Below are 139,079 nucleotides of genomic sequence, written 5' to 3'. Positions count from 1 at the left end.
TACGATCCAGAAATGCCTGAGCTGTGCTCTCACCATATTCCTTTGAAGTCCTTTCTCCTCTGTTACCTCCCTCAGGGCCACCTCTCAGGTACACTCCAGGCAGATGACAGATGATATTGTTACACGAGGCCATCAGCCTCACAGCATCATTTTGGTTGGAAGAGACCCTCAAGATCATCGAGTCCAACCATAACCCACCCCTGGCACTGCCCCATGTCCTGAGAACCTCATCTCCGTCTGTCCAACCCCTCCAGGGATGGTGACTCCACCACTGCCCTGGGCAGCCTGTTCCAAAGCCCCACAGCCCTTTGGGGAAGAAACTGTTCCCCAGATCCAACCTCAACCTCCCCTGGCGCAACTTGAGGCCGTTTCCTCCCATCCTGTTGCCTGTTCCTTGGGAGCAGAGACATTTACAGCGGATCAATCACAGTCTAACGATGCCGGTGTAGAGAGATCTCTGCAGACCGCACTGATGTTAAGACATAACCCGCTGGTTAAGCAGCAGGGTGCTAAATCAGCGTAACCCCACCGGGGTGGCCTCGCTCCCCCCCCTCCCCGGCTGTTCCTGCCTCACAGCAGCCGCAGGGCTCCCACCCCAGCCCCCGGGAGCCCCCTCGGTTCGGGCCGAGCGCCCGAACGAGCCCCCATCTCCCCCCTCCCTCCCCCCGGGGCGGGATTTACCTCAGCACCACCACGATGGGGCTCTCGCTGCCCGTCACCACCATCAGCCCCTTCCAGATCATGAGCGCGGACGAGACGATCATCCCGAAGTTCAGCACCTGGTAGTACAGCTTGGGGGGGGGGGGGTGGTGGTGAGGAGCCGCCGCCGGGGCCGCGCAGAGCACACCCGACCCGATCCCCAAAACAGGGACCCTCCCCGCTCCCCCCCCGCTACCTCCCCGGTCTCTCCGGCACCTGCCGCTTGTTCATGCGCCGAACATCGTCCAGAAAATCCAGCGACAGCATCGCCGGCGCCGCCACCACCGCCCGCCCGCCCGGCCGCGCTTCCGCTTCCGGCGCCGCTTCCGCCCGCGTCACCGCCGCTTCCGCTCGCGTCACCGCCGCTTCCGCCCGCACCCCGTCCCCGAGGACAGCGGCCATGGCGGCCCGAGGGAAGAACGAGGCCCAGGCCGGCACCTTGGATGCGTTTATTGGCGATACTTCGAAGTAAACATCAGAGCAAAGGCACAGACGCCGCTGCGGGGTAAATAGAGACGTGACGGCTCGGGAGCGGCCCCTGCCGGCCCGCCCTGCGCGCTCGGGCAGGCCTGGGCCACCCACAGGTATCAAAAGTACAAAGAGTCCAAAGTGTTCGTATCAAAACACGTCGAGGAGGTGAGCGGGCCGAATGCGACAAGATAAATAGTTCTTAAATTAGTTAAACATCGTCATAGTAAACAATAACGAGCAGGGTTCTGGCTCAACGTAATAAAAATAATGGTGGAGATAATTATATTACACGAAGCAGGTGTGTGACGGGGGAATGAGTGAGGAAAGAGTCAATATGACCACATGGAAAGAAACGTCTCCCCGGTGAGGAGCCACACTGAGCTGTGGCGGGAGGAGACCTGATGGAACCAATGCCAAAGCTTGTGATGGACATCAAAGCTCCTGAGAGACCAGAGCTTGTGATGGACAGCAGAGCTCCTGAGAGACCAGAGCTTGAGATGGACACCAGAGCTCCCGACCAAATGCCCTTGTGATGGACACCAGAGCTCCCGACAGACACCAGAGCTCCCGACGGAACAAACACCTTCACGATGGATACCAGAGCTCCCGACAGAACAAACACCCTCCCAATGGACACCACAGCTCCTGAGACACCAGAGCTTGTGAGGGACATGAGCTCCTGAGAGACCAGAGCTCCCGAGAAACACCAGGGCTTCCGACCAAATGCCCTCACGATCGACACCAGCGCTCCTGACCAAACGCCCTCGTGATGAACACCAGAGCTCCCGACAGACACTGGAGCTCCTGATGGAACAAACGCTCTTGTGACAGACACCAGAGCTCCTGAGAGACACCGGAGCACCCGACCAAATGCCCTTGTGATGGACACTAGAGCTCCCGACAGACACCGGAGCTCCCGACGGAACAAACGCCAGAGCTCCTACCAGATGCCAGCCCTGGTGACGGAACTCCAGCCCTCACGGTGCTGCAGGACAGCAGCTCCCACTCCTGCCATCCTCTCGGCGGCCACGCTCCCCTCCTCACCACAGCAGCTCAAAACCTGCCTGCTGGGGAGCCCCGACACCAGCTGACATGGTCAGGGATGGTTTGGCTCCAGCCAGCACCACAGATGGGACGGGAGATGTTCTGCCCTTCTGGGGATGGTGCCAACCTGCGCCCCAGCTCTGCCCACCCTGGGACAGCGTCCAGCAGCACAACCCCACCGACATGCAGCCCTCCGTAATGCGACACGTGGCTTTGAGCTGTGCTCACTCGAGAGGACGGGGGCTACAAAATGATCTTTCGGGATGATTCAGGTTCAAGATATTTCATTAAATTGCCTTTTGGAAAACGAGGTGGTTATTCGGGCAATTGAAGAAAAATCAGTACAACTCACAGCTCAAACCCATCCCGTGTCACACGGGAGACCCCAGATGAGCCAGCATGGTCCCGACAAGCGAGTTTTGCTGAGACAGCATCACGAGTGAAAATGAATAAAACAAAGACAGGATGGGAAGAGAGGAAAGCCATAAATAGAAGGAGAAAGAAAGCAAGACGGGGAAGGCAAGGCCAGGCTCTGGGCAGGGCTGAGGCAGCGCGCGGAGGAACAGAGCTCGTCTGAAGGGAACTGCAGCTGCAGAAAGTGCTCCTCAATCCTCAGGAGCTGGACGAGCTCCAGCGAGGATTCTTGCCCTGCTTTCCCTTTTCACCTCTCTGGGCTGGCAGAGAGTTAGTGCTTAGAATGCAATGGCAGGGTTTGGTTGTTTTTGTTTTGTTTTGTTTTCTTTTTAAATTTCCCTTACAAATAGAAGTTAACGGAAAGTTGTGTCCACCCCAAGAAATCAACAGAATATTTCAAAGATTCGCCCCATCCCCACCCTGTCTTTTGAGTAAAAACACCCAACAAAAACCCCGACCAACCAAAAGGGGGTTTTTTTTAAGTCTTAAGAGACTTTGAATGATTGTTCTGCGAGGTGCTGTTGGGCCCCTCCACGCCGCACATCTGACTGTGCTCACAAAGAGCTGAGTCACTTTTGCACTCTTTGCATTTCAGGTTTTCTTCTTCCGCCGTAGTGTTTGTCTCACCGTTGTACCCCTCGTGTCCGTTCTCACCCCTCTCCCTTTGTAACTCCTGCCTTTCGTCTTCCTCCTCCTCTTCATCCTCCTCTTCCTCCTCCTCCTCCTCCTCATCTTTTACTTTATGGACGATGAAGAGGTGTCTGTTGAGGGAGATGTGAGAGGTGTAGCACAAGCCGCAGAACAAGCACTGGTAGGTGGAGCTGTCTGTCTTGTGCCGCGGGATGTGTTCCTGAAACTCAGTGCTGTCGTCGGTTGCAAAGCCGCATTTAGCACATTTCCAGTGCGCTTTCAGTTTTTTGGCCGGCGGCGCGTCCAAACCCGCAACGGTCTCTGCCTGACCCAGCTTGTCTGCTGCTGTCTTCTTTGGAGATTTTGCCTTAAAAAAATAAGATTCAAAAGTTACTTTATCGTTTGAGCTCATGGAAGAATAAGCGCTAAATTCCACACGCGATCTGAAGAGCCCTGAGGGCGAATGCACGTTGGTATTTTGACACAAACTACACGAAGAGACTCCAGTTTCTCTTATGGCATAAATGGAGGAGTCAGTCTGGGCTGCGATCCCTCAGTGCCAGGGTACAGCTGAACGATAAATTGCGGTGATAACAAAACCCCACATCTATTTTTTAAGTAAATGGAGCAAAGAAGCACAATCAGCCAACCCTCCAAACCAACTCAAAAGTAGCTGAACAGTTATATTTGCTGAAAAAAATACACAGTGCTACTTAGGAGGAATGTGGTTCTTGTAGGTAATGGATCTAATAAGTATTTTAAAACAGAAAAGAAATCTTTGGTAACTAGCAGAAAAAACACGAGCGAAACAGAAGAACTGTACCAGGCTCTTGAACTGAGTGGCAGGGAAAACAAGGGTAAAACCCAACCTATGTTAGACCTGGTTACAAAGCAGACTGAGAAAAGGCCAGTAAAATACCGGGCTATATATTCAAGAATATCTTGAAAAATGCAAAATACGTTGCCCTGGTGCTGCTGCAGCTTCAGCTGCACTTGCGGTTCTGGCCCTGATGCTGCCAGAGAGAAGCAACGTGGATGGAGCTGAGAGGAGGGGAAGGATCTGCCAGGGCTGCTGCTCGACATGACACCCCCAGCGAGCAGCTACTTGCCAGGTACGTTTATTTTGCAATGAAAATATATCAGTTACTTCTGCTGTGTCTCTCTCTGGAACTTTTGCTTTGGCCATCTGGGATAAGTCTGGGTTTTTGATGCCGTGCATGAGGCTGATGTGATTCTCCAGCATGAACGGTTGAGGAAACGTCTGATTTTCATCTGTGCAGTACCTGGGAAATACAAAAAGGAAAAGAAATTGTTAAAGCCCAGCTGTTCATTTCCATCCAAACAACAATTTGTTGTGTGCCAAACCAACAGGTGTCACTGGAGATGGACGCTGGTGAGTGATGTACTGTTAGATTACCAAAATATGCAGCAAATCATCGTTTTAATAGTAAAATATTACCCCTGGGAGAAATCTAGAACAGTTCAGAGATTATGGATGAATAAGAATGAAAGTAAGGCACGTCTTATTGTAGTATAGCGCTCAATTTTAATAAATACAGGGCCTAGAGGAGATCAGGCCCACTGTAACACAATGCTACGCAAGCACAAGATAAATAATCACGATGGGAAAAGCACAGGGGAAAATGACTCTTGGATGAGAGACCTACACAGAGATGGACCCTACAGCTCGTCCAACACTGAGGAGCCTGCAGCACGAGGCCACGTGTATCATAACAGACTCAAAATCCTTATTAAACTGCTGGACTTTCAACTTTAATAACAATAATCTACGCAGAGGCCCTCACGAACGTATCATTTATATGTAATTATTCACAGTCAAACTAGGTAGGACTCAAGAGCTGCCAGAGAGCACGGTCGATGCTTCAAAAGACACGAAGGGGACGTGCCAGCTGTCAACCTTCGCTCCTGGATGACTGACGTCTACTGGAAATAAATGCCAGGTCTTGCAGAGACGTAAACCCCCGTATGCAGCACGGTGAGGTACACAGAGGTCTCTGTGAGCAACGTGGAAACACAAAATTGCCTTTGGGTGACACAGGATGGTCCAGCAGGTCCACGTCGACCCCAGCGATGAGGCCCGCAATGCCCAGCTTCTCTGAAACGCACAAATCGCAGCTGAAATGTGGGATGAAAAGCAGCCGAGAGGAGACGAAGCGTCTCTGGGCAACAAAGACTCCGTTTGAAAGGAGAGAAGAAGATTCCTATTGATCTTCCAGTAATGAGACAGAAATTAAACAACAGTCGGTAATGATGTAAAAATGTAGATGTACTCATTGAATACTTCTGGTTTTGAACAGGAACCTCTCAGATGATAAATCAATATTTAATCGTGATGGAATTTTTCTTCCTTGTGGAGGAAAGATGAGAGATTATTAAGTGGTATTTATCAAAAACAAACATGTTGAAAATCAGGCGTGCCAGACAGTTTGTACTTAAGGCTTGGAAAACAAAAACGAGTTCTCATCACAATGAACAAGTGAATTATGAAAGAAAACACACAAAACATGAGACTATTTTGCAATTTGTCCTAATTTAGAATTCTTTTCATGTGAGCAGGTGAAGACGCTTTCCTAACCTGAATTACTTCAGTGAGAAGCTTGGCAGGGGGTGCTCAAGCAAGTCCATCATCCTGCTCTCTCCCTACACATTTAGCAGAAGGCAGAGAAGGGGAAATCACAGCTTGAAATGGTAGAAGCCAGAGGGAGGTCACCTACAAGACAGCATCCTGGAGTCACAAAAATACTCAGTTGTCAGAAAAATGGCAAATTTTCCTCATGCCTCACTTGGAAATCCAGGAGAAGAGAGTGAGACAGAGTTAAAGCATCAAAATCCCTGAAAGAAATAACAGGTGAGACTAATACAAACTGCCTGGTGGGATGAAAAAAAGAGACCAGCAACTGAGGGAAAAGAAAAGAAGCAGTGAAGTTGTGACGAGCGCAGAACGGAGCCGAGGAGTTCAGAGGGAGGGGAGGATTTGCGAGCAATGGTCACGGAGATTTTTAGAATGTCTGGACAAACGAAGAGGGATCAGAGAGAAGACCTTGGATCCAAAGAATCAGCAGCTGTTGGAGATGCTGGGACGAGTATTTCAAGGAAGAAGTTTCATTTGAAGAGCACTGTGATTTCAGTAGTGATTAAAGAGAGCGTAACAGATTTCGAGAAGGAGCAACTGCAAGCTTGAGAATTGAACACAACCCCAATTTACTTGAATTTCTAGCTTGGTCTTTTCTGCTGTAAACGTGAACCATGGACCTGTGGGTGAAGCTGTGGGTCCACAACTGTGTGTAGCTCTAAAAAATCATAGAAAAACTGGACTCCAGGGCCTGCACAAGCTGGTGAGTCCTCAGGTATCTCTATAGAAATCCTTCTTCCCAGCGAGGCCTTGTGTTCATTTTGATCCTGATATGCTCCACTCTGAAAACAACTGGTTCAGAGAGAATAGATTTATACAAATCACCTGCACGTAACTCCAAAGACGAACACCCATAAACTTAAAACAGAATGAAGCATCCTAGGAGTCAACATTTCATCCTCTCCACAGGTTCCATGGCAGAGCTCAGATACAAGAAATAAAAAGTTTAGACGTCCTGGCCAAAAAATGCATCAGGAATGCATTCCTATCATGCCCCAGTGGTGATGCCAATACTTTATCAATTTACTAAAAGCTATTGTGGCTCACGTGGCAGTGCAAAGAAATGAAGTACACGAGTTGCGCTCTTCAGGACAGGCTTTTAGTAACTTAAGTGCAGTGAAGTGAGAACACGCTCCTCAGAAACACTTGCATTAAACCAAAATTTTAGTTAAACAAAAAAATCCCCCAACCTACAGCCCTGCAAACTTCCCTTCCAACACATATGTGCCATAATTCTGTCTCAGAATGAGGTGGGAAACAAGTCTGCATGGTCACCTTTTGTGTCATCTTTTCATTGGGAAGCTACAAGAGTGATGCGTGACTATACCAACCACGAAGCAGCAAAAGATTGGCCCAATATTCTATTGGCTGTTCCACAAGGGTGCGTGATATAAATCTCATTTTGCACCTGTGGATCTCAAATCAAACCCTCCCCTAAGTTTCCAAAGTCAAAAGCAAGGACTTATTGTAGCCACCAGGTCTCTCACATTTAACATCTTCTCGCTCTCCCTCAGTAACTTAGCCTGGAGTGGACAGGAGCAGACAGGATCTATTACAAAGCGCTTCCAAAATTGAAGGATTAGCCTGTCCTTTAAAACAAATTGGAAAAGTGGCGTTTGGTACGTACCAGCAAGTATAAACTTTCTTTGCTGTGTCATGATTATTGCGGATGTGTCTGCGCAGGCTGTTGGAGGCGTTAAACGAGCGTTCGCACTGTCGACAGGGATATCTCTTCATAGACTAGCAGAAGAACAGAAAGATCTTTTAATAACAGGGAGATGGATTCTAACGTTCCCATGCTCTTCATCTCAACCTTACCTCTCAGGTGCAAAAAAATCCTCTTCCACTGATAATTCCACTGAGATTTTGGGGTCCCACTTAGACTTAGCCCAACATTCAGCTAATACCAGCACTGGTCTTATAAAAACCAGGACTAGTTAAAGTATATGATTTTTTTTTTGTTTGTTTTTAATAGGAATTGCATTAGCTGCTTCACCTGTGGGTTCATTTCCCCACAGGCCGCTCTGCAGAATTAATTCAGTGGACAGTCCCTCTGCCCCAGAGGGCAGGACCCCGGTGTGAAGTACAAGCCAAATTACCCGCTTCTCTCCTCATAATTCAGCACAATAAAAGGGCGAGATGTTAAAAAGCATCACACAGTCCCACCTGTTATCCACATAAGGCATCCGCGTCCCCCTACACAACTCTGCCCCACAACCAGCCTCCTCCTTTTCCTGCTGTCCTTTGTATAACCTCCATGCATTCCATTTAAAATCTTCTGAGATTTGTTTAATGAATACATATATGTACTGAACTTAATTATTTGGCAAATTTCCTGCTTCTATAGAACTCAAATGGGAAAATCCAGCATTCTCTCACCCCTGCCCCCATCTTCTCTTATCAAGTGGGACAATCCAGCACTCCCCAATCAAGCTGGAAGGAATCAAAGACCATGATCCAGATTTCCACAGCCTCTGCCCATGGGACTCGAGAAGGGCGACTCAGTGTATCAAACAAGTAGTCCTGATGCCAAAGGACTAAGAAATCTGGCTGCATGCATCACCTTGGCCTATGTTCTGCCAGTGAGCAAGGATTCGCTTGACAGAAGTAGGTCAACGCAACGCAAAGCAACAAAATTGAGATTTACAGTTCTTAGAACGGTCGCTCTGTCCACTGCATGAGTCTTTCACTCTTCCCCAGTTAGATGCAGCAATATCTACCAAACAATAAAACATCAGTCGAGGAACAGTATGTCCTTCTGTAACTTTGAGCGCAGATAGTTGAGATTAGACTGTTGAACTGGCAACTGGAAAGACACGACTTTCCATCCACTTACCCGGATGAGCCGAAGAGGAAGCCTGAGATGAGACGCAGTGGAAGAAGGAACAGCAAAGAGGATGAGGTGCGCAGGTTTAGAGCATACGATCAAGGACAGAAAATGTGCTTATAACAGGCTACATCATTTTGGTTTTGTTCAGGCTCTGAGCTCACTCCTCAGTGAGCTGGCAATCAGATTCTCATTTTCTTTTTGCCCCAAATATTAACGATTATCTGACTCTTTCGCTAAAAATAACTTGTTACCCAGTCAAAGTGTTTCACCTGAGACCTTACCCTTCCGTGGTTTCTCTTCATGTGGGACACGTAGGTTTCCCGATCGGGGATCCACTGTGAACATTCCTTGCAAATCCAACCAGTTCTTCTCAGTCTGGACTTGGATTCGGGGTTGTGTCCTTCCACCCTCATGTCCTTCCTCGGCACAGCGGGGTGGGAAGTCCCATTGGCAACCAACAGCTCCTTTGGTGAGTTATGAACCTGGTTCCTTGATGCCTTCTCAGATTTCTGGCGGAAATTGGAGAGCTCCTCAGGATTTTGGGGGACTCCGTGAACACCCTGGATAACAATAATAATGGAATCACACATAACATGTACATGTAATTCATATGATACAGCTTTATTTATCAATTAATAACATTTATTATTTAAATACATACTTTAAGCCCCCCACCCCTCAAAACAATGAGCTGATGTCTTGCTCCCGCACGTTTTCCAATTTCCCCTTGAAGCGCTTTCCCCGGCAAGAGCTTTTCCCAAGAAACATGAAGCTTCTATTTATGTTTCCTGCATGACAACAGCAGCTCCTCGGTGCTGCCTGTTTAACATTTTGGAGGAGCTCTGAGAACTCTAGTTCAACAGGGAAGATGTCATGGGAGAGAAATGTTAATTGTCATTATTTCAAGAGCCGAAGCTCTAAAAACACAGAGTTTGGTGAGCTCTGAATTAAACGTTTGCTGTTATCTCAGGGGCTCCAAAGCTGCTTCACCTTTGCTCAAGGGATGGCAAGAGACAACCTCTTGGCTTCTCCAACTCTACCTTCTTCAATTCCATGCCGTCTATTGCTATTTACATTTTCAGAGTTCAAAACTTTGCTCCTGACAAATACCAGTGAGCATAAAGCCAGAAACCAGCCTTATAAGGAATATGTCTCCAGGCTCTTTGGTTGTTCAACAGGCTACAATCCAAAGTCCCCCCAAAAAAGTTATTTTAACAAAGAAAATTGAACGTAAGGAAAATAATCCAGCAACTAAGAGCTGTGGGAAAGCAAAAGCAAGCAAAACAGCAACATACCAAAGAAACCTCAAGAAACTCCCCTAGGAACACCACCAGTGCATGCACACAAAAGGATAATTTAGAGGTTTAATTGTGCACAATAATTAATAACGGGTAAAGTTTCAACACACGAAGGCCCCAGGCCTTGGGAAGCCTTTCTGTGGGTTACACACCAACCAAACTTGAAAACATGAGGTCCCGTCTGAGCAGCCCGTGTGCTCTGCACCTGATGGGCTGGTGTCCGCAGCTCCATCGCAGCATCGACGGCTATTGAGGGCGACATGAACGCTGTGTTTTCTGTGCAAAGCCCACGTCAGAACTCGTTACTCCATCTCTCCCATTCTTATACCACGGGGAGTTGGGAAAAAAAGGAGCAGAGAAAAATGAACTGACTTCTCCGCAGAATCAATAACAGGAACCAGACCTTCTAACTCCTACTCTTACGCTTTAACAACGGAAAGCCAGGGAAGATGAGAAGGCATGTGGTTATTTTGCACATCAGACAGCACCTCCTATAAACTCTATATTGCAGAAAGGAGCAGGATCTGATAGGAGATGCGAGGGGTGCAATTATTAGTGCAAAAATTAGTGCAGTTCCTACTCTGGCACGGCCCAAACATCTGCTTCAATTACCATCTCAAAGACCCGTTGATAGCCCAATACAGCCAAAATACACAAAACACAAAAGTTTTGTAGTGGAGATGTCAGGGCGCTGGGGCACAAACTGCTCCCTGGGGCTGGGAGTTGGAAATGAGCTGCAACCAGTTGTGTATCTCAACTCAAGCCCATCCTTGAGCATGGGGGTTGAATTCCTCTTTGAGGGTCCCAGCCTTAATCTCAACTCGATTTTCCAAGCTATAATACAGGAAGATGAGCAATCATCAACTTCACAGGAGGGCTTCACATTTTCATTCATTACCACACCAAACCATTTCCAGATTTGCAAGCTAAAGGCATGGGGGAGAGAGCAGAGAAGTAGTTTTGAACGGTTTTTGCTTTTAGGAGTGAGCTACCATATCTTCTTGCCTTTTTAAGTGTAAGTAGAAACCAAATAAAGTCAGTGATTGAAAAAATTATGTCACTTTTTTTTTTCTAATCAAAGGGCAATAAGACTTTGCAAGCTCTTGCTTTAGAATGCCACCAAGAATCGTTCCGAAAGGATTTCCACGGTAGAGTTGTTAGATGCTGTACATAGATCATACTGACTGAGAGAAAAGTGTGGCACTCGTACATTTACAGGATAATCAGACCTGCAAGTCCTCACACGCATCCAGCTAAAAACCACCACCAAATGGACAATAACCGGCTTTTCATATGTCTAAAAGAGCGATTTCTGCAGTGCTGATTGCAATATGAGCCATTGCTGAGGGCAGAGAATACTTCCCCGTGTCTCCCAGTCAAAGATCAAGCTCTGGGCCTGGTTTAATCAGATCCTTGGGTTTAATATAGAACAATTAAAAATCAAAAGGATTTACCCATTGTCATAAGGTAAAATTACATACAGATGAGCGTAACCTAACACAAAATGCTCCAGTGATGTTTCCAGATAATACTGCAAACCACTGTAATCTATTTTTCTACTAATGTATTGCTCAAGAACCTTCCACTTCTTCAACCAATTTCCTCGCACAGTTGATGTGAACTGTGAGCTCCAGAAATAGGAGCTCGTACCAGCAAGCGGCAGGATTTACGTACCTTAACGTGCTGCATTAGCTGCTGTTTCTGCATATAGACCAGCTGACACTGCGGGCACTTAAACACCCCCACTAACAACTTGCTGGTGTTCTGCTGGAAGTGCTCTTGGAGCAGCTTCTTCTTGTTAAAGACCGTCTCGCAAGAGCATTTGTAGATCACCCTGGAACGATTCAAAACAAGGGAAACTCAGTCTCTCTGTGTTATCTTAAGAAGACAGCAGAAAAAGTTATCTCGGGAATTTCGGGAGGGCTGCGCTCTCCGTGTGTTGTCAATGCACACCCACCTGGACAGCTGAACCATCAATGCAACTGGGAAGAACAACAAAACGCCTCAGGGACTTACCACAGCTTTCTAAAAATAAGTTTACTTCTATGCATACGCTTAACTACCTATGTGTGCGTGTCACTAAGCGCAGACAGATGGGAGCAAACTCAAAGTATCTTCACTTTCCATCCCACCTTTCCCTCGTTCCTCCCTTAACACACGTATTTTCAGCACTAGCTCAAGGCTTGGAGGGGAAAGCGAAGGGTGGAAAAACCAGGAGGTTCCTCTCTAGTGGTTTTTGGGCGTGACACTCCATGAGTGCGAGAGGCTGCGGTTGCCCTGGAACCATCTGCCAAGAGATGCCACAGTGGGCACTGCCGGACAAAGAGGCAACTATTAAGAACCTTTTAGGGATCTGCTTTTTAGTGGTCTGCTCTAGTGACCCTGCCTTAGCAGGTGGGTTGGACTAGATGATCTCGAGAGGTTCCTTCCAACCTCAACCGTTCTGTGATTCTGTGAAGACCTGAATAGCTCTTCCCTGCCCAAACTCTTCTCCTCCTACCCAGGAGACCACGTTCATAGCAAGTAGAGCAAGCTGTGGCAGACAGATCTTCTCATATGAGGACAGAAACCAAAACCAGAAAAAAATATATATTCAATATACTCAATATATTCATCAATGACTTGGATGAGGGACTACAGTGCACTGTCAGCAAGTTTGCTGATGACACCAAACTGGGAGGAGTGGCTGACATGCCAGAGGCTGTGCTGCCATCCAGAGACCTGGACAGGCCGGAGAGCTGGACGGGGAAAAATTTGATGAAATATAACAAGGGCAAGTGGAGAGTCTTGCATCTGTGCAGGAAAAACCCCAGGTTCCAGTATAAGTTGGGGAACAAGCTGTTGGAGAGCAGTGATGGGGAAAGGGACCTGGGGATCCTGGGGACAGCAGGATGACCATGAGCCAGCACTGGGCCCTTGTGGCCAGGAAGGCCAATGGGACCTGGGGGGGATTAGAAGGGGGGTGATCAGTAGGTCAGAGAGGTTCTCCTGCCCCTCTACTCTGCCCTGGTGAGACCACATCTAGAATATTGTGTCCAGTTCTGGGCCCCTCAGCTCCAGAAGGACAGGGAACTGCTGGAGAAAGTCCAGCACAGCCACGAAGATGCTGAAGGGAGTGGAGCATCTCCCGTGTGAGGAAAGGCTGAGGGAGCTGGGGCTCTTGAGCTGGAGAAGAGGAGACTGAGGGGTGACCTCATTCATGGTTATCAATATGGAAAGGGTGAGTGTCAGGAGGATGGAGCCAGGCTCTTCTGGGTGACAACCAGTGATAGGACAAGGGGCAATGGGTACAAACTGGAACACAGGAGGTTCCACTTAAATATGAGAAGAAACTTCTTCATGGTGAGGGTGCCAGAGCCTGGCCCAGGCTGCCCAGGGAGGTTGTGGAGTCTCCTTCTCTGCAGACATTCCAACCCGCCTGGACACCTTCCTGTGTAACCTCATCTGGGTGTTCCTGCTCCGGCGGGGGGATTGCACTGGGTGAGCTTTCGAGGTCCCTTCCAATCCCTGACATTCTGGGATTCTGTGAAAATCGTGAGGGAAAGGGGGAATCTTGGAGCTACCCAGCAAAGGAGAAGAGCGAAAGCCACGGTACTTACTGAGTAGTCTTGTGAGGCTCTGCCGGGTGCTGGCTGCTCATGTGGGCCGTGGTGCTGTCAGCCGACTTGAAGGCCATGGGGCAGAAGGAACACTTGTGGAAGACTTCGCAGTGCTTCTCATGGATGTGGACTTTGAGCAGGGCGAGGGTCATGAAGACGACTCCACAATGGATGCACCTGGGGACGCAGCAAGAAAGAGCCAAGTTACAGACCTGGAGGTGAGCACCAGGTGGGACCTTGTTTAGTCTCTTCAATAGCAACGTGGAAGAGTGAAGGGAGGACACAATACAGGAATTCACAAACTGGGCAGATCCCAGAACTAGATGGCAGCGCCGAGCATACAAGATCTACAAAAGAAGCCTTCCGAGAATAAAACAACCCAGAAAGAAGAAAGCAGGACACGGTTCAGCAAAACGCCATCTGTGAAAGCCAATTCCACCACAGGTACAAGTGAAGAACAAAAGTAAAAGTATTTGTTGAGATCTCTGGGTAGCAGTAAGGAGCAGAAATGGCAGTTGGTCCCCAGTACCAAACAAACAGAAAAAGAATATTCAACCAGGAAATCTTCAGTTACCCTGTACTATTGCTTCTTATACTCCACTAAGCGCTAGAAAATAACGACAGCGACAGCAAAGATACTCAAAACAGCAACAGTATTGCCCAAGGAACTGATTAAGCTCATTAAAATCATTAAGACACAGGTGTTGCCTGGAAAGCGCTTGTCTGGGATCTGGGTGGATGCTCCGGGAGGAGAAAGAAAAAGAAGTAGAAGTTGCACGTGGAGCCAGGAGAATGTGAGACGCTCCAGGGATCTGCCCCTCCAGTGAGCCCGCAGTTAAGCCACCCTGAAAATATCATTTTCCTTCTTGCTGAGGTTTGCCCTTTGCCTGCAGCGCTAACTAGGGTTTGTGCCACGGCACAGACGCTGCCATTGCAGATGGAGCTCAGCTATGGAGCTGCTGGAAGAGCTCCAAGCCCGTATCAAAACCAAACAAGCCGTCGGATGATCCTTCCCTCCGAACCCGCCTCCTGACAGCGTTGAGGAAACGAGCCCGCGCTTTGAAGTTACACTTCAAAAGATGGTTCGGCAGAAGCCAGCCCCGAGGAGCCAAACCTCCAAAATATACACAGAAATGCTGTTTTCTGAGAGAGGGAAGAGCTGACGACAGCTGGTGTCATCTTTGGGGAAGCAGGAAAATATTCTGCTCGGGTGGCTCTGCCTTCGAGCCTCATTCACATGAGCCGGGGAGAGATTTTCTATTATAGTAACACCAGGAACCATGTTATTATGGAGGAATAAATTCCCAGGTAAAGATGGAAGAACAAATGCTAATCCTGACAGTAAAGCCTGGCTGGTATATCCAGGAATATCCAATGGGCTTCTTCCAGAAACACCCCCCAAACTACCTAGAGATGGTTCTGCATTATGTTCGGTGAGTACTTCTTACAGAATTAGGGATGAAATAAGTAGTAACTCGGGGTCAAATGATCATGAGTTAATTTGATTTATAGTAAATGGAAGTTTAAACAACAGCCACTTTTAATCAAGAATCCCAGTGCCAGGAGGACGAATTTTGATAAAGTAAACTAATTAGCAGAACAAAGTGGATGGAGGATGTCAGAAGCTTGCCATCTAATTTCTGCAAATTGCGAATTCCGCTATCGTCTCCCTGGCACCAGGGAATCATTTGCCAGAGCAGCCTCTCGGCAGCCCCAGGGCAAGGAGGGGCAGCGTAAAAGTCTTGGAGAGCGTCCTGTGAGAGAAGATAAAGCTACAAGATGTTGACTTAACCCTCGGAACGTTTCCTTTGCCGTCGCCTTCCAGCCCCTCAACTCTCCAAATGGCACGGAGCAGGAAAACGGGAAAACAGCAGTGGGACAAATGGAAGGTGCTCAGTAACAATTGGAAAGGAGCATTTAGGACATGCTTGTTGATTTTAATTTCTACCTGCAGAACACCTTTCTCATTTTCAGTGTAAAATGACTGAAACTCAAATAAAACAATCTTACTCTGAACTTCATTGAATGCATTGGGGTATTAGCAGAAAAGGAGACAGAATAAGGACTGATCACAAAAACAAACCCGAACTTATGCATCAGAAATTCAAGAAAAACAGGGATATAGTGAGAAGCAGCAAAAGTCGAGCTGATCCTGGGAAGGATTTAAAAGAACTCCTCGGCTTTTCAGTTCTGCGAGTAACAAAAGTGAAAGAAAAGAAGCCGCTCCGTGACTGCAGGGCAGATGCCATGGATTATCTAGATATGGTTCTGCAGCTCAGATTTATTTATTTGGTTTTTGGCGATGCTGATGACATCGGCCCTGCAGCAGGACAACAAGGATGGCACGGCCAGAAGTTCACCCATCTGCTGGACTTGGTTTTCACAGATGAGCTGAAGCAGATGCCAATTAGAGGAGCTGTTAAAGAAATTCAGCTTCTAGAGAAGCTAAAAAGATCCGTAAGTATCATTCTTGAGCTCTGTCTTAGTTTAGATCTTCATTAATGTCTCTGGCACAGAAAGCAGATATTTGCTAATGACATCCGTAGATGGATGGAAGCTCCTGTTGCTGACAAGGATTAAGGCATCATGAAGATATTACTGTCATACCTCTGGAATGAATAACGTGTTTAAAAATGCCAGTTAAGAGTCAGGACCAAGCTCTCAGTGAAGTCCAAAGAACTGCACTAAACCTGTGGTTAGTTTCTGACATCTACTCCATTCCCATTTTTCCATCTCAGGGAAAACATGTTTGGTTTTTTTTCCAGCTTTCCCCCTTCTCTCATTTTCAAACAGCCTGAGTATCGCAGCCACTTAATTTGCAATGGAATTAATTCTTTGTTGTGGGCTGTGCCCGCTCAAATCACATCCCACATCAAAAAAAAAATCTTATCTGTATATAATTAAATTCAAAATCAGTTTGTTATGTGTCTCTTGTCTTCACAGTTGAAAGAAAAAGCCCTTGAAAACCTAAGTGGGATTTCAGAACAAACCACACAGTGGAGCTTCCTGTATTTGCAGACACCTCAACAGAACAGCTTCAAGAGCAGAAACTGCCCTGTTAATTTTAAATTTCAAAGTATCTAATGTCAATCGGAGAAAAACCAGAACTTTAAGGCATCTTAAAAGGCCACCTCGTCCATCACTCATCTCCCGAGCAAATCATCTGCGTCTTAAGAGCTGTGCTGGGGCTGAGGTGACCTCGACACGCTGAGGAGGAAAGGTTTGTAGGGAAAAGTGATGTCTTTTATTAAAGCAATCAATCTGGTTGGAAAAAAGATGACACACGTACATCTAGAACCTCTGGAGCCTTCCTTGGTCTGTCTCAGCTAACGAGAACTGTTTGGAGAGTTGTAGGGGCACATGAGAAAGTTATCTATGGCCTTCTTGTGAATGCACACATCCCTCAGTCCATTAGAACTGACGCAGACCTTACAGAGATTGAGAGGATTAAGATCTGCAATCTGTTTGCTGAAAATAAAAGCAGTGGAGGGGAAAGGGACCTGAGGGTCCTGGGGACAGCAGGGTGACCATGAGCCAGCACTGGGCCCTTGTGGCCAGGGAGGCCAATGGGACCTGGGGGGGATTAGAAGCGGAGTGGTCAGTAGGTCAGAGAGGTTCTCCTGCCCCTCTACTCTGCCCTGGTGAGATCACATCTGGAATATTGTGTCCAGTGCTGGGCCCCTCAGCTCCAGAAGGACAGGGAACTGCTGGAGAGAGTCCAGCGCAGCCACGGAGATGCTGAAGGGAGTGGAGCATCTCCCGTGTGAGGAAAAGCTGAGGAGCTGGGGCTCTTGAGCTTGGAGGAGACTGAGGGGTGACCTCATTCATGGTGATCAGTATGGAAAGGGGGAGTGTCAGGAGGATGGAGCCAGGCTCTTGTCGGTGACAACCAAGGACAAGGGGCAATGGGTGCAAACTGGAACACAGGAGGTTCCACTTAAAGATGAGAAGAAACTTCTTCATGGTGAGGGTGCCAGAGCCTGGCCCAGGCTGCCCAGGGAGGTTGTGGAGTCTCCTTCTCTGCAGACATTCCAACCCGCCTGGACACCTTCCTGTGTAACCTCATCTGGGTGTTCCTGCTCCGGCGGGGGGATTGCACTGGATGAGCTTTTGAGGTCCCTTCCAATTCCTGACATTCTGTGAAAGTATCAAGACCAAGATGCAACTTGAAGTCAATATGAACACCTTCCCACTGAAAGCTGCCCCCAAATCATTCCTGCTCTCAGAAACCTTTGAAATCCACTTAGCCGTTCCCCGGTTAAATGTTGTTTTGTCACACGGAAAACCGCGCCAGGCCCAAGCACCATCCTCTTTGGTTTCTTCGGAGCCGCACGAACCTGAATCCGACCTTGCGGGAGTAGTGCAGGCAGTTCTCCCTGACGTGGGTCTGGAAGTACGCGGAGCGGCAGACGGCGCCGCACTCGGGGCAGCAGTATGGGGACTTGTGCGCGTGGATCCGCTGGTGAGCGCAGAAACTGCACTGGTTGGGCAGCATCATCTGGCACACCTGGCACGTCTGATGGAAAAAAGGGTTTATTCGTTATTTATGCTCTATTTGCCTTTTCCCCCCACCTTGCCCCCAGTTCAGCCCAGAAAACTTACAGGTTTAGAGAAAGCTCCCACACATTCATAGAATAGAATCACAGAATCATTTCGGTGAAGAGACACTCAGGATCATCGAGTCCAACCATAACCCAACTCTGGCACTGCCCCATGTCCCTGAGAACCCTGTCTAAATGCCTTTTAAACCCCTCCAGGGATGGTGACTCCAGCACTGCCCTGGGCAGCCTGTTCCAATGCCTGACAGCCCTTTCTGGGAAGAATTTTTTCCTAATATCCAATCTGAACCTGCCCTGGCGCAACCTGAGGCCATCTCCATTCCTCTAGGATCAGCATTAACTCTACAAATCACCTCAGCTTGTCTCCTTTCCACCTTTTCCCACAAAAACCCCAAAGACTTCCACAATTAGCCATTCCCAATGCCAGCAGCCATTCCTAAACCATGGCCTCTGTGGTTTATTTCCCTGTTTTCCCCTAAAAAAGAAAAACAAAATCCTTCACTTCTTATCTCTGAAGGTTTTTTGCTTGGTCTCTGCTTTCACTTCAGCATTAAGACACTTCACAAGGAAAGCACTTTTCTCAACAAGCCCCCCACCCCGCACCAAAATCACCCCCCAAAAAGCAGAAAAAACTCCATTTTCCCCCGACTAAAAACCGTTCCCGCCGCAGACAGCTGAGCCCTAACGTGCAGCAGCGTCCCCCCCAAAACCACAGCTGTGGCTCTTGCAAAACTTCCTTGGACCAGATGAAATTTGAACTTTCAAAGGCCACAAACCACGTGTGCTACGATACCCGTGTAGAAACTTCCCGATAACTACAAGTGACGTAGAGATTTTTCTCTCCCTGTTTCAGCACCCTTTCTAAAATACATCTTTTTACCCCACCCTTAGAAGGGCCACACTTACTATCAATACAGCTTTGCACAAGAAGCATCATTTATTTGGCGTGTAAGCAAATCCAACCACTTCATTCTATAAATACAACAGCCTGGATGAGCTACTGTGAGCTCTTCCTGCTAAATAAGTGAACTGTATGGCGATGGGTTTACTACTCACACAGGTCAGTGGATGAGCCCAATTTAAGTTTAATATTAATCATTTAGCTGAAGTACATGCATACTGAATATAATGAATCATCTAGAAGTATAAGGTTGTATGATTTTTAATATACTCTTTGCTTCATGTTACTTGGTAAGCTGGATTTGCTAAAATTTTAAGCCGTAAAGTTCTGCTCATATTTACCTAAAGCAACTACAAACTACACTGGACACTCGCAAGATAAGGGCCAGTTTGCACTTTGCTGGGAAAAACGGAACCGACTGGGAAAAATAACGATCCAAAGCTAATGCAGAGACATCACAGACATCTGCAAAATGGGGCCTATTTCGCACTTCACTGAGAAGAAAGGATTTTTTTAGCCAAAACAGTACCTGCAAGGCCATGGACCAGAAGCAATGTCCACAGCTGAACAAAACAAAGGCCCACGTGGAGTCAGAGAAAAAGGTCCCATGAGAAGCAAGAGGACCCCAAAGCGAAATGTTGCTATTGGACTGAATCGTGGTGTGAATGGTCTCCAAAGATACAAAAGTCTGTGGTTTCCTATGCTCGGGCTGGACCTCTGCGCAGGTACCAGCTCGAGCCAGCCCTCCTGCTACTCTACTCCATCACATTTTTTTTCCCTGAGAATTGGTTTCCTCAAAGTCTGCTCTGCATACGGGTATCGGGCCTTTGGAGCTCTAAATACAGACTCCGGAGCGAATGGTTCTCAGGGAGGGAAGGCCTGACCGTTGGCTTTGTGAACGGGTACAGGCCTCACCTGAAGTTGCCTCTGGAGCTCCAGGCCAGACTTCGGATTGAACGGTTATCAGGAGGGAAGACGCCTGAACGTTGCTCCATGACCGGGTACAGGCTCCTGGAGAGAAGGTCAGCAGCGTTCGGCTTGGCATATTCCCCCGTGCAGTAAATAACAGAGTAAACCCGCCACCGAACTCTTTAAGTCGCACTTCTCTTAAAGAAATCTAAACATTGTTCTGCAGTGAGCAGAACCCTAAATTACTCCCCTGCGACACTACCACAGAATCACAGAATCACAGAATGTCAGGGGTTGGAAGGGACCTCGAAAGCTCATCCAGTGCAATCCCCCCGCCGGAGCAGGAACACCCAGATGAGGTTACACAGGAAGGTGTCCAGGCGGGTTGGAATGTCTGCAGAGAAGGAGACTCCACAACCTCCCTGGGCAGCCTGGGCCAGGCTCTGGCACCCTCACCAGGAAGAAGTTTCTTCTCATCTTTAAGTGGAACCTCCTGTGTTCCAGTTTGCACCCATTACCCCTTGTCCTTGGTTGTCACCGACAAGAGCCTGGCTCCATCCTCCTGACACTCCCCCTTCCCATATTGATCCCCATGAATGAGTCACCCCTCAGTCTCCTCTTCTCCAGCTCCAGAGCCCCAGCTCCTCAGCCTTTCCTCACATGGGAGATGCTCCACTCCCTTCAGCATCTTCGTGGCTGTGCTGGACTTTCTCCAGCAGTTCCCTGTCCTTCTGGAGCTGAGGGGCACAGAACTGGACACAATATTCCAGATGTGGTCTCACCAGGGCAGAGCAGAGGGGCAGGAGAACCTCTCTGACCTACTGACCACCCCCCTCTAATCCCACCCAGGTCCCATTGGCCTTCCTGGCCACAAGGGCCCAGTGCTGGCTCATGGTCACCCTGCTGTCCCCAGGACCCCCAGCTCCCTTTCCCCTACACTGCCCTCTGGGAGCTCAGACTCTCTTCTGGCATTAATAAACCCCTGCAAAATTATTAATCTGCCAAAAATCCCACTCCTCAGCCCCTAAATCTGACAATAAAATAAAATCAAGGGCCAACTCTGTTTTCTATACCATTGCTATTTCACGCAGCACCTGTGTGACACTCCACCATAGAACATCCATCATGGAATTGTCAAAAACACTGCAGGTAATAGAAAACATAATTTATATTAAAATGCAAAGATATGGCAAACCTGAAAAGGTTGGGGGCGGGGGGGGGGGGAATAAAAAATTAGGCTTTTGAAGGAGGAAACCGCAGAAAGTGCCAAACACATCAAAAGCCTCGGACAAGTAATTTGAGACGTGTTGCAACTTAAGTTTAGGGAAAAGGTTTCCCCAGGAAAGAGAGAAACAGGTGGAAGAAACTGGATTGCAGGACCCATGAATGCACCCAAATGCAATTCAAATAAAGGGGAATGGGAAAGAAGGGACCAGAAATGCTCCCGGATGCCTCTGAGAGAAGCTGAGCGGGGCCTTAAATCCTCCAAAGCTCTCCCAAATCTCCAAATAAGTGCTACAAGGACAAATTAAGGTTCAGGGCAGTTTTACTGTGGTTTATGCCTTTTTTTTTTCTTACCAGGTTTCATTTTGCAATGGGAAATTTAACTTCTTGGGGTTGTTAAAACAGGACTCCTCTCGCCTTGATCCCACCCTAATATTTAAGGCGGACTCAGCAAAACCACAAGTTAAAAGCACCTTTGCCCTTTTAGCTCAGCGCGAAACATTTCGTCTCCCGATTCTGCCTTGTCAAAGCCAATTTAGTTTGGATTTTAAGTCTGCAAAGAGGCAGTTTGGGGCTGAGCTCTTCCTCCCCAGCACACGGTACCCAAAGGCAACTGGCACGTACTAAAAACTTGAATTTTCATTGCCGCGTCTGCTTGTGTTGGATCTAAAATATGCCCAAATTGCCCGACACTTAATGGGCTCCACGCCTGGGTACGGCTGAGGAGCAGCGACTCCCATCGCTACGTGAAAGGCTCAGCATGGACCAAAAATGAGCTAAAATACAGCAAAAATGTTTAGGGGGATCAAATCTAGTGGTTATCTTCTTCAGGCTTGGCAAGATGAGGATGCTTGCCAGAGACTGCGTGTGCACGATAATAAAAATAAAAATAAAAAGCAAGACTGAGCGAGGAGAAGGCGAAATGAATTTATTGCGGGTGGAGGCGCCGGGGGAGAAGCTGGAAGGTTCTGCAGGGGAGGCACAAAACAACAACAACAGCCCAAGGCTCTGAGTTCAGATTGTCTTGTGGAAGAGACAAGAAGTGAGGGAGTAAACAATAACAAAGAGTGATGAGTCACGAGGATAAATCAGGAAGAATAAGGAAAACTGCCGTCTTTAAGCAGCATTACTGCTGTACTTGGGAAAAGCCAACGTGGCTTCGCTCTTCTTGCCTCACAAACCCGTCCGAGCGCTTCAGAGGAGTCAAAACCGTGGGGGTAACGAAGAGCTGACCTGCGGATGGGTTCCTGAAACGGTTTTGCAACACCCTTCGCTGAAGGATTTTAAGGAAATGAAGCCGCCGTGGTGGAAGAGAGGAAGGTTAAATAAGTCGAACAAAGGAAAAAGCGGTTGGTGCTTTGATGGTGGAAGGTCCCCGGGAAGTTCTGCTGGGATTTGGGTGCTTCAAAATAGTCTCAAAGTATCTGGGCAAGGGAAACGAGCAGCGAAATGGCAAAGATTGGTGATGATAACCCGGTAATTCAGCATGTTACAGATAAGGGCCAACCGCGAAGAACCAAAAGGGTGACAACAGGACGGGTTGTATCGGTCCATTGAATCAACCACGGAACACAGCAGATCTGGAAAAGGTTCAGCGGATGGAAAAAATTATAACCAGCATTTTTATGCTCATCCTTTTCTTAAGAGGAGGCCAGAAAATCCTGCCTAGGGGGTTGAGGAGGGTCTGCTCGTCTGTTTTAGGCCAGAAACTGCTGCGTTTATCAGGAAAAAGGGCTCCCCATGGACGGCTTCGTCCAGGAGAGAGAGCGGATTTTCTTTTTGCAACTCCTCTGCTCTGTAGGAGAAATTGTAACTTGGTTCCAGATGTCACATTTTTATCTCTCTCCCAGTTTTCCGTGACTTTTCAAAGGAGTCTGGCAGCAATTTCAGACATTCATTAGTCAGTTATTTCTCAAGCGTGTTACCAGGATATGATTTTGAGTTGTGTAATGTCTGTGTTTTTCATATACTCCCATAACCTACACTTTAATCAAGAGTTATTTATTACAAGTTTTCTTTAATTCCGGATTGCCTGCCACATTTCATTTGGGCTTTTCTTCCAGAAGTCACATTCACGCGCACACAAAAATGCTCAGAAGCTCAGCCGCTTCAGAACACTTGATTTTCCTCCCATTTTTACTTATTAGCTTCTTCAGAAGAGGAAAAAAAATTAAAATACTCACTGAAGTAGAGTGAAGGCTAAAAAAACATAAAAGTTCATCTATTAAACCCAACTCTGTAGCCACAGAGGTGTTTGCAAATGAGGGAGTTTATAGTTAACACAGAGTTTTGCTCTGGAAAGTACCTGCGCAGATGCAGCACCGTTAACTTTGCTGTTTCATTGCAACGATTGATGACACAACTCGGCATCAAATTTGATCCGTTTGTGATGGATTTTCTCCTAAACGCTGGTGGTGCACAGCACCCCAGATCTAGAACAAGCTCCCACCTTCTCCCACTGGCGTCACCACAAAATTCCAATTTTCTCGCCCCGATGCAGCCCCTGAGCAGTGAGGATACAATCCCATCACCGAAAGATGAACCCGCGGCACAAAACTCTTCGCTTTCACTTACTCCCCACGCACAAACGGAACGGGAACCGGCTTAGACACGAGCAAAGAAACTTTCCATCCGTTTTAGATTCTCTGCCACTACAGAGAGTTCAGTGATGCTGATGAAGTTCACATCTATTTAAGAGATGACCCCAGGTTATAAGGGTCCTTGATATGATCATCATGTAGTTTCTGCTTAAAACACAGAGCTGCACTGACCCCAAGGCTAGTTTCTGCTTAAAACACAGAGCTGCACTGACCCCAAGGCATGGGATCGGGACTAGGAAAACGATTCATAAGCCTAACGATCACTAAATCAAAAAAAAAAACAAACTCTGAGGACTCAAAGTGAAACAGTTACAGGGAAACAGAAATTACATTTTTGGAATGTAAAGGTTTTAAAGAGCACTTGTCCTTTACATCTTCAAACCAAAAATCCCCCCCAAGTGATGCCCCAAACTCCCAATTTTGCTCAAATCCAGCCTGTCGTGAGCTTTAATTTTTTGACTTGAGGCAGAGCTGCAGGGGCAGCCGGGGGATCGCAGTCAGTTTGGGATTAGCAGGATGCTTCTGCTATTAAAAAAAATAATCAATGGCAAACTTCTACTTACAGTTAACCTTTAACTTCACATTAGCTACACCAGAGTCGAGATCCAGCCGCTCGGAGGATTATCTTTGACTTGGTTTATTTCAACACTCCGCTTTACAATGCGGCTACACAAAACTTGACCTGTGTGAGCAGAACTTTTCTTTCGTGTCATCGTGATAACTAAACTACGCTCCTCAAACGAACCGGCATGATTGCTTTAGCTTGTTTGATTTATAGATGAAAAAATTCCTACAACAGAAACTCGAGATTATTAATTTTAAGAAGAACAATCTTATCCAACTGATACCCCAATCAGTGTGTTCCAGTTTCAGTGTTAAGTCCAATCCTAACATTTTATCCTAATTAACTCCTATACACTCTTATGTTGTTATACCCAAGCAAGGCAAAGAGATTTTTATTTCCTTTTATTTCCCAAAAACCAGGGTGCTTAAGCCTTGATAAAATAAGGCATCTGGCTAAAACCTAATTCCCTGGAAATTAAGGCTGTTCAGTAAACACAAAATATATTTTTGTGTATGTGGAAAAATCCCTGGTTAAAGCGTCAGGGTAGACCTGGAAACTTGACAATTTTAGGAAACAAAGTGGAATTGCAATGGAAAAAAACACTAGTGTCACAGATCGTAGACAATGTTGCATCAAGTGAGCTTAATCCTGAAATTTCTGTCTGAAGCTCTTTTCTCTTTATGAGCTGCAATTTCTTGATCAGTTGTCATTTCAAGAATTTCAGTTTCCACACCTTTTCTTCTGACCCCCTCTATTGGGTTTATGTGGCAAGGTTTGGGAGGTGGGGGCTGCAGGGGTGGCCTCTGGGAGAAGACACCAGAAGCTGCCCCCATATCAGACAGAACCAGCTCCAGCCACCTCCAAGGAGGTCCATGGTAGAGCAGAGATCCACCTGCAGCCCATGAAGATCCATCCATATCCCATGGAGGTCCATGGTGGAGCAGAGACCCACCTGCAGCCCAGGGAGGTCCATGGTGGAGCAGAGATTCCCCATGTAGCCCATGGAGGTCCATGGTGGAGCAGAGACCCACCTGCAGCCCATGGAGATCCACTTGCAGCCCATGGAGATCCATGATGGACCCAACTCACCACACTCACCAACGAGCTCCCACCTTGCGACTTGACATCTGACCTCCCAGTTGCTGGAATTTACTCACTGGATTATGCCGAGTTTTCACATTCCCACTTTCCAGTCACCAGTACAGTGCCTCAGGCTCCACTGCACGTGTCCCCTCTTGTGATGGCAACACTCCAGCCTCTGCACCTCCCTCCACCCTGCAGGACTGATTCCGGCCCACCCAGCTAATCCCAGCTCAAAGATTTCGGCTCTCGCTCCAGAAGGAAGATACACAGATACTCATCCACTCCCTCCTTCCAACAGCCTCTCTCAGATCCCATCATTACCTTCTTGCTTCCTGGGATTTCACGACTGGTTTACGCCAAACTAATGAGTGGCTGCCACCCATGGGGCAGTCACAGAGTGGTTGAGGTTGGAAGGGACCTCTGGGGTCCATCTGGTCCAACCTCAAGTAGGGTCACTCAGAGCCAGTTGCTCAGGATCACGTCCAGGTGGCTTTTGATACATCCGAGGATGGAGACTCCAGAACCTCCTTGGGCAACCTGTGCCAGTGCTTGGTCAACATCACAGTCAAAATATGTTCAGAGGGAACCTCCTGTGTTTTCGTTTGTGCCCGTGGCCTCTGGTCCTGGCACTGGGCACCCCTGAAAAGAGCCTGGCTCCATCCTCTTTGCACCCACTCTATATACATCGATGAGATCCAGTGCTGAGGGGAAGGATCACGTCCCCAGATCTGCTGGCAACACTCTAGGGGGAGACCATTTGCCACCCTTGCAGCAAGGCCACATTGCTGGCTCATGGTCAACCTGGTGTTCACCAGAACCCCAGGGCCTCTTCTGTAACCCTGCTTCCCAGTGTGGTGGCCCCCAGCAGATATTGTTCCTCCCCAGGGGCAGGACTTCACACTTCTCCTTGTTGAACTTCATGAGGTTCCTGTTGGCCCATTTCTCCAGCCTGTCCATGTCCCTCCGGACGTCACCACAACCTTCTGGTGCATCAGCCGCTCCTTCCCGTTTCACGTGAGCAGCAAACCTGCTGAGCGCACACTCTGCCCCATCATCCAGAGCATTAAGAAGATGTTGAACAGGACTGGACCCTGAGGTACACCACTAATTACCAGCCTCCAACTCACACCACTGATCGCCACTCCCGGGCCCGACCATTCAGCCGGTTTCCAACCCACCTCACTGTCTGCTCACCAGCCCACACCTTATCAGCTTCTCTCTGAGGATCCTGTGGAAGACAGCACCAAAAGCTGAAGTCAAGGCAGACAATATCTGCTGCTTTCCCCCATCTACCAAGGCAAGCCTTTCAGCACGGAGGGTTATTGTCTCAGTCTAGCATCACCTCCCCTTGGTGATCCATCCTGATCACCTTCATGTCCTTCATGTGTCTGGAAATGGTTCCCAGGATTAGTTGATCCATCACCTGGGGACTGAGGTGAGGCTGACCAGCCAGTACTTCCCTGGATCCCTCTTTTTGTCCCTTTTCAAAGACAGGGGTGACACGGGCTTTCCTACAGTCCTCAGACATCTCTCCTGTTCTCCAAGACCCTTCAAAGATGATGGAGAGTGGCTCAGCAACAACATCTGTCGGCTCCCTCAGGCCTGTGCCTGCGTCCTACCAGGGTCCATGGACTGGTATACCTCCAGTTTAAGTATTCCCTGACCAGTCTCCAGGTCCTTACATTCCCAAAGGCTGGTCCTGCTAGTAAAGCCTCTTCCACGTCCTGTGCCACCAGGTTCCCCCACCCTGCTCAACGATGGGCCCACATTCTCCTTAGTCTGCCTTTTGCTCCTTGGCTGCTTACAAAAGCCCTTCCTGTTGCCTTCGACATTCCCCACCAGATCTCATTCCACGTAGGCTTTGGCTTTCCTACATCACCCCTGTATACTCAGATGGTGCCTCCACTTTCCTCCCAGGTTACTCTTCTCTACTTCCACCTTCTGTACATTCCCTTTTTAAGTCCGAGCTCCGCCAAGAGCTCCTTGTTCATCCATGCAGCATCGTGGCATTTTTACATGACTTGCTGTTTGGTGGGATGGGCTACATGTGGGCATGGAGGAGAGGGCCCTTTAGTATCAACCTCCTTCCTTGGACCTCTCATCCCTCCAGGGCCTTATCCCATGGGCCTGTTTGGAGCAGACCTGTAAAGAGGCCCAAGTCCACCCTCCCGAAGTCCAGTGAAACCTTGATTTTTGTCCTCAGGATCCTGAACTCTACTGTCTCACGGTCACTGCATTTGACCTTCACATCCCTAACAAGCTCTTCCTTGTTGGTGGGTCTGAGGTCCAGCAGAGCACCTCTCCTGTTGGCTCCCCTATCACCTGCGTCAGGGAGTTGTCATGATGCTCTCCTGGAACCTCCTGGACTGTTTACACCCTGCTGGGTTGTCCTACCAGCTGAAGTCACCCATGAAGAGGACACGGGCCTGTGAACATGAGGCCATTTCTAGCCATCTGTAGGCCTCATTCACTTGTTCTTTGGGATCAGGTGGCCTAGAGTGGACAGACACTACAATGTCACCCAGACTGGTCAGCTCTTTAATCCCGACCCATACGCTCTCAGGTGGCTCCTCACCGCTCCCAGCAGAGCTCCAGGTACCCGGAGCTGCCTCACATGAAGGACAACTCCAGCTCCCTGTCATCCCAGCCTGTCCTTCCTAAAGGTGTTCTTCCTAAAATGTCCCTCCATCGCACCACTCCAGCCCTGTGAGCCATGCCACCACATCTCTGTTATGTCAACGAGATCAGGGCCCTGCAACCACACATAGATCTCCAGTTCCTCACGCTTAGTCCCTGTGCATTAGCATTAGACATTAGAAGCATCTCCTCCTCCCACCCTTTCCCCTCACCAGCAGGACTGAGCAGACCACCACCTGGGCCCCCATGCCCCTACCCATGGCCTCCAGAGCTCTGTGGTCACTTCTGATCCTCTCCCAGTTACCTTTGGCAGAATCACTGGTGCCCACGTGGCAGAATAACAGGGGAGCAGAAGCGTTGGTGCCAGAAGACACCAGCTCTCAGCTTCAGTTTCCATCCCACCTGGAGCAGACTCTGAGGTTGTCCCCTCCACATCTTGGCCCCCAGTTTGTACCCACCTCATTCTCCTCTTCCCCCAAGCTGGTCCCAGTCTCCCGGGGGCTGCAGAATCACCAGGGCCAGGCAAGCGAGGAAGGAGGAGATGGTGGGACCATCGTCTCATGTGGCAGCAGATCACACACTGATTTAAGCAGACCATGGAGTTTCACCTTAACTTTTCTTCCTCCCCAGCCTCTCCTCCTCCTCATCCCACACCCTGTTCTGGCCTCAGGGTTCAGGACCTCCCTCCTACCCCAGCACTCGTCTCTTTGTCCAGTGATCCCTGCCTGGAGCTCCATTCCCTCAACGTGCTTCCATCATAACATCCTCCAGCCCTTTGCTTCTACAAAATCCATCAGGAAAATCTCCATGTAAACCAAAATCTGTCCTCACTAGTACCAAGGACGGCATCAACCACCCTTGGCTGGGGAGAGGTGGAAAGTAGAGCTTTACGGGGCCAAGGGAATTTTTGTCGATATTCGGTCCTCTTGTTTTCTAAGTTAAAATATGATCACACAGAAGGAAAGGGGGAGGAAAAGGGGGGCAAAGGGGGAAGGAAAAGGGGGGCAACGGGGGAAGGAAATAGCAAAGATAGAGCTGCTGTCTTTCTGGCTCCTTTGCTGTTGGGAAATGACCAGTGCAGCAGGTGGTCCTGTCGGCTCCTGGCAAGTTTTAGCCAAGAAATTATAAAGCATTGATTTAAGGGGGGGAAGGAAGAAGAAAAAGAAAAGGCAGCAATAAAATTGCTTTTAAGTAACTCCAGCGTAGGTGGCGTGTAAACAGGATACGTCACGACTCATTGAAAAATTCTTACTGGACAAATAAAGTGCGATAGAAGAAGAAAAAGAGGGAGGAGAACAAAAACACAAAAGTGCAAGAAAATTCAGAGGTTTACATTTAGTGCTTTATTCAAGTTCCTGGCTACCTCAAGTGGATTTTGGGTGGTCAAGTCAAGAAACACTGGAAAAAAAACAAAAAGGTATGAAACATCGCTGTTACCAGTAGATGGACAATTATGCCCAAGAGGGTCAGGAAGTACTTTGAATTCCTGCATGTTACTGTGCGCTGGTCTGTCCTGGCCAAAAAACCAAACATGCTCCGTCTCAACAGCAGTTTGTGTCTTTTGTTCGTTACTTCTGCTGCAAACCTCTTCCAGAATTCACTCGTCTGATGATTACTGACCGTCCTTTAATTATGCGTGTAAATCTATTTCAGTCTGCTCTTGCATCATTGTTGCCCCTAAATTTAAAAAAGTCATTTTCTATAAACATCACAGTGGATACACTGTCCTCTGTAGCTGCTCTTTAAGGATAAAGAACATCTGAAATGAAGGCACCAGGAGCTCCACGGGTTTTGTTCATCTGGAATTTGAGCCCAGCCCTGAAACAGCTACAAAAACCCGATGCTGATGAACCACCCAGGGCCATCCCTGCAAATACAGGAAACACTGATTTTTTTACAGATTTAGTTTCTAGGGAAAAAAAGTGCTACAACCCTCACCTTAACATAATACTTTATCTACTACAGGACTAAAGGAGACCCACCCTGATTTACCAGGTCTTTGCCAAGCTAAACTCACAAAAGTTTTTTAATTCCCCCCCCTTTCCATTTCTCTGACCGTTTCTCCCTCGTTTATTCCAGTTTATCCCCCATAAACGCCACAGCCGACTCCTCCAGCGAGGGTATTTCCAGCAGGTTCCACAGATGAACATAAATCCTCCGCACAACTGTCATCTGGGTCACCCAGAGCCTCCTCCTGACCCAACACACGCATCCTGCTCTTCCGTTGACTCATCCCATTCCCACTTGCTCTTCAGGATGCTCTGGGTCCTCCTGTAAAATACTCTCTGTTTCCTGGGATTTCTCACTCTGTTGGTTCAGCAAATTTTATCGACACATTCATCCTCCAAGGTCCTTAATACAAATACAGCTGTATCCTAAAGCCGGGAAGTCCTACAAGCAACCTGGCCCTGGGTGCCGTCACCTCCTTTTAACTGATTCTGCTCCAACCTCATCATTCAAGTTCTTCAGAACAGCCGCTCCTCGCATGGCACGTTACCAACCGTCCCGCGGACACCAACAAGATTAGGATCTACCTATTTCTCTACTCCAAAAATAAATTATAGATTTATATCAGATTAATTTGGCACACACTGCACCTATTTAATCATCCCCCTTTTTTTCCACCCCCCAAAAGTATTGCTCTAGAACATAACACCGCTGTAGTCAGACCAAACGGACCTGAAGTTACACGAAACATCTGCTGCCACCTTTTGAACATCTGGATGAGCATCCTGCCTAACACAGCACAGCTTCTAGTTTGAACAGCATCCAATCTACCGATATTCAAATTCACGTACTGCTTTCTTCTTGTGGTTCTGCGCTTGAAAAGTGAAAAGTTCCATCAAGTGACCTGATTCACAAGCTTGCAAAAATTGCAAAATTGGCCTCACTTGTCTCCAAAACTAACTGTGATCTGTTAAGATGATCACTGAAAACACACATCCCCTAAATCCAGTTCTTTCTATTTCTGAAGCGGATTAGCTCCCAGTTCGCACAGCCACGGAGATCCCCGCGGTATTTGGTGAACCGCCTTCATCTGACACACATTCCGTACAAAAATAAGCCCGGTGGGACTTCCCTGCTGTACTTTGGACACCTGCAATCATGCAGCCACCACAGGGCTCAAATGGAATATTAAGGTCAAGCGCTCAATCAATTTTCTAAAGGTCTTTCTCGACCCCAGCATCATCCCCTCTCTTCCTCCAGATCTCCTCCTCTCTCTCCTGCCATGTCCGTACCGTCCGTCCTTCCTCCAAAACATGGTGACCCAGCCAGGTCATCCTCATTTTGGCCGCACCGAGGAAACTCATTTACTCCTTATCAGCTCTCTGGACTTTACTCAGGGCCATTCGCAAAGATAAGCCCAAGTATTTCCCAAGCCGCCAACTGAAACACACAAACAGAAAAGCCCCGAATCACCTTATTTTCCTTTTAAAGGGATACAGGAGACATGAAGATGTCAGAGTAATTCACAAAGTCACGGGAAGAAATCCCAATTAAAGTGAGAAGCCTTAAGTACCCACACAGGATAAGTTTTCTCATGGAGAATCCCCGCTCCAATCCAATCATTCCTACCTCTTACCGCAGCCTCCTCGTCCCTCAGCTTTCCCGCTTATAAAATAAGCCTTTTTCCTGCTATTTCTTTTCCTCATCAACCCTGCTGACCAACCCTTCCTCCTTAGCAAGACGACATCCCCATTCCACACCAGGTCTAAAGAGGTTATTGAGCTAAAAGCACTTCAAAGTCTGCTCAGTTTCTCAAATTACGGTCACATCAGGTGCACAAGTCATGGTTAATAATCCAGATTTGGTGTCATTTCACAGAAGAGCTTCTAAGAACATCAAAAATCCACCTAGCTTATTATTAATATTTTCCACAGGTCAGAGGTCTCCACCTTCTCGTAGAAATCCAGATAAATCACTTCTACCCTTCGTCTTCAGCCAACGACACTCTTTCCCTTCTACACGTATCCCTCCCAAGAATTCTAATTTTGGCACAATCTGGTACCAGGCACCTGAATTAAAAGCTTTGGGCCATAATACAGTGGGGACCTGCCCTGCTATTTCCTGAAGCTCTTTAAAAGGTCTAAGTCAAGCCATAGCTTTACGTAGGAAATATCAAGATCCTCCATCCTTTCTCAAGGAGGCATGGTGAAGAGTCTGTGTCTGAATTCTGGGATCAAAAAGTTTTAAAATCGTTTTTAAAAAATTAAAAATAGTACAGCACAATCTTTTGTTAGCTTTAAAAGATTATGACAACATCTCCACCACGCCCCATACAGTTGGTTCTAAACCGATGTCTCAGTACAGCGAGAAAAACATCAGGTATGGAGGAAGAAATACACAGTTTTTTGCACAAATGTGCAAAATTATAAATAGCGTTTAATTAAATTAGGGGATGTGGATCATGTCTGAGCTTGCCCATAGCTGTTTGTACCACCTCTGCACCCTGGCAGATCATCCCACAGGGGCAGCAAGCTCTGGACCAAGCACGGATACGCGACTATTGCTCCTGTACCCGTTTGAATTGGAAGTACCAGCAGATAAATCAACGCCTTCTGCCACGTGGAGGTCGTGGTTTTGATCCACTGCTGGAGGCACTAAAAGATTTGTTATGTTGAATACAGGTGTTACATCAATATCCCCCTCAGCAATACAATTTCTGTCACTGCCCCAAAACACAAGCGACCTGGTGCAAGTCTGGAGATGGAAACCAGAGGGAGCACAAGAAGAGGACGGGAATATTGTCCAAGTGCTGCTACCACCTAAGAAAGTGTTTGTAAAATCAGCTGCTCAATCCAAGATTCCTCTCATTTGTGACCAAAATAAAATAGCAACCCAAGAAATGAGCTTCATTACCGCAGAGTCAGGCATGTCCACAGTATCTTCAACGGGGGGGTTGGGCTGTTCCACGTCTTCCTATTTTGGGAGCTAACGATAGATCCTGCAACAGCCCCACCTACACCCTTCTCACACCATGCTTAATACCAAACTCACTCACATTCATGAAGAATTATTACATTCATAATAAGAATTATCATTTCCTTTAGAGATGTGAGTGGTTTTGGTGAAGCAGATGTTCCATGAATACCTTGGAGCAGCCCTGGGCAGCCTGGAGAACAACAGATCCCGTGGAGCAAGAGCATGAGCAGATGCATCCCATTGGGTATACGCATGGGAAGATCAAACAGGGAGGAGATGGTTTCACAAGCTCTAATGTTGCCTCTTTTCTCCAGTTTTCAACGCTTCTATTTAAAAAATGGTACAAAAATAATCTCATATCTAGCAGACCTAACTGAAAGTGAGAGGCTTCTTGGTTAAGTAACAGAATAAATTATTTGATTACAGGTTAAAAATACTATCAGACACTCCTTCTCTCTTTACGCAGCTCTTCAATTGATAATCCCACAACAAAAATAGGAAATACATTTTTAATATGACTGATTAACATTTGAGCTCACTGCACTCACTATATCCCTTCACCTGCAGGTTTTAATTCCAGCCTGTTGACGTTTCCTAAAAACGCATTATAGTCGAAAAATAAGTTCTGGTGTTGACAGAACACAGTGCTCGCTGGGCCGCCGCAGGCAAGAAACCCTTCTGGCCTCGCCATTTTTCACAACACAAAAACCATTTAGCCATAATCTATTTTTTTTTTCTGATGATGAATTTAAGAGAAAGATAACAAAGCATCTAAACGGGACCACAGCAACCTCAATACTCCTGGAAACCACCGAACAAGCAAAGGGAGGCTCTGGAACATGCAGGTGCTGTGACCGGCGGTCACCTCCCCGAATGTCTCGTGGTGACACCGAGTCCTTGTTCATGGAGCTTGAGGAGCAGACCGGCTGGGAGCTTGTCAGATCTGCTGGCAGCTAGATGGACGCCGAAAGCTTTTATCTCATCTAAAGCGATCAGGAGAAAGGATTCCTCCTCCTGTTCACCTTCAGGTTGGTTTATATTTAAAGGAGATTGACGAACTCCTCCGCACCGCTCACCTCTCAGCCAGTCCTGGCCCAACACACCCCGTATCACGACAAAAGTTAAACCGGCACCCGGTGTTCAAAGCATTACACACAAGGTTTTGGCGCAAGCTCTAGGAAAGGTAAAATTAAATCATATCAGATCTCCTCTAGCCATGCTTAGAGCACAAAACCCTGTTGCAGGTAACGCTCCGCTGGTCCTCCCTGCGGCATTCCTGTGATCCAAGCTATCGTTCACTTCCAACACCTTCCTTTGATGCTCAAGGATCTCCACAGTCTCCTCATTACCCTCTTTGTTGGCAAAGGGTAAAAAGAGGGCAAGCAAGTGATGCTAAACATGCGCACACGTCCAGGCTCACGCGTACCCAAAATCCTCCCCACAAGCAACTTTTTAGGCAAAGCAACTCATTTGCCCCTACAACACCTATTTTTTTTCCCCTGGAGGACAGTCTCTTTAAACTCCGAGAGATTTAACTACTAACATTAAAATGATGACTTACCAGTCTCTCATTATCTTCCGAGGTTCTCTGGTAATGAGCTGCTAAAGCAACGTAATCCTGTGCCTGCTTGTTGCACTCCAAACACTTCAGTCCGTGCCGGATCAGCCTCAGCGGGTCCATGTAGAGCGGCAGGGCTGGCTGAGCACCCGCGGAAATTCCTCCCCCGCCTCCCGAAGCGGCACTGGACTTACGTGAAGGAGACAGCGAGTGCAACGTCTGCGGAGCCACGGAGGCCGAAGAGGTCGTAGGAGAAGGTGAAAACATTTGGTCTAAGGAAATGGGCTTCATTAGCAGCTGAGAACACTGCATGATGAACCCTTTGCTCTTATGATCTCTCGCGTGTTTAAGCAAGCTGCACTTATTAAAAAAAAGCAGTGTCGTTGAACACTGAGTGCACATGACTTCGATATGGACGCTTCGTCGACTATAGTGTTGAGTCAGGCTTTTCTCTAAGGCAAACGAGTCCCCACATTCTAGGCAACAATACCCAGAGGCAGGTAAATTAATACTGGTGTCAGGCGGAGGACTAAGGTTTGGAGTATAGACGGGCACCGGGTTGGCGCTCTGCAGCACTTTATTAAACGCCTCCACGACGACGGGAGCAGCTTTCTTGACCTGGTGCACCAGCGGCACAGACATCTGCGTCACCTGCGCCTGGTTTCGCCGCTGCGTGGACGACTTGGCCGTGACAGATGCGGCGACGCTGTGTGGGACCAAGTTGAGATTGGCCAAGTGCACAGCTTTGGGCAGGAGGCTGGAGGCGCTGGAGGGCTGCTGCTGCTGCCTCTTCACACCCACCTTTATGGCACCGCCGCCGCAGCTGGGCAGCGGAGATAAGGACACGGCACACGCGCTGTTTGCGGCGAGATCTGTTTTCATATCATCCCCGTAAGGACTCGTTGCGTTTGACAGCTGGATAGCCACAGCAGCCCTGGTTTTGGTTGAATTCTTGCTAGTCTCGCTCTCCATAACCGCGCTGGTGTCAGGGGACGGGAAAGATTTGATAAACTCTTCGGCAGATGAGGTTTCCGCAGGCGACTCTTCCGAAGATTTGCCCAACTCGTCGTTTTCTGGCAAAATTCTTGTTACAGTTCTTTTAATTTCACCAGAGGATGTCTTGATGGTCTTGATCCGAACTTTGGGAATAGCTGGTGGAGAGCCAGCGGCCATGGAAGGAGAGCCCTTCCCGCTGCTGTCACTGCACACGCTTCGAGGACTCTCGGGCTGCTTGCCGGCCTTCCTCACCACCTCCAAGGGGCTTCGGGGACTCTTTGGTGACTTGGGCATTTTTGGACTTCCTTTTGTCCCATCTTTAAAAGGACCGGGTTCCTTGGTAAGGTTTGGCTGGTCGCCTTTTGGAATACACGCGACCTTTTTGGCCTGAAGAGCTACCAATGCCGCCACGCAGGACGACAACTTGGAATGAGTTGGCTTTAACCGCTGGCGAGGCGGAACTGATGAAGACACGTTTAGCTCAGGCACAGAGCCCTTGCTTTCTCCTAAATTATTGTGAGGGAGGTCTCCAAACACCAAGCCTTCTCCAAGAAAGCTGTTGGTATCTACCAAGTCCTTGCTTGACTCCACAAACCTCTCCGCTGCTTTGTTGTGGTCTCTCCTGCTCATCTCCAGCCTGTTCTCCGGCTGGCAGTGGATTTCCATCTTTTGTTCCTTTTTACAGTATTGATCAAACATGCTTAATTCAGGCTCTGGTACCTTCCTAAGATTATCCAGTACTGAAGCTCCTGTCGGTATATACATTGAAGGCGGTGGAAAATACGGAGTTTGGGCATGTTTGGGTTTATCACCAATACTGTTCTCTTTGAACGCATCCTCTGGTTCGGGGCTGGAAATCGGGCTAAACTGACTAAACGTTGGCAAAGGCTCCGACTTGGACTGGTCCAGTTTATCAGAGTAACTTCTCGAGCTGTCGCCATTAATAAAAGTCGACTCAAACTTGCCATAATTATGCACTAAAGTGTGAGCCTCCGATGGCAGATCAGAGCCACGAAAGCCGTTGTGTAGCAGACCAGTCCCGAGGTGATTCCCTTCCTTTTCTGCTTCGAAGGACTCCTGGCGACTCGTGTTCTTCACTATCACGCTCACAACGGGCGCATCAGAGGGAGGCAAAGAGTGGGACAAGGACACGTTCTCATCTATGCACATGCCCGAGGACTTGAGATGATTCTCATTCTCCTCCCCGGTTGACGGGATGGTCTCCTTGGCATCCAGGCTCGTGGGATCGGGGATGTCAAAAGCAGCCAAGAGGTCATCGAAATCTGGGGTTTTCATGTCCCCCATGGTGAAAGCTACAATTAAAAGCAAATACTTTGTCAGGTACGTTCCCTCAAGGACAAGCTTTGCAAGACTCATTTGCCTAAACATCTCATGTGACAAAAAATACACCTGCCCGAAACGCCACTGCAGCAGGGTACAACAGCTGGAAACATCTGCAGCAGACACCTCGGCTTCCATTCTAACTATTCCAAGACTGACCGTTTATACACTAATAAATTAACATTTTCAGCACAGCTTTTGACACCACAGCAGTGTTTTACAGGGAAGGAACCTCTCCTGCAGTAGCTGTGCCTGAAGTATCAGCGAAAACTTGGGTCCCATCCACTCAAGTGACAAGTGCCAGGAGAGATTCACTCCTGTCCTGCAACACAACCCATCCCCTCCTCCCAGCGTCCCCGAGAACAGAGCTGGATCACACACGACATTGTAAATGGCACCAGGCTCACGCAGGGGACATCTTTTCGACCTGTCAGACACATTGCTACTGCAAAACCAGCCGTTGTCATGAGCCTCGGCAGAAAAGATTCAGAAGTACATTAGCACAGGGTTTCTCTTTTGTTTGGCTGGGGTTTTTTTAGGGCTAATAGGCAACACTCGCTGGCGCTTTCTCAATGGATTGTCATATCTGAAGGATTACGTCCTCCTTCAAGGAAAAAAGGCAGGAGTAAACAGGTGGCCCAAGAGCAAGAGGCCTGAAAAGTGAGATGACTCCCTGCCCAGAGCAATTTAAATAATACACGTCTTCATTAAATATTTCAACACAGCAGCTCAAAGCACGGTGAACCACGCAGGGTTTATTTGAAACCAGGGCAATCCTCAATTAGGTAACGACGTTAGGCAAAAGTGCCCAAAGACAGAATGAAAGATCATATCCAAACCATGACAAAAATGGTGTTCCCAGCCAGCTCTTTATATGCCCTCCAGAAGGGAAGGGAGAACTTAGATACTCGCCAAAGAGACCTACGACAGCACTAATCGAGCTCTGATGAGACGCATAATGAAAACTGACAACACGGAATTACTTGAACTTGCGTTCGCTACTGTCAGGGACACCGTTTTTCCCCTGTTCAATCACAATATTTTCAAGCTGGCGCAACATATAACTTCCTAAATATTTAATAAGCTGTTCTTGTTAATACGTGTTCCATTTAACCCCCAAATTTATGTGAACCGACATATGCAGGGGAGGCAAAAAACCCAAAGAGCGTCAACTGAACTCACAGAGCGCTTGGCAAGGAGAACCCACAGGCACCGTGAACCCTGCCACGCTCACTCGACTCAGCTGCACCAGCGCTGCCAAACCCGGCGGTGACAGAGGGACAGGGTGGCAGAAGCCCAGGAGAAGGGGACGACCCCGGGACACGCGGAGGGAGAGGAAGAAGCCGACACCTTCCCAGAAGGCGACTGACTTAAGGCTGCTTTCATTATTTCCAATCGGGTTTAGAAGTCCATCAAGCATTGCATTAAAACCAAGCAAAGCGCAGACCCTCCCGCCAGACTGCCCGTACAGGGAGCAATTTACAGAGAAATCACTTCGGCGTGGAACGGGAGGACGTGCTGGTCTCTGAGCTTGAGCTCAGCCATGCCTGCACACGAGCCCCAGAGCTGCTGCTTCGCTTAAATCTGCTGCAAAAGGCCCTGCGGAGATTTACTTGGCTTAAGAGTGGCTCACCATGGTTCAGCTTAAACTTGTTCTCATTCTTAAATTAAACCACAAATACGAACGTCCGCAGAGGGCCGTGCAATAATTTAAGCGGCACATCAAGGTACGGCAGCTGTGCATTAAGCCCCTGGAAGCCCAGATCATCCGCACGCTTCATGTCGCCAGCATGCTATAAGGACTCGGGCAGGAAACATCACAGAATAGTGCAGTTGACAAAGAACGTGGACCTGAAATTCCCCTTCCTTTGGGTGGGAAGAAGGATGGAAGCTGGGAGAGCACGCTGGGCAGCCAGTCGCTCGACTTTTCCATTCTCGCTCCCAAACATCCATCCCCACCCTCAGATGCGGCGGTGTTTTAAAATTCAAGACAAAATAAACCCGAGGTACCTGCAGCATTACAAAAAATGCTTTTCTTGGAAGAAACCTTGTGTTTTCAGAAGCTTTCGTGTACATCTTTGAGTCCTGTAACAGGCTAGTTTATGTTATTTGCTATTACGAGAGCACAAGTCTCTACTCAACCATTTGCATCGCAAAACTTGTCACACGTGAAGCTGCAATTTCTCCAAATAAAGCAAAATCAAACCCAGATTCTTCTGGGCCCAAGAAAGTATCTTGCCAACAGAAGTGATTTTTAAATGTCGCAAACTTAAAATATTGACTAAACACCTTTTATTTCTGTTCTCAGACAACAAACAGGAAAAGTATATTAAAGAAAATTAGGTCAAAGTGTCGGCAAACTGGCTTGTGAGAAAAGCTGGAAATCAAGACCTTACTCCATCACTCTCGTGCAAAGGACTTGCCTTAGAACCCAAGCTTGGAATCCAGTTTTCTCTCTCTGCTTCCGATGAACCCATGGAGGCTGAGATTTGCAAAGCAATAGAAGAGGTGAATAAAACCAGCAAAGAAGGATTTACGGAGTACAATGCACGTATCCAAACGTGCAAAACCACCCTCACCAGAGCACTTTTCTGCAGGTGGCAGGGAACGTAACGCTCCGAGTCGCCCAAAAAAACCCCGCGAACTGGCTTGAGGCGGCATCTGAGGTTCAAAACTCCGCGGCCGGGCAGCGGCACCGCGGGACCCGCGTCCCCCACACGCAGCACACAGACCTTTCGCTGGCCGCGCTATTCCCGGGGGCTGTCGGGGATCCACGGCAGCTCCTGCGCAGCTTCCGAACCAGCGCGTACCATAGCGCTCAAGGAGGGAGTTCCAGGTTGCCACCTAACAGGAAAGCACAAAAATATAATGACACCCAGGTTGAATAAGAAAGAGAAATAATTATAACGGGTATTGATGAATCTGCAAAATAACAGCGAGGTAGAAGGGAAAACATCTGCCAGGGCTGCTGTGTGGGGGCAGGGGGTGCGGGAGCGGGGCGGGCAGGGGGATGTTTTGGGGTGTGGAGCACAGGGCAGAGGCAGCGGGAGCCCCGGGGCTGTCAGGGCCGCGGGGCCGGGGCGGGAACCGGGAACCCGCCGCTGGCGGACGGTCAAACCGGAGGCTTCAAACGGGACCCGGTGCTTCAACACCCGTTAAAGTTCCAGCCGCCCCGTGTGGGGACGCGGCACGTCCCCGCCTAACGGTGCGGGGGCTCCGGGCCGAGCCGGGGCCCTCCCGGCCCCGCCGCCGCCCCCACCCGTGACCCACCCGAGACAAAGGCCCGCGGCCGCCCCGCTGCCCCCGCTGACAGCCCCGCGGGCCGCGCCGCACGTGGGCGAGCCCCGCAACTTAGTTTGTCCCGGCGCCGCCGGGCCGGGCCGGGCCGGGCCGGGCCGGGCCGCCGCGGGGGCCGGAGCCGCCGGCGGGGCGCGGAGGTTGGCGGCGGCGGGCGGAGGCTGCGGGCGCCCCGCGGGCCGGAAGAGCCGGTGCGGCGGGCGGGAGCGCTGGGCTCCGGCTGCCGGCGGCGGGGCCGCCCGCCCTGCCCGCGGGGCGGCAGCACCCGCCCGGGCGGGAGGGCGCGGGGAGGGCGGAGGGCGAGCGGGAGGGGCGGGCCCCGGCGCGGCCGAGCACTCACCCACGCAAGGCGGCTTCTCGTCGGAGGGCCCCGCCGCCGCCGCGGCCCCGCGCAGGCCTCACCCCGCACCGGGCACCAACGGCCGCAACATGGCGGCGGCGGCGGCGGGCGGGGCCGGGGGCGGAGCGGGGCCGGGCCGGGCACGGCGGAACCGCCCCCGCTCAGCCAGCGCCGGGGCCAGGCCGGGGCCTGTGCGTGCGTCCCGGTCACACGACCGCAGAAACGCAGAGCCGCGGGCTGGCTGGGGTTGCGGGGCCTCTGGAGATCCCTCAACCAGCCCTGCTACCGCAGGGTCGCCAGAGCAGATCGCACAGGCGGGGTTGAATGTCTCAGAGAAGGAGACTCCACACCCGCTCTGGGCAGCCTGGTCCAGGCTCTGGCACCTGCCAGCAAAGAAGTTTCTCCTCGTTTTCAGATGGAGCCTCCTGTGTTTCGGTCTGTGCCCGTTGCCCCTCACCCTGGCGTTGGGCACCGCTGAACAGAGTCTGGTCCATCCTCTGACACCCACCCTGAGATATCGATCCCATTGATCAGATCCCCCTCAGCTCCTCTTCTCCAGCTGAACATCAGGAAACACTTCTCCACTGTGATGTTGACCAAGCACTGGCACAGGTTGCCCGGGGAGGTTATGGAGTTGCCATCCACAGAACCACAGAATCATTTCAGTTGGAAAAGACCCTCAGGATCATCGAGTCCAACCATAACCCACCCCTGGCACTGCCCCATGTCCTGAGAACCTCATCTCCGTCTGTCCAACCCCTCCAGGGATGGTGACTCCAGCACTGCCCTGGGCAGCCTGTTCCAATGCCCCACAGCCCTTTGGGCAAGAAATTGTTCCCCAGATCCAACCTCCACCTCCCCTGGCGCAACTTGAGGCCGTTTCCTCTGGTCCTGGCGCTTGTTCCTGGGGAGCAGAGCCCGACCCCCCCTGGCTCCAAGCTCCTTTCAGGCAGGTCAGAGATCAGAAGGTCTCCCCTCAGCTCCTGTTCTCCAGCTGAACCCCCAGCTCCCTCAGCCGCTCCCATCACACTTGTGCTCCAGCCCCTTCCCCAGCTCCGTTCCGTCCTCTGCCCTCTCTCCGGTGCTTCAGTACCCTTCTTATGACGAGGGGCCCAAAACAACCCTTAGAGGTATCAAAAGTCACCTGGACATGGTCCTGGGCAACTGGCTCTGGGTGACCCTGCTTGAGGTTGGACCAGGGGGGCCCCAGGGGTCCCTTCTGACCTCAACCACTCCGCGATGCCGTGAAGCATTTTGTGCTCAGGTATAAACACCCTCGTTCCATCACAATAAAAGACAAATATTCATCAAGTTTGTCATTCCTGTGACGTAGCAGTTTCACCATCTACACCTGGTACCAAACAAACAACACCCTACATACTGTGCTTGTTTCTCATCTAGTTAAATAATACTTTTTTTCCTTGTCATCAGTCACATGGGCAAAATATTTTTTTTTAATTGGCACACATAGCTTCACTTCCTTCATTTCTGAATGGTTGTCATCACCTTTCTACTTTTGGAGGTGATATCCTGTCCCTCAAGACCAAGAAAAGAGCAACGTCGCACACTTTCCGTATCGCAACTGTTACTGGTATTTCAGCACATCCCCATGAAAAGCTGTTCAGGACCTGTAAGCTCTGTCTAGTAAGAGAGCTGACATTTCTTACACAATTTGTAAAGATCTGCCACAGTCCTGAGCGAGTTGAGGCTTGCAGGAAAGCCACTGTAAGCTGAAGGATTGTGCTAATTAGGAAATATAATGCCGAAGGGAATGTAGCTCCAGCCCAGATGGCCAAGGAGAGAGGCAGCGGCGGGGTGGAAACTCCATCCCCTCCTCTAGAGAACAGAGACACAACAAGGGCTACGGAGAATCTATATTCTTCTGTACGATCTAAAAATCACATTTCTTTTTCTTTATTTTTCATCCAATGTGGTAACTTGACAAACCTGGAAATAAAAAAATCTTCCTTTTTTTTTTTTTTTTTTTTTGAGGTTTAAATTTGTCCCTTTAGGCTTGTTTTGTGATCCAAGCTGAGGGATTTGATGCAGAAGAGACAGAAGCCGTGGATGTGGAGGAGATGCTGTTCCAACACGTCCCTCCGCTCCGGGGACGTGCCGAGGCTGGAGCGGGGATCAGTGCCACCTCACTCTGAGAAGCTCCTGGATGACACGGTCCAGCTGCATCTGAGATCTTCGGTTTTAATTCTTCCTCCTGTTTGGGGTTGTTCGTGCTTCCTTTTTGGCGTTTGGGCTGGGGGAAGCCGTTTCTCCCCAGGTGCTGGCCATATCGGAGGGTGTACGTGTGCATACGTAGGCGGGCGGGCTGGCAAGTGCAGTGAGACCCATTTTATTTATACATAAACGTAATAAAGTCTTGAGCGCTCATGCCTAGGCAACTGTCAGTTCTCAAACCAGCAATTAATTTGTTTCTGTCAGAGCTCAGTGTTACAGAGAATTACCTTGAGCTGGTTGCAAAACTTGCACTTTACAAAACTATAATTAATGTTTCAGAAACTCCGGGGAAGGTTTATTATTGGCAGGGTGAGAATGAACCTCCAGACACAAACATTACTCTGAGATAACGGCGTAGCCTTTGGCGTTATCTACACACAAAAAAAATCGGTGTAACTTAAATCAGGGTGATTAATTACACAGATGTCATCTGTATACATTTAAAACCATTTACACCTTGTGCTCTGGCTTTCTGGTCTCTCCAACTCCCTGGGCACGCTCTCTGCATTGCCCCAAACACATTTTTTCGTCCCTTTTTTGCTTTTTCACACATATGCTGGTGAGCCGATGCGTCTCTTCAATAAGAACCCTCTGTACGACCACTGATCCACTTCAAACGCAGAAAAAGCTTGCCCTCACTCCACATCTGTGCTTACGGCAGCTTGTAGTCAATGGCCGCGGCGCTTGCAATGGTGGAGACCTGACCTTAAATTCCCATGTCAAATAAAAAAGCACAAAGCCAGGTATCCCAGCGAGGTTGAGACTGGGAGTAAGAAGCCTAATTCGGCAAAATCCTGTTGAGAAAGAGCTGTTTTGTGCCCCGCTGTGCTTCTGATTCCCATTTAGTGGAGGCGTGATGAGACAGACTGATTGCTCGCGGCGGGGTTGTTGTCCAAGGCTGCTGGAACGGACCCACGTGTCCCGTATCGACTTTCGCCAGCGCAGCAGCAAACCCGTTTTACGACTCGACGAGAAAACTGCGAGAATAACTTTCAGACAGCCGATTTTCTTCGCCCAGGAGAACTGCAGGCAACACAACCACTTGCAGGCCTCTGCGCCAGAACGTGAGACAGGTTCATGGTGACCCCCTTCTCAGGTTGGCTCCAGACGGGCTCACTTCCATAGAATCACAGAATCACAGGCTGGTTGGGGTTGCAGGGCCCTCTGGAGATCATCCAGTCCAACCCCCTGCTAACGCAGGGTCACCAGAGCAGATCACACAGGTCAGTCCAGGCGGGTTCGAATGTCTCAGAGAAGGAGACTCCACAGCCGCTCTGGGCAGCCTGGTCCAGGCTCTGGCACCTCCCAGCAAAGAAGTTTCTCCTCGTTTTCAGTTGGACCCTCCTGTGTTTCGGTCTGTGCCCGTTGCCCCTCACCCTGGCATTGGGCACCACTGAACAGAGTCTGCTCCATCCTCTGACACCCACCCACCCGTGCTCCAAGCGATGGCCAGAGGACCTTCTCAAGATGTTTCTCCTACTCAAGCAATGTTTGATGTGACTGCAGCCCCGGGCCTGGCCTTAGGACCAAAGTGGCCGCGGGACACCGTGGTTTCCCCATACATTTCCCAAGGTGACAAGACTGGTTTGAGCTGTTCTTGCCTTCGTGCTTTCAGTCACCCCACGCAATGGCAGCGGGACCGCTCTGTGAACCGGAGAGCACTGATCAAGTCTTTATAAACCTCTTCGGGGAAGAAATTAAACTTCATTACTTCCTTCGTCAGCTTACACATAGGCCCGCAAGCGGTTGTGTGGGCAAAAACGCAGAGTGGGACGGTTGTATCCCAGGTGGGAGCCAGAGGCAAAGCTGCTGGGGCAGACAAACCAGCGGCATCAAGCCACAGCCCACGTCCCTCCTGGAAACTCTCCTGAACTTTGCGAGAAAGTTTAACCAAAGCTTGAGAAAACTGTGAGAAGAATAATTCTGTGAGGGTTCTCTGTCCTAAAGTGCCCCTAGCACTCTCCTAGTGATTGCTGTACATTGCAAAGCCTCCCCAAGAAAGCTTGAGAGGTTGCTCTGCACATTCACAAAAATAGAGATAGCGATGTAGATGTGGGCACGGGGTTGGTCTGAGTTGCTGGCAGAGCTGAGGGGCAAGCGGGGTGTTCTGGGTTCGGTGGTCGCAGTTGTGTCGTCCCGTAGTTTGGCCAACACATTGAACTGCAACAAGGTGGTCCAGTGTGGGCAGGCTCAGTCCGAGGCTGGGATTTCTGCACAAAGCCTTTTCTTCAATTAATTTATAGACAAGCTTAACAGTAAAATGTTCACATCAGAGATACCCCAGAAGCCCTAAGAGTCTGCCCTTTCACTCCAACCTTCCCCTCTCAAGACGGGTCTCTTGGGGAAGCAGAGCTTGTGCCCATATGTTACAACAGCCTTTGGATATAATAAACTATTTTTTTTTCCATAAGAAGAACAAGCAGTCCATACGACCATGTTTGAAGGCAAGATGTGAAAGAAGAGGTGAGCAGATGAAATCACACTGCACGCAAATTATCTTGTATGGCTAGGAGAGGCATTTAGGAGAATGTATGAATGTTTCCAGATGTCAAACAAGGATTTAAGTGCAATGTAGCCCCAAAACAAGGTATAGGATTTTTGCTTTCTGTGCAAATCCATCGATAATGCTAAAGCGAATCTGACACTTCTGGCATCATTCTGTGCCTGGAGAGTTTTCATATTTAAAGTGCTAAACCCGGAATCATGTACAGAAGCTAATTTCAGCACTACGGTAAGAATAAAATAGCTCAGAAACGAGGGCTTCTGGTGCACAGCTCCCCTGACTGAGCCACTCCTGCCCCGGCCCGTATGTACTTGAACACCCGTCTGGTGCTTCTTGGTGCTGAGACGACCTCAGGCACTTTCCCGGGTGCTCACAGATGTGCTGACCCTCCCCAGGGCACAGCGAGAGGTGGCCGGACCGGGAGGCATCTCAGCGATTTAATCAGTAGCCCAGGGCAGGTGGCAGGTGAAGCTTTATCCCGTGCTGAGGAGCACGGCTGGATTTTAAACTGTACCCAATCCGGGGCAGAGACTTTTCTTCATAGCTCGGGACAAGAGCAACCAAGAGGATTTTTGCCTGGGCAATGCAATATTTGCAGCCTCTTCCTGCTTTCCAAACGTTGCCGCTTCCTACGATACCACAGATGAGGCAAAAACCCCTCAGTGTTTGATCTCCACCCTGTCATGGTTTCTTTTTTTTTCTTTTCCTAGAAAGTTAAAAACTCAGTAGATTTTTGTTTTCAGAATTGTACTTGGGACAATAATAAGAAAACACAGCTGAACCTCTACACAGTGTTTGTATGAATTTTTTTCATCACACCATTGGTCTCCAAGTATTTGTTATCACACCGTTATTTAAGCTCACAGCTCTCGTTAGCCCTTCCATCAAGCTCTCGGTCGAAGGAAAGATCAACATCTTGGAAAGAAATGCAAAACTTTCAGTCTGGTTTGGATTTCAGTAAATTAAATTTGTCTCGCCTTCACCTCCGTGTCTCTTTATTTCACAGGCGAGGGCACAGCCCCCACATTTCTGCATCAGAGGGATCCTTCAGGAACATCTCCCTGTGCTGCGGGTCCTGAGAAGCAGTTTTAGGTGCAAAACCTATTTCCTGTAAGTTGGTCTTTCCTTGCCCGTGACTTTCTCTCTCTTCTTTTCCAGACCTTTGGATTTTTACCCCTCAAGAGAAGGACCTTGGGAATTTATACACGATACCTTTCTTTCCTCTCTCCCCTTGCTTTGTTCTTAAATTCAAATCTGGCTTTAACTGATACAACTGGTGTTGTGTCCCGTTGGAGGGTTCTGTCTCCAAAATGCGCCACCTTCTTTTTTGTTTTATTTTGTTTAACGGTAGAAACTATCTCTTCTGATTACTAGTCCATAAGGATGACTGAGGTGTGGAGAAAGGGAAAAAAAAATAACACTGTGTGTCAGGACACAGCATCTCGTAAAAGGTGCAGGATGCTGAATGCTTCTTGTTCAAACCAAGCTTTGGGAGAAAGATGAAGAAAGGTAGGAAATTGTAAGGGACTGTGACAAACAGGCTTTTCAGGAAAAAAAAATTGTAGGATTTGTTATTGGGAAAATTGGGTTTATGGCTTAAAAACAATAGGGGCTATGATGATAAGAAAGCACTGTACTAGCACAGTCAAAAGTCATCTGAAAATTAAGTTTTCCGTAGTAGGCCTCCTTTGACCCCATTACCTGCAGACATTATAGTATTTTCATGTTCTTTTTCATCCTGTTGGACATTCACTGGGCCCTCGGTTGTGCCGGGCTGTCACTCAGCAATGGGCTGCGGTTGCTCTGATGTGTCAGTGAAAGGCATTTAAGTACAGGACAAACAAATGTCTCTGGCCTTCAAGAAACAATTTGCCAAAGGTCGAACTCGCATTGACTCACAGCGGCGCAGCAGCAATGTTCTCAGCACCCTTCGTGCCGCTACCGGGGAGCAGACGTGTCTCCTGCGAGAGAAAACAGTGCAGAGGAGCCAGGAGTGAATAAGCAGCTTTATTGCATTGTGGATTCAAAACCCGCTTCCTATGAAAGGGATGAGTCGGGCTTGTTAAAGCATTGATGAAGACAAAGAGTAAAATTACAATGAGGTAGGCAGGGTAAGGTTATAACCTACAGCTTTGAGGTAGGAAGGAAATGAGCAATGAAGGAATTGGGCTGTGTGGGAGGCAGCAGGTTCTGCGTCTTCTCCTGGGGCGTCTTGCCGTGTCACACTGCTGGAGGTGACGTCCTGGGCTGAAGGGCTTTCTGGTGAATGTCCTTTCCACTCCTGTATCCCTTGTCCTCAGAGACCTTTGTGAGCATCAGCACGTCACTCTCCAGTGTCATCATCACCTGCAAACCCCAAACTTTAAGGTGCTTTTCAAAGAGAGGGTTCGATCTTGGAGATCCCGTGTTCAGGATCAGCACCTGCACATCATCCCCGAACCACTCTTGAACTCAAAGCGTGGTGGAGTGGGTCTGGAGGGGATGACGGTCTCTTTTCCAACCCAGCCTTCTGCATCTCTTCAGCCATTCCAGGACAGCAAGCAGGAGTGATGCTTTGCTCTACAGCCAGGTTTAGACCCCGATTTTGTAGCCAGGCCCAGCAAAGAGGGATGCACATCACACCAAGTACTTCATGAAGAGCTGCCATGCTTCTGCCAGCTGTGCAGGGACTTTATGTGTCTGAGACAGTCCTTCTGATCTGAACCTGCCCTAAGGAGACCGCTGGAGTTTGCTGATGTCAAATGCCAGTTGCCCACGGGAGGAGCAGGTTGGCTGAGCTGATGTCAAAGGGAAGAGCATTAAACCTGCTTCATCTCACTGAGTGATGAGCATCCGTCACCCGAGGAACTTCAAAGCCTGACAGACACAGCATGCAGACCACTTAGAAGGATCGATCTTATTCTTTCCATCAATCTTCTGCCCAAGACCCTTACATTTTTCTTCCCAGATTGACTGTACTTTTCAGCGTGTTTCTTGTATCCTCAGCAGGACTGGCCCAAATCAGTGCCAAGACTGGATCCTCCAAATGAGATCTCACCTTTCATGCAAAGCTACTAGCTTTGACGTTACCATTTCACAGGCAGGAGATGCTTCATTCAAGGGCTGCATACACAGAGAGCTGAAGATGTGGATGGATCCAAAATTCGCTGAGATCTGAGCCGAGGCCGGGGCTGCTCCAGGCAGCTGCTGGAGCTCGATCCACGGTTACAGCTGTGGGTCATCTTGCTGCTTCTTGTGGTTTTGGTCACCAGGGTGGGTCCCTGGCTGCAGGAGACGGGGGCCATGGGTGCCTGACCCAGCGTCATGGGGGGTCCCCATAGCAATGACAATGTGCCGAGTGACTGCAGACCCTGCCCCTGCCCTTGCCGACGGGCACCTGTGAGACTGCAGTGGGACACAAAAGTCTCGGGAGGAAATTAATGGTGTGAATTTTTGGGTTGTCCTGTGCAGGGACAGGGGTTGGACTCCATGATCCTTGTGGTCCCTTCCAGCTCAGGACATTCTATGATTCTATGATCCAGCGGCTCTGTTACGCCAGCAGTGCGCTGGGAAAGATGATCCCAAAGCTGGAAATGTTGTGTTAGCAATTAAATTTCAGATTTTCTCTAATTAACACAGGTGCTAGGGACACTCTCTTGAAAGACGTAGAGAAAGTGCAAGGATGAGAGTAATTCAGCAGTAGTGGCACTTTGGGGAGCAGCACAGCGAGTGAAAGTATCAGTTCAGCAGTCGCGATAGGGGTCTAAGGACATCACTTGGCAAGAGCTGTAGAGAGATGCATAAATCTCATTAAACCAGCTGATACTATTGAGAAGAAAAAAGATGCTTCCCTGTTGAACCTCCACCATTTGTCCCACAGCGCCTTTGACTGGGAGATCTCCAGCAAAACATGACAAAATGACACTTATGTAGGAAAAGCAACCGTCCTCTGAAGTCTTTTCCCTCTTCACCCTTCAAATGCTCCCAAAATGACCATCCAAACGAAACGGCGGGAGCACGCCGGGCCGGAGCGCCACGCGCCATGCTCCCAAGACACCATTCCCCTTCCCCAGGTTCATAAAAGAATTTTTTGGGAAAGTGTGAATCCCCATCCTACTACTCTGGGCACGCAGGCCCATCCTCTGCCACCAACGGGATGAATGACCCAGGACAAAGTGAAGCTTCAGCTGGTGCGGGCAGGAGGGGTGTCCTTGTGTTCGCCACATTTCTGTAATATTTCTGGATATAAGGAAGAATTCCTTTATGTTGAGGGTGGCGAGACATGGGAAGATGTTTCCCAGAGAAGCTGTAGATGTTCCTTCCCTGGGAGTGTTCAAGGTCAGGTTGGACAGGGCTTTGAGCAACCTGGTCTAGCGGAAGGTGTCCCTGCCCATGGCAGGGGGGTTGGACTAGATCTTTAGAAGGTCCCTTCCAACACGAACCATTCCATGATGCTGTGACTCTGATGCCCAGGATGTCTGTGCCTCTAATGCTCATGACAGTGCCAGTTTAAAGAAATGTATTTATCAGCCCACATGGAGACGGAGACATGGCCAGGTCTGTGCTGAGAGCCAATTCTTTCCTGAGGTTTCTGGTGTTAGAAGTTATGACAGTCTGTCTCAGTGCTTTGCTTCTCACAGAATCAGAATCACAGCCTGGTTGGGTTGCGGGACCTCTGTAGATCCCCCAGCCCCAGCCCTGCTAACGCAGGGTCACCAGAGCAGATCACGCAGGTCGGTCCAGGCAGGTTCGAATGTCTCAGAGAAGGAGACTCCACACCGGCTCTGGGCAGCCTGGTCCAGGCTCTGGCACCTCCCAGCGAAGAAGTTTCTCCTTGTTTTCAGATGGACCCTCCTGTGTTTCAGTGTGTGCCCGTTGCCCCTCACCCTGGCGTTGGGCACCGCTGAACAGAGTCTGCTCCATCCTCTGACACCCACCCTGAGATATTGATCCGCATCAATAAGATTCTTTGGAAAACAACAAGGTTCTCAGACCATCAGAAGCTCCTGCACAACACTGGGGCTGTTTTGGGGTGCATCCTCACAGGCTATAGACAGAGGCCTCAGAGAAAGAAAACCAGAAGACGCAGCCCCGGGGATGCAGCGGCGCGGACATCACCGTGCAGATGTGCCGCGGGAGCATGTTGGACCCCGGCGTGCAAGTTCGTGCTGCAAAATGCCGAAGGGCACGTACCCACAGGTATCAGGACACAGATCAAATCCTTTCCCAGCTCCCAGAGCTCTCGACCATCCCATCTCTCCTCCAGATCTCTAATATGACGTCTTAGATGCATGCTCTGAAAGGCAGATGATTCTGGGGCAGGATCGGCAGCTGATCCTGTGAGGACAAGTGATCGGCAGTGTGAACAATTAAAACTGAAGTGGAAAATGCATGAGACATTTGGGCTGGCACCTGGAGTTCCTTTTAGAAAGCCTTTGCAAACAACCATGAGCGGTCAGGGCTGTTGTGGAGGCTCAAGCAAAACTATTCGCAAAATTCTGGTAACATTCAACAGGTCGTCTCAGCTGGGGAAAACCACCCAGAACCCGTGTGGGATTAGAGCTTCAGTCATTTCTGACTTTTGTTAAAATTCCTCAAGTTTTCATTTTGAAGAGCCATTTTGTTAAGAAATTCAGCTGGCTGACATGTTTTCAACTGCACAAAAGTTTCTCAAACCAAAACCATACTCGTTTTCTTTTGGGTTGGCTGGTCTGTGCTGTCGCCTCTGAAAAGTGCACAGAGGGCGTTGGTCTCTTCTCCCAGCGACAGGACAAGAGGAAACGGCCTCAAGTTGCGCCAGGGGAGGTTCAGATTGGATATTAGGAAAAAATTCTTCCCCAAAGGGCTGTCGGGCATTGGAACAGGCTGCCCAGGGCAGTGGTGGAGTCACCATCCCTGGAGGGGTTTAAAAGGCGTTTAGACGAGGTTCTCAGGGACATGGGGCAGTGCCAGAGTTGGGTTTCGGTTGGACTTGATGATCCTGAGGGTCTTTTCCAAACAAAGTGATTTTATGATTCTATGATTTATATTCCACAGGAAGTTTCTCCACAAAAGCAGCCCAAGGACCACACAGCCGAGCACCTGAGAAGATGCGGAGGCCTCGGCTACCTGGAGATAAAAGCAGTCGTTAAAAAGGCATGAACAAAGGGCATCGTGATTGTTTCGCCACGTCTCCAGACTTGAGAGGAGGCTGAAATAACCTTTACATAATCCCATTAGCATTTCCAGTGAAAACAATGGCATTTTAGGAGGCAGAACAATGTATTTTCTTATCATCCAGAAAGGTCAAAGGTATTTATCTGATTTAATATTTTATAATTGATATTAAGCAACAGAGAAGAATAAGGCAGGCGGGCGGGAGATGTCTGCAGTGACATAGCAGAAGCTCCCTCTGCTTTTCCAGCCGTGTATTGTCCAACAGGCTGGGCGGGAGCCCGGTCTGGGAGCAACAGCCCTTGTCTATCGACTCTGCAGAAAATAGGACTTTGTCATGGTGAGGACCCCAGGGGCAAAGGCAGGCTCCACCACGCTCACAACGTTGTCACTTCGCGCTGTTTCCCTGTCACATCACGGCGGGAGCCGATGCTCCAAGCGTCGCAGTCCTGGGGGATGAAGCATCCTCATCCTGCCTGTCATCTCCCATCCTTCCGTCCATCCAGCCCCGGCCGAACTGCCACATCCCCCGCGGTGGGAAGGGGTGAGACCAAACAGAAAGCTGAGGAGAAGAGCCCACTGGGGAAGGGGGCTCAGACACAGGTGGTGATGCTCAGCAGGAACCCAGGCGGCCAGCGCGCGCGCGGACACGCGGCGATGCTCCCCACGGTGACGGCGCATCCAGAGCAGCAGCAGGTGAGGACCAGCACCCCTTCCACGAACTGCCCCATCTCACGTGGGTCAGGCAGGGACCAGCTGTTGGCTCAGGGGACCTGTGGTGGCCTCACACGGGGGCCCCACCGGTGTGCAGGATCCGTGACCGTGCAACGCTTGGGTACCTCGTATTTTTCATCTCTGGTAGGGAATGGAAATGAGGAGGTTATTCTTTGCTGAAACATTCTGGAAAGTCACAGCTGAAATCTCTCACTTGTCTCTTCCATCTGTTTATTTTTACCACTTAATAACACGTCTGTCTCGTCAACTATTCCTGACACCACAGTAAGAAAATCCAGCTCAGTGCAGGCGGCTTTATCAAAGAGACATTAGCTCTTCGTTACTGTGTGACACCACGTCAGTGCTTTTCGTGTGTGTGAAGTCTGGGTTGTAATATCAAAGAGAGTCTTCCATCTCTCTGAGGAGGCGATATGACCAATATGTTTGAAATTGTTGATTAATATGCAAAAGGTTATCCAAGCTGTGAAGATAACAAGCAACTTCAAGGAGTCTCATTTGTTTGGTGATACACTTTTCTCTTCACTGCCACATGATGTCACGGGCCTAATTTCCAGTGATTAGTAACAATGGCAAAACAGCCATTGAAATAATCTTTGATAGAGGAGAGAACTCTGGGACCATACGAAGAGACTGTCCTATCAATAATTTCTCACCATTACTGAAGTCTTTGCAGGCTTCACCATGACACCAAACCTGCTCCCGTCTTTGCTTTCCAAAGAGGCGCCCAGCTCTCTGCAGAGGCCTAAGTCAGCTGAATGCAGATCAACGGTCTTTATCTTCTTTTTAATTTGAGCAATCTCGGGTTTGTGGTCTCCACAGTGGACGACTTCACTCACCCCTTATATTTAAAACTGTCCTCCTGGTTTCATTACTGAACTATCTGCTCGTTGGGGAAGCCTGGAAGAACTGAGTCTGAACCATCTTACATTTTCAATGAACTGTTTTATCACCTTTCCCTTATTTTCTAGACCTGTTTTTGTTTTAAGAAGTTTTGGAACCAGCCAAGCTGAACCAATGTCCTCATTTGCTTTTTGAGCAGGGAGCAGGGATATTTCACTGAAAACACAGCCTTGCATCTCCTGGTTTCCTCGCTGTTCAGAACCCCTCAGAACATGTATTCTTATTTGGGCATCTATTCTGGTAGCAGAATCACAGAAGCGTTGGCTGGAAGGGACCTGGTCCAACCTGCTGTTGGAAGCGGGACGATTGCCAGCGTCAGGAGAGGAGAGCACAGCCGTGGGTGTCTCCATGTGCCAAGCTTGATGGATAAGGCCATCTGTGACACACCGCCTCGGGGAGAACCACCTGGATTTGACGACTCGAGACCTCCTTGCTGGTCCTGAGTCTGGTGTCTCGTGTACGGTCCTGTTATGCCTGTGAGAAGGAGACCGGCACTACCTGGTGTTTCAGAAGCGATCCTCAGCTCATGACCTAATGAGTGCATTTTAGAGAAAAAGCAACTCCTCTGTTAGATCAGTTCAAGAGATCATCCTGTTCAACCCTTGTCTGCGAGAAAAGTGGTGTAACTGCTAAAGGACACGATAACCTGACTTTGGAAAGCTCCTTCCTTCCCCGGGAAGGAATGGCCATGGAATTCCTTCAGGATCTCTCCTGCCTGTCTGAGAGGCTACTTCCAAAAACTAGGCAAAAAGGACCAAAACAGCATTCTCGAGTGTTGCAGTTTCCCCGTCTGTCCCTCTATAAGTTCTGCTATACCGCACACGTCCTTTCCATAGGAGTCCATCCAGGCACAGACCCATTATGTTGCCTGCACATCAGGAGGCTCTTCAGACCCCGCTGTCCTGGAATAAAGGAAAGAAAACGATGCTCAAGGTTTCAAAGTTTCAAATGCTGCTATGGCTGGAAAGGCCAGAAAACAGTGTGAGATTGGCCCACAGCACAGAAAATTTCAGCTCATCGGTTTGACGGGAATAAGCAACAGCGAACGGCATCTATAGTGGGAGGTGTCGAGCAAATGTATCTCGCAGACAGCACCACTCGCTCTGTCCTGGAATGCGACGTAGGAAATGATCTGGCAGGTTCTCTCATAGTTATTATGGAAAATATCAAGGGGGAAATAAAGAGAACCTACCAGTTCCTGAAGCGTAAATTCAAATTCAGTCTTGTGTGCAGGAGAAGGATTTGTTCCAAAAAGCTGGAAGGAGATAAATGAGCTGGTAAGTGAAATGGCTCAACGTTCCCCCAGATTGACTTTTTTTCCCCTGGAAACAACTCCTTCAATTAAATTATGCTTTAGGCAGTGCCCTGGGTGTGCTGCCACACTGCTGCATTGCTTCGTCACACAAATCTCAGGTTTTCCCTGATTTCTCTCATGGACAGGAGACACCTCTGGGATGCTCCTTTGTCCCCAACAGCAGCTGGACCCGCACCGTAGGTAACATAACCCTGAGAAAACAAACTATGAGCTGCTGCTTTGCATGGAGGAGGCATTTTCCACTGACCAACCACCTGGGTATCACTGGATTTCACCAGATAAGCTGCAGAACTCGATGGCTGGTTGACACTGCTGGGATGAAAGTTCATTATGTCTGTACTCACTAATGTGACCATGGTGAGAGACCCAGGAGCTGCTGGAGGTGTTTCTGCCCCTCTTGCACACTCCAGACAGGTGAGGAAGACAACATGCCTACAGAGGATGCAGATGTTCATAGGTACCCACCAGTAGGCCCCAGTTCTCTTCTGTACCTCTGGTGAGACCAACAAGCAACAGCTCTTTGCCCAGGGGGATGCTCAGGGCCCAGTGAACCAAGAGCCTTCCCATGAACAGGCTGCCCAGGGCAGTGCTGGAGTCACCATCCCTGGAGGGGTTTAAAAGGCATTTAGACGAGGTTCTCAGGGACATGGGGTAGTGCTGGGGTTGCGTTATGGTTGGACTCGATGATCCTGAGGGTCTCTTCCAACCAAAAGAATTCTATGCTTGATGTCTTGCCTCCACGCCGCTTCTCAGACACATGGGAACACGGCAGTGATGCCCCAGCGGTGTCTGAAACACCCACAGAGGCCTCGGCGACCCAAAAGTGCCGGGAAGATTCTCTTGGCATGCGGACATGCTTTGGTGTCATCTGCCTCCATAGCTGTGTCCCAGCCTGGCCTGAGATGTGACCCCATTGCTTCTGCTGCTTTCTTAGCTCCAACTTGCTGGTTTCCTTGTGTGATCAGTTCTTCAGGTGCAGAAAGAATCATAGAACAGTTTGGGTTGGAAGGGACTTTTAAGGTCATCCAGTGCCACCCCTGCCATGAGCAGGGACATCTGCACCAGCTCAGGTTGCTCAGAGCCCCGTCCAGCCTGGCCTGGGATGTCTCCAGGGATGGTTCAGCCACCACCTCTCTGGCCAACCCGGGCCAGGGTCCCACCACCCTCAGGGGCAAAAACGACACTTGTCTCATTGAGGCTGCAGAGTGGTTGATCTGGGACAAATTGACCTTTTCCTTGGTTTGGTCACAAAAAAGCCAAGCCTCAAGGAAGCTGCTGCCAGCAGAAGGGCACCAGGCTCAGGTACATGTGCCAGTGCACATATAACACGCTTCTTGACTGCATGCTGGGCCAGTGATTTTCCAGTAACTCAATAAACCAGACAGAAATGGCATTTCACTGCCTTGTTTTCTCCCTCCTTTTAGGCACGCTCGCCTTGTTTTGTCAGAAACTGCCGAACATCAGTAAACGAGCAGAGAACCACATCCCAAACGAACTCTGTAGCTGAAGAAGAGGACATCAGGCTGTTGGCCAAGGTCCTTCCCTCCAACACATAAGCAGAGAGGAGAAATAGGGGCATCTATCTAAAAATAAAATTATTGCTGTTTTCGTCAGAGATTAATGAATGTTTTAAAGCTTCAGTTCACTTGATGCTTCTCAAAGAAAACACGGCAGACCTGGACGAAGGGAAAGCAGCTGTATCACCTACATAAAAGCTTTTAAATCCCAATCAGCTGTTTGTAGCCCTGGGGCACGGACTGGCCCACAAACAGGGGGAAGCTGAGGGCAACAGCTGCGATTATGAACATGTAAGTGAAGGAGGCAGAGGGGGAACATAAATTGGAGCTGATTTCTTGGTCCTGCTTTGCCTGCAGTTGTGCATCTAATGAAGGAGTCCTAGCCTTTAATGGGTCTTGTAGATCTTCCGGGAGAAGCAGACTAAGTAATGATGGGTTTTCTTACTAAAGAGAGTGTGAAGGGGACACAGGGGAGCCCACCCGTACTGCCCAGGCACGGGATCTCTCCAGGCTATGACCCTGCAGAGAAATGCAATGGAATAGCATCAAATTCCCGGGGTTTTAGGTTTGGAGACACCACCTGCTACTTCAGAAAATGTACGAAAAGGCACGGAAATCCACTCAGAATCGATGGGGATGGAGGAGTAACCTGAAATGACATAACAAGATGGGTGGGATACACGTTGTCAGGTAAGAAACGGAAGCGGTAAGAACAGCCGCTTGCTGCCGGGTCGGTACCATGGCAGAAGAGGACAAGTGGCAGCAAGAGGTGAGGTCACGTCGCACAAAGGTGGGTGAAAACAGCATCATCCAGGGGGCAACGGCTGGAAGGAGCAGCAATGAAGAGAGAAATGATGCGTTGAGTGGACAGAAGCTGTTGGGACGTGGGCGCAGCGTGAGCAGAGCGTGAAATGCTGGTGCACGGAGGTGGGCGCTGCCTCCTTGGGCTGGGACTTGCCCAAGGACTGCGGCTGCAGATCGGGAAGGACGTGGTCAGGAGAAGCACGGTAATCACCGAATCATAGAAAAACAGGTTGGAATGGATCACAAGGATCACCTGGTCCAACCTTTCTGGGCACAAGCCCGGTCTAGACAAGCTGGCCCAGTCCTACGTCCAGGTGAATCTTAAACGTGTCCAATGTTGGGGTTTCTCCCAGCTCGAGGCTGCCGATGAGCCCTTCAGGGACCAGTGTCCCTGGATGCTGGGGACTGGATCCGCTTGGGCACCTTTCTTTCAGACCTTCTCGCTTCCAGGGCACTTTTCAGACACAGTAAATGAAAGATCAAATCTGTTGTCCAGCTTCTTTTGGTCTTCTTTGCAACGCACTTTTCTCACTGCTTTGTGCTGGGTTTTATTTTACGTTGTGACCCTCTGCTGTTTTGTAGCTCCTGCTAAAAATGTTGAGTTGATCCACCACCACAGAAAGAAAAAGAAAACAAGTCACAGATCCCCGTGCTACGGTCTCAGAGAACCAAGTCAAAACACACAGACACACAAGCGCAGCGCTAAAGATAATTTCTAAACCAGTGGGCTGGGTCTTTCTAGTAAACTTGGATGAGTCATCCATCCTCCACGCTGGGAGATGGAAACACAGATCCAAGGGTAAATTTAGCGGCACTGAACATTCACCTCAGCACGGGGAAGTCTGGATGTCACGCGTAAGGGGCCGGGGGCAGACACGGCCTCACCCCGGCCCGCAGTCACCCCCGCTGGTGGCCGGGCAGCATTCAATCCAAACCCACCTCCGCGAGCGCTCGTGTTCTCAGTTATCACACACGGTTGGAAACGTGGTGCTGGCCCTGGGCTCAGCTGCTGGGGCTCCTGGAAGGAGCGGGAGAGCTGGTGACAGGGACAAGTCCTGCGGCCGGCACGAGGACAGGCGGCCTCCTAATCTCTTTTATCGATAATCTGGACGAGGGGATCGAGCGCACCCTCAGTGAGTTTGCAGATGACACCAGGTTGAGCGTTGATCTGCTGGAGGTGGGAAGGCCACACAGAGGGATCTGGCGCGGCCAGATCGACGGGCTGAGACAATTGTCTGAGGTTCAACAAGGCCAAGTGCCGGGTGCTGCACTTGGGTCACAACAACCCCGTGAACGCTCCAGGCTGGGGAAGAGCGGCTGGAAAACGACCTGGGGGTGTTGGTGACAGCGGCTGAACATGAGCCAGCGGGTGCCCAGGTGGCCAAGAGGCCACCAGCATCCTGGCTTGTGTCAGGAATAGTGTGGCCAGCAGGACTAGAGAAGTGATTGTGCCACTGTACTTGGTGCTGGTGAGGCCCAACCTCAAATCCTGGGGACAGTTTTGGGCCCCTCACACCCAGAAAGGCCTTGAGGTGCTGGAGCGAGTCGAGAGAAGGGAACGGAGCTGGGGAAGGGGCTGGAGCACAAGTGTGATGGGAGCGGCTGAGGGAGCTGGGGGTTCAGCTGGAGAACAGGAGCTGAGGGGAGACCTTCTGATCTCTGACCTGCCTGAAAGGAGCTTGGAGCCAGGGGGGGTCGGGCTCTGCTCCCCAGGAACAAGCGCCAGGACCAGAGGAAACGGCCTCAAGTTGCGCCAGGGGAGGTTGAGGTTGGATCTGGGGAACAATTTCTTCCCCAAAGGGCTGTGGGGCATTGGAACAGGCTGCCCAGGGCAGTGGTGGAGTCACCATCCCTGGAGGGGTTGGACAGACGGACACGAGGTTCTCAGGGACATGGGGCAGTGCCAGGGGTGGGTTATGGTTGGACTTGATGATCTTGAGGGTCTCTTCCAACTGAAATGATTCTGTGATTCTAATCCTGACCCAGCCACCCAAAAGCCACACTTTACAAAGGAGATAATTCACAATGAATCCTGACATTATTTCATCGACACATTTCACCTGTTATTTCATAATATCTAGCGCCATTTCATCCACCTTCTAAATCCAAAATTCGACATGCAGTTAGCTAAGAAACAGTCCCACAAGTAAGAGCCTAGAAGCTGGAGTTCAAAGCGTAAAAGCCCAGTAGGTCAATATTAAGTCACACTCTGGCAATAACAGAAAAATAAGGACAGTTACTCCGAACCACAGGAAGTTTTATGCATTCAAAAACACCAATAGTGTTTTATTCAGAAAAAATAAACAGCCTCACTTCGAATGAGATTACCATTCACATGAGATGCTATTTGCCGTGATTATGTGGGCCTGAAACATATTGTGCCCCAACAGCACAGGAGGGTGCTTGTCATCCTCATGGAGGCAACGGGACCCCCTAGCACCTGCACAGCCATTCCCACTGACCTCGCTCAAGTTTCTGCTGGTGTTGATCTTTGGTTGTCCCTTCAATTCATTTATTATTTCCTGGTTTAGCTTCTCCATCAGTCCATCTTATTCAAACTACATCCTGTAATTTTTTTTTTTTTAGCTTTACACTTTTTCCTAGGAGACTTTCTCGACTTCAGCCAGACGGGGCCTCTCTTCTTTCCCTTGGCTCTGCTCACGGCGAGGAGAATAAAGCCTGCTCTGTTCTCCTCGGACAGGTTGCCAGCACTTGTAGGATGGTTTATCTGGAAGGAACATTTCATATTTTTCCGTGCTGCAACAGACACAATAAATGGATATGGAATTATCTTCACTGCTGAAGGAGAACCAAAGCTTAGAAAATGCTCTCTCCATCCCTCTTTCAGAGCAAGAAGACAGAGCTTGGGCACTGTCCCCAGCCCGCCATCCTCGACCTCTCAAGGAGACGTTGATCTCCAAGTTCCTTCTTTCACAGGACCAAAACAAGGACCTCTGGTGGTCTCTGCTCAAGCACCCCGACAACTCGGATCAGTCCATCAGCACCTTCTCCACTCCAAGCTGTCCCCAAGGATGGAGCTCCCACACCTTACTGGGGTCGTCAGCCCCTGGGGAACTATTTGATCCCCTTCCAGGTCCTTGCTGAGCAACCACCTGGAGCGACACCGAAACCTCTATCAAAGCAGTGCTGGAGGAGCAGGCGGGGACTGCACCCCCTCGGGGTGTCCTTGGGGCCCCGCTCACCCCTGGCTCCCTCTGGACAGCTGGTTCTCCACAAAACGTAGTGCTTGAGGCTGCCCACAGTGATTGCACAGAGACTTAGAAATAACACTTAGAAATAACATCTGCACTAACAATGACTTGTTTGAGGTTGCTCCTCCTCCATCCTGCTCTTTCCCACCTCCCACATGTAGAAAACTGCATCTGAGAGGAACTCAGGACTGTGCAGGACCTGACACCCTTTTACACCCCGTGTACCACGCTAGAAGGTGCAGGTGTAAGTGCGCTCGCCCCGTGGCTACTATGGATGGAAAACCAGCATTCATTGTAAACATACACTTGACAGAAAATTGGACCTTCATTTTCCGAGCAAGCAACTGTCTTGCCCAAGTATAAATACATTCTTTAGAAATATTAATATATTAAATGCATAACTTAAAACCTGCTTTGACACAGGCAGGACTTGCAAGGAAAGAAAACCGCACTGTGACCCCAGGGCAGAGCTTATACATTCACAGTTTTGTCTGGGTCCCTCGGTCAAGCCCCGTGTCCCTCGCACGAGCGCGATGAGGGTCAGCAGCTGCAGTGGGTCTGGAGGCCGTGCCGCTGCTGTAGCACAGCTCTGTAGTGTTTGTGGGTTCCCCACCGCGTTTAATGCTGTCACATTCGCTTTCAGGCAAAAAACATCAGCCGGTGCCCTTGACTGCAGGTGACACCGGGTTTTGGCTGGAAACGTTATGACTGTCGGGTGGTCCTGTCCTCTGCCAGACACGACGGTGACTCCTCGCTGATCCCTGATGCTCCCCGCGACAGGGGGTGTTTCCAGCAGGCTTTGAGGGGACAAGCCTTTCTGAAAAAGCAGCTTTGGCCTCATTTGGACAGGGTGATCGCTGAGGCTGAGGAGCAGCTGATGGGCTCTGATGTATTTAACACTCGAATAACTGTCACCTCTGCAAAAACTGATGTCCCAGGGCTGGGGACAGCAGCCGTGGGGTCAGGGGTGGTCCTGCCCCGGGTCAGTGCGCAGCAGAGCCGAGCAGAGCTGGCTCAGGTCGCTCTCGTCGTTCTCCTCGGGCTCGCTGGCCTGCGAGGGGTGGCTGCTGGGCCAGCTGCGGCCTGAGCCCGTCCCCAGAGACGCGTGTCCCCGCGGGTCCCCGCTCGGCGCCGACGCGTCCCAGCGGCACAGGCTGCCCGCGCGGGCCGGAGTCCTTGGGTGGCTGGGCTGGGGGTGATTCCTCTGCCCGAAGAACGGCCCCAGCAGAGATTTCTGGAGGGTGGTCTGCAGGCCCTCACAAGTCCTCTGCCCTGTGCCCAGCAGGGTGTAGTGCAAATCCAAGCGCAGGACCACGTCCGACTGCAAAAGCAAAGGACACAAAGTGAATCGGAGACAAAGACTCAAGGCAGAGCGTTTTCGCCATTGCCGCCGTCAGCAGAAACAGGCTTGGCCGGCAGTTCCACGGGCTCGCAGCCCCATGCTGTGGCACGACGGAGCAGCACCGCTGCCAGAGAAAACCTGCTCTGATGCGATGCTTGTGGGCCTGAGCCGCCGTTTCCAGATTTCAGAGCTTCTCCTGAAATTGGGCCACCTCACTTGAGACCCGGCCAGCCCAGTCAGTCACCACGAGCATCGCCCCGGCAAGCGGGAGGGGACGGGGGCTGCACCCACGGCAGCGATGCCGCGATGTCCATCCAGCCATGGCTCGGGACTGCTGCACACACGCGAGGAAAGCAGGCGTGGGGAGGGATATGAACCACTTAAATAAAACACATCGCACAGTAAAAGCTGACAGCTTTAAACAGCAGTGCTCCACGGGGATCCATTCACAGTCTAGCACTATTTTAGATTTTTATGAAAGATGGTGAATAAATCAGAAAATAATCATATTTATGGCAGCCAAATCCCTGAACATGAAGCCCCAGCATGGGGCTGTGCCCGAGACGCTTGGCTGTGCAAAGCAGGGAGATGTATAACGGAGCAAGGAGAAGATTTTGGCAGGCAAAGCAGGGTCCTGGTCTCATGTCTGCACTTAAAAGCAACACTGAACTCTTGGGAAGGGTTCAGAAAAAAACTCCAGGAACAATTAAGGACTGAAAGGGCTGCCATATGCTGAGGCACATCATGCACTCAGCAAATGGAGCTCGTTGTGGGCAGATCCAGGCAGCACCTCGAGAGCAACACTGGGTACGAGTCTGCGCAGAGCAGAGCAGAAAAGCAGCTGGCAAGACCCACTGGCTGGTGTTAGAGGGGAAAAAAAATCAAATGAGAAACAAGGTGCACACTGCTATTTGGGGAGAGAGAATCTGCTGGAGAGACAAGGCAGGGGACTGGCAATTCTGCCTTTCTCGTGGTCTTTAAATAGCCCAAGAGCCTTTGAAGTGTGGCAGAGAGGCACAGCTTGGATCATGCTGGGTGGTTTCACTGACGGCAGTGGATAAACACCCCACTGCTCGAGATCCTGGCCAGCCCCTGAGCCCATCTCTCAGGCTAGCGAGACATCATCTGAAATATTTGGGTTAGTCTGATCTCCCCTAGGCTGACACAGGCTCAGAACAGCCTCCTGGCTGGGCAGCATAGAAAAACAGAGTGAACCAAGAGGAAGAGGATGGCTTTTGTGCCTTGAGGGTCAATCAGCTCCTGTACCATCCATCTGGCTGTCACAGTGACACAGACATGTCAGGCATTGCATGGAGACACAGTCAGAGGGACACATCCAGCAGGGACGGGGAGGACCGGCGACATGGGGCTGCTGCAGAACCACGGAGATTTGCACCTCGCAGCTCCCCACCTGAATTCTCTGCAGTCCACAGAGCTGGAAGACGCAGTCCAGCTCCTCCCGCTTGCACACGGAGGCGAGCAGCGACTCGGCTGGCTCCGGGTGGCTCTCTTCCAGGACAGCCACATCATCCACCTCCTGCGTCAAGAAAAGAAAAAAACAGAGGAAATGTAAGGAAATTGGAGCATCAGCCCAGGTGCAGACATGCAATGGCCCACGGGACACACGGCTGCTCCGCACAGCAGTGCCCAGTGCTGGCCTGCGCCCTTGAGGCTTTGGCTGGTGGAAACGCTGCGTACCCTAATGGAAGTACAGAAATAGGGGGGTTTCACACACCTGCCTTGTGTGTGTCAGTGCGAAATCCTAACTAAACATCCCCCGAGGGCACCTACCAGGAAAACTGGGGTACAATGGGATTTCCAGCCCAGCAGACAGCAGCAACAGCCGGTGTCACAACCTGCTGCAGCACGAGAGGTGTGTTGGGGGGCAGTGAGGTTTCCCAGGGCACAGCTGCACCGGGCTCGACTTAACTCCCCGCCACCTACAAATCTCTTGATTCTGTCTGTATTACTCAAACTTTCCCAAAACAGCTCTGTCTCCATGACATCTTCAGTAATGAAGTAATGTGCACTAACGGCACAAGAAGGGATGAGGGAATAAGGGCCTCATGAAACAGCAAGTCGCTCGGGATTTGAGCCCCCTGGGCGGGGTGACAGCCCACGGTCCACCAGGCTTTCCCACGAGAAGGTGTTTCCCTCTGCCAGCAGCCACCAGGGCCCGATGCTGCCAAGCCAGCGTGGCCAACGCCGGGACGTGTCAGGTGGCTTTGGGAGCTGAGCAGCCTGGGCAGGTCACCGCAGCCACGTGTGACGCCAGCGGCACTTCAGGAGGGTCCGACCCTTGCAAAACTTCCTCGCTGTTGGCAGAAGTAGCACGGGGTGTGTTGATGAAGGATGTCAGGACACTGCGGGGAGGCACAGGTTGGAGAAGCCCAGGGAGGTGTTGCGAGGCTTAATAGACCTTGCATAAACTGTTGCCCGCAAGTGGCCACAGCAATTTGTTTCTGGTGAGGAAAATAGTGGGGGTAGAAGCTAAAATCACAGAAACACAGAATCATTTTGGTTAGAAGAGACCCTCAAGATCATCGAGTCCAACGTTACGCCACCCCTGGCACTATTTCACATCCCTGAGAACCTCATCTCCGTCTGTCCAACCTCTCCAGGGATGGTGACTCCACCACTGCCCTGGGCAGCCTGTTCCAATGCCCCACAGCCCTTTGGGGAAGAAATTGTTCCCCAGATCCAACCTCAACCTCCCCTGGCGCAACTTGAGGCCGTTTCCTCTGGTCCTGGCGCTTGTTCCTGGGGAGCAGAGCCCGACCCCCCCTGGCTCCAAGCTCCTTTCAGGCAGTTCAGAGATCAGGAGGTCTCCCCTCTCCTGCCTCTACACGGGGTTTTCCTTCTCAGATGCAGGACTTTGCGCTTCCCCTTGTTGAACTTCATGAGGTTCCTGTTGGCCCATTTCTCCGGCTTGTCCATGTCCCTCTGGATGGCAGCACAACCATCAGCCCTCCTCCCAGTTGCTGGGAGCAGCAAACCTGCCAAGCGTATGCTCTGCCCCACCATCCAGGGCAGCAACAACAACAAACTAGCATTAGCCCCAGTACCGATGCCTGGGGCTCCCCATTAGTGGCCTCTAGCTGGACTTCATGCCATGGATCTCAACCTTTTGAGCGAGTTCTCAAGCCACTTCACCATCTACGTATCTACTCTGTTATCGGCTCGTCTCTGAGGATGTTACAGGACAGAGTGGCGAAAGCATTGCTAAATCAAGATAAACAACCTCCCCTGCTTTCCCCTCACCCCAGAGGAGTTGTTTCGATGCAGAAGGCTGCCGGGTTATCAGGCACGGCTTCCCCTTCGCAATCTCCGCCGACTGCTCCCGGTCATCTTGTCCTTCCTGTGCTTGGCAATGGCTTCAGGGATTATTGGCACCACCTTCCCAGGGATCAAGGTGAGGCTGACCAGCCCTGTAGCTCCTCAGATCTTCGCTCTTGCCCTTCTGAAGGCAGGAGTGACACCAGCTTCCTTCCAGGCCCCAGGAAGATCGCCATGAGCTGATGGAAAGTGGCCTCACAGTCTCATCACCGGCTCCCTCAGCTCTGGTGGGTGCACCCCATCAGGTCGCAGAGATTTGTATACATTCAGTTTGTTGACGTGCTCCTTGACCTGGTCCTCCTCCACCAGGTCTAAGTCTTCCCTGCTCCAGACCTGGTCTCAGGGGCCTGGGAGTCCTGGAGACTGAGATGAAGAAGGCATCAAGCACCCTGGCCTTTTCCACGTCCTGTGTCACCTTGTAGAAGCCCTTCTTGTTCCTACTTTGGCTTTGACTTTCCTAAGCCCAAGCCTACGTGCCTGAACCATGTCTCTATAGCCCTTCTACATCACCCACCCTTGCTTCTACCTCTTGCACACCTCCTTTCCACATGTGAGCTCGGTTAGGAGCCCCGGCACCTCCACAGCCTCCTGCCACCTCTGCTCCCCTCCCTGTTCATCAGCATCCTTGAAAATCCACCAGCTCCCCAGGACCTCTCGTGTCTCCAGGGCCATGTCCCACAAGAACACAGCTCTCCAGCTTGATGACCTTCAAGATATTCACCTGGGCGAGGACCGAGCCAATCTCAAGGGATCAATTAAAGCCCTGACATGTGAGATTCAAAGCAAGTATTTCCTTCCATTAGTCTCCTTTATCATTTCTGGCTGAATAGGAGTCAGGAAATGGAAAAAAAATACTTCCTAAATTAATTTTTTAGCCCACTCACAATTATTTATAAACACTTCCCTATGGCAGAGTGCATTTTTTAATACAGATGATGCTCAGGAACTGGCAAGGCCAGAGTTTTGGCTGGCCCAGAGTTTCAGATATTCTAAATAAATTGTGGAAAGGGTGACTGGAGAGGCCGTTAGGTCAAACAGCTCCAGATCAAGCGACTTGGAAACAAGGAGATCGAACATAAAAGTTTAAAAGATGTGAACATTTGAACAGCACAGAGCAAAAAATAGGAATGTCTTAGATCTCAGCATCAGATGTCAGGATGTGCTGCCACGTCAGCAGACACCACTGGAGGTCAGTGTGAGCTCGCAGAGCAGGACAGGGATGGGGATCCCACCGCTCTGGCTCTCCTGGGGTCCCTTTTAGGTCTCCCCAGTTCCTCCTGAGGCAGCTCCAGACGCAGGAGCAAGCAGCTGGGTCCCCCTTTCCCCACCATGCGGGGTGGATACACACAAACACACAGACACACGCGACTTTCACGTATGCTTAGGGAGCTCACGAGGGGAAATGATGCTCCGGCTTGGTCCTGGGCACGATCAGGCTCCAAACCTCCGGCTGCATCAGCGACCACAATGGACCTGGGGTCAGCGTCCCTCCATGAGCAACAAGGGCAAAAATCCACCACAGTCACACTACGCTTCAGCAAAAGGACTACGGAAAATGAGGAAGATGGTCAGCAAAAAGGAGCAGCGAGTTAAATCCATAGCGGTGGCACAGAGACCACCAGGAAAGAACATGCTGGGCATGTGGTCTGTTAGGAAAGGTGTGAGAAGGGGTGCAAGGAAACTGCTCCGGCTCAATCGGCAGCAAGTACAGGAGGACATATTGTTGCATTAAGATGTATCAGCACAGTGGGCTAAGAAGGCATCATTCAAAAAGCCAGATCTGCTTCCAAACGCAGAAAACAGAAAGGCTGTTCACCTCAATCAGATTAACTGCAATAATTTAATCAGGCAGGGCAGAAATTGACCTGAGGAGTAACTGGCTAAAGGCATCAAAAGTGGTACCCAACCTATTTCTGATGCATTAGGAGCAAGGCACAGGGGGTCTGTGGGGCACCGGTACGTGGGAGGAACACTCAGAGGTGTCTGCAGGGAGGATTGTTTGCACCAGAGGCAGCACAGAAGATCCTTGTCCGTGTGGGTTCAGGTTTTTCCAGCCCTCTGAACCCCACAACCCTCCTCCCACCCCTGCCCTGGTGGGAACTGGCGGGACGGGACCAGCATGGGGACTCACGGTGGGTCTGCAGAGCAGGACACGGGCGTCAGCGACATGGGCTGGGGGTGGCTGCAGCTTGGCGCACACGTACATCACGTTGGAGAAGAGCCGGTGGAAGCAAAGCTCCACCTGCGCACCACAGGGGAAGGTCACCGTCCTGCTCAGCGGGTCTGGAAGGAAAAGCCCCACAGAGTCAGCAGCTGGTGGCCCTCAGCTCCTCGGGGGTCCCACCAACACCCCCCGGCAGACACAGGGACCCCCAGCTCTCCCCTCTCACCGTGGCCACGTCCCCACTGCTCAGCAGCTGCTCCCGAGGGGCAGATGGGGTCTGTCAGGGACCGGGCTTCCTTCAGGGTGTGTTTGATCTCCATCACCTGCTTCCCAGTGACCAAGGGATCCCGGCCGATGTCTGGGGGAGAGAGTTTGGAGGCACAAGGGTCACTCCAGGTTCCTTATTTATCATCCTGCCTTTCAGACCCTGCGCGAATGTCTCTGTACCACTGCCAGGTTATTAAAAGCTCGCACGGGCCATGGCCTGCAATTTGGTTTATAGGGAGGGGGATCAGAGGTGCTGGTCCTCACCCTCGCCCTTGCTGGGATGGCTGGGCTGGGGTGGCAAAGAGCCACTTGGTTTCTGCTGATAGCTCTTCTCACCCTTCTACTGAAGGAAGTGGTTTCTAGCCTGGGTTAAAAGCAGTTCTTTACCTTCTAACACGTCCTCCAGCATGTGTGTAACCTTCTTCTCCTGCAGAATATGTTTCTTCAGATATTTCATGAAGATCCCAGAGCTGAACTCCCCATCCTGCAACTCATAGGCTTCTGCATCTTCACACCTGCAAGGGTAAGGACTTGTCCTCACGTTTCTGCAACGGGCACAAAGCCCCTGGGGTGAGTCAGGGCTTGTTAACTCCTTCGAGAGTCTGTTGGCTGAGATCAAGTTAGCAAAGTGGTTGGTTTTGCCCCAGGAGAGGATGGGAAGGGCACAGGACAGGAAAAGGCAGTGAGGGTGACGGGAGAGGGGAGTGCAGCCTCTTTTCCAGCCTGGGTAGGTGACAGCAGATGCAAAGCCAGCGGAACTGGCACTGGGGCAGCCAGCAACATATCCTCATCTCAGGAGGCTTCAGGTGACACGCTTGAGACACGTGTGCTTTGGGAATCAGGCTGCGGCACGGAAGCACAGGTTACAGGAGCTGATGCCACATATAACCTGTAACTCATGCACATGCTGCCACTAGTGACGTCAGGAGGAAGAAAAAAAGTGTCTGAACGGGAAATGCTAAAGATGGAGGGTGAGAATCAGAAGAAACATGAGCAAAGCCTCCAGAGCCACCACGCATGAAGGGCTGGGAGATGTGTCTGTCCTGTGTCGCGGCGCGGGCACAGCAAAGCGTACTCACGTGGCGTAGCCGTACACGGTGTTGCCCCAGGGCTCCAGCGCCTGCACTTGGGAGAGGGGACACTCCGGGTTGTACCTGGAAGAGGAGACGAAGGCGCCTGTCAGTGTCAAGGACACCTGACAGCATGTGCCGGGAGGGGACAGAGCCCACGTGCTCCACCAAGTCCATCTCCTACGGATGCCCAGAGATCAAGATCAACCCTCACATCAAATAAAACCACCCATGTCACCTGGGCAGCAACAGAGGTTGAAGCTCCGAGTCCTACAAAGGACTTAAATCACAGGAAAATGAGTAGATAACACCAGCTGTGACCCTGTTATTTTCAAGATCAGGTAGATCCGCGGTGACAGTCCTGGTTTCCACCATAAAAAGCTATCCTGGTTGCACTTAATGGCCAAGCCTTGCCCATCTGACTGCAGCCAGGCTGAACAGGAACAGCGTGGGGACCAGCTGCCTCCAGTTCACACCAGTGCCTTGGAGCTGTTCCCAGTCGCACAGGGACAGGAGCCAGACACGGAGGCAGCGTTGTGCGGTGTTATTCGGTTCCAGGGCGGTTTCCTGGGGCTGAAGCTGGCACAGTGAGGAGAGCAGAAGGGAGGATGTAGCACCGGCAGCCAGCATGGTATTAATACCTACTGCTGGTGGCCTGGTCTGGAGATGTTTAATAGCAGCATTCGTCTGGCCTGTGTAAGTTTTCTAAAGATGATCAGAAGAGAAAATGTGGAGAGGGAGATAAAATACAAACAGTGAACAGATTTATCTGCCCCTCAGCTGCTCCTAAATGAACGCAGAAATCTGAGATTCCAGGTCTGAGGAGAAATGAGACATGGGATCCCAAAATAAGCCGAGGTCCTGTTGTGACCCAGCTGGGGACATCCACCTGAAGCTGTGCAGACGTGGGTTGATGCAAAGCTTTTGAAGACAAGCTTCAGCTTCGAGCTTGAATTTCCAGGGCCATTTCCAGATGGTGACCAAACATGGCAAGAGACTCAACAGCAGAGAAGGTGGCAGCGCTCCTTCCTGCTTCACGCCCCCAAAAAGTCTCATTTATATAGCACATCTCATGCAACCTGCTTCTGATCTGCACCTGAGACAGGCGACAGCATCCTTCTGTCCTAAGTGAGGCACACTAGAAACCCTCATAAATCAGGGAATTCCTGGAAGAGAAAATCATATCCACCCCAAATCAGCACATAAATGTAGGAGGCTGCACACAGGCTCCGTGTTCCTGGTTCCTCCTCTGCTGAAGCTGAACATCTGCTACCACTTGGCAAAGGAGAATGTGTTTCTCATCGCCTTGGCATTTCTGCTGCCGACATTTGGGGTGAAGAGATGCTCTCAGCACAGACACAGCTCAAGCACAGCCGAGTGACCTGTCGACAGACTCACAGCATCAGCCCCACCAAAAGCGTGTGGGGAAAGGAGGCCCCTGTTTTAAGGAGCAGTGTAAACACACACAGCTATGAACTCCAGACTCTTTAGTGAGCTGAAATGGTGACTTCTCAGGAAGAATGAGCTCAGGAGAGAGCTTCTAGAACCCCCCGCAAGGCCGGGGATAACAGCTGGGGATGATGCTAAGCGCTGTGCTTGCTGTGGGAAAGAGGAGGAAAGAAGTGGGAGATCTTGGGGTGGGAGAGAGAAAAAGAGCCGCACAAGCGTGTGTAAACGTCACAGCAGATATCACACTGCGTCCTTTTCCCAAAGCGCCATTAAGACTCCACGAAGCCCAGAAATCCCTGGTGATGCCAAGAAAGGAGACATCAGCTCAAAAGCTGTTTCACAGATCAGCGCCATTCGTGTTGGACAAGGAATTACTGGAGAGAGCCCAGCGAGAGCTACAAAGATGCTGAGGGGTCTGGAGCATCTTTCTGATGAGGAGAGACTGAGAGAGCTGGGGCTGTTGAGCTGGAGAAGAGAAGCTGAGAGGGATCTGATCAATGGGATCAATATCTCAGGGTGGGTGTCAAGAGGACGGACCAGACTCCGTTCAGTGGTGCCCAACGCCAGGGTGAGGGGCAACGGGCACACACTGAAACACAGGAGGAGAAACTTCTTTGCTGTGATGGCAGGTCCCAGCAGAGCCAGTTTGTGAGCTGCTCCCATCTCTGCAGATAAAAGGCATCAAAGATTTCACATCTTTCCAGGGGCTGGCAGCTCCTTCAGGGCAGCAGCACCAAAATCCCTGTCAGCTTTCTGGGTCTTGGTGCAGGAAGCACAGAAGGAAGAGGGAGACTTTTCTGCATTTGTCCTCCAGGTCTTTTCTGACCTGTAAATCTGCCACAGGAGACCAAAATAAATGAAATAAAGACAGCTTCTACTGGAATAGTCTACCTTCCTCTGCTGAAAATGGGCAAGCGGTAATTTTCTGCAGCCCGCAAGCTGCAGGATGCAGATCTGCAGGCCAAGGGAGGCTGATGGGCTTTTCAGTGACAGTGGGAAAGAGCTGATCCCTGACTGCAGCAGCACCGCTTCACGATGTGACCACTTCAGAAGCATTTAAGGCCAGTAAAAAGCAAGCAGCACGGCTTAAAATATTTTCCCCACCATATTGCACTCTTCTGACAGAGACGTTAACAAAAACGCAGCCAGGAGAAGAGAGGTGAGCTGAACGGTCCAGGCCTGAGCATGTGGGCAAAAACACACTGTGAAAACCCAATGTCTGTGAGATGCTGCCAGGGCTGGGGGGTTTGGGGCAAGAGGTTGAAACACAAAAAGACAAACCCTATGCTGAGCTTCAGCCAACAATTTACACCAGGGCAGAGCCGGCCCTCAGCAGGCTTTAGGCAAATTGCCTGTATTTGCCAGGCTTCTTCACCCTGAAAAATCATAGAATCATAGAATCATTTTGGTTGGAAAAGACCCTCAAGATCATCAAGTCCAACCATTACCCACCCCTGGTGCTGCTCCATGTCCCTGAGAACCTCATCTCCGTCTGTCCAACCCCTCCAGGGATGGTGACTCCACCACTGCCCTGGGCAGCCTGTTCCAATGCCCCACAGCCCTTTGGGGAAGAAATTGTTCCCCAGATCCAACCTCAACCTCCCCTGGCGCAACTTGAGGCCGTTTCCTCTGGTCCTGGCGCTTGTTCCTGGGGAGCAGAGCCCGACCCAGAGCCCGACAGCCCTCTGGGGAAGAAATTGCTCCCCAGATCCAACCTCCACCTCCCCTGGCGCAACTTGAGGCCGTTTCCTCCGGTCCTGGCGCTTGTTCCTGGGGAGCAGAGCCCGACCCCCCCTGGCTCCAAGCTCCTTTCAGGCAGGTCAGAGATCAGAAGGTCTCCCCTCAGCTCCTGTTCTCCAGCTGAACCCCCAGCTCCCTCAGCCGCTCCCATCACACTTGTGCTCCAGCCCCTTCCCCAGCTCCGTTCCCTTCTCTCGACTCGCTCCAGCACCTCAAGGCCTTTCTTGGCGTGAGGGGCCCAGAACTGAAACTCACTTAACAGAGAATACAAATGGTGGTACGTCAACAATTGAGATCTAGAAAATGAAAATTTAATAAATAAAACAAACGTGCTTTCCTCACCAGTTCACTAAGAAGCAACACTAGCAGGGTCTGCAGCAGATCTCAGGCAGCATCTGATGCTCTTTGCACCTAATATGTGACTGACTGAGCTTCCCAGGAGATTCCGCAAGACCTGGCAGTCCTGCTGATTTTATGACACAGCCCGATAAGCTTTGACAGAGGCCTGGGCTCAGCAGCACGATGGGGGATGTGGCCCCAGCAATCCAGCAGAAGGCCCCACCTGGCTATGCAGAACCCCCGTGCACAAGCAAGGGCTGAGGCAATCAGCCGTTTCCCCCCAACCCTCGAAACGCCACGCTCTGCCCACCCCGCATGGCAAAGGGGGACCAGCATCCTACCATTTTCGGCAGGTGTCCAGCAGGATGAGGTTCAGGGCCGTCTGCTGCTGCTGCATCTTCTGGAGGATCCTCTGCACGCTGATGCAGTTCACAGGGGTGTAGGGTTGTGGAGCATCAACGGGGACCATGTAGTTCCTCCCCAAATGTTCATACCCGTGACCAGCATAGTAGAAAATAGCTACGAACAGGGAAAGGAGATGAATCGTGCTGAGAACCTGCAGGTGTGTCACCAGTGCCCCACGGCCGTGTCCTACCTCCTGCCCTGAAGGGACACTGGTGCAGGGCAGACCTGGCTCAGTAGCACCTATGAAACTGGAGCTATGCTGACTTCAGAATTTCGACTCTTTGCCAGTCCATTCCCTTCAGCAGAGTTGGGAGCAGCCCGGAGAGGCCCTCCTGCGCTTGTGGGTTCCAGCACTGTTTGTCAAGAGACCCTGAAATCACTGGGTTTACATGTTTCACAACCACCTGTGCTACAGCACCCACGCTCTGCATCTGCCAGGCTTAATGCCACCTGTGTTCAGTTAATCGCCAGCTCTTTGCAAGAATATAACAACAAAGTATTTTACCATGATGAAAAATAGATTAACAGCCTATTAAATAGGAAGCTCCTCAGCTTCCTAGTTCTAGAGGAGAGACTAGGGATGGATGAGGCAATGAGAAACTCTCTCCAGTTTGCAAAGGTCTGCCTGTATTTACACACCTGTAAGCTGGTGAAAAATAAGACAGAGAGGAGTTTTCCAGACGTCCAGAACATCTGGACCACCTGCTTCAACACCCTCAGAGCAGACACCAGCCCTGCAAGGTGCGGGAGGAGTCAGACTCACCCCAGTGTTGGTGGGAAGTCCAAATCCCAACAAGAATTTCGGGGTTGAGTTTTACCCTTAAGCACATGAAACTCAGTAATTGTTTTCTCAGGAGAGATGCAACGTAGGGACACCCAGCTTGGGAAGGCAGTGCTGAGGAGCTTGGCACAGCCCCAGCTGGTGCTTCTCTCCAACCCCCGTGCTGGGCAAAGGGCTTTTCCTTCTGCACAGGGATCCTCACAGGGGCTGTAGCTTCCCGAAATAAAGCCGTGCGGTGGCTGCCCACCCCTTCCCAGCATCCCTGCTTGGGGTGAAAGTCAGCTCGGGGAACTGAAATGGGTTAAAAACAGCTCTGCGAGGTGACACACACAGTTGCACTACCGCAGCTGAGGGACGGTGGAGAACGAGAGGTCAGAAACGGGAACAAGCGGCTGAGAGCCAAAGGCAGGAGAAATTCTCCAGGCAGATTCGCCACCGAAGCCCCCACTGCGCTGAGTGACCTGTCCCGTGTTCCCTCCGCTGCTCCTGCCCCCGTTTGCAGGACACTCGCTTTGATCCCCGGCGCTGCAGAGACCTGAAGGACCGAAAGCCTGACCTCATCGTCGGGAGGGCGGAAACCATGAGCTCATCGTCAAAAAGGCCTCAAGTCGCCCTTGGTTTCCATTCTCGGGGGACAATGGAAAGTTACTCAACTGGCTGTTTCCATAGGTGCCCGCAAGGTTTGGGTTCCTCTTCTTGTGGATCACCAGCCAGAGAAAGCAGGCTCTGATTTGCAGAAGTTTTAAACTTTCATAACTTGCAAATCGAAGCCACAAAAATCTCCCCTGAGACTCTAAGAGTGTAAACTAGGAAGAGTTTTGGAAAAATCACATGCAGAGGTTTGGCCCCTCAAGTCATCGAGCACCGATGGCTTTGGTGCCTCTGACTCTGCTCCTGTACATGAAAGGGAGGTGACAACATCCATCACCAGGCAGCATCACTGACACTTGGAAAAAACCTGAAATGCTACACACAAGTGCAGAAAGAATCACTCAATCGTTAAATCTTCTCACTTTTTAGGTCATGTTGTACACACTGAATGCACTGCCAAGGGCTCCCCACGCTATGTAAACCACAAAGACTTGCGTTCAAATCCAAAAAGATGCGAGTTTCGCATCACTGAGCAACTTTGCAAACCTCTCTTAGGCTTCATCTCTCCTCCTGAACAGGAAAGTCAACAATTTGCCTAGAGAAGAATAGGGGTTTTTATTCCAAGCTAACATTTCAGTGCTTTTCACACATCTCGCAAGTCAAAACTGTGAATCAGAGACAAGCTTTCGAGTACCGAATTAAAAAGGGGAAGCTCCAGGCACTGCTAATAACACAGGAAATGTCAGCATGCAGCTTAATTAAGGCATGACAGCACATTCCTAGTATTTCACTCGCAACTTTCTGCTCTCGTTGCATTTCTGACATTATTTTTTTTGACTCAGAACTTTTTAGGACTCTTGAAATAACATGCAGGGGGGGGATTCCTCGTTTGCCTGAGGGCTGCACAATGAGACCATTCAGGGGATGCCTGGGGCTTTCAAAAGGCCTCTGCGGCTTTTCTGAGAGGAGATCTGGAGAAGAGCAGCCAGATGAACCACCAATTCCATACGGTGAATGAGAGAAGCCTTTGGGTCATCTCGAACATGCAGCTGTGCAAGATCCCTGTGCCTGAAAACGAAGACGGTTTTTGCTCCGGGCTTGAGGAATCTCAGAGAAGGTTCAATAAGAAGGAGGACAAGGTCCTGCGTGGGGGCAGATAACCCCAGGCAGCATTTTGGCTGGGGCTGAGCACAGGTTGAGCAGCAAGGCTGGGTCACGGTGGACACTATCGTGAACATGAGCCAGCATTGACTGGGGACAGAGATGTGGGATCCTGTGTCCAGTTTTAGGGACTTCAGTTCAAGAAGGTGGAGAAGCTCGAAAAAGCAGATGTAGCCAAGATGTTGGGGCACAGGGTCTGGGACGAGACGGGGAAGGAACTGGGCTGGGGTGGCCTGGAGACGTGGAGGTAACGGGAGGTCTAACAACAGCCTCCAGTTCCTGGAGCAGCAGTTCCAGAGACAACAAAGCCCAACTCTCCTCGGCCATGTGGACAATACAAGATGGGACCAGGAGCACCAACCACAGAAGGTCATGTTTGACAGGAGGAATCACAGAATCATTTCACTTGGAAGAGACCCTCAGGATCATTGAGTCCAACCATAACCCAACTCGAGCACTAACCCATGTCCCTGAGAACCTCGTCTAAAAGCCTTTTAAACCCCTCCAGGGATGGTGACTCCACCACTGCCCTGGAAGAGGGAAGGACTTTCCTGGGGGATGGTGCAGCCCTGGGATGGGCAAGGGAGAAACAGGGGGAGCTCCATGCCTGGAAGGCTTCAAGACTTGATAAGAAGCACCACAACCAACCCCAACCTTGTGTTGATGACTCCAAAGTCCCTTCCCTGTAGAAGTGTAAATCACAGACGGGTCAGTTAAGGACATGCAAGGGAGGGCCAGATGTCCAGAGAGACCCACAGTGAGGTCTAGGGAGGTCAGACACATCTTCTTCAGCTCTTATCAGCATCCTGAAGCTAAATCATAGAATCATTTCAATTGGAAGTGACCCTTAGGATCATCAAGTCCAACCATAAGCCAACTCTAGTACTAAACCATGTCCCTGAGAACCTCATCTCTGCATCTTTTAAACACCTCCGGGGATGGCGACTCAGATAAATAAAACCCTCAAAGCAACAACAAGCACCAACCCAACTGGCTGTGTCCTCCCTTCCGATCTGTACCAGCAGAGAGATGCACGAATGCCCCAGCACCTCTGCCGCTGGAGTCACACTTGAGAAGCCGGCCAGGTGTGCTGACAGCTATGTCTGTGTCACACCGGGCTCCCGGTGCAGCCCAGTGACAGTCCTGCACCAGTCTCTCCTCCCAGCTCTCTGCGTCGCTCCGGACACCGACACAAAGCCCTCCTGACTTCAGCGGCGGTGGTTGATACACGGGGAGTGGCACCTCCAGGTTCCTTCGGCAAGAAAAAACTGTGATCCAGTTTTCATAGGCTGCCCAGGTTTTTCCTGGAGCTGCCGTCTCACCACTCTCTTCCCACGCACATGAGTTCTGTGAATCCTAAACCTCTCAGTGGGCTCTAGATGTTTATCCTGGAGCCTTGAAAAATTGATACATAGGGCTTAGGAGGAGCTGTTAGCTTCTTCTAAATGTGCGTTTTTATTAACAAGACAAGTTAATTTCAATGATTGAAACTTCGCCTGCTTCTTTTATGTTAGGAAAACAGCTGAAGAAACGCCGGAAGATGCATGGCAGCGAGAGGCAGCAGCACACGTAGGATGGAGAAACCCTGGGGCAGACTGACCCCAGGCCCCACCGTTACATTTGGATGCCACCGATTACAGCAAGAGCCCCCAATTCCACCAACCCGCGCTGGTTCACTGCCTCCAAATAACAGTGACTGCCCGGCTTAAAAGCTGTAAAGAAAAGCACCATCCGGAGCAGGCTGTGCCCAGCAAACACTTGAGGCTTATCAAGGTTCAGTAACTCAGCTGTTCACATTTTCCCTGTCGGTGCACAAAATCAATTTGGCCAGGAAGGATCAGTGGCCACGAATGCAGAAAAGCACTCGAAGTTTAACTAAGGCACGACAGCATGAAAGGTTTGCTGTTTCCAAAGATTTTTTCTCTTCAGTGCTCATGAAAACAAGGGAAATGCTCTGGACAAAATGCCATTTTGTCTTCACGCGCTATGGATAAAGGGCAGAAACGGCAGCACCCTGAGAAAAGCAGAGAAGCCCCCCAGGGATGGCTCCGGGCAGGGAGAGCAGGTAAAGCCCGAGATGCCAGAGGATTTCAGAGAGCAGCCACAAAAGGAAGCTGCAAATGAAGTCACAGGAATACGCCGTCATCAGATGACGCGCCCAACCGGAGCAGCGACAACCGCGTCCCGTCCTTCCCCAGCGGCTCAGCCTCCCCGGGTGAGTCAGGGCTTCCCGGAACGAGGTGGCTCTGCAGCGTCTCGCGTGTGGCTGTGTCCTTATCCATTGCACAACCCCTGAACCTCACACTGAGCGTTGGGCTGGAACTGGCCCGCGCTGACTTTGACTGTCTGAGTAACCTGGTATGACACACAGCTGGGTGAAGATAAGCCTCACGCTAAGGTTTGGAAGCTAAAAGAACATCTCCCAGGTGTTTTCAGGGTATCCCGAGTACCTCAGAAACCCCAAAGAAGCTACTTTCAGCCCCAGATCTGAACACCTGCTTAAAGATCCACAAGATCTGCTGGTTTGGTGTTTGAGGAACACTCAGTGTATGATAAGCTCAAAGCCAAACCTCTAAGTCATCTGCAGCTGGGAACGCGCTTCTGCAAAAAGGCCGTCAGGGGCTCAAATTAGACCATCAGGAAAGAGAAACAAGGAAATCGTGGCCGGCTGTAGCAGACCCAGCTCAAAAGGAGCTCCTCTCCTCACCAAAGAGCATGGTGGGGACAACTGACAAGTCCATCTCCTCAATTTTTCATCTAAGGAAAAATCAAAAGAGTGGCCTTACCGTAGACTCCCTTCCCCAGGAGCTGCAGGAACCGACTGACCGCTGCCACCATCTCAGCCTTGTTCAGGTCCAGAAGGGAGACGACCTGGAAGCCCAGCTGCTCCAGAAGGAGTCTCAGCTCAAACACATCCATGAGGGGAGCCAGCAGGTTGGGGTGATGCTGGTAGCAGTTGTTGCCCACTAAAAGCGCTATTTTGCCTGTAGCTGCCAGAAACACCGAGCGACAAAGCGGTAAATGCTCAGCAGGGCACAAGGTCTCACCTCCCACAGATGAGGGAGGACACAGGAAATCTTTTCTTCCATCCGGGCAGGAAGGGTAGACCCTGCGCTGCTGCAAACCTGGAGCGCTCTCCAGGAAGCCTGCAGCTTTCTGAACGCTTTGCCAAAATACACAAGCCAATGTTTTGAAAGAAAGACTTGAAAAGTTTTCACTTGGCAACCAAAATCCAGGAGGATCTGCACTACTGAGACATCTGCCCTACCCAGCCCCCCAGGGCTAAAGGAAGGAGACCCTGGGCTGTGCTTTCATTTCACACCCACCTTCCACCGCAGGAAAACCAGATTTATTGCACTCAGGAGTGGTGGGAGCAAGGAGCTTTGCCCTGCACCACGGAGGTATTTCAAGGAAAGGAAAAGGTGTCACAGGAACTTTTAAATTCGTTTGGCAGGTATGGAGGTCAAGACTCTGTTGCTCTTTAGGAATAATCTTACTCCATCTGCTGAGACTGATGAAGGCTTGGCAGGTGATGGGACTCATCCTGTGCCTTGCAGCTCGGATCCCAAAAGCACAGAGACCATGACAGTGTGGGAATAAAGGCTTGAAGCAGTCTCTGCAGAAAAAGCACTCCCAGTCCTCCCATCCGCCCTGCAGCCTGGCTTTTAATTAAGAGAATAATCACTCAGGAAGGAAAAATGACAGCACTCACCAAAAAACTTTTCCGGGTGACACGTACCTGGAAATGAGAGAGGGAAATGATAAGCCCGTGCGCAGCGCCCTGGTACCAGCTCCCATCTCAGGTCTGAAACCTGCTCCGACATCCTCCAGCAATGCAAAGCCGGATCAAACACCGCAGAGCATCCGCACGAGCAGCACGGATCGCTAACCTTAAAGACACTGCTCTGGTGATTTGGGAAGGATTTATGAAATCCTGCTTGATTTCTGAAATCCTGAGCAGCTGGGAAGCAAAGCTGGAGAAAGGGCAGGCCAGGGGAAGGAGGCCCAGGAAGGAGATCGTACCCATCAGCGGGTCTGTACTGCCGCGCTTCCCGAGATGAGTTCCCTGCTTGCTCGCTGCAGCAAAACCAAAGGAAACAAGACCAACAAAAGCTTCAGAACAGAGAGCTTCTCCCCATGAGCGGTCAGCACAGAGGAGGCCGACTGTTTGCTTTTGGTTGTGATAATATTCCCTGAGCCTTTCACCAACCCGCGTTGCCTTTCCCTGCCCTTCAGCAGTTCCAGCTCAGAAAAGCCACCCCAAATGTGACTCACTCTCACGAGCTCCACAAGCTCCCCTGCCCTAGCGCTCTCAGCCTCTTAAAATCGTTGTTACCCTACCAGCTCCAGCTTTTCCTATATAAATTAAAAATAATTTTTTAAAAATCCAGCTTAGGAGAAAACCCTACAGGCTCTGAAATTAAAGGCATATTTTGAATTGCATAAATCTCACAGGTCTGGAAGACCTTTAGCACCGTAACCAGAGTTGCTAATGCTCCAGGGATGCCTGGAAAGGCATCAGAACACGCCCGTTCATCCTCTTCTGCCTCTGACAGAGCTGCCTATTGCACCTTAAAGCTGCCCAGACATAACATTTTGAACCCAACCTAATCCTGTGTCCCTTTCTCACTGCCTGTCCCCTGGGATGCTGTTTTGCCAGCTATGAGGAGGCAGAGACAGTTCTCTCTGGCTATACAGCATCAATTTGCCTTCTGGAGCAATTTTAAAGCCAGCCTAAAAGGTGAGATGACAAGCTCATGGCATAGAAAAATCTCTAGGTGGAGTAAAGAGCCAGCAAAGCCAGGCTGTGCTATTCCTGTCTCAGAGCACGGTGCCAAAGTGCCCGTCACACCGAGGTGCAGCATCCCCGAGGCTCTGGGGACCCAACTTCTCCCTGGGATCCATCAGCTCACGCTGCATCAGGCCTGGGCTGCCAGCCCAAGCACCCTGAACCTTCCCGAATAAACACCGTCCTTTGCAGCTATCTGTGTCTGAGCGCATTGCTTCATCTCAGCAGGGCTGTACGTGAGTTTTAGCAAAGGACTCCGCTGCGATTTGGCCGGGGAACCATTGAACCGGCACCTCAGCAAGGCGAAAAAGATGCAGCCCAGAGTTTCCAGGTGAGAGCACTAAATTCCTGTCTGCCCTCTAATTGCTTTTCAGGCTCGAAGGTCACCTGCAGCAAAGCAGCCACGGGTTGGTTCTGCTCACCTATGTGAACATCCACAGCGTTGGTCCAGTGCTCTCCGTGGCTGTTGGAGGCACAGCAGAGGTACGTGCCGGAGTCACTGACCTTCGCGTGGGCGATCTAGATAGATCAAAAGTGAAATCGCATTATTTACGGTGAAAGTTTGTGGCCCCCTACTGGTATCTGCCAAAGGCCTCTGTGTTCCTGGAATAAAAAGCCTTTTTTCTTGCTGTTTGCTGAGACCTCATTCTTTGCCTCACAAAGCTAAAAGACTTCCCAGGACTTTTGTCTTTCTAAGCAGCTCAGTAAGGCCACATGCTAAGGTTTGCTGCTGACCACAGCCTCTAGAGTGCAAGAATCCTCTGTCCAAACGCCTTCTTCTTCCCCCAGACCCTGTGTCAGACCCACTTGCCCCGGGCGTCACACTGAGAGGACAGTGCATGGCCATCATCAGAAGGTTGCATGTTTTTCCTCTTAGGTGACATTTCCTAGATTTCTGATCATGCCCATTGCTCTTTTCTGGCAAATTTTCGAGTCCTATCCATCTCTCTTGATGTGGGACAAAGATCAAGCAGAACTGGCTGGCAGGATCTGTGTGGTTCTGCAGCCCAGGCTCATGCCAAGTCAGGTTGGCCACGGCTTTGTCTAGTCAAGGATTGAAAACCTCCAAGGACAGAGATCTCACTGCCCTTCTGGCTCCAGTGCAGCACCACCCACCTCCAAATGAAGAACATCTTCCTGATCCCCAGCTTGCACTTCCCTGGGAAAAGTGCGATCCGAGGCCACTGTCCCCCCTATAATGTCATCTCTCACTACCAAGACTGGATCCCTTGTCTTCGTTCCCCTTCATGTGATGCCCCCAAAGGAAAACTGCCTTTCTTGCATCAAGAAGACGACACTGATTTACATCCAGCCAGTGACGCAAAAGAACCCCAGACCTTTTGCTGTCTCCCTGACCCTTCTCTGCCAGGACTAACCACTTTTCCTCCTAACTCTCCTGCGGACAGCACTCCCACAGCTCCAGCACTCCGCAGTCCCCTGCACGGACTTACAATAGCTGTTCTCACGCCCCTGCTGCAAAAAGGCATAAGAGACGTGCTGAGAGCCCTTGAGATGCCCTGAGCATCTATGAATCAGTTACTTCTTAGAGAAAGGGCCTGTAGACGCCCCAAGCATCTATGAATTGGTTATTTCTTAGAGAAACATCCACAGCTCTAAAAGAAGGACATAAAATGTATTCCCTCTTCACCCGGAGTCCTTCAGTCATCTCTCAAAGCAGCAGGGGTGATACGTGGAGTGATTTCTCACAACCCCACAACGCGGCACGGAAAGAGAGCTGAGCATGCGGCTGCTTCTGGAGAAGAAGGGAGGACGAGTGAGGAGAGACGGCATTCTGCCCGAGCCCTGACACACAGATATGAGCCAGGCTTAAGGACTGTCACATCCAGGATGCCAATGACACAGTTTTCAGCAGTCTCTCCGAGGCTCCTGCGGCTCCAGCAAGGAGCTCCTCCCATCACCCGCCTCAGCAGCCAGAGTTTCTGAACTATCCCAAGGCAACGTTACCCAGAGTTTTTTTTTCTTCTGGTGTTCCAGCAGATTCCCGTTCCGGTACCACTGGTAGGTGGGTGCGGGGACACCCATGGCAGCACACTGCAGCTGGAGTGGCTTCCCCACCTCCACCCGCTGCTCCGTGGGGTTGAGGACGACGACCGGTTCTCCTCGCCAGAGCTGAGGGGGCAGCCCTGCGAAGCAGCAACACAGAATTGGTTCTCCCTCCACAAGGACAGAAAACAATATACTGCCAGAAAAGCAAGCTTCTTCCACCCGCACCAAGAGATGCCGTCCCACGGGACGTCACCACTGTGCCTTTCTGCTCTGGGAGCAGGGAATCCTTGAAAGTAACACCCACGACAGCAAACTACACACCAAACCCTGCCTATGGCTTCCCAGCCCTGACGCTCGCCCTTTCCTGCCAAGGGCGCAGTCAACACGCTGAGGTCAACCACACCCGCAGCTATTTTTGCTTGGCTTTGAAATAGCCGGATTGCCTCTTCCAGTCGTTCTGCCCAAAGCAAATGGGCAAACAGCCGGTATAATTTTGGGAAACTCATGGTGCCTGGTCAGCAGGTCCACACAGACGGGGTTATTGGGACCGTGACAAGGACCTGAACCACCCAGAGGACGGACACAGAGGTCTGGCTTAGACCCACGGGCTCATGTTGCTGGAGCAACCCTTCTGCATTATGATTTTTGAGCTGGACGAGGACACAGCCCTGGGAACCACCAACAATCATGACTGCAGGGGAACACAATGTCTACGCAAAGCATAAAACAGAGAAAAGCTACAAGACACGCTTGTACCTCTGGCAACGCACTGATGGACCTCCACCTTCACCCAGTCGGAGAAGACGGCATTTCTGTGGAGGTCATTGACTCTGCAGGTGTAGAGCTGGGTCTGCTGTGCAGTGATGGGCAAGTCTGGATCGGTGGCACCAGGAATCTGCCGGCAGAGAGACTAAAAGGAAAACACAAGCAGTGGGCAGCGAGTCCCCCCTTATCGCTGGTAGTAGAAAGCACCAGCAGGCCTCTTGTAAGAGCAGGAAAAGTGGAAATCCCCAGTTTCCTCCCCTCCTCAAGCCATAGGGATGCAGGAGAAGGGGCTTTTCCATCACATGTCCCTTCCCAGCATCTGCAGAAGCCCTTGGTGCACACACACATCCTATCCCCCCTCTCCTGCTCACCTCCTGGTCCCCACCAGGTCTGCCCACAGGGGGCCAGCTCCATAGAATCACAGAATCATTTAGGTTGGAAAAGCCCCTCAAGGTCGAGTCCAACTATAACCTACCTCTGGCACTACCCCGTGTCCCTGAGAACCTTGTTTATACATCTGTCCAACCCCTCCAGGGATCATGACTCCACCACTGCCCTGGGCAGCGGGTTCCAATGCCCGACAGCCCTTCCCATGAAGAAATGTTTTCTGATATCCAATCTGAACCTCCCCGGCGCGACTCGAGGCCGTTCCCTCTCGTCCTGCCAACCCATCGCCGCGGGCAGGGACCGGGTCCCGCGCTGCCGCCGTTACCTGCTGCTGACAGAACCACTGGTACCGCAGCGCCGTGCGGCCCCGGGCTCTGCACCGCAGGCTGAACGAGTGTCCCACGGGCACCGACACGGACACCGGCTGCTCAGTGATCACGATGGCTGCGGAGAAACAGGGCACGGCGCTGGAAATCACCCGGCGGGCACGACCCGGGGGTTCGCTCCCTCCCGCCGTGCTGCAAGAGGGGACCCACGGGGGAGGAACGGGGATGTGGAACAACAGGGGCGCTCGGCCTCCCGCGCCCGGGGGTGCCCCGGGGCTGTTCGGGGTGGTCTCTGGGGGATCGCCCGGGCCGAGCTCCCCACAGCGCTCACCTTCCTGCATCGCTTCTCCGGCGGCTCCTCCCCGGCCCCGGCGGCCGCCGGCCGGGCCCGCGGCGGCTCCTCTCCCGGGGCAGCGGCAGCAGCACCTGCGGCGGGCGGGAAAGCGGCGCCGGGAGCTCGGGGGGGCGGCTCTGGGCCGGCCGGCGGGGCCGCTCACCCGGCGCGGCGGCGGGCGGGCATGGCGGCCTCCGGGGCGGGGAAGGCCGGGCGGCGGGGCGGGGTAGGCCGGGTTCCGGGCTCCGGCTCGCGGGGCCGGGGCCTCGCCGGGCTGCCCCCGCACTCACCTGCCGCCGGCCCCGCCGCACGGGGAAGGCCCCGCCGGGCCCGCGCTGCCCGCCCCGCTCCCGCTGACAAACCCGCGGGGCGGCGCTGGGGGACGCCGGGGCTGCCCCTCGGCCCGGCACAGCCCGGCACGGCCCGGCATAGCCCGGCACGCCACAGCCCGGCACAACCCGGCGTGACCCGGCACAGCCCGGCCCGGCACAACCCAGCCCGGCACAACCCGGCATGGCACAGCCCGGCACAGCCCGGCATGGCCCGGCACAGCCCGGCCCGGCACAACCCGGCATGGCACAGCCCGGCACAGCCCGGCATGGCCCGGCACAGCCCGGCCCGGCACAACCCGGCCCGGCACAACCCGGCATGGCACAGCCCGGCCCGGCACAACCCGGCCCGGCACAACCCGGCATGGCACAGCCCAGCATGGCCCGGCACAGCCCGGCATGGCCCGGCATGGCCCGGCACAGCCCGGCCCGGCACAACCCGGCATGGCACAGCCCAGCATGGCCCGGCACAGCCCGGCCCGGCACAGCCCGGCACGGCACAACCCGGCATGGCACAGCCCAGCATGGCCTGGCACAGCCCAGCATGGCCCGGCACAGCCCGTCCCGGCGCAGCCCGGCATGGCACAACCCAGCACAGCCCAGCACGGCACAGCCCGGCACGGCCCGGCACAACAGGGCCACGGCGGGAGGCGCCCCTCGCCCAGGCACCAAGGCTGCCCCTGCCCTCCCTGCCCACGGGTGCCCTCGCTGCCATCCCCACGGGTGCCCTCGCTGCCATCCCCACGGGTGTCCTGACCTCCTCCCCGCGGTGTCCCCCTTGCTCTGCCTACAGGTGTCATTGCCCCTTCCACATTCGTGTCCTCACCGCATCCCCAAATGTGTCCTTGCCCCTTCCCCACATCTATCTCCACCCACATCCCCATGGGTGTCCTTCCCCCCAGCCCCATGGGTGTCCTCACCTCATCCCCTACAGGCATCCTTCCCCCTTCCCCACTGGTGTCCATGCCCACATCCCCACGGGTGTCCTCACCTCCTGCCCCAAGCGTGTCCTTGCCCCTTCCCCACAGGAGACCTCACCCCCATCCCCAGAGCTGTGTTCAGCCACATCCCCACGGGTGTCTTCATCCCATCCCCATGGGTGTCCCTCTCCCTACAGCTGTCCATACCCCTTCCCCACAGATGTCCTTGCCCCTTCCCCACGGGTGACCTTGCCCCCATCCCCAGAACCGTCTCCACCCACATCCCCACGGGTGTCCTCACCTCATCCCCACGGGTGCCCGTCTCCCTACAGGTATCCTTGCCCCTTCCCCACAGGTGACCTCACCCCCCTCCCCACGGGTGTCTTTGCCCCTGTCCCCGCTCTTGCCCCTGCTCTCATCCCCACGGCCGCCCTCACCTCTCTCCCCGGGGGCCGCAGCCCCAAGGCTCATGGTGGAGCCACAGCTGTGCCGGCTCTGCTCCGCGGGGCAGGGGGAAACCCCACGCTGCTGCTTCCTCCGAGAAATCCCCGCCAGCAGGGCTGGCATCACGAGGGCCCCGGGGGAAGTGGCGCTGGGCCAGCCGGAGGTTGCACAAGCCCCTCTGGGCCAGGGCAGAGCTGGGATGGCCGCGGACAGACCTGTCCCGTGGGGGAAACGGCGTGGCGGCGAGCGGCAGCACTCGGCACTGCTGGGCCGTGACTTTCCTTTACAAAGTTCTAGCAAGTAAGAGCAGATGCAGGAAACTAAAATTTTCGGGAGTCAGCACGTGGGAAGGAGCTTGAGGTGTGTGAAATGGCGGGTGGAGAGGAGGGAGCGTGAACAGTGGGGGACTGGTGGTTGTTCCCAAAGAATTTTACCCTGAAGTGAGCAGGCAGCAGGTCTGCGCTCAGGAACTCAGGGGCCACCCTGACCGGGTCCCAGACGCGGGGCAGGCAAATTCTCCCAGACTGGCTTCTTCCCAAGCCAATGGTCCCGGGCAGCAGTGCCAGGAGCGATGGGGACCAGGACTTCAGCACGAGGGGGACCATGGACCCTCCGGAGAAGGAGCTACAAGAGACACTCTTGCTCCTCTGCTGATCTCTCTCTCCCCTCGGGGCTGCGCAGTGGTTTTCACAACAGTGCTGAGGGGAGTTGACCAAGGAAAAGCAAGACCAGGGCAATCCCTGCTCCCACTGGGGCTGGTCCTGTCCTTTCCTGGACACAGGGAAGGTGATGCTTATCACAAACTCGTAGGGCCTTTCTTTGTGTTCATCTCCCATCTCTGAGATCACACAGACGCTCCTTTTTCTTAATTTCTAGAGGGTCCAGCCAAGCACTTGGAAATATACCCTTGCAGGTTTAAAATAAACATATTAATGGCTTGCAAATGAAGGTTCCAGCTGAATATGTGCCAGTAGCTCTGTGTCACTCCTGCGATGCAGAGTTATTATAAAGGCAGTGTAAGTAGCTAATAAAAATGATCATTAAATTAACCCCAGCACTTCCCAGGGCTAAACATGACACTTCTGGCTGATGCAGCATCTCTTCTAACAGCTGGAGGTTGCTGTGTTCCCCACAGACGGCTCCTCTGGGTTTCAGAGAGAGCATCCTCCAGCGTACATGTAGACAAAGAGCCCGTCATGCTTGTCCTCTGTAATAAGAACCCTGCCCTGGCAGAGCCTGCATGAATATTTGGTGAAGAACCAGGGGCCAGAGCTTGTTGACATCACATTGGAGAGCAGGAGGAAACTTGTGATTTCAGAAAGGGAGGCATGCACGGGTATGCGTGCAGGCTGGGAAAGGGAAGGAGATGTATTTTGTGTGAGAGGGGTGAGAAACATCTGCAACTCTCGCTGTGAGTCAGTGCTGGGTGTGCGCACAGAGGAGAGCTTTGCTAACGAGGATTGAAGCCTTGTATCTGACTGGCTTCGGCTTCAAAAAACTAAATGGTGAGACAGCGCGTTTCCAAACGGAGACGGAAGCAGCGGGCACCGTCACACTCTGCGAACAAAATGACAGGAGAGCAGCTGCTGTGGGAGGAACCTCTGTCTCAGCAGGGTGATGGGCACTAGAACCATTCAGAGCCTGAAAGGGCAGAAAAAATACACCCACAGTGTGTCTGGGGGAAGGATTAAACACCACAGCCGCCTTCATTGCATCGCAGTTGAGCTACACCTGCTCACCGCCCAGGGTTCCCTTTGGTCCCAGGGTGAGGCACAGGACCACAGTTTGACTGGGGTGGGAAGGGACCTCTGGAGGCCTCTGGTCCAGCCTCCCGCTCCGAGCAGGATGTCAATGAGCTGCTCAGCACCTTGTCCCACCCGCAGCTGACTGTGTCCCAGGATGGAGATCTCCCACCTCTCTGGGACCCTCTTGTACCGTTTGATCCCCCTCACAGAGCAATTTCTTTCCCTAATCAGAACTTTCCTCCTTGCCACTTGCAGGTTCAATATATCAGTGACAAGAACAGCTGAGGTCAGGGCTGAGTGATCTCAAGCTGACGCACACACGGTGTGTTTCTGTGCACACCCCCACACCTGTACTGGGGATGCACAGACATGAACAACCTGTGCTGGTCCCTGCCCAAAGTCACCTCCCAAATCACAGTTGTTTGCTGGGGAATAGGAATCAGGGTCTCCTGCACCAAGTGATCCACGCGGCCATCACCTGCCCTGCTGCTTGCTGCCGCGTTCATTCTCTCTCCTGCCCAGGGAGGATCAGCTCGAAGTGTGTTGTCTGGAGCTTTCTGCCATCATCTTCTCACTTTTGCAGCGACGGTTGCCGTGCAGGGGTGGGCAGACAGCCCATCCACAGCAAATCTGCTCCATCCATCAATCCCGTGCTGGGGCAATGCCGTGTCACCAGCAACGTGCCCACGGCGCACGGCACAATAGCTTGACAGGCAAGACAAAGGTGGAACAAGAATAAATCCCATTTTATTACATGTTATGTTTTCATTTGGCATTAAATCACTGCCGGTAATAGTTTGTGACATGTATCCACCTTTTATAGCCCTCTTTTGTGCTGTCTTTTTCACGGAGACTGAATAAATACCAGCACAGACATTCTCCCGGGCAGCCCAGGATGAAATCCAGGCTGCTGAGGTGTGAGATGGTCCTGAGGCCGACGCAAGGATGCGATGGCCGGGACTGCGCGAGCGGTGCCGCCGGCCGGGGCCGGAGCCTTGTGCCCGCCAGAAACCGGGGGATGTTTTATTATACCTGAACCTGAGACATCGTCAAGGTATCCGAAATCCCCTAAGTCGAGGCAGAGGGTGCGGAGGTTATTATTAAAAAATAAATTAAACATAGAATAGTAGAATCATTTCAGTTGGAAAAGACCCTCAGGATCATCGAGTCCAACCATAACCCAGCTCTGGCACTGACCCATGTCCCTGAGAACCTCGTCTAAACGCCTTTTAAACCCCTCCAGGGATGGTGACTCCAGCACTGCCCTGGGCAGCCTGTTCCAATGCCCCACAGCCCTTTGGGGAAGAGTTTTTTCCTAATATCCAGTCTAAACCTCCCCTGGCGCAACTTGAGGCCATTTCCTCTCGTCCTGTCACTTGCTGCTTTGGAGAAGAGACCAACGCCCTCCAGCTCCAACCTTCCTTCAGGCCGTTGTAGACAGCGAGGTCTCCCCTCAGCCTCCAGTTCTCCAGGCTAAATACAACTTTTTCCCAAAAAGATGAACTCGGGCTGGCCAGTGATGGGAGGAAGAGGAGGCAGAGGCCGGGCCCCCATCCCCAGGGGCCGAGCTGAGGCCGGGGCTCGAACCGCGGGCCCCGGACACTCAGCCCGGGCCCCGAGCCGGGGAGGCCGGGCCTGGCCGGGCCGCGTCACGTCGCAGCCGTCCCCGAGTGACAGCGGCATGTGCGGGGCGGCTATAAATGCCGGCGGTGAGTGACAGGGAGGGCAGCGGCGGCGGGGGCTGGGGCTGGGGCAGGCGCCGCCATGGGCTCGCCCCGCCGGGCCCTCGCCGGCCTGTACGGGCGGGGATCGAGCAACATGGACGGGGCGGAGGAGGCGGAGAGCGCGGCCTGGGCCTCCCGGCCCGACCGGCGCAGTTACCTGCTGGGCATCCGGCCCCAGAACAGGTGAGGGGCCGGGGAACGGGGCTGGGGCGCGGGTGGGTGTCCCCTGCGCGGCCCCGCGGTGGGGACAGGCCCGGGGGTGACATTCCGAGGGCCGGGGAGGGCGGCCCGGCCCGGGAGGCGACACCGGCCGGGGTGACGGCCGCACCACGGCCCTTGGGCCTTGTCCTCCCTGTCATACCGAAACTCGGCAAAAAAGACTCTTCAATACTGTTTTGAAAGTGTTGAAAAGCGGCACTTTTATTACAGTGCGCTGGACGCTCGGAGGATTGCTCCTCTAATTGATCGTGCGCGTGGTTTGCACTTCTTGGCATTTATTAAAATATACCTACTGCATAATCATTTCTTTCTACCGCTTAGTTAATGCATTAAACATAAATTATTTCCGTAACTGACAGATCATCTTTGGTATTCCAGAGTCTTCATCAGGGGTCTCCGGTGTCCCCGCAGCTGGTGCCCCCCCGGTGTCAGTTCTTGACCTGATTTCTTGAACAAGCAAATTGTAATTTTGTGCTGCTACTCAGCAGAAGTCACACAGCTCTTTCTTCGTTTAGTGGAACATTCCGCTTTCCCAGCTTGCAAGCCAAGGACATCTATGTCCAGCCTCTATAGAGCTTTGTTTCTCTGTTAGGTTTCTGTTACATTAGGCCTAGTCTTGCTACGTTAGGCTTAGTCTTGATATATTGTGCCTAGGGGTTTCTAAAACATTTTTGTTCCTCTTATCACCTGGACATGTTTCTGGGGTTGAAAACCAAGCGGTGCTCGGGCTCTCGTTTGCCACGGGCCAGCCCCTCGCCTCCCAGAAACCGGCCGTGTTTGGTGTTTTGTCACTGTTGTCGCCGGCGCCGTGCATTGTTTTATAGCGGGGCAGGTGAAGCCCTGACGGACATGAGCTCCTGCGCCCCTGGAGCCAAACCCGCGCGCAGGATCCGCACTGACCTTCTGCCTTTGTCGTGGCGAAGCCGCGCGTGTTATCGGCGCCAGGCTCCGAGCAAGGGGCCCGCGGCGTGTGCGCCTTATCTTATTGCCAAAAAGGTATTTCTACAATGTAGATAGGGGCTGTGCAGCGATGCGAATGGCATTCCTGGGTCAGAAATGGCCTCAGGCAGGGGGTCTGGGGTAGGAGCATGGTTTTGTTCGCACGGGAGCAGCTATGATAAGCACGTTGTCAGATGAGATTGGCCGCGGTTAGCAAATAGAAGGCTACGTGCCAGTGAAGGCAAAGGTGTCGGTGTTTGTGTTAGTTATTCAAAATAAAGCCTATAAATTGCTTTGAATTCACTAGGAATGCTCTTCGGTCTGTAAGCTCTCGAAACCAGTGTGCCTGTTCCCTGTTGATGATTTATAAATAGTCCATTTCCAGCGTGTCGAGGCTCGATGCCTCCAAGACTCTGAGGTTCGTAAAAATAAATACAGGGCCAAAAGAGATAAAAACGTGCCGTCTGGAAGTCAGATGTTAAACTGGGGGAATGCCAAGGTTTAATTGCCTCGATTCAGTTCCTTTGTGCTTGTACAATAACATGCGATCTAACTGCAGTCTGTCTGCGTACGGTGGCATCTTCAGTACCAACAAATGACCCTACAGCAGCCACAACCCGTGACCACAGACTATTCCATGCTGAGGAAATCTGTAACCGAGCCTGATGACTCTGTTCTGTGGATCACAAGTAGAGAGAGCCTTTAGTAAATAAGATGTTGAGGTGGTTTTGTTGCCTGTAGCTTGACTTTTATTCCCTTCCCGCGTAGGTTTGACTTGCAGTGTCCTCTGGCTCCGGCACGGTAAATCTGGAAAGGTCTGAGTCCCAAACAAGGACTGACAGGCAATGGGACACTGTACCACCACATTTAAATCAGCAGCGCATTCGTTTTCCACTAATGGTCCAATCCCTTTTTCAACCCACTTATGTACTTGGTCCTTGAAGGTAATTTCATTTGGCCCGTTAGGTTCAGTGGCTGTCCCTGCTGTTGTGAGAAGCAGTAAGTAAATATTTGCTAAATAGCAAAACTGCCCTTTCCCTGTGTTCATGACACCTTCCAGTTGCTCTAATGAATAAAGGAGTAGCACAAAAGTCTCGTTCCCCACACAGCCCTGAACAAGCGCTGAAGATTTGAGCCGAGATGTGCGGAAACTCTTGCCGTTGTGATGCAGGGCAAGGGCGTGAATCGAGTGTGGTTTTTGTCCTGTAATTCAATAACGTATCATAACAATTCTGGAACTGAGTGAGTGGAACGGTGTAGCAACAAGACTTTCAGAAAGCAATTAGGAGTTTAATTAAATCCAGGAACATCTGGAGAGCTTGTCTGGGAGAACTCGAAAAGCAAGATGAGCGACATGCATAACGGCAGATAACATTCAGCTGAATTTGAGTTTGTAGCTAACAAAAGTACAGGACAAATGACACAGACACAAAGTTACAGTGGGAGGCTGTGGTGCTGGTTAGAAAGCAAAAATGGACGTTTTGATCTGAAGAAGGTGTTCTTTTTCAGGCTTCTCTTTTTCTGTCTTTATATGTATTTGTCAAGTGTATTTAACCGAAGAATTTGCCTGCTCTCTTCACCCATTCTGAAAGCTGTAGAAAGTGTGGTGACATGATAGAGACACTTACAGACATGGAAATATCTTTATGAGAAGAAACTGAGGTTAGGAATCCCTGCTCACAAGTGTGTTTCACCTATACGCTTGCATTCATGGCCCATACAGAGAACAGTCTGGATCATCTTGGTCTCCCTAATCCTGTAGGAAGAAAAGGATGTTGTGTAAATTGAAGGATATTAATTTAGAAACCAGTACACTTTTTTTTTCTGCTTTTTTAACTTGTAGAATTTGTCCGAGGTGGTGCTGCAGGGGCCAAAAGAACAGTGTTGAAAATGGCCATAGAGAAAACATAATCTCTTTATTAAACAGAATATTCAGGATATTTACTTGTTGTGCTCTTAGGAGCTGGTCTTTAGGAAGAATATTCTCTGTGAGCAGATACCTCGGTGACAGGAGATTCCTGGCTTTCCTTCGTCAGCATTTTAGCGTCCCTGATACCAGAGGACCAGTAGGTGTTGGTTTGGGTTTTTTGTTGTGTTTTGGCTTTAACTCTTATGTCTCAAAGCACTTGACTGTAATAACTTCAGGCAGTGGGAGGAGAGGCCGTCAGTCCTGTCCAGGGGCTTCCTCAGCTGCGTTCATGGGCCACAACCTCAAGATATCTCTTTAGGTCTCTTTTGTGTAAGAATTAGCAGAGTCTGATGAATTTCTTGTGCAGAGACGTGCAACGTTATGTAAAATCTTATGGCAGAGGCTTCGTCTGAGTCCCAGGCAAACTCCTCCGTTGGAAGCGATCTGCACCTCTCGTTGCTCCTCGGTCTCATTACAGCGTGGCCTCCTCGCTTAAATATCTTTCTACTGTCAGAGCTGCATCATCCGCAGGTATTTTTAGAGCAGAGTGACATTGCCTCTCATCTCTTCTTGGCCGGCTGTCCTTGGCTGTGGTGGCAGTTAAGCTCAGGAGAGCGCCTTGCCACCTGGCTTTTCTGGCTGGAAACCATTCCCAATCTTGTACCTCTTGCTTTGCACATAATATCAGATGAAGGTGAAGGATCTGTTACTATAATGAAGTGAGCTGAAAACGCAGGAGCGTTTGTTCCTGAAAAGCGTCTTTAGCTTTCTTAGTCCGGAGGAGTTCCTTCTGCAGCACTTGGGCAGCTGTAACTTCTTGCGGGACTTTGCTTTTGGCAACAAGTGCTGTAAATCCCTGATAAAATACCTGCTGTGGCATCTTAGGGAGTTCGCTGTGTCCGTCTTGTTTGACAGAAACGTCTCGAACTCTGAAAGGAGGGACACGCAGGACGCGCTCGAAAGGCACAAGTCAAGGCAATGATGGGTTCATCATCCAGGGTAGAAGTGTTGTTTTCCTGTGGGTGTAATTATGTTTGAGCGGGGCTTCTTGCCAATTGTGCGCAGTGAATTATAATCCCCAGCTGCATTTTTCAGCCCCCTTTCTAAAGCCTCCTGCCCGTATCTCCTAGAAAGCCAAGCGGAGCTGAGTCTGTAGGCTGAGGAGCCAATGACCTAAGGCTGGAAGATCAAGATGTGGAGCTGGACAAACAGGGCTCTTCAAGCCCACCGTTAAAATACAGAATATATCACGTGTGAACTTTGCTCTTCTCTGGAAACCTCCTAAATGGGACATTTCCCAGGCCTGGGCTCCCATGTGGTTGTGTGGAGGGGGCAGTGTGGTCTCCTCTGCCCCAGGCACCTCTTGTGCCACAGCAGAGATGGTTTCCGGGGGATGGAATTAAAACCAGTTCTCTCCTCACTCTGTCTTAGGCAGGGGAGGATGGTCTCAGGTGAACCAGGCTGTTATCTCACGCTTTACAGCATCGCCTGCTCTGAGAAGAGGAAGGCAGAACAGCTCTTACTGACAACTGTATTTTCACCTTCACAGCCACAAAAAATCTTCTGCACACAATGAGTTTCCAGGAAAGTGTCAACGTACATTTGATTGTCCAATATTGGCTGTGCTTTCTTCTGTCCTTTCTCATTCATTCATGTCTTTCAACTCGCTACCAGTTTAATTTGGATCATAAAAGCAGCAATAATTCAGAGTTAAAATACACAGATCTGAGCCCTCTTACAGGAACGTGTAACTTAATTTATTGTTTTCCACCTTCTCTGTTAATGAAATCTAGCTGTAAATTGTTACACGCAAGTCTGTGTTCATCTCAGCTCAAAGTAAATTACCTGCAGAAAAAAATGCCATATTTCTCCAGCCCCGACATCGATTCGTTCCATGACCTTGACGAGCGAAGACTCAATACATCCGTTTTCCAGTCTGTAAAATAACAATGTGACTTGTACAGCTCCATAGCACTCAGAGCTGCTTTATCGCAGCGTTGCTGATAGTTACTGCCATGGTATATGAAACACAAACGCGCTCGTTCTGCGTGTGCATTAAGTGCTTGATAAGAAGCGAGACACACGGCAGGGAAAAGCTCAAGCATAATCATGTGTACATGAAAACTTAATGATTGGCTTTTAAATGTTGAAAACGGTTGGCTTCTGACAGCTGAGGAGGCGTTCGGAGTGGTTTGTATTTGTCTCAAGCAGTATTAACCTTGGAGGCAGAGAAGTTCATGTGAAATCTTATACTTGGAAGTCTGCGTGTGTAAAACATGCCCAATAATGTCACGGGTCGGGGTGCCAGCGAGAGGGCCCATGTGCGGGGACGGCCCGGGCTGCTCCGTCCTCAGGGACTCCTCCTGAGGAGCTTTGTGCAATGTTCTTTCTGAGAAATCACAACGCGGAGCTCTCAGCTTCGCTGCCATTGAGAGGTTTTGCTGTTTGCTCGCTGCACCGAACAGCGCGTGTGGCTCAATTTTCGTACTGTGGAAGAGCACTGAAATGTTCCGTTTGAAATTAATGAAATTAACGACTGTTGCAGCTCGAGCAGATCAATTCCATTCGTACGTGTGAAGATGGAGCCACTGTGAAGCCTATTTCAGGGTCTCCTGAGCTATTTTGACTTCCATATGACGATGTGAGCTGGAAGGAGAAAGATTTCTGTATCTCAGGGAGAAAAAATAAAGAGGAGAATTTCATGGGAGGGCTTAGAAAATATGCTGGATTTAAAATTATGTTTTTTCAGGCAGTTAACTTTTCATTACATTTGGCCATGTACCAGCCTAGGCCATCAACTCAAGCAATATTTTAAGTGATTGAAGCAAGTGAGTGTTGTTGACAGTTCTGCCTCCTGCCCTTGCAGCAAGACTGAAATTTGACAAGTGCATGAAAAACGGGAAGACTGGCTTCATTTCCCAAGAATATCATGAGCAGTTGAAGGCCTAAAACCTTTAAGAGGATGATAAATGTCCAACGGAGTTCGAAAACATCTAATGAAATGGAATTTAAAGAACTGAGGCTGGTAGAAGGTACATAGTAGAGGGGCATATTCTCATGGTCTGGTGCAACCGCGGTTAATAACAAAAACTGTATTTTCAGGGCTCGCTTTTCACAAGCTGTGCTTCACTTCATAGGTGTGAGACAACAGAGGAGGTTTTCCTGCCACCGATGCTGGCCGTGCCCAGCATTAATGTAATTAAAATTAAGTGAAACGCCACTTGTTCTGGTTGAAGCATTCAGAGTTGGTTTTCCTCTCTCTGGGCTTCAAGCTCTAGTCTGAAAAGCAAATTTTGCTCAGTTCCGTAGCATATTGAGGTTAAACCTTAGTTAATACGTGGATCTTTGTGGTTATGGCCTTTTTCTTTTGATAATATCAGAGCTCCCCAGGAGACCCTCAGCCGGTATTCAGCCGCATGTCTCAGGATGTGCAGTGAATAAAACCCAGGTTGTGTGCTCAGCACTGGAGATTAGAAGAAGTACTGACGAGGCTCACGGTTTGATCATGTTCATGAGCACAAGGTGTTCACGGCATCGTGGCACAGACACTTTCATTCTGCCTCTGGCTATTTGATTTTCTTTACGTCCGAGCCAAGTCCTGATTTGTACGCAAGGACGCGGGATTAAAACTGCGTTTCTGCCTACGCCAGTGTTCTCCAGCAAGTGTTTTAGTGTCTTTGCTGCTGGCTCCTCAAGCAATGCCACGTCCTCAGTATTCCTGGGGGCCAAAAGGACGTGTTTCCCTTGTGTTTGAATCCCGAAAAGCTGGGAAGTGAGATGTAATTCATGTTTATGCCCGTGAACTGTGTTTCCAGCTGGACAGAGCGAGCTGGGGTGCAGGGACCGAGCACTTCAGTGCGTTGCCTTGCAGCTCTGGGAAGGACATAAAGACAAAGTTCCTCCGTCTGACTTCTCCCGCGGACCAGGATGGGTCGGGTGGTCGATCCTCAGCCTGTTACGGTCGGTGTTTGATTTTTCCAGCTGGATAACACCCGATCTGCTCATCTTCTGGCTGCCCGAGCAGCAGTTGGCACTGGGGGGATGTCGGGATCAGATGGCTGGGAGTGGAAAGGGTGAAGCTGCTGCCAAAAAGGCAAGTGCCACCCGTGTTTGTTGGGTTAAAGCTCCTCCTCAGTGCCTATCTGAAACATCTTCCGTCTTTGCTTTCCTGAGGAGTCAGTGAGCTCTTCAGACTGCTGGAGTTTTTGCACAAATGATTGCACTTTTTCATTGGGAAAAGTGTCAGGCCTTCCAGCTGAGCTCCTTTTTAACTTTTTACTTGCATGGAGATTCCGCCTCCAGAGGTGCAAGTGCTATGTGGTTGGCAGGAGGGCTTTTCAGAGCCCTTCTGTGGTCATTTTTAGGGCAAGACTTGAAGTCCTGCTGATTTCTGTGCAGTCAGGACTCGCACAGAGCCCAGATGTGGTCATTTGGGTGGGAGACCTGAGGATGTGCACCTTGCTTCTCCATGCTGGCTTCTGTAGCATCGTCTTAAAGTGCTGAAATCGGGTTGTCCAGGGTGGGCTTTGGTGCACAAGGCTGAGAAGGTTTGGCCTGGCTGCACGTATCGACGTGGGAACCTGATTTTGTGCATCCCCACAGGGGTGTCTGTGCTGCAGTCGCTTCAGCGAGGTCGTGGCGTGGGCATAATTAACACGTAGCTCCGTGTGGTTAAGGATGGAGCTTACATGCTGTTGACTGGCCGCTCCCTAGCTGCTTTTGTGGGTAAATTCAGGGTCTGGGAACCACTCCTGGTCGGTGTGAGGGGTCGTGTCCTGCAGCCTGCAAGGGGCGGCTGCCACAATCCCACAATGTGGCCTTTGGTGGGGACACGAGTCCTCGAAGATAGTCCCTTGGGAGAGCTGGTGGCCGCTGGTAAGTAGCTCATCTGGGCATCCCTTGTGAAGGACTTGGGTGCTTGATTTTTTTTTTTCCCTTGAATTATTTAATGCTCTAACACGTTCCTGCAAGAATCCTGTAGATTCTTGTAAAGTCTACTTCTTTTCTTTGATTTTAATTTTTTTGCCAGACCACAGCGGTCTGCTTGGCAAGCTGGAATAGCCGTGTGCAGCGACTAGAGGGTTTTTGGCTTCTCCAAAGGGGAAGCACAGAGGGTGACCCGCTCAGGCCACCCGCTTTAGGGCTCTGGACCCCATCCTGCCGTTGAATCCGCCGTGGCCCGGGTGGACTTGCCTGCTTTGAGCACGGTGCTGCGGATGGTGCATGGAAGGCTCCGGCGCTGCTTCTCGGAAACCTACTTGTGTCGATGTCCTGACACTTATTCTCTGCGGTTAACAACCATTTCATTTTTCCAGCCTTTGATTTCCATTGACAATGTGGCTTGCGCGTCCTGGCACTCGGCCTGAGCGAGGCAGCTGAACCTTCTTTTAATAGGAACTCTGACCTGCGCAAAACGACTCATCATTAATACGTCTCTGTAACGATTTATTTCAGCTCCTTTTCATGCTTTTCTGTTTAATGGTTTTTATGCTGTTTTTTGCTTAGCTTATCAAGCAGCAGATTCTCTCCCTCCAGTTTAGGAAGGTAAAACTACGTTGCATTAAACTGCTCTGACCAAACACTGTGCTGAATCTGACTGCACATGATTAATCTGTAATGCTTTGGTACTAATTAATTAGTAGAGAGCCCTGAAGTGATCTAACAGCCTTGTTCTGCATGATCGGATCCCTAATACTTGCTTGAACTGCAGACAGCAAAGTGAATGTTCATCGTAATTCCTGTGTTAAGGTGCAAGAAATATTCCTCTATCATAGCCAAATAATGGGTGTTCAGCTACTTCTTGATATTAAAGTGAGACTTCCATACAGAGACATTAAAAATTAGATGTGCCTGCCCCGAGACTTTAAAAAAATAAATTTTCTTCCCCCCGCTGCCACCCTGTGCCTTATTGTGAAGATCTTCATTCATTTGGACTCTGCCCTGAAATGCACTTGTAGGGCTGTACTTGGACAAAATCGCACCTTTGGAAGTCAGTTGGCGTCACTGGTTTTTGCTGCCGGAGCAGGTAGAGGAGCGAGGGTGGAGGGAAGGGCCTCTCCAGAACTAACCAAAAAGTCAGGAAAAGAAAATCCTGATGGAGAGGAATACGCTTCTCAAATCTCCTTTTCCTGCAGACTGCTTTTGTATGGAAATCCCTCTTTAATGTCAAAAGGCTACTGAATTGCTGGTGTCCTCTTCCCGGGCTCCGGGGCTTTTTCTGCCACAAAGATGCAGTTTCAGGAAGGCCCGAGGAAGTGCGGCTGCCGCCTTGTATCACATTTCTTGAATGCTCTGAATTACTTGTTTAGAAAGCAGTTGGAACTGGACAAGTCTCCTTGCAGCTGGAGCGAGTCAGCTGAGAGCCCCACAGTCTCCAAACCCTGCTGTGCGCCGTACAACGGCTTCTTCGAAAGGTTCAATAGACCTTCCAGGGCTTCTACCAACTTATGTTGGGCAAGTGGCCTCCGATTCACCTGCCTGTGGAGCCCTCAGCCGCTGGGGATGCTGCTTTCCTAAACCGTTCAGTAGCCTTTGCTGGATTTCACCTGGTTGTGGGATTTGCACTGGATGGACCAGACTTACTCCTGGTGCACGGTACTGGGGTTAAACTCGGTCCCGAGTGTCACTCTGTGTGTGCGCTCATCACTTCTTGTCAAGATGCTGATCTGGTTGCTCTCCTGCTGGGGTAAGAAATGTTCCCTGATGCTTGGGAAGTTCCTGGTGTGGATCTAAAAGGCATTTACTGGTCTAGGGCTGGGGGTCTGGATTGAAGGGGCCCTCAAAACTCCTCCAGTAACTGCCTTGGTACTGGATTGTCTGCCTTGGTACTGGATTGTCTGCCTTGCTCTTTGGAAGTGGGAGGTTTTTTCTCCTGGGGTTGGAGAATGGGAAGGTTTTTCTGGTCTCTGTTGGCTCCCACAGCCCTTCGCTGGCCTGCTAGTTGTGTGAAGAGTTGCTTGCCAGGACCAGTCTCCTGGGGCCCATTGATTTCCACTGTTTTTTGCCCCATCCCACATGTGTGCTTGGGCATAATTGTTATAACCCTCGTTCAGTAGATGAGTCAAGTTTGCAACAGCCCCTTTCCCGCACCCATACAAGGGTGAACCTCCCGCTGCATCCCAGGTGTTTGTTGCTCAGGGATCCACCTCCCGACATCTCTTACAAACCCATCCTAGCAGGAATTCAGAGTGAAAATCCTGGTGCTGCAGCCTCCAGGTAAGTTTTTGCTGTGGCTGGAGCTCTCCTGGACCCTTCAGCTGTGCACACGGTCCCTGCCAGCGCCCCTGACCTTGCTGGGTTCATGCTAAATATGTTTTTCTTGTTGTTTTTCCCAAACAAATCTGCTTCCTCAGCAGGTAGAGCATGAGTAGCAGCCGTGCCAGCATCCTGCCTGTGAGCCAGGGGCTGCTTGTGGGGCTGGGGTCCCCCCATGTGCCCTTCTGCTCACAGTGCAGCTGTGTCAGGAATGGTTTGGGGGTTTGTTCCACCTCTTGCATGTCTCTAGAAGCTCATCACTTGTTTAAGGAATGTCTTTTTCACTGCTGAAAATGATAGAAGTAGAGCTGCCAGTTCTCTCGCAATATTTGCTGTTTCTCCTAAGAGCCTTGCACTTGAGACCTCGGGGTCCTCTCTTTCCGTGTAAACATGTAGTGTTTTAATTACAGAGGGAAAAATGAAAGAAGAAGCTCTTCCCTTCCAAGAGCCCCAGAGCGCTATCAGAATGAAGACCCAACTTGGAATTAAATCATTTTCCTTTATTTAAGAAAGCCCAGATCTCCTGGGCCCTCTCTTGGTTGGCAGTGCCGTATGAATACATTGATTTATCACTACCATTGAACAGTGCTTAAATGTCTGGAAAACCTAAGGTCCCTTTTTGAGCTTCATAGGTTGCACTGTTTGGATAGTTCTGGCTGTTTGGGTGTCCCAGCCTGAACTTGAAGGACACAGATGGAGGACGTAGTGCAAGAGCCCACCTGCAGCAGGGAGAGGTTAAATGGGGAGGGGATGGGATGTCAGCTTCGCATTTAATTCCTGAGCTCAGGAAGCTGCAAGCCGGTCTCAAGGTCACCTTGGGTGAGCTGTCCCGGCAGCAGGCAGCCTTGCTTTATTCAAAGTTGTGTTCAGAAGGGATGTTCTGTTCACACTGGGCCTGAAATTCCAAGGGGAAGTCTTCACAAATCAAGTCAAATCCCAGTGAAGAGAACGACATTTGAAACGCTGATGGGGCAGCACTGGGAATGTGAAGCTGACTTTGTTAGAGTCTTGCTTTGAGCCTGCTGGCTGATCAAAGCAATGTTCTGCTGCAATCAAGAACTTGAATGGTTCTTGACATTCATTACCCCGATAGCCAGAGGGCCTGAGACAAAGGGAATGTCCCCCAAATGACACTTTGAAGTGACAGAGTCATCTTAGGAGTGAAAAACAGTCAAATACCTGACACTGGGCTGGACTTGTGAACAGCCTAGTGCAGGTTGATGGGAGGGAAGGAGGGCGTTGACAACATGAGTACAGGCTTCTGAGACGAGGTAGGAAGGGGACCCTTTGATTTTTCTAGTACTTTGATCTCTAAGAAATGCTTCTTGAATCTTCCAGGAGCACCTTCTGCGCAATCATTTCTCAGCTGACGGAGGAAACGCAGCCACTCTTTGAAACCACTATCAAATCCCGGTCTGTGTCCGAGGACTCTGACGCTAAATTCACGTGCATAGTGACAGGTAACAGCGTCTTCAGTGAATAACCTGGTCCTGCCTTGCTTGCTGGACATGCGCTAGTTAAACTCTGGAGCAAGTGATAACAAGAGAACACATTAACAAATCTGCTGTTGTCAGGCTGCCAAATAAAGATTCAGCAATTGCATGATGATTTCAGCTTTAATTCAAGGGGCGGTGGGGCGCAAAACACCTGAGGTTGTAAAGAGGCAGAGGCATAACCTAACATCTCAAACAAGGCAAATTAATGGCCAGAAAATGGAATATGCTGGTTACTGCTTGGGCCAGCTACATTTTATTGTCCTAATCTCTGCTAATCCTGGCCTCATACCTCAGGAATTTGCAGGTTTGAAGGCCGAGGCTGTCACGCTGCAGCCAGCCCCGGCTCTTTGCTGCTGTAAATGGTCAGAGTGCAGCTGCATTTGCATTGTTGATAAACTTCTGTGCTTGCCAACATCCGAAATAAAAGCTGGTTTCTGCCTAATGAGCTAAAACCTGACGTTGGGCAGGAAGGGGTTAGGCCCGTAAAAGGAGGAGAGGCTGAAAAAGAGAATCGTGGTGATGTGGCATGGCAGCGCATTGGTGGAAAGGCAAGCAGCTCCTTTGCTGATGAGCTTTTGTCCTTTAAATACACAGACTCTAAAACCTCTTTTTTTTCCATGGTATGGACTTGTTTACAGCTCTGTGACCCTTCCTGATGTTGCATGTTGCATGTTCCGACAGGTTACTCAGTGAGGGACATTAAACAGATCTGTAAGTTTTGGATTGAAGGGGATATCTCCAGTGAACCTCTTAGTCACAAGGACCAAGAATTTCCTAAGATTTAAGAAATCTCATTTGCCATTAAAAACATGCTGTAAATAAGCTGTGCACCAGGAAACACAGAGCCCTTCTGAGACCTGCTGGCTTTGAATTCTTGTCTCTTCTCATATAGATTCACTTGTTTTGCAGGTCTGACTTTCTGAACTCGCAGGGGTACAACTCAGATATTGATTTTATCAGTGCTTAGTTTCAACAGCTTCTGAGGCACAAGTGGGCTGCTGGGGAGATCCCTCAGGGATTCGTTAGAAGAGCTTTCCCAATGAAAGTTTTCCAAAAGCAAAAACTTGACATATTGTGCAGTAGCATGGAACTTAGCATTCTGCAAACTGGGAGTGTCAGAGGTCAAAAAACCAGCGATGTCTAGATACACTGGGAAATGCTGAGTAAGAGCAGAGACAATTCTGTCTCCCGCCTCCCCTTGCTGGAAAGTGCTGCAGACTGAGAGTACTGTGAGGACATGGGGCAGCACTGACCTCCCTTGCAGGATTTCTTGTCCCTTTTGAAGTGCCTAATCCCGGCTTCTCTCACTGGCTTAAGTCTTTACCAACTTCACCTTGAGGCTGACAATTCCCTCTAAGAAAATTCTTTGCCTACAAACTCTAAATGATACCGTCAGCTCCAGCTGGGCTTTGTCAAGATGAGATGTGTGATGCCAATGTGCTCAGTTTCCTCTCAGGAGGAGAGAGAATTCAGCCAAGGAAGCCTGGCAAATGCCATGTCCATGTCCTTTCCAGCATCTCTCCTGGAAAAACTAGAGAAACTCCTCACTCCATATGGTGCAGGAGACACTGCCAAGGAATAGCCTCCTCCGCTTGTACCAAAATCAAAATATCAGCATCTAGAGACAGATATGCTCTCTGTCCAGTTTGTAGCCCTTCCTGCAGTCCACCCTTGATCTTGGTAGGCAGAAGCAGTAAAGGTGGAGGGCTGCCTTGGTTGCAGCGACCATGAAATGGTGGAGTTCAGGATCTCATGTGGCGGGAGCAGAATAGCAACCAGAATTGCAACCCTGGACTTCAGCAGGGCCAACTTTGGCCTGTTCAAACAATTGCTGGGGGAAATCCCGCGGGCAAGGCTGCTTGAAGGTAAAGGGGCCCAAGATAGTTGGTTAACATTCAGGGACTGCTTCTACCAAGCTCAAGATCAGTGCATCCCAACATGTAGGAAGTCAAGGAGGGGAGCCAGGAGACCTGCGTGGTTAAACAGGGAACTGCTGTGTAAGCTCAAGTGGAAGAGGACAGTTTATAAATCATGGAAGGAGGGGCTGGCCACTTGGGAAGAATATAAGGCTGTTGTTAAAGGATGTAGGGAGGCAACTAGGAAAGCTAAGGCCTCCTTAGAGTTAAACTTGGCAAGAGGGGTCAAGTACAACAGAAAGAGCTTCTTCAAATACATGGCAGATAAAACTAACACCAGAGGCAATGTAGGCCCACTGATGAATGGGATGGGTGCCCTGGTGACAGAAGATACAGAGAAGGCAGAATTACTGAATGCCTTCTTTGTCTCTGTCTGCTCTGCCGGACACTGTCCTGAGGAGCCCTGTACCCCTGAGGCCCCAGAGGAAGGCAGGACAATGGAGGAGTCTGCCTTAGTTGATGAGGACTGGGTTAGGGAGCAGTTAAGCAATCTGGACATCCATAAATCCATGGGTCCAGATGGGATGCACCCGCGGGTGCTGAGGGACCTGGCTGAAGTCATTGCTGGACCACTCTCCATCATCTTTGCCAAGTCTTGGGAAATGGGAGAGGTGCCTGAGGACTGGAGGAAAGCAAATGTCACTCCGGTCTTCAAAAAGGGCAAGAAGGAGGACCCGGGCAACTATAGACCGGTCAGCCTCACCTCCATCCCTGGGAAAGTGATGGAGCACCTTATCCTTGGTGCCATCTTAAGACATATCAAGGGTAAGAGGGTCATCAGGGGCAGTCAACATGGCTTCACCAAGGGGAAGTCGTGTTTGACCAACCTCATAGCCTTTTATGAAGACATAACAAGGTGGATTGATGATGGCAGAGCGGTGGATGTGGTCTGCCTTGACTTCAGTAAAGCATTTGACACCGTCTCCCACAGCATCCTCATGGCTAAACTGAAGAAGTGTGGACTGGACGATTGGGTAGTGAGGTGGGCTGTGAACTGGCTGAAGGAAAGAAGCCAGAGAGTCGTGGTCAATGGGGTGGAGTCTGGTTGGAGGCCTGTATCTAGGGGAGTGCCTCAGGGCTCAGTACTGGGGCCAGTATTGTTCAATATATTCATCAACGACTTGGATGAGGGAATTGAGTGATTGTCAGCAAGTTTGCTGATGACACCAAGCTGGGAGGAGTGGCTGACACGCCAGAGGCTGTGCTACCATCCAGCGAGATCTGGAGAGGCTGGAGGGTTGGGCGGGGGAAAATCTGATGAAATATAACAAGAGAAAATGTAGAGTCTTATGAACAACCCCAGGTTCCAGTATAGGTTGGGGAATGACCTATTAGAGAGCAGTGTAGGGGAAAGGGACCTGGGGGTCCTGGGGACAACAGGGTGACCATGAGCCAGCACTGTGCCCTTGTGGCCAGGAAGGCCGATGGGACCTGGAGGGGATTAGAAGGGGGGTGGTCAGCGGGTCAAAGAGGTTCTCCTGCCCCTCTGCTCTGCCCTGGTGAGACCTCATCTGGAATATTGTTTCCAGTTCTGGGCCACTCGGTTCCAGAAGGACAGGGAACTGCTGGAGAGAGTCCAGCGCAGCCACGAAGATGCTGAAGGGAGTGGAGCATCTCCCGTGTGAGGAAAGGCTGAGGAGCTGGGGCTCTGGAGCTGGAGAAGAGGAGACTGAGGGGTGACCTCATTAATGTTTATAAATATATAAAGGGTGATGTCAGGAGGATGGAGCCAGGCTCTTCTGGGTGACAACCAGTGATAGGACAAGGGGTGATGGGTTCAAGCTGGAACACGAGAGGTTCCACTTAAATTTGAGAAGAAATTTCTTCTCAGTGAGAGTGACGGAACACTGGACCAGGCTGCCTGGGGAGGTTGTGGAGTCTCCTTCTCTGCAGACATTCCAGCCCGCCTGGACACCTTCCTGTGTAACCTCATCTGGGTGTTCCTGCTCCGGCGGGGGGATTGGACTGGATGAGCTTTCGAGGTCCCTTCCAATCCCTGACATTCTGTGATTCTGTAACACAGAGCGCAACCTGGGGTGTTATAATACACCCAGTTGAAAACTTGACCTGATACTGGTCCCATTTTCTGCTCAAATGAAGGAAAGTATCAAATGAGCATCTTCAGCATGTAGCGTATCGCAGTATTTTTCTACCTGGTGAACTAGACTGGGGGATGTCTTTATGCACTTTAATTAATAAACCTACAAAATTAGGAGTTTTCCTGGAAATATTCTCAAAAGCAGCCTAGACCATCTATGCCATGTGGTCCTGTGGACTGGTTTAGGAGCTTGGGATCTCTTTGGGAGAGAGGGGCACATGGTAGAATGTGAACTCCGATTGCAAAGCCTGCTCGGTAGCTCAGATATCTCCCCCTGCCGTGATGTTTACGTTCAACGAGGAGACATCACGGGGAGAAAGGAAATGGTGGTTCCATCCCTGGCTGGTGCCCAGGGTGGCACCAGCGCGGTCCCACCGCTGTGGCTGGAGTCCAGAGACACTTCGGTTCACAGACGCGCAGGAGGCAAAGGGCAGACTGGCAGCTGCTCCTGTTTTGACTCTCAAACCCCAAATAAGGATATGTGACCTACAATAACATCTTCATATTTTTTTGCTGCTTCTTGACCAATAATGAGAGTTACAGAGTAGTCCCACATCTGGGAACACCAGCAACATGTCCTAGGAAGGCAGCGAGATGCAAGTGTTTGAAGAGCCGGTCTCCAAGACAAGCTGGGTGATGCAGGCAAGAAGAAAACAAGTCAGGCAGAGGCAGGGGGAGGCTTTTTGATGCTCTTGGTTGGTTGCACAAACCTTCCTTTCTGCCTGCTGCCTAGTTCGACCTGCTTCTGGTGTCCCCAGCATGTCTGATTTGATTGTTTTGGGTCAAATCCTGCGTCAGTTATGACATGTTTTCTTTTTTTGACAAAATTAGTTCATCCTTTGTTCTGCGAGAGATGTGAAAAGGGGAACAAGAAACTTTCCATTTACCATGCGGTTTCTTACAGAGCAGAGCGCACCCCGCTTGTCTGCACCGAGGGTTTTCCGTGGTGGGTCTGTCTGGATTTCAGGACCTCAAGGGTCACCACAGATCATCTCTTGGGAGTGGCCCTTGTTGGAGGTTCTGCTACAAGGATTTTACAACTTTTCAGTCATTTCTGTAAAGCGCTGGCTCTACATGGGTCAGTGCTTGTGCTGCAGAAGTGTCCAGCCTGGAACCCCTCCCGTGCTGTGCGGGCGCTTGATCAACGTGGACATCTGCACCGTGTTGAGCAGCACGTCCCCACAGGGCTAGGAGCAAAACCAGCCTGGTTTTATTGTGGGAGCTCTGCCCACGGCTTGGGGTAAAGCAAGTAGATAGCCACATGTTAGTGGATGAGGATTTTAGTAAGCATAAAGGAGCTCAACTTGTTAATGTCTGTGGTGGAATCTCAGGGAGATGTTTGAAGGTGAAGTGTGTGGATGAAGGATGTCCAGAGAAACAAGGGGGCTGCGAGAGGGGTGGGTGGGTTTGGGGATGGGGGAGTGAGGACAAGAGCAAAGAGCAGATATGGCCTCAAGTTGTGCCAGGGAAGATTCAGATTGGCTATTAGGAAAAATTTCTTCATGGGAAGGGCTGTCGGGCATTGGAACAGGCTGCCCAGGGCAGTGGTGGAGTCACCATCCCTGGAGGGGTTGAACATATGTATAGACGAGGTTCTCAGCGGCAAGGGTTAGTGTCAGAGTTGAGTTATGGTTGGACTCGATGATCCTGACAGTCTCTTCCAACCAAAATGATTCTGTGATTCTGTGGTGGGAAATGAGGATGCCTGGGGGCAAGAGAGCGATGGAGAATGATCACTGCGCACAGGCTGGCGACGGGGAGCTGCTGCTGTTATTGTCCGTCCCTCCTGTCAGCACTACTGGAAACCTCCTTGTCTGCAGGTGATGGGGAGGTTTACATCCATAGAGCCAGAAAGGACGAGATCTTCCCATGACTTCTCCTCCCGAATTGCCTGGAGCCCCCACTCCACATAGCTTGTCTAGAGCAGAACTAAAACCATGGAGATTATGTGTAATTGTTCTGATCTCTTTCCACCTTCACGAGTTTCAGAAGACTAATTAGCCCCCACCCCGCTCCAAAAAGTAAAAAAAGTTGCTTTAAACAGAGTTTCTCTGGGTGATTTTGGACAACTATTGCAAGAACCATTTTACATAAGGTTACCAAAGTTTTCAAGACTTCTCAGACTTTGCCGACTTTGGGAAAAAGAATGTTTGATCTAAACCTGGCAATCTCCATGAAAAAAACCCAAAATCCTTGCTCAGAGAAGTCTCCTGGGTCCTGCCGTGGCTGCTGGAGCGATACTGCTTGAGGACATGCTTCTCAAAACGCTTCTGCTGGGCTCGCAGATGTGCCGGCGCCGTCTGTCCCTCCCCGGAGTGTCTGCGCCGCGGGGCCGGGGGATGCGCTGCTGGCAAATCCCCCTCGCAGCAGCTGCCCGGGGGCTGCGGAACGACAGGGTTCAGAGGGCAAGTGCCCGATTTACCAACGGCTGCTTTGTCTTGCAACGCGTGTATGCTGAGGGTGTGTGTGCAGCATAGAGTCATAGAATTATAGAATCATAGAATCACAGAATCATGGAGTGTCCTGAGCTGGAAGGGACCCACCAGGATCATGGAGTCCAACTCCTGTCCCTGCACAGGACAACCCCACAGGTCACACCATGTGTCTGAGGATGTTGTCCAGTCTCTTCTTGAACACTGTCAGGTTGGGGCCGTGACACCTCCCTGGGGAGCCTGTTCCAGTGTCCAGCACCTCTGGGTGAAGAACCTTTTCCTCATGTCCAACTGACCCTCCCCTGGCACATGTTCCTGTCGTTCCCTGGGTTCTGTCACTGTCACAGAGAGAAGAGCTCAGCCCTGCCCCTCCTGCTCCCCTGCTGAAGCTGCAGCTGCCATGAGGTCTCCTCAGCCACCCCATCCCACCTGCACCCCTGAAACTCGCCCATCGCCGCAGCCGGGTGACTGCGGGTGTTGTGGCTGCAGGGATGTGCTGGGAGCGATACCTTCACCCCCAGAGCAGGGGGATTTATTTGCTGGGCAGGCTGGCGATGGACGTTGTTGCAGTGTCAGCAGCCTCGTCCCTGCACAGGCACCTCTCTGCCCCTGATGGCTCCGGTGACAGCCCCCGGGGAGGGACAGCTGGTGCTGAAACAGGCTGGGGCCACTGTTTTTGCGTGGGAGGTGGGAAGCCTTTCAGCATCCCAGTGCCTGCGGGTTTCCAGCCAGCACTTGCCTGCAGCTCCTTTTGGCCGCGGGAGCTGCTCCCTCCTGCCCTGCTGGGCTGCCGCAGCCCCCCGGAGGGGAGCAGGGACCCTCAGAGACACAAGTGCGACAAGTCAGAGGGTTTAGTGGCAGGAAAGCCTTTCCTCGAGGCACCGCGCAGCCATAGGAATCGCAGCTCTTTCCGGCAGATGTCAGCTGGGAATGGGAATCAGCTGCAGAGGCCACGGCGGGTCATGACGGGGCTTCTCAGAAACGATATGCTGGCAGTTCCCAGAACCAAGTGCTGTGATTGCTGTTCGCAGGGTATTAGGAAAATCTACCTGGCAGCTCACGGTGATAAGAACCGTGGGGGCCTCCCGAAGGTCTCGCCTGCAGAACAGCCCTTGGGAGGGGTCAGATTGCTGTGGGCAAAATGTGAGCTGGGTCTGAAAACCATGTTGTTCATCATCCCTGGAGCAGAAAGAAACTGCCGCATGCTCATTCGGCCCAGGGTCCTGCTGCTAATATTTGTGGAAAGTACGAGCAGCAGCATCAATCCCTGGTGATCCCATCACCAGGATACTCTCGTGTCCTCCTCCTGTTAGCAGTTTAGGGCTCATTTGCTTCAGCCACAAGTATCCGAGGGCTTTGCGCTTCTGCTGGAAAAGTGGTTTGGAGGAGCGGGGCAGCAGCAAAGAGCAAACCGTGGTGAGACGGGACTGGAGGGGAGGGTGGAAATCCTTGTGTGAGGGGCTGCAGGAGAAAGTCATGGCTTGGCTTTCTGCAGAAGAGGAGGAACCAGGCACGAACTAGCAGAAAGACGAAGCTGCAGATGGCAGCAGTGGGAGAGGAACGAGACAGCGAAGGGCAGGTGAGATGCACAGAGCCAGGGTGGAGAGGGTAGATGCAGAGGAACCAGTGAGGAAAGAAAATAGGGTGTTGGGGGCGTTTGGGCTGCGGGGGTGCCTGTTGTTCATGGAGAAGAGCAGGAAAGTAAAGCTCTTCTGAGATTTTTTTGCTCAGCCCTGTCTGGGGCCGCAGGCTCGGTCCCTTGGGGGCCAGAGGACACTGGGGAGCTCCAGCGAGCGAGGGGACAGGGGCGGGGGATACACGGGAAGAGCAGATGGGGATGGGGGGGGACCAAGCGCTACATGAGGAGGAGATTTGGCACGTGCTGCTTTTCTGATCAAAGGTATTAGGAATCATCTAAAACGTGGGCAAATTCCTGCAGAGGAGTCTCTGTTACTGGGCTTTCGCTCCCGCTATGGGACTCCCGTGGGAGCAGGTGTGAGCTGGGCTCAGGGGTTGAACAGCCGCAGAGATGAGGTTCTTGGGACATGGGGTAGTGCCAGAGTTGGGTTAATGGTTGGACTCGATGATCTTGAGGGTCTCTTCCAGCCAAAAGGATGCTGTGATTGCTGCTGGCTGGCGGCATCTCTGGCTGGTGCAAGCAGGAGGCTCCTCACCCTGGAGATCAAAAGGGTCCTGGGCAGCCCCGAAGGCTGCGGGTCAGCAGCTGGGCAGTGTCGGGGTAGGTGGTGCCCTGTCCTTGCCCGCTCTCTTCTGAGCCATTGATCTGGATGCTCTGGGTGTTCCGGACAGCCCTCCTGGCCTCGCCAGGGCTGCCCGTGGGAGCCAAACCTGCCTGGGGCTGCGAGAGGTGAGCGCTGTGCCCGCTCCTTCCCTTGGGCAGCACGGAAAGCATCTGCAGGAGATAAGCTTCGGATACCTGCCTTGAGGCTTAGAACAACTGTTGAGTGCATTGACTTAAGCAGAGACATGACGTGATGGTTGAAACTTTTCTCCCATGCCCTTGGGGTCAGCTTGGCTGTGCTGGGAGCCCTGGGTGAAGGCCAGGAACCAACGGTGGCCGCGGGCTCCAGCAGTTTTCCCCGCAAAACTGCTCTTATTCCGAGCTAGAGGTGCCATCAGGGGGAGGTGAGGGCTGTGGTGAGCGCTGGTCCATGTGGGCGCTCACAGAATCACAGAATCACCGGGGCGGTGGCGGGGAACGTGGCTGCGCGCCCGGCCCGCCAGCCAGCCTGTCACACACGGCATGATGTCATTCTGCTGAAAAGGCAGGTGACATCTGTTGTCAAGTGACATTTGTAGGACACCGAGCTGGCTGTGATGCAATCCAGGTTGTTTCTGTGCAGTGGAAACTCTTGGATCAGCTTACAGGCTGCGATACTTGCTGAAATGCTCTGTGGAGGGGCGAGCGCCTGTTTTCTAACCTTAGCCTCAGTCTCACCAAAACACGCCTCTTGGTATAAAAGTGACAGCGTGCTCACCTGCTCCTCCCAGCCAGCGTCACAGGAGCCGATCGTGTGATCCGCTCCCCTCTGTGCAGGAATGAAGTGCTGGGATTTTTTTCTCAAAAATAGCCCTATTCCTAGGAGTGAGAAAAGACTTAGTTAAGCCCAGCAGGTTTCCACTCACAATACTTTTCCTGCTGTGTGATTTAAAGAATGCGACAAGCCCAGAATAACACGTATCGTGTTCTGCCGGAGCATTTTGTTTTGCTGTTGGTACCTTGTCCCCGCGGGAGCTGGCGCTGTGCCGGTTGCAGTGTTTCACACCCTGACGTACCATCCGTCTCCTTCCCAGGGTACCCGCAGCCAGAGGTGACGTGGTATAAGGACGATGAGGAGATGGACCGGTATTGCGGCTTACCCAAGTACCAGATATTCCGCCATGGAAATCGCCACACGCTGCAGTTGTACAAGTGAGTAAAGAAGCTGGATGTGGTGATGGGAGCGTGTTTTCAGTAGCGGGAGAAGCTGGCAGCAGTGATCTCCCCCCAGCACCTGTGCTGACCCCTTTTGCCCCCCATTGCCATGTTCCCGCTGTCCCTTCCCCTTCAGCTCTTGGCTCTGACGACTCCCAGATCACATCAGCACAAGATCCATCACTGCATCCCAAGTAGCAAGTGATAGGACAAGAGGAAATGGCCTCACGTTGCACCAGGGGAGGTTCAGATTGGATATTAGGAAACATTTCTTCCCCAAAGGGCTGTCGGGCATTGGAACAGGCTGCCCAGGGCAGTGGTGGAGTCACCATCCCTGGAGGGGTTGAACAGACGGAGATGAGGTTCTCAGGGACATGGGGCAGTGCCAGGGGTGGGGGAACGGTTGGACTTGATGATCTTGAGGTTCTCTTCCAACCAAAATAATTCTATGACTCTATGATCCAGGGCTGGCTACTGTGCAAGAAGCAGGAGAAATTCCTCTCTCTGGAGCCTTCGGGTGCTGGTAGCAGCACACGTTGTGGCTGCAGCAAACAGGAGTTGAGCGTTAGGGCTGGACGAAGGTGAGCGATGGAAAAGCACCGACTGCCTCCAGGGTGATGGTGTGTGGGATCAGACTGGACAAGGACAGGAACAGTTCATAGGAGTGTCGTGAGCAGGGGCAAAGTGGGGAAGGGGCCACAGCCCTGCTCAGGAAGGCCTGACTTAGCTCCCACCACGAGGTCAGGAAAGGAAAGCGCTGCTTTGGCCCTCATGGACTCAAGGGCCTCCTTTCTCCAGCCCTGACTATCAGTTTCTTTCAACTTCAAAAGAGGATGGTGTTTCTGGAGAGCTGGACGCACCATCCCCAGCAATCAGAGACCTGTTGCAGCTTGAGGCCTGGATTTGGGATGTCAGACGGGTGCGACACTGTCTGAAAACACAGAATATTGGTATTGCCGAGAGTTCTGTCATCCTCAGCTTTTCTGGTGCCCCCAGCATGCTCCAGCTCTACATCAGAGGCTGGTTTGCATCTCACAGGAGCAGAGGTCGTCTCGTCCCCGAGAGGCAGTGGCAGAGACAGGGCGCACATGCTCGCGCCTGCGTCGTGGGGTGGGAAGGCATTGGGGTGGGGTGGAGGAAGAACAGAAACATCCTGGAGGCTGTGAAGAGCTGGGAGGAGAAGCTCCTACAGAGGAATGTGGCCCAGAATGGTTGGGAAGGCTGGTGCTGGCCGTTCCTCCTCCACCACAGCCCGCTCTTATCATGGGGAGCTGGGCAATGATTTAGCATCCAACTTGCTTATCTGCTAGCGCTGAGAACAGGCAGAGCCCGGGGAGGGAGGCCAGGCCCAGGCCTCCAGACCCACCACGGGCACCTCGAGGGCCACGTCTTCATCTTCTGGCAAGCGGTGGGGAGCGTGCGTGTCCGTGTGCCCAGCAGCAGTGCTGGGCAGGACGGGCCCGTCTCACGCAGAGCTTTTGGTTTCCAGGTGCCGAGAGGAAGACGCAGGCATTTACCAAGCCTCAGCCAGAAATAACAAAGGCATCGTCACCTGCTCTGGCGTGCTGGAAGTGGGAACCATGACAGAGTTTAAAATCCATCAGAAGTGGTTTGACAAAATTAAGAGGAAAGCCGAAGCGAAACTACGAGAGATAGAACAGGGCAAGAAGCGAGGGAAAGAGAACGTGGAGGTGGAGAAGTTGCAAGGAATGAGCCCCGATCGGCTCCAGCGGAAGCGGAGGCTGGCCAGGGATCTGAATCTCCGGTCTGGAGCTTCTCTGTGGGAGAAGGAGGATGCAGCAAAAGTGCACGTTGCCGATTCTCAGTCCAGATTACATGACGATATTGCTGAGCCAAAGGAGCAGCCGGTCAGTGCGATGACGGGTTTTCCAAACACACTGATGGCACCTTTGAAAGCAGAGGTGACCACCAATGGAGACGCCTCTTTAGAAGGTGTGGAGGAGAACGGGTACGGCTTCCTTGCATACATCTACGAGACGGTAGAGGACCTAGCAGGTAAGCCAATGGCCAAAGACTCTGCAGCTAAAAAGAAAAAGAAGGTGGAGGCTCCTCCAGCAGCAAAGAAGGAAGTTTCCAAGCGAGAAGAAAGTGGGCGCGAGAGGGCCAACCCCTCTCCAAATGCAAGGTTTGCCCCTCCTGTCCCCTTACGCAGGAACGCACGTTTGAGGGCGGCGAATGATCAAGAAGTGGAAAGCAGTCCGAAAATCAAAGAGCCTGGGAAAGCTGTGAATCAGGACACGAAAATCAATGGTGACGTGCACTTCTCTTTGAGAGAGATGTATTTTGATAACGAAGTGAAGCCGGCAGCAGGGCAGGGGGAGGCGGGAGCCAAGGAAGAGGCTGCAGACAGGGCGGTCAGCAGGCAGACACAGGGTTCTCCGTCGTCCGCAGAGGTGTCGAAGGCAGCACCTGTGCCGTCCGTGGGACAGAGAGGCCACCACCAAGCACAGGAGGCGGAGGGAAACAAAGCCGCCGGTCCAGAGGTGAGTAGGGCAGAAAGCAGCCAGCACAGGGGCTGCGGCAAGAGAATATTCGTGCCATATTGTGGCAGCATCCCCAGGAGGCTGCGTGTACCCCACGAGATCTGCTGCCGAGGCTTCGTACATCTCCACTGGCAAAAGCACCTGGGAAAAAGAGCTTTTTGGCCTTTTTCTGCCCAGACAGCAGAGCTTCACCCCATCTCCCAGCAAATGTCAGGTGAGGTGGTGAGGACAGACACACGTCAGAGCCCTCGGCCGAGCAGCTGGTCCCCGGGGCGAGCTGAGCTCTCCTGTTTAATCGGCAGGCTGACCTCATGCGAAATGTTTCCAAATCAGTTAAGCAGGGAGCGCTGAATGGTTATTTATAGCTGGGGGTGGCTGCCTGGTGCGTGACGGGCTGCGAGGCTGATGACATCTGTTCAGTTTAGCAATTGAGCCCCAGCTTCAGCTGGCGTTTAATGAGCGCCCCATGCAAATGAGCGCAGTGTGCCAGGTACGCAGGGCCTTGAATTTTGTTTACAGTGCAACAAGTATACAGTAGATCTGGGCTATTTATTTGGCTCTTCCCTGTTGGAAAAACTCTGTTGCAAGACGCATTGTGGTGGTGATGCAGCACCAGGGCACAGCACCTGCTCCTGACCCTCACCGCGTCTTTTAGTCAACTTCTATTTTTGTCACTCAACCTGAAGCGTTTTCCTTGAAAATATTAGGCTGGAAGCTACCAGTCTTTCTTTTTTTTTCTCCTTTTTTTCTTTAATGACCCCTTCTGTCCTACAAGGTTCTCCGAGTCCAATTTGCAGGATTTTGGTTTGCGCTATGGTAGGTGCACACTGTCAGTGGAGAGCACGGCTGTCGGAGGAGCCGTTCTGTGGGCAGCACATCTTCCTCGGTAGGTAACGCAACTACTTCAGGGTGTGGAAACATCCATGATACAGAAAGCAGGACTGCCGGGTGCTCCAGTGAAAAAAAAAATTACTTTCTTCCTCTTCTAGATTTCTTTAGCTGTAGGTAGGAGCACTGTTTTTTTGCTGTGTTATGCGGTGGAGCGAGCATCTGGGTCCTGGCCTCAGCACAGCGCAGAACCCCGAGCGCATCTTTAACCCGACCCATCAGCATCGCATATTGCTGCAGAAATTATTGCGAGCCCACGGCAAAGCAATTCGTTTTCTCCCTCTCTGCTCATTTTTCCGCCCCTTGCTCTTAAGGCGGGTGGAAGGTGCTGGTGTGTGACAGCCAGGCTTGGGCTGTCATCTCTCAGCCTTCCACATGCATCAAGGTATTTTCCTCTTCAAAAACCTGCTCACAGAGGGAAACCTGGAGCTTGTCAGCTGGTGGGCCTTTGAGCAGACAAAAGGGAATGCAGTGGATTTGAATTTGAATGCTCCAGCTAGTTGGTGATGCTGGGGAAAGCGCTCAGGCTTTTGTGTGACCAAATAAGCTATTTTAAAGCCCTTTAAACCTGACTCCGGATATTTTCACTCCAGGGACATGGCTTGCTTGTCTTTTTCTCTTTTAATCTTTCCGTTAAACAAGCCAGGGTCGTGGCATGAGTGTTTTCCTGGCCTTGGGACCTCTTTTCTTGGGCCTGGGACCTGCTTCTCTTTTCAGCTGGATTTATCCGGAGCAGAAGGGCTTTGCCAAATGCCACACCATAGCCAGACTCTGAACATCCTCACACACAAGAGCAGAGAAGCAAGCGAATTTACTTGATGATCACTCTTGCCCAACTTTGAAACGGATAATTTTATTGTGTTTCTTTTATGTATGCCTAGTTGGAGTGTTTTAGGATTACTTAAGGACAGATGCTTTTCTGAAAAGCTCCCAGAAAGCTTTTCTGAATCATCACAGAATTCAAATTCAAAGATCAATAATCACAGAATATCGAGTTGGAAGGAACATCAAGGATATCTGGTCCAACCTTTCTTGGCAAAAGCCCAGTCTAGACAAGCTGTCCAGCCCAATCTTAAGTGTCCAGTGTTGGGGAATCCACCACTTCCCTGGGAACATTATTCCAATGGCTGATTGTTCTTACGGTGAATTTTCCTCTAACTGGAGTCTCCTCACGAGTAATTTGCACCCGTCACCCCTTACCTTTTCCATGGGACTCCTTGCAAAAAGGAATTTCCATCTCCATGTACTGCAAACATTCTGGTAGGTAAGAACTTACAGAACAATTTATTATTACTATTGCAAATATATTCAGAGGAGGAGAAGAGTTTTTATTAACATTAGCGTAAAGTACTAAATCTTACTAGAGCTTCATTATGATATAAGCTTTAGTTCATGCATCAATGATAAAGCAAATTTCCCCCAAGTCCTCTTCAGCCACAGAGGTGTCCCCAGTGACCAGCACTGTTGCGTGGAGAGGACCAAATTCTGTGGTAAAACCCAGGGGGGTTTCACTGCACAAAACCCGTCTGTCTCTTAAAATAAAACCTTTTAAGCTGGAGCTCTGGGATGCTCAGTGCTGTGACAGCCTGTCGAAGCAGGACAGGGACGTGGCTCTACGGGACCAGCAGCAGGGACGTGTGACATTTGGGGGTGTCTGTGTAACCCTGTGAACCGGGGCCCTATTTCTGCACAGAGAAACTGCCCAAGGAAGCAGACTTGAATTTGGTGTGGAGGAACGGCCCCTCTAATGCTGCTCCTCCCACTGCAGACCTCTGATATTCGTGTTGTCATAAAAATTGCTTGAGAAAGCGCTTGCCAAGAGACCGGCATGACCTTTCCCGTTTTTACCAAGCATCCAAACAAAGCCAAAGTGGCACAAAATAGAAGGTCTGAGTGCACAGCCCTCCTTTCCCATTTGAAGAAATTCCAGCTGTTTGGGTTGAATGTAAGAATCTCCAGGTGGCTGGGTTGGGTTGAAGATTCCCCAGCTGGTTGCATTGAGTTGAAAAGTCTCCAGCTGGTTGCATTGAGTTGAAGAGTCTCCAGCTGGTTGTGTTGAGTTAAAGACTCTCCAGCTGGTTGTGTTGGTTTTAGTTGAGTTGAAGAGTCTCCAGCTATTTGGGTTGGCTTCAGTTGAAGAGTGTCCAGCTGGTTCGGTTGGGGTAGGTTGAAGAGTCTCCAGCTAGTTCTGGTGAGTTTATCTGAGGTGTCTCCAGCTGGTTGGCTTGAGTTGAAAATTCTCCAGTTTGTTGGGTTGATTTGAGTTAAAGATTCTCCAGCTGGTTGGGTTGATTTGAGTTAAAGATTCTCCAGCTGGTTGGGTTGATTTGAAGATTCTCCAGCTGATTGAGTTGAGGTCTTATGGACCTCATTTTGGAGGCTTAAAGCTTAAAGTCAGAGACCTCAGGAGAAAATCCTTGACAGCAGATCCTCTGGGATGGAAGGGGAACCTGTTGTGTTCATGTCCTGTTCCCATGTGATTGTCTCGATGTTGCTAGCTGAGCACACAGCGTGTATCGGCGGTATCACTGCCTCCCCTGAGCCTTATCCTACAAAAATAGATAGTGCCCCTTGGCTGGAGGATTTCACCAGGTCTCATTGGGATAAAGCTCAGCCGTCACAGTGGGCAGCTTGCAGAAACGTCTGCTGGTGTACAGCTGCAGTCGGAAACATTTCAGCTTCCCGAATGTCAAAGAAACAGGATGGTCAAATAGCGCAGATGACGTCACGGTGTAGAGTTTCGCTGTAAATCACTTGGGCAGCCTCATCCAGATAGTCTGTGAGATGCCATTCGCCCCACCTCAGAGTGGAGGTTGCAGATATAGTATAGGGGGAGCACTGAGTCTTAAAAAAGAGCAAGGAAATTATACAAGCTCCTGGCAACGGCTGGTGAAATTGGGAAGGTTTTGCTCCTTGGGAAGGTGCCGTGTCAGAGGAGATTGAATTAAAAGCCATTGAATGTTCTAGAGAGGCAGATCTCCTGCCTCTTCATGCACAGCCAAGGAACTGAAAGGTAGAAGAGTTGGAGCTGATTAAAAGAGAAAACATTTTGTGCAGCATGACAAGGGCTGTGGGACCCACCACCGTGGGATGGTGGTGAAGCCAGGAGAGCCTGGATGGGTGAGTATCGGTGATACCAGTTTAATACTTATGACTCAAGCAGAAGTTGGGCTGTGTCATATGGCACAGATGCACCACAAGCACCACTGAGCAGGCCCAGGCAGGACAATGATGTTAATTTTCTGTTTTCTTTCTTTGAGCAGGTTGCAGCAACAGTGGGACAGTCTGCTGGTGACCCAAAACATCCAGTGTCCGCTCCAACCGTAGAGACAGGTCAGCAAGCCAAGAAGGTAGAAGAGGTCAGGAAAGAGGCGCCTGTCACCCCACAGACCAGAGGGGCTGGGAAAAGGACAAATCCTCGGCTGAGGCCTCAGCAGCCACCAAAGCCACCAGCACCTTCTCCAGATCACGTGCAGCCCAGCGAGGAGCACCCTCCCCCTACCAAACAGGCAGAAGGACATTCCCATGCTCTTGAGGGCAGAGAGACCCAACAAGGACTGTTAAAACAAGAGGACAAAAGCCAAGGTGAGGAAGAGCCGTTGCTAAAGAAATCGAGTCCTCCAGAGCTTGGACAAAATGCTCCTCTGGAGCAAATCACCCATGAGCCAGCAATCAAGGATGGGACGAGCAAAGAGGCAGGAGCAGAGCTGCTCAGGAGCCCCCACAATGCAGAGGCAGGAGGGAGCGTCACAGCGGAGCCGTCTCCTGGGGCTGTACGCAGGGAGGCAGGAGGGACATCTCTGGGACATCAGGAGCCTGAAACGCCACCTCCTGCGCCAGTTCCACTTGCCAAGGAAGAGCCGCTTCCCGCTCCTGCAGCAGGGATGTCGGTGGCGCAGGAGGCACCGTGTGCAGCTCACGGCATCCCAGGCGGGGAGGAGACAGCAGAACAGGTCCCGACTGGGGTCCAGCTGGTGGCTCCTGCGAGCGGAGACATGGAAATCAAAAGTGCAGGTGGATCTGCCCCGCAGGAGGAGTTTTCAGCCAGCACATTGGGGAAAGAGAGCACCAAAGCAGTGCCCGTGGGACCTCCAGGCGGGGGAGGAGGAGAGCAACCGGCCACAGCTCCGCACCAGGAACTGCCAGCACCTGCAGGCGCTTTTGACAGAGGTGCTGAAGTTCAGCCGCAGGTACCACTGGGCCTGCCTACCCCCGAGAGACTTCAGGAGATGTCTTTGGAGGAGAAGATGCAGCACAAAAACCTTGTTTCCTCCTTGAAGAACTATCTGCTGCTGCTTTTAAAAATGTCGGACAGCGGTAAGGACTCCACGAAAGAAGACGCAGACCCCACGGTTGAGGAGCAGCCTGATGCAGAAGTCACACTCCCAGAGATAGGCATTGCAGGCCTGAGCCCCCGCACCTCCAGGAGAGTTTTGGAAAAGGTACAAAACAATCAGCTCTTTCAGACAGCAGAGAACTTGCCTCTGACCCCCAGGACATCCAGGCGGATCACGGGCATGATTAACGAGGAATTCATCACCAGCAAGGAGATGCTGGCTGCCAGGCCTGTGCCACCGAAGAGACGCAGCCGGGTGGCTCCTGAGGTGGAGGGGCCACCCCAGCTCTCTGTGCCAGCCATCGTGGTGGGCAGCGTGCCGGCAGCAGGAGCAGGGCAGCCTCCTCAGAATATTTCCAATTTTCCTCCCGTGGGCCCCGAAAAAGAGAGCCCTGGTGACCCTCTGGCAGTGCTGCCTTGTGCCACGCCGGAGGAGCTTGCGTCCGGGGCCCGGCGCAAAATCTACCTGCCAAAAACCAAGCAGGTGGGGGAGGAAGAGGAGGCAACCCCAGAGAGCCCAGGGCACCCGAAAAGTCCTACAGTTTCACCACGACAATCCAGGAAGAACGCGGCCCTGCTGCCGTCGCCTGTCCCAGCTCCGTCCCCTCCCGCAGAGCAGCGCTCACCAGCCCTCGTGAGGAAGATGGCCACGCTGGAGGTTCCCAAGCTGTACGAGGAGCCCACGGGTGACAGCGCTGGTGACCACGAGGTCCCTGAAGATGCTAAGTCAGAAGCACAGCCAGCAGAATCCAAGAAAGCAAATAACCCATTTAAAGGTAAGGGAAGAGGCGATCTCCATGAAGCATTTCCTTCCAAAGGGGGTCTGGTCAACTGAGCCAGCTGTGGCCACGTGAGTTTTGTGCATTTGCAGGGGTTTCAGCGTCACCCTTTGGCCATGTGAAAGCAAAAAATCTGCCCCAAGACTCCCTAGCGCAGGGAGGGCAGGGGAATGTGAGAGACATCAGCACTGTGACTGTCTCCACAGCCTGGCCAAAGAAATCATTAAATCCTTGTGTTCTCGGTCTGTGTGTCCTGCTCCTCACCGTGCCTCATGCTGGTCAGGGGCCCAGTGGGTTTCAGTGGGGTGCACACTCTTTTTCCAATGCTTATATGCACTGAATTACCAAAGGCATAATAATTCAGTAGATAAATATTTCCTCCAACATCGCGTAGTGTTTTTCTGCCCCGAGCCCCGCTAGGTATCGCAGTGCTGCGCTACTGAACGAATTCGTATGGCTTGTATCCCACCGTACGGATCCCAGCGGAGCTCTGAGACCTTCCCTGGAAGGTGACATTGTCCCAGGCTGTGCTGACAGATGTGTGATGCCCCCCACCCAAGTCTGAAGCAGTAGTGCTGGGGTGGGCTGGCTTGTCCCTGCACTGTGTGTCTCACCAACAACCTCTTTGCACCCTGTCCTCAGCTCCACAGGTGATCCGGAAGATCAGGGCAGAACAATTTTCTGACGCGTCAGGACACCTGAAACTTTGGTGTCAGTTCTTCAATATTTTGAGTGATTCGAAGCTGATGTGGTACAAGGACGAGATCCCTGTAGCAGAAGCCCAAAGGAGGTAACTTGCCAGCTCCGCTTCGCTGTAGTCCTTGTGTGTAGGCCTGGCTTTGGGTGTTCAATCCAGCTCTTTACTGGGGAGAAGCTGCTCCTTCTGCTCATTGCACAGCACAGTATGTTGTGGCATTTATCTTCTCAGTGCCCAGAGAGGTAGGGATCACCCAGATGGGGAATTGCTGCCAAATTTATCCTTCTGGAGCCTGGCTTAAGGGCTGATGTTTGAGTAGCAGAGTCCGGGGGAGGGCAGAGGCTGGACCCAAACCTCGGCGAGGGCAGGGAAGGTGCTGTGGACATCTTGGAGCTGGATGTAAACTGCAAAACTGGGATACATGTGAGGGTGGTAGCTGTGAGCTGTCGCACTGCACCCGAGCAGGCGCTTCCACGCAGCCACCGCTGGCAAACACCAACAGGGAAAAGGCAGCTCTGGCTGAGCCCTCTCTGTCCCTTGGCACTGCCCTGGCACAGAGAGAGCATCTTCAGGCAGCTGCGGGGATCATTGTGTCCTGGATGCTCCTTTGGGTGTGTTATGGATTCTCAAGGGAGCTTGGGTGGGAACATCATCCACACTGGTTAGGATTCACCTGATGGCTTGGAGCATCCCCTGAGCTCCCTTTATCATGAGCTGGCAGAAGGAGACACTTCTGGGGCAGAAACCATCTCCCATGGCAGATACTTGAGCGGGGGCGGATGGACCAGGAGCAGAGCAGATCAGAGCCTGCTCAGCCAGCAGGTCTTGGGATGAAGGTCCCACCTCTTCCCTCTGTGGCCCGTCATCCCCTCGCTGGTTCACACTGGCTGTGCAAGGCAGAAACAGGCCTTTGGTCCTTCTGGAGACCTGTCTGCCCGCTGTGTCACCATCTGGCCAGTCTCTCGGAGAGGGACAGGCTGCAGGATGAGGACTGGTGTCTGCCCTCGCTCCTCAACAGCCGAAAGTGAAGCTGGACACCTCTGGGGCTGTTTGGCTTCCAGCCATCCCATCCAGGTGCAGGTCTGTTGGCCCAAGCACAGCCCTGACCCAGTCACAGAGGCAAGTACTTTTATCAGTCTATAGCCCAGTCCTGGCCAGATTTTGCAGGGCTTGCCTGGGAGACAAGCATCTCTGTGAGTACAAACGAGCAGGACTCGTGGTGCCATGAGGTGCCAGGGCAGCAGCTGGGGTGCCCCTGGACTGGTTTCTTTCGTAGCCTCTTCCATCCCTCGAGGGCAGCGTGGTGCCCCCGCAGAGCCCGTGCCGCGGCTCTGTGTGCCCCTGCGCACCACGCGTGGCTGAGCCCATGCTCCGGTTTCTTCCAGCGCCGGAGACGAGGGCCAGGCAGCCCTGGCCATTGTGCAGGCGTCCCAGAAGGACTGTGGGGTCTACCGCTGTGTGATCAGCAACGAGTACGGCACCGACACCACCGATTTCCTGCTCAGCCCAGAAGGTGAGGAGCCCTCAGCAGCCCGGCAGCTCTCCTGGCTGTGCCGAGCTGCGGCAGGGCTCAGTGCCGGGCTTGCACGCCCCGTAACACCACCTCTGCGAGGTGCATCTGCCTCCGTCTGCTGATTTACGGGTGATTCACACCATCCTCCATGCTGTCCCTTGGTGTGGGAGTGCATGAGGCTGGTGGGGTCCTGGCAGGACCTTGACACCCCTTTGCTTTCTGTCTCCTCCAGTGCTGTCGGGATTTATCTTGCGGGAAGAGATCGAAGGTAAGAGCCACGTGCTGCGTGGGGGGCTGGCAGCTCTGCCATGGGGGCAGGACCTGCCCACGGTGTCCCCCCTCACCAGCTCTTCCCTCTGCCAGTCGGGGAGGAGATCGAGATGACGCCCATGGTGTTCGCCAAGGGTTTGGCCGACTCAGGCTACTGGGGGGATAAGCTCTTCGGGCGCGTGGTGAGCGAGGACATGGAAGTGGGCGCTGGTTTCCTGCGCAAAGCCTGCCGTGCCAGAGCCATCTACGGCCTGGAGCCCGTCTTCGAGTCCGGCCGCACCTGTGTCATCAAAGTGCACAATTTCATTGTCTTTGGGACCAAGAACGAGAACAGCCTCATCGAGAAGAACTACGATATCACCATCCAGGTGGGCACCTTGTGGGGCACCCTCTGCCTGTCTCCTCCGCTCCCTCCCTGTCTGTGCTGCGGTCTGCAGCTCTGGGCCAAATTTCTTCATTTCTTTCCACTTCTTGAGTGCTCTGGGGGGGCTGAGTGATGTGCCAGCAGGCTGGCGATGTCCTTGTTATTCTTGGCTTCAGCTCTTCTCTCTGAGCAACGTGAAACAGCTCAGAGACTTGTCCTTTGACCACTGGGACAGGGAAGCAACTGGCCATGGTCCCAGGGGGTGACTGGCCAGGCAGGGGGTCTCAGGGTGATGGTGCAGGACAGGGCAGGTCCCTGACTCTTCTGTTTGCATCTCCAGGAATGTAAAATCCAGAACTCCAGCCGCGAGTACTGCAAGATCTTTGCCGCTGAGGCACGAGCTGTCCCTGATTTTGGAGCGGTGCCTGAGTAAGGAAGGAGCTGCGGTTCTGCTGGCTTCACACCCTGGCAGAGCGTCCCAAGGGGTGGTGGGAGGGTTCCCCGTGGGTGATGGGGACATCCCGAAGGGCAGCGCGCTCTTCTCCCACCCTCAAACAGAGGGATGCTGGGGGGGAGGCAGAAGTCAGGGTTGCAGATGGGTGTGAATCACCACTTGCTGCATGGGGAGAGCTCACCAGCTGGTGCTGACGCAGCTCTGTGCTCCCACGCAGGGTAATTCCTCTGTATCTGATTTACCGACCATCAAACAACATCCCATACGCCACGATGGAGGAGGACCTGGGTGGGCCCTGTGAGCAGTACTGTGTCACTGAGAGAGATGGCAGATTGGTGGCACGAGGCACCTCGGAGATCGTACTCAAATGCTGCACCTTCCAGCATTGGGTCTACCAGTGGACAAATGGAAACATCCTTGTGACTGACATGGAAGGTAAAGGGATCCCCCGTCTGATTCCCGTAGCCCCTCGCTACCCTCTGGCCTGCAAAAGGAGGAGGAAAAGCCCCAGCCTTGCCCTCCTGCCTGTTCCCCACGGAGCCCAGCTCTCAGGGTGATGTCCTGGCGCTGGTGCTGGCGCAGAGCCTGGTTGTCCTCCCTTCCATTGCAGGAGTGGGCTGGAAGATGACCAACGTGCGGATCGCTACCAACCTGAAAGGGTGAGTGACGCCGCGCTGCTGGCGCAGTGGGAAGGGCCGTGGGGGTGAGCGTGGTCCCGTCCTCTGCTCCCTGCTCCGGCGGGATGGCTCCTGGTGCCGCCAGGGGCTGAGGACAGCTGTGTTGGCAGGTACCAGGGGCTGAAGGAGAGCTGCTTCCCCTCCCTGCTGGAGCAATTCGCCGCCGCTCACCAATGTAACCACTACTGCAGCATCCTAGGCCTGAAGCCGCTGGAGCCACCCAAGCCCAAGGGCTCCAAGAGCCCCTCCATGGGTCGGAAATCTGCCCAGTCCAGCCCCCAGCTCCAGAAGAAGGGGCTGGCGAGTCCCCAGGGCACCCGCAAGGCTGCTGTGAGCCCCAAGAGCTCCCGGAGAGCTGCCGAAACAGGGGAGGCCCCAGCAGCCTCCAAACCCGGCTCAGAAGAGAGCATCGAGTCTGGTCGCCCGCAGTAGCCAGAGCCACTGCGGCTGGGACCCCCAACTGCAGACCCCCCGCTCTGGACCCCCAGCCTGAGCAGCCGGGGCAGCGCGGGGCCGGGCTGGGAAGGGGAGGCCCTGACAGCAGCCGCTACCGCCGCTCTCCTCCCTTCGGCTCCCGCCCTGTGGAACTTGCGTGGTGTGGTGTGTGCTAGTGTGAGCGGCTCGGCTGGGGTCCTGGGGGGGCTGTGAGCTGTGAGTGGCACAGGCCCCCCCCAAATACCTCTTGACAAGAGCTGCTGCTGGTGGTGGAGCCCGCAGGGCTGTGTGCCGTGCGCTCAGGCTCACTTTCCTTTCTCGACTCTCCGTTTGCCTTCCTCAAGGGACAGGCCATCAGCCCCGCTCCATTGGGCTCCCTGCCTGGCTCCCCTGGGCAAACTGGGAGCCCGGGCTGCCCTTCTGGCTCCTAGCGCCTCTTGTCCCTCTTTGCGTCCTCCAAAAAGCCACTGCGCCAAGCCCCGCCAGCGCTGTGTCCAGGACATGAACCGCAGCAGCACCCAGGTGGTCACGTTTGTCCCACCACACCAGGATTTAAGAGGTTCTGCTGCAGAGGGGTGTCATGGTTGAGCTGCACGGCTCCTCCTGCTCTTGTGGGGAGCTCTGGGCTGCAGGACACGGGTGTTGCTACTGGCAGCTGCACAGGGATGGGATTTCGCACCCCCAGCCTCCCCTGCGCCCCGGGGTGAGCCTCCCACCCCCTTGCAGGGCGGCTGCCGAGGACGGTGCTGCCGCGGGTGCTGCCAGCGCCGTGGTAAGGATGCTCTACCTCACACGGGACACCTGGGGCAAAGGGGAGACCCCTCCTCCGTGCCAGGCGCTGCTTTGGCACAGGCGGGTGTCCGGCCCGCAGGACTCGCCCCTCCTCGCCCCCACGCAGAGCCCGTCCGCCCTGCCCAGCCCCACAGCGCGGCCTGGTCCTGCTTGCTTAGCGTCACCCCTGCTTGGGACGTGTCCGACCCCCGTGGCAGCCGGAGGCAGCCATGGACACGGACTGATGCTCTTGCTGGAAGGTAAGGCACCCTGCAGTGCATCCAGCCTCCCTCGTGCCCGTCAGCTCGCTCGGGCATGCGGCAGCCACCGGAGCGTGGCCGTGGGCAGCCGGGCCGGCAGAGAGCCCCACGCTGCTGCCTCGCCGTGCCAGAGCATCGCCTCTCTGTGCCACAGAGCGTCGCCTCCCTGCGCGGGAGCACCAGCGGTGCCACCCACATGCCTGGCCAAGGCAGTGGTGTCCAAACGGTGGCTGGGTGCAGCCTGGTGGGGAGCGCAGCATGCTGTGGGGTCCTGGTGCTTCGTTGTTGTAAAATAACCATGTACATAACGCGGCCGCGTTGGTGAATGGGTGCTCTCAAGTGCAATAAAGCGCGAAGGACTGGCCGGTTCCCCGGTGTGTGGGCTTTGTGGAAAAGACACACCTGGGCACAGGACGGAGTGGTTTTGTAAATGTCTTCAAGTCACGGCTGTTCCCCCATCCACACCCCACAGGGAGAAGAGAGTGGCTGGGGACGGACTCTGTGGCTGGTGAGGTCCCAGCGGACACTGGCCACCGCAGACACAGTCGCAGGTGCAGCCCGAGCCGAGCATCTCGTGCTGTGTGGGACGGTCGGGGGCCAGAGAGCACTGAGGGTGAGCAGGTGGGGATTTCCATGATTTATTTGGGAGCAGTTCCTCTGTGTCCGCAGGGCCGGCACCTGAGGGTGCTGGTTGCAACAGGGATGTCCATTGTCACTGCAGTGGGGAAGACCAGACACGCAGGTCTGTGATGAGGCTTTTTCTACCTTCGGGCTGGTCCTGGCGGACCCCGGTGCTGCCATGCCCTTGTCCCCAGAGCAGGCAGCTGTCCCTAGGCTGTCCCTGTGCAGGACGTGTGGTTGTAGTGCCCGCAGCACTGCGCCAGGCACGGCACGCTCTGCGCCAGCCCGGCCCAGGCTCCGCTGAAGGAGAGCGTCCCGTTCATGAGCACCGAGCTGGAAGGAGAGGAGCACGGTCAGGAGCTGCTGCCCCACCACTGCGTCCCCAGACAGGACTATGTGGCTCTGGGGACCTTCACACCCACCTGGCAAAGAGCTGCTGGCAGCACCTGTAGGTGGTGTAGCTGATGGAGCTGAAGTTGGTGGTGCTGAGGAACGTCACGCAGTCACCCACCTCTGTTGGCACGTGAAGGAGACCTGGGGGACAAGCTCTGGTCGGGGCTCTCAAGGGACCATGCTCGCAAATCCCACACCCTGACTGTGCTTGTTGCAGATCCTGGGCCTGTGCTCGCAGGTTCCATCCGCCATCCCACCTCAACCCCAGGGACCCGAGAGCTCCTCGCAGCGCCCCAAATGTCCCGGCCCCAGCCCGGTGGTGGATGAGGGGCCGCAGCCCCTGGGCTTAGGCAGCCCCTGGCAAAGCCATAGGGGGACAGCAGAGGGTTTGGCAGCCCTGGTAGAGCCACGGGGAGGACACCCCAGCTGTCCCCATCCCTGCGCCTGTGTTTATAGGGGTCTCCAGCCCTTTGCCTGTCCCTCCCCAGCTCTTTCTGGGACCCACCTGCCAGGCAGGCGTTGAGCATGGAGACGCAGATGCCGGTGAGCAGCGCTCGCAGCACGATGGAGGCGAAGTCGCCCTTGCGCTCGGGCACCAGGGAGGCTGTGGGGCAAAACAGAGACCGGGGCGAGTTGGATCCTTGCTCCAGCTCTACCCCGGCTTGGGGACAGGGAGGGAAATGTCCCAGGTCCACAGCTCTGCCACGTGGTGCCCACCCAACCGCTGGTGTCCGGGGGACAAGGTGGTCCCAGGCAGCACCCAACATGCTGTCTGCCCATCCTGGTGGACACCTGTGGGTGATCAGCCAGAGCCTTCAGCGCTCTCAGCTCTGGAGTCTCTGCTCTTTACCCCACGGCTGGGTGGCACCTGGGCTTGTAGGACACGCACGTGCTTCTGCCCGTGGGTGCTGTGCAAAACCCAACCATATCCTGGGCTGCATCGAAGGAGTGACCAGCAGGTGGAGGGAGGGGATTCTGCCCCTCTGCTCTGCTCTGGGGAGACCCCCCTGCAGTGCTGGTCCAGCTCTGGGTCCTCAGCACAGGACACACATGGACCTGCTGGAGAGGGGCCAGAGGAGCCCCAGAAATGATGCGAGGCTGGAACAGCTCTGCTGGGAGGACAGGCTGAGAGAGTTGGGGGGTTCAGCTGGAGAACAGAAGGTCCGGGGAGACCTTAGTGCGGCCTTTCTGTACCTAAAGGGAACCTAGGAGAAAGCTGGAGAGGGACTTTTTCCAGGGCATATTGTGACAGGACAAGAAGTGATGGCTTTAAACTGAAAGAGGAGAGGTTTAGATTAGATATATGGAAGAAATTCTTCCCCACGAGGGTGCTGAGAGCCTGGCCCAGGTTGGCCAGAGAGGTGGTGGATGAAGCATCCCTGGAGACATCCCAGGCCAGGCTGGACGGGGCTCTGAGCAACCTGAGCTGGTGCAGATGTCCCTGCTCATGGCAGGGGGGTGGAACTAGATGAGCTTTAAGGTTCCTTCCAACCCAAACTATTCTATGGTTCTGTGATTCTGTCACCTCATGCAAATCCTGTTCATTGGTGTGATGGCACAGACCCAACACAGAAGCTTGTGGGTGGGAAATCCCTCCTGCTCCAGCTGAGCCCTTGCTCCCTGGCACCCGGGACGCAGTCACACTCACCCAGGCCTCCCAGCATGATCCCGATGGAGCTGAGGTTGGCGAACCCGCAGAGCGCAAAGGTGGCGATGGTCTCGGCTCGCTCCTGGAGGGCACAGCGACAGGACGGTCACCTCAGCCCAGGAGCAGCCCCAGAGAGCCCGGAGCTGAGCACCGTGTCGTAGCTCCCAGCCCGGCCAGACTCGATGGAGATAAGTCCCCCACCCCAACCCTTTCCCCTTCAACTGTTTTTGGGAGTGAGGATGCAGGTGGTGGGCAGTCTGCCCCGGGGGAACAAGGGACCCTGTAGCACCATGATCTGCCCCACCAAGGAGCGGGATCAGTGGGAAAGGGATTCACTGACTCCTTCAGGATGACCCTGTACCCAGCAGTGAGTGGACATCCCAGCCTAGTTGGCCAGAGGTGCCCTCCCAGCCCCAGCACCATCAGCCTCTTGCGTGCCCACCACCCATCTGACCAGCCATGTCCCATGCCCCGTTTCGACTGCCTCCATTCCTGTGTCCCTCACAGATATCCACTGCTTGCGGCTCCCGTCCCACTCCTCCAGGCCCGACAGCCGATTCTTCTTGTACGTGGCCAGCTGCTGGTATGCCACAAACTCGTTCAGGAAGATCTTGATCCCCAAGAGCTCGGCCACCAGCGGTGAGTCTGCCCAGTCTGCCCCCATGAGAAAGGCCACGGGCATGAGGACGTAGGAGCAAATCACCTGGCAGAAGCATCCCAGAACGGAGCGAGTCAGAGCTGACCTGCACAGGCCCCAGCTTGGACATCCTCTGCCAGCACTTGCCAAACACCCAACAAGGGTCTCAGCAGCAGGCAAAGGTGGGGATAGGTGGGGGACGCAGGATTTGGCAGCCTGGACCATGGGGCTACCCTTGGGGATACCTGGAAGGAGAGCCCCTCAATGTCCACCATCCCCCCAAACCAGCGTAAGGCAGCGTTGATGAACTCCAGCACTGCCAAGAAGGCGATGAGGTTGGCTGCGATGTTGCTCACAAGCCCCACGGAGGTGGTCGCCCCGTTGCTGGCAGCTTCCAGGATGTTCCGCTCCTCCCTGCGCGGCAAAAAGACCCCGATGGGCTGACGTGGCCGCGCATCCCCTGTGCCGGCTCAGCTCTCACTCTGCGGTTGCCCGTGAGCCACAGGCTCTCCCAGCCTCAGGCCACCCACAGTGTCCACTTGTGTCCCCAAACCCCCACCCCGTGGCTTTCCCACCCTGGCAGGACGCGCGCAGCCCCGCGCCCCCATCCCTCTCCTCGTGCTCACCCGCTGGCGAGGTAGACGCTGGCTTTGCCCTTGAACTTGGACTCCTCCACCTCGGGGTAGACGAGTTTGGACATGGCAAGGGCGCAGGGCGCAGCCATCACGGAGGCTGCGATCAGCGACGCCGCGTCTATCTGCAAGGCCAGGCCGTGGGCTTAGGCACGTGCGTCCAAGGCTGCGCCCCAGGACACGCCGCCCTCGGTGTCCCAGCACGTCTGGTGTCAGCTCGGAGCAGCTCAGGACTTTCCGTTTGCTCAGGGTGAGAAAAATGTCTCAGGTTTTCCCATCTGAGCTGGCCATGGCACGAAGGGCAACTCATCTGGGTGGAGGCACTGCTGGCACCGCAGCCATCACAGCCTTGGAGATGTTAATATCTCCTGCTGTTTGACCGAATCATGATGATTCTTGTCACTTCCTTGTCCCTTTTTATCAATATCAGAGCAATAGGTGGTGCAACCTTGCAAACTTCTACCTGCTGACAAAGAGCCAAGTTCCCAGTCTCACCCCTCCCCTGCCCGCCGAGTGGCAATGTCTCATTTCTCTGACCTTCCACCCTTGGCTCCTCGTTTAAAGAGACTAATTAATGTTTAAATAGCAGGAGTTCAGCCGGCAGGTCGAGGGGGAGATTTATTCCCCAATACAGAGCTCTGATGAGGCCTTGTTTGGACACCGTGTCCAGGGCTGAGACCACCAGGGCGCGGGACCACCAAGGAATATGGAGGAGCTGGATTGTTTGGTCGGGAAAAAAGAGGCCTGAGGGGGTTGCAGTTGCTGTTCCCAACTACTTAAAAAGGGGGTTGGAGAGAATCCCCAGTGAAAGGGTGAGAAGCAAAGACGCAGTTTCAGTGGGGAAATTCCAGTTGGATATAAGGAAAAAAATTGTTCGCCACCCCACAGGGCACCCGTGAGGTGGACCAGAGAGGTGGAGGGAGATCTCCATCCATGGGGATGTTCCCCACCAAGCTGGATAAGGCCCCTTGGGCTCGGCCATCACCTCCTTTGGGCAGGAGGGTGGATCAGAGATGCCCAGAAGGGTCCTTCCAGGCTAAATGATCCCATGATTTGGTGAGATTTTCCCCGCTCGCTGTGCAAGGACAGGCGGTGAGGGTCCCATGGCAGTGCCTTCTGCTTCACCGGGCTCAGGGGTTTTGGCCAGGCCAGCGAAGGTGAAGCTGGAAGCCCCCAGCCCTCATCCTGCTTATGGCAGGGGACTGTGGGACACTTGCTGTGGGTCTTCTCCCCTCTGCAAGCCCAGGGTAGGTCTCGTTTGTCAGGATCCCAGAGCAGGGAGCGTGTGGCACGTCTGCTCGCGCACTCACCCCAAAGGAGATGTAGGCACCCATCACGCTGCCCGCGATGGTGGAAAAGCCACCAGTCATCACAGCATGGACTTCTGAGTGGGTCATGTCTGCAAGGTATGGGCGGATGAGCAGTGGGGCTTCGGTCTGCGAGAGAGAAAACCCTGTTGTCCTTGAAGCACAGTCATGCAGGGATGCAGGTCTCCTGGGAAGGGAGAAGAAGACCCTTCCTCCAGGGCAGGCTCAGCTGCAAGGGCTGAGGGGCTGCATCTCCTGCCCAGGACCTTACCTGTCCCACAAAAATGTTCCCTGCCACGCTCAGGGTCTCAGTGGGAGTGGTGCCCATCGAGACCTGAAGGACCCAGGAGATCTGGGAAAAGACAAGGCCACCACATTCACAAAGGCTCCTGGCACCCTGCCACCCGCTCCCCAAAGCAGGGCGCTGCTTGGGCCTCTGGCCTCCCGCACACAGGTGACCTCGGGAAGCACCCACAGACCAGGCAGCAACATCAGCCCTGGAGCTTGGCTTTCTCAGGACAATGTGCAAGAAAAGGGGGTTTTGTGTCTATTCTTTTAGCAGGACAAATCACCCCAAATTAGTACCATCCCAGTTTTTCTGGGACATCCCTCAGCTGATCATAGCAGTCAGAGAAGCCACCAGGTTCTTCTGCTTTCCACCATCATCCCAGAGCCAGCTGTGAGGCCCTACCTTGAGAATGAGCCACTGCATGATGCCGAGGTAGTAGAGGATGGACATCATACAACTGAAGAAGACAATGATGGGCAGAGCCTGCAGGCAAGGCACCAGAGCAGAGGGTTAAAGGAGAACTGAGCAGCACATCTCAGTGCACTTGGGGACCAATCCTCCGTGTCTCATGAGCTGGCCATGGGGTGGTGTCGCACAGCCAGCCCACGCTGTTGGGGTGCCACAGCACCGGGCCAGGCTGGCAGGACTGACAGGAGCCAGTGCAGATCCCCCATGGCACCGAAGGGGTCTATGGGTGGGTAGAAAGCTGAGGGAGACCCATCGTTGCCATGGTTGAGCTCTGCTCCAGCAACACTGGCTGCATTCAACTCCATGCCCTCCAGGACCCAGCCAGGCCAGAAGAAACCCAAGAAAACCAGGGTCTGCCTCTCCCTCCCATACCCCATTCCCCAAGCTGACCTGAAAGGCAAAGACATCTTGAATGAGCGTGTTCCCAAAGACAAAGCCAGAGCCGGCTGTGGTGTAGCCCAGGAAGAACTGCAAGGGGAGAAGTTACATGGTAGGACAGAGGTGTCCATCAGCTCTTTCCTTGACATCTCACTTCTACCTAGCAGGGGTCTGTGCCCCCAGCCCCTCATTTCCCCACTCCACCAGAGAAGCATAGGACAGAGCGAGCAGACACAGTACCTGGACCTGGTCACCCAGCCACTGGAAAGCTTGGACACCGGGGGTTGTTCGGAGGACAAAGAGTCCAAACAAGAACTCCAAGCCAAGGCCCCAGAAGACAGCTCTCCAGGACACCTGTGGACCAAGAGCAGAATGGATATTGAGATGTTAGCAAAGCCAACAGCCTGTCCTCTTGGGCTTCCTGCCCTTTGACAGCCACCCACGGCAAACACCAGCTCACTGTGCCCTAGGTGAGGGTCATGGGACGCTAATAAAGAAAGTGTCATGGAAACCCATGAACATAGGTTGGTGATAGTAGAAGCAGATGAGTTGGGATGCAGGAACTGGCTAGTGGGACATGACCTGCCAGGCTTACCCAGGGGGAGACAAGCACGGAGACCTTCTGGTGGTTTGACTGGTAGTACAGACCCTCTAGAGCAAAACTTCCTGTTCCTTTGGGGAAGGGGATGGAAGGATTGCCCAAAACATTGAAGCAGGTTGGGTTGGAAGCCACTGGGACTTCAATCATTTCTGCCCAAACCACCCAAGCGACCTGAAGCTCAGGTCTACCTTCTACCTGCAGGCACCCGATGCTCAGACATGGGTCTAGTGCTGGGTCTTTGGGTCTGACCCACTATGCGGGACATGGTGGAAAAAAGGATGGAGGCACAGTGGGGGAGCACCAGGTTGAGCAGAGGGAAGGAAAGTGGTGGCGTAGCTTTGGGCTCCATCTACCCAACCAGCTCGGCTCCCCAGGCTGTGCCCAGCTCTGCCCAGGAGCCCTGATGGGCTTCTGCTTCCTCCAGCGAGCTTCAGCGATGGGCCAGCAAGAAGGAAGCACTTGTTCCCCAGTGCTGGGTGGTCACCTCCTGCGAGGGGACCGATGGCCAAGCCACACCTGAAACACGTACTGCGCGGTGGTGCTTGGAGCAGGCGAACAGGAACAGCACCAAAAAGCAGAATCCAGCTAAGGAGATGAGCTGCTCTGGATTTCTGGAGGTGTCCAAAGCCAACCACGCGATCAGGCCCCCCAAGAGGGCCACCCACAGCAGCCTGTAAAGGAAATCCCAGACTGTCACAGAGAGGATGTCCCCATGGGGACAGCAGCTCATGAAGGGCAGGAGCTAATTGTGTGGGAGTTGCCACCATAAGGTCCAAGCATCTGGTGAAACCTGGCGCTCGGACACAAATGAGGGGTGTGAATATCCACCACACTACTGAGGCAGAGTAGCAAGATGTTTCTGTCACAGCTTTTAAGTGCTCCCAGGCTGGGCCGTGCCTCGTTATTCGTGAGGTGCTTGCACGGCGCTAGGGCATGTGTCCCATGCCACCGGCTGTCGGTCACACCAGTCTGGCTCTGGTGGGGCAGCCGTGGGCGAGGGGACCGGGTGCCGGGAGGGACGTGGCTCTGCCGATCCCTGACTCACCATTTCAGCCACGGCCAGGACCTCTGGAAGCATTTCCCAACGGGGCTGAGGAGCAGCAATACCCTTGCCCCACAGTGCTTCTTGAAGAGGCTCCAGCAGGTGAAGAAGGCAACCACAGCAGTCATGACAACCAAGGCAAGGGCTCGCTGGAAATTGAGCCAACAGGCCGCAATGAAGTAGCACAGGTAGGCTGTAGAAGGCACATTGGAGGTCAGAAACATCAGGGCCATAGGATCATGGAGTCATAACACTAACCAAGGCCAACGATGAGGTTAAGTTCCTCTAGATGTCCTTCCCCGGCCACCTTTGAGGCTCCCATCTGCACACGGGGAGGACTTAGGGACAGCACCCCAGCTCACTGGTGACAGCAGCTCAGCTGTCTAGGGGCACATGGAGCAAGCAGAGGAGGCACAGCAAACCCCTTGGGGAGCAGGAGGACAGTGAGGTGCAGGGTGCCCCCAGGGCAGGAGTGGCGAGGAGGAGGCGTGCGGTGGGGCTGGGGAGAGAAGAAACCACCTCCACGCGGGTGGACGTGCCCAGTGCTTGGGGACTGGGGACACGGCCAGCCAAAGGGATGCGGAGATGGGGTCTCAGTGCCAGGAAGTCCTCACCTACTCCAAGGAGCCCCAGGACAACCATTCTCAACACCTTGGCATGAGCCTTGCAGAAGCACTTTGCCTTGGATACCGACTGCAGGACCTTCCTGGGGAGAGTCACACACCAGAGGCGTGAGGTGCACAGATGATGCCTCTCCCAACCCATCCCTACCCTACCCAACCCAACTCTACCCTGCCCAACCCTACCCAACCCAAGGGAGCCAGGTCGTGACTGTTCTGCCAGGGGGCTGTGGCAGCAGCTTGGTGGTATAGGCGGACTGTGGCCTCCAGCAGCTCTGCTGCCCGCTCCCAGGAGGAGCGATCTGACCCATTATGGCAGGGAACTGCCCACTACACAGCTCAGCACCCCAGGCATCATGAGGAAAGGTTTTCTCTGGGTGGCTGCTACGGAGACAGAGACTTGCCACTGCCACCCTATGAAGCTATATGGAGCCATCAGGCACTGTGTGTCCTGTGTGGTCAATATGACCCTGCTCTGCTCCCAGATGAGGTATGTGCAAGCCTCATTTGGCTCCGGGAGAAATGCTGGCCCAAGGATTGCAGACTTAAAATCATAGCATGTCCTGAGTTGGAAGGGACCCACAAGGATCATGGAGTCCAACTCCTGTCCCTGCACAGGACAACCCACAGGTCACACCGTGTGTCTGAGGACGTTGTCCAGTCTCTTCTTGAACACTGTCAGGCTGGGGCCGTGACACCTCCCTGGGGAGCCTGTCCCAGTGTCCAGCACCTCTGGGTGAAGAACCTTTTCCTCATGTCCAACTGACCCTCCCTGGCACATCTTCCTGCCATTGCCTCAGGACTTGCTATGACCATGGGAAACACCCCCCACACATGCATCTCCAGGGGTTATCCTACCTGTGGTGGGAGGAGGACCCCCTTTCCCCTTCTCCTCTCCTCTCCTCCTTGCTTTCACCATGTGGACCATCACTTTCTTCAGAGAGTCTCTTCTCTCCCTGGAAAAAACCATTAGCGGGAGCACGCTGAGCAGCTCCTGTGCCCTGACACGAGGGGAGGGGAGGACTTACCAGGGGGCTGAAAGCCGGGTTATCTGTGCCCTTCTCAAGGCTGGCCAGGGTTATGTGGTTTTCTTCCATCTCCAGAAGTGCCACAGCTTCAATGCATCAGAGAAACAGCACTGCGAGGGACCAGCGCTGGCTCGGATGGGATCAGCCCTGGGAAGGATGAAAGTCCAACCCCACTTTTCAATTTTGAGTCTCTGAGAGGAGAATTCCCTTTGCAGTAGGGATTCAGAGCAGTTCCTGCACCCGCATATCAAGAGACCATCCCATGGGGTCATCAAGCCGTGAAGCTGGTGGACTTTACTCTTCCATGCTTCCAAGGAACTACGGCAGAGGATTAGCTGCAGCAGGGACAGCTGGTACTCCCAGTTGGTGGCAGTGGCCACCAGCCTCCGTGAGCCCCTTTGCAAGTGGGATTTTTGCAAAAAATAAATCTGCCTGCACCCTTCATTGTGAGCTCTTGGTGCAACAGTAAGATAAGGAAGAAGGTCCTTTTGTGTTGAGAACTAGTACAGCCCAGGAGCAATGGGAAGTAATCAGAGGTAGTTTGCATGGGGACTGGCCCTAAAGCAGGATTATACTGGGAGAACCGGTCCAGCAAAGCCAGAAGAACCAGTGTTATGACAGGGCAGGAACTCCTGGAGCATCCTATTTGGACACTCTACCTGGAGAAGGTTGAAGGAAGAGCAGAGAAGTCACAGAGAAGGCAGCGACTGACTGTAGGAGCACATCCGCGTGAGGACTTGTCCTTGCCGTGGAGGAGGGTTGTAGAGGTCTGCATGGAGAAGGTGCAGACAGCAGGGTCGTCACCCGCTTCCTGCAGCGTGAGAATTAGGGGCCACTGAAGGGAGAGACCCGGCCCCGCATGGAGGTGGGGGGTTTTGGAGAACATCCTGCTCGGCGTGGGACCTCAGGGTGGCCATGGGCTCCTCGGGCCAGCGGAGCCACCAAGGGGGACCACTGAGGCGTGCTGGCCTCCCGCGTGTCCCTGGGCTCATGGCTCCTTGGCAGCAGCGCCGTGGTGGGAACCCAAGACCCCAGACCTCCTCCAGGTCCCCCAGCACCCCTGGTACCCCCCAGGACCCCTCCCCAGGACCCTGGCAGGGATCAGGAAGACCCCCCTCCCCAGACCCACTGCCATTTCAGGGACACCCACCAGAACCCCCTCTGGGCTCAGTGATCCCCCCAGTCCCCTCAGCACTCAGGGACCCCCCCAGGGCGCCCTCATGTCCCGCGTCCACCCCGGCTCGTACCCACCGGCACCGCACTCGTTCTCCAGCCCCGCGGCCACGCAGCTTCCCGGCCCCGGTTACCGATTAACAGCTCGGTCCAAAGAGCTGGGCTGGGCGCGGTGGGGCCGGGGCCGCCCCGGCGCCTCTCGGGGTTCACCCCCGGGCTTCACCCCCGGGGCTCCCACCGGGTTCACACCGGGTTCACACCGGGACTCACGCCCGGCCGCTCGCAGGGATGCGCGGAGGAGCCGGCGCGGCGGCCGCGGTGCTGCCCAAAGGGGTTGTCCCGGGATAGTTTCACCCCGCAGGGGAAAGTGGCCTCGGGGGAGGTAACCAAAGCAGAAACCCGGCCTTTCCCCCACCCCAGGAAACGTCTCCCGGGAGCGGCGTCGGCACCAAGTCTCATCAGCCGGTGCCTGCGCAGGGAGGGACGAGGCCGCCGGCAAAACTCAGCCTGGCCCCGCGTGGTGGAAACCGCTTTTTCACGCGGGACAGTGGGAGTCGCACCCGGCCGGTACCTTCCCTGCATTATTGTTTTGGTTTTGTTTTGTTTTTGTTTTCTTTTTTCGCAGGGAGCGGTGAAGCGGCGCGGCTCCAGCGCCAGGGATTAGCAGGTACAGGCTCAGAGATCGCTGATTAACGACGCCACGGAGTGTCCACGCGCGACACGGCGCCCGTGTGCAAGTGCTCCCCGTGCCAGCTCCCAGTGCACACGAGCAGCACCTTCTCCCTGCGGATTATATCCAGCCTCGGTGCTAAAGCTGCCGAAATTGGGGTTGCTGCAGCGTGAGAGCGCCCAGCACCCACCCGCGTGGGTGTAAAATCCCGAAGGCGGCCCACTCGCGGGCTGCTCCGGCGGGACGCACGGAGCCCGGGCACCGATCGCAGCCTCAGCCGCTGCCCGGGCAAACCGCGCGCGCCGCATTCGCAAACGCGGAGCCCCGCAGCGCCGCCCCACGCGTGGGAGCGCGGTCCCGCCCCGCGCTCGGCTCATCAGCACTAAGGGCCGCCGGCCGGGCCGTTCAACGAGAGCCCCGGTAGCGCGCCGTGATCGTATAGTGGTTAGTACTCTGCGTTGTGGCCGCAGCAACCTCGGTTCGAATCCGAGTCACGGCATCGCCCCGGCGGTACCACGGCACACGGGCTCCGGTGTTTTTTTAGCCTTTTAGGGTGTTTTCTCTTCTGTAGCGGCACCGTAAATCTTCAATTAATTTTTTACACGTCGTGCCGATATTTCGTCTTTTTTTTTCCCCGTCTCCTGGCGGGTCGCGGTGCTGCGGGGCCGGAGCGTGCTCTGCCCGGCCCGGGGACTCATCGTAAAGGACGGGCACAACGCGAAATTTAAAACAAAACAATGAAATCAAGATAAAAATGACGGCGTGGGAAGGGGGAAAAAAAAAAAAAATACCGGAGCCCGTGTGCCGTGGTACCGCCGGGGCGATGCCGTGACTCGGATTCGAACCGAGGTTGCTGCGGCCACAACGCAGAGTACTAACCACTATACGATCACGGCGCGCTACCGGGGCTCTGGGCGGGCGGGCCGGCCGGCGGCCCTTAGTGCCGCTGCGCGCACCTCGCGGGGCGGGGCTGGCGGGCCGCGCCCCGCCCCGCGGTGTTTCCATGGCGACAGGAGTGAGTGGCAGGTTCTCCTCCCGCCCCGGTGCGGCTGAGCGCGCATGCGCTGTCCTGCGGGGCCCGATCCTGGTCCTGACCGCCCCCCCCCGCCTCATCGCTGCCCCCGCATCAGCCCCTCCCGGTCCCCAACCCCACCTGGGCCCGGGCCGTGACCCCGGGTCTAAACCTGTGTCCCACCCTAAGCCCCATCGCAGCCGTGGGTTTAACCCTCTCTGAGCCCACTCCTAACCCTAACGCTCCATCTCTGGGCTTGGCTTAACTCCAGATTCTGACCCTGAGCCCATCCCTGCTCCCCGCCCTAACCCTGACACCCCCAATTCTCACCCCGACCCTTCCCCTCGCCCTGTCCCCAGCCCTCACCATGTCCCTGACCCCAGCCCACAGCCGCTGACACCCCACCTCTCACCTCCCGGGCTGTTTCTCAGAGAATAAAGTTTCTGTCTATCGCAGCATTAAGGACTCATCACACCGGGGTGGTGCCCGCAGACACAGAGAGGAAATCGAGGGACTGGGGACGAAACTGTGGCCCGAAACAGGTGTCACTGTGCTGCGGCTCCTGCAGTGAAACACGCATAGATAGTTAATGGCTGTTTGCCGTCACCACTGCTGTTGATTTTTACAGAGTATGAAAGGCTCTTTTATTTTCAGAGATATGCGAAGAATTCAAAACACCCGAGATCAAAAGGGTTTCTTGGGCGTAAGATATTTTTAGAGCAATCCAGGCGCTCGATGGCCCAGGTGGCTCGCGCTCCGTGGTGCGTCGGGGGGAAGAGCTGGTCACAGACCCCCCCAGCGCCCGCTGCAGCCACCGCAGCCCCGGGCACCCTCCACGCGCCCCCCGCACGTCCTACCTGCGCGTGGTCCTGCGGCCACGCTGCCCGGGCAGGGAAGGGCCGTGTCCCTGCACCATGTCCATCCTCGGACATCTGCTGCAGCTGCTGAACCCTAAATCCAAAAGAGTCTTTCTGAGGCTCGGGACGGACCAGGGGAAGGCCCTGTGCACCCTGATTATTCTGTGAAGTAATCCCTCCTGCCACCTTGACTCCTCGTCTTGCTCGTATCCAACCCAAAAGAGCTCGGAGCGGTGGCGGGAGACAGAACAGCCTTTTCTGTCCTCCCTTTGCCTGTGCTCACCTCTTTCTTCCCTCAGCCCCAGCTGTGGTGGGAATCTGTCTCCAAGATTAAATGGGAAGGTTGATCTACTGGTATTTAATCCACCATACGCGGTAACACCTTCTGAAGAGGTGGAAAGCCACGGAATAGAGGCATCCTGGACTGGCGGTAAAAAGGGCAGAGAAGTAATGGATAGAGTTTTTCCATTAGTACCAGACCTACTTTCAGCAGGAGGATTATTCTACTTGGTCACAATTAAAGAAAATAATCCAGATGAAATTCTGGAAACAATGAAGAACTTCCCTCAGCAGTGGTGGGAACCTTTGCACTGGGAGATGGTCTCCACAACATCAAACCTGGCTGGCCAGGCGCTGGTGGAGGTATCTCTGAATGACCTGGCTGTCTGCCTGGGTTTTGGTACTGCCCTCCTGCCCCAGTGCTGCCCTTCTCCCTCCCTTGTCCGTCCTCCAAGGATCCCATCAGGCTGCAGGGACACTGCTCTTGCTCATCTGTGGCCATCCCTGTCACCATCTGTGTCCTCATGCTGGACCTGAAGTGGGTGCAGCGTCACTGGTGTCTCCTCGCATGTCCAGGGAGTTTAACACCATCATCAGCCCCTTGGCTGCACCATGGAGAGAGATCTGCCCACCCAGACATCTGCAAGATGGGGAGCAGAGCGTGGAGTCATCGCAACTTGTGAAGCTCAAGGCACGAGCTTGTGGAGGGCAGAGGTCCTCGTGCTGCCCTGTGCCTCTTGTGACCTTCCTCCACGCTGAGCTGGTGGTGCGGCAATGCCAGCGAGCTGGGCTGTGTCACTGGTGGAAGGACAAGCCCAGCCCATGCCCTCACACATGGACAATGGCTGCGCTGGGTCAGCACAGTGGTGGTGGGCAAGAAGCACCCAAGGGAGAAGGTGGGATGGTGTGGAGATGTGGAGCACCTCTGGCAGGACATGCTGCCCATGCCTGGTGGGGACAGAGATGTCCAGTTCTGGGCTCCTCAGTTTAAGTAAGACAAGGAATTACTGGAGAGAGTCCAGAAGGAGCTACAAAGACACTGAGGGCTCTGGAGCATCTTTGTGATGGGGAGAGACTGAGAGAGCTGGGGCCGTTGAGCTGGAGAAGAGGAGCTGAGGGGGATCTGATCAATGGGATCGATATCTCAGGGTGGGTGTCAGAGGATGGACCAGACTCTGTTCAGCGGTGCCCAACGCCAGGGTGAGGGGCAACGGGCACAGACTGAAACACAGGAGGCTCCATCTGAAAACGAGGAGAAACTTCTTTGCTGGGAGGTGCCAGAGCCTGGACAAGGCTGCCCAGAGCGGGTGTGGAGTCTCCTTCTCTGAGACATTCGAACCCACCTGTGTGATCTGCTCTGGTGACCCTGCGTTAGCAGGGCTGTGGCTGGGGGATCTACAGATGTCCTGCAACCCAACCAGCCTGTGATTCTGTGGTTCTG

The 139,079-nt window shown here is 52.4% G+C and overlaps 5 protein-coding genes and 2 non-coding genes across 11 annotated transcripts in view; 2 read left to right on the top strand and 5 right to left on the bottom strand.

Moving 5' to 3' along the window:
- Positions 1–1,004, bottom strand: part of SEC11A (SEC11 homolog A, signal peptidase complex subunit) — a 9,195-nt gene extending 8,191 nt beyond the window's left edge. The window contains exons 1-2 of one of the 2 annotated variants that reach the window (XM_065642141.1): positions 916–1,004; positions 682–791 (exon numbers count right to left, since the gene is read on the bottom strand). In XM_065642141.1, coding sequence (XP_065498213.1) covers positions 682–791; positions 916–966 — 161 coding nt within the window. In that variant the 5' untranslated portion in view covers positions 967–1,004. Of the gene's footprint in view, positions 1–681; positions 792–895 lie in introns of both variants that reach the window. The other variant, XM_065642142.1, reaches the window with a different exon arrangement.
- Positions 1,005–1,136: 132 nt separating this feature from the next.
- Positions 1,137–40,660, bottom strand: ZNF592 (zinc finger protein 592). 2 transcript variants are annotated; one of them, XM_065642139.1, is made up of 11 exons: positions 40,572–40,660; positions 39,667–39,778; positions 39,358–39,416; positions 34,601–36,906; positions 17,976–18,154; positions 13,639–13,815; positions 11,714–11,873; positions 9,023–9,301; positions 7,539–7,651; positions 4,406–4,541; positions 1,137–3,625 (listed from the first exon to the last, which is right to left on the bottom strand). In XM_065642139.1, exons 4-11 carry the CDS (start codon positions 36,896–36,898, stop codon positions 3,107–3,109), a joined length of 3,861 nt encoding a protein of 1,286 aa, XP_065498211.1. In that variant the 5' UTR covers positions 36,899–36,906; positions 39,358–39,416; positions 39,667–39,778; positions 40,572–40,660; the 3' UTR covers positions 1,137–3,106. The 2 variants fall into 2 exon arrangements, with proteins under 2 accessions (XP_065498211.1, XP_065498210.1); XM_065642138.1 differs by lacking the exon at positions 39,358–39,416.
- An 18,194-nt stretch (positions 40,661–58,854) lies between these two features.
- LOC135992435 (mucosa-associated lymphoid tissue lymphoma translocation protein 1-like) lies at positions 58,855–83,242 on the bottom strand. Of its 3 annotated transcripts, XM_065641584.1 has the most exons (14): positions 83,172–83,242; positions 82,840–82,958; positions 82,119–82,272; positions 81,321–81,499; positions 79,778–79,874; positions 78,279–78,305; positions 77,353–77,556; positions 71,970–72,147; positions 68,110–68,184; positions 67,418–67,545; positions 66,990–67,121; positions 66,731–66,882; positions 62,675–62,800; positions 58,855–61,242 (listed from the first exon to the last, which is right to left on the bottom strand). In XM_065641584.1, the coding sequence occupies exons 1-14, from the start codon at positions 83,179–83,181 to the stop codon at positions 60,883–60,885; spliced, it is 1,941 nt and encodes a 646-aa protein (XP_065497656.1). In that variant the 5' UTR covers positions 83,182–83,242; the 3' UTR covers positions 58,855–60,882. The 3 variants fall into 3 exon arrangements, with proteins under 3 accessions (XP_065497656.1, XP_065497657.1, XP_065497658.1); XM_065641585.1 differs by lacking the exon at positions 77,353–77,556; XM_065641586.1 differs by lacking the exons at positions 77,353–77,556; positions 78,279–78,305.
- A 5,105-nt stretch (positions 83,243–88,347) lies between these two features.
- Positions 88,348–124,353, top strand: ALPK3 (alpha kinase 3). The gene is made up of 13 exons (XM_065642215.1): positions 88,348–88,519; positions 99,996–100,117; positions 109,915–110,032; positions 111,525–112,539; positions 116,691–118,539; positions 119,185–119,332; positions 120,625–120,752; positions 120,985–121,020; positions 121,116–121,390; positions 121,727–121,815; positions 122,058–122,275; positions 122,451–122,499; positions 122,628–124,353. Exons 1-13 carry the CDS (start codon positions 88,377–88,379, stop codon positions 122,947–122,949), a joined length of 4,512 nt encoding a protein of 1,503 aa, XP_065498287.1. The 5' UTR covers positions 88,348–88,376; the 3' UTR covers positions 122,950–124,353.
- Positions 124,354–124,813: 460 nt separating this feature from the next.
- On the bottom strand, positions 124,814–133,726 carry LOC135992789 (sodium/nucleoside cotransporter 1-like). The gene is made up of 17 exons (XM_065642218.1): positions 133,648–133,726; positions 133,478–133,575; positions 132,614–132,705; positions 132,003–132,192; positions 131,487–131,628; positions 130,597–130,710; positions 130,369–130,446; positions 129,913–129,993; positions 129,493–129,573; positions 129,225–129,350; positions 127,909–128,039; positions 127,528–127,696; positions 127,151–127,348; positions 126,646–126,727; positions 125,503–125,601; positions 125,027–125,138; positions 124,814–124,937 (listed from the first exon to the last, which is right to left on the bottom strand). Exons 1-17 carry the CDS (start codon positions 133,714–133,716, stop codon positions 124,814–124,816), a joined length of 1,986 nt encoding a protein of 661 aa, XP_065498290.1. The 5' UTR covers positions 133,717–133,726.
- A 2,191-nt stretch (positions 133,727–135,917) lies between these two features.
- Positions 135,918–135,989, top strand: TRNAH-GUG (transfer RNA histidin (anticodon GUG)). Its single transcript has one exon. It is a non-coding gene; the product is annotated as a tRNA-His (tRNA).
- A 325-nt stretch (positions 135,990–136,314) lies between these two features.
- On the bottom strand, positions 136,315–136,386 carry TRNAH-GUG (transfer RNA histidin (anticodon GUG)). Its single transcript has one exon. It is a non-coding gene; the product is annotated as a tRNA-His (tRNA).
- Positions 136,387–139,079: the final 2,693 nt, after the last annotated feature.

This window comes from Caloenas nicobarica, chromosome 10 (genome assembly GCF_036013445.1).
Source record: "Caloenas nicobarica isolate bCalNic1 chromosome 10, bCalNic1.hap1, whole genome shotgun sequence".
NCBI classification, from domain to species: Eukaryota; Metazoa; Chordata; class Aves; order Columbiformes; family Columbidae; genus Caloenas; species Caloenas nicobarica.
This window is presented reverse-complemented; position numbering and strand designations above follow the sequence as displayed.

Bases quoted from the DNA above. Each gene is read 5' to 3' on its own strand.
- LOC135992789 (XM_065642218.1), bottom strand. From the start codon at position 133,716: ATGGAAGAAAACCACATAACCCTGGCCAGCCTTGAGAAGGGCACAGAT. The intron at 133,576-133,647 runs GTAAGTCCTCCC...GGTTTTTTCCAG, and splicing joins ACCCGGCTTTCAGCCCCCTG to GGAGAGAAGAGACTCTCTGA. The intron at 132,193-132,613 runs GTGAGGACTTCC...TGCCTTCTACAG, and splicing joins CCTGGGGCTCCTTGGAGTAG to CCTACCTGTGCTACTTCATT.
- LOC135992435 (XM_065641584.1), bottom strand. The intron at 72,148-77,352 runs GTAAGGCCACTC...CCCTGTTCGTAG, and splicing joins CCTGGGGAAGGGAGTCTACG to CTATTTTCTACTATGCTGGT. The intron at 61,243-62,674 runs GTGGGGAGCTGC...TTGCTTTTGCAG, and splicing joins GTGGACTGCAGAGAATTCAG to TCGGACGTGGTCCTGCGCTT.
- ZNF592 (XM_065642139.1), bottom strand. From the start codon at position 36,898: ATGGGGGACATGAAAACCCCAGATTTCGATGACCTCTTGGCTGCTTTT. The intron at 13,816-17,975 runs GTTCGTGCGGCT...CTGCGTCCCCAG, and splicing joins TCCCGCAAGGTCGGATTCAG to GTGCATCCATTGTGGAGTCG. The intron at 11,874-13,638 runs GTAAGTACCGTG...GAATCGTTCCAG, and splicing joins GAGCCTCACAAGACTACTCA to GGTGATCTACAAATGCTCTT.
- ALPK3 (XM_065642215.1), top strand. From the start codon at position 88,377: ATGGGCTCGCCCCGCCGGGCCCTCGCCGGCCTGTACGGGCGGGGATCG. The intron at 120,753-120,984 runs GTGAGGAGCCCT...TGTCTCCTCCAG, and splicing joins TTTCCTGCTCAGCCCAGAAG to TGCTGTCGGGATTTATCTTG. The intron at 121,816-122,057 runs GTAAGGAAGGAG...GCTCCCACGCAG, and splicing joins GATTTTGGAGCGGTGCCTGA to GGTAATTCCTCTGTATCTGA.